We start from the raw sequence: 144,179 nt of genomic DNA on the forward strand, positions 1-144,179 counted from the left end.
CATAGCAGACCAAATATTGCTCATGTAGTTGGTATAGTGGCAAGATTTCAGAAAAGTCCTAAAGAGACTTACATGGTGGCAGAAAAGAGAGTTTTTAGATATCTTAGATGAACTATTGATTATGGATTATTGTATTCATACAAAGGGAACTTCTCTTTGAAGGTGTTCATAGATGTTGATTGGGAAGGTAATATAGATGACTAGAAGAGCACAACTAGTGGTGCATTCTTTCTAGGTGGAAGACTGGTATCCTAGACTAGTATGAAGCAAAGTTGTATTTCTTAGTCTACAACAAAAGCAGAGTATGTGGCTGCATCTATAAATTGTACACAAGCTATATGGATGAGATGTGTACTTGAAGGATTCAAGGAGAACATGACAAAACCGGTGGTCATATATTATGATAATACAAGTGCAATAAACAATTCAAAGAGTTTGATATTGCATGCTAGAACAAAACACATTGAACTAAAGTATCATTTTTTGAGAGAAAGAGTGCAAGAAAAGATAGTCAGGATGGATCATGTGTTAAGCAAGGAGTAGTTAGAAAACATTTTCACTAAGCCATTTCCTAAAGTTACATTTGAGCATCTTAGAGTAAAGCTAGGGGTTATATCCCTATTCAAGGTCAACTAGGATGTTGTTGAAGCATCAATACAATGGACTAATTGAAAATATTTCACTGTGGATTGATGAGAAGTGGGCTATCCCTTAGGGGGAGCAGCTGAGATGAAGAAATCAAGTGTAGTAGAGATGAAGAATACATAACAACATAAGATGAATTTGACACTTTGCACCTTTGATATTGTTGTCAAAGGGGGAGAAGAATAATAAAGGAAGAAGAATAGTGAAAGGAGGAGAAGTAAAGAAAAGGAGGAGAAGTGCAGAGAAGAACAAGTACAACAATCATAACAAGAACTCTAACAGTTTTGAATGATGATCTTTTGATGAGATTTTGGTATTGGTGTTGCCATCAATGCTAAAGGGGGAGAATGTTGGCATATTGTTGGCATATACAGATGATGATGAGTTGTTAGCATAACTAATATTGAGATGAGAAGATGACTAGTGATCAAGTATATGATTGATGTTGTCAAAGGGGAGATTATTGGCTTGATGATGTGATAGGATGTTTTGATGACTTTATTTGTGTTGTCATTGATGGAAACCATGTTTGTTGAGTCATGTAAGTCATCTAGACTAACCGGTATATCCTAATCGGTAGTGGAAAAAGTTTGATAGCACATCTACTAAGTTGTTGTCTACCAGTGAGCAGGAATAATGCGATGAGAAAGTGACTGGTATGGGTGATTGGTGAGGAGTTAGGTATTACGGTTTGGAACATATGTTTATGACATTGGCATGAGTCTGTGATTGGAACTGCATCAAGTTTTGTGAACCGAAAAGCACATTTATATTTGATAGTTGTGAACTCTATGAAAATGAATGTATATCGATAACATATCTTTAATTGGCAATGATTTATGGTTTGGAAATGGATCTTATTATATTCATAACTTAGTGATGACATGTCAGATTCCATGTGTAATGATAAGAAGATGTTTGAGCACATACAAGGATCAAATTTCTGGGAAAACAACAAAGTGCTTAGACGAATGTGACAAGGGTTTGATTGCTTATCAAATCAATGTGCGATGATCATTCAATGATGGAAATTATCTAGGAATTTGTTGTAATGATTTGTAATGTGTTTTGGCAGATTGTTTTGTCATGCAATATGTAAATTCAATGTATTTTGAATATAATTAGGATTATGTAGCCGACCTAACTAATAAGGTTATTTAAGGGCTAGTTGGAGAAGAGATTGTTTGTCAGTGGTTTGAGAAGAAGAGTGTGTCAAACTAGATTGAAGAGTCTGCATGTGAGAAGTAGAGTTGAGCTAAAAATGATATGTACTAGCAAGCAAGGAAGTGTTGTGATAAGTTCATTTACCCTGTTGTTCCCTAACAGTTACAGCAGTTTCAAATCCCTTAATCGTGTAGATTCTAATAGGTCTTATTTTTAAATCTCTTCATTGAGTGGCTCATTAGGTTGAGTTTAAAATCCTCTAGCAAGGTGTCATGCCCAAACTTTTGGGCAAAAACAGAACAACAAATTTTTTTTTGAACAACATAAACTCATTAAATAATCTACATTTAATTTGAAATCAATTAAGTTTTCTCTTAACTAAGATGTAAATAGAACAGTTTACTAAGATTGGAATAATTAACTCAATCAATAGGGCAACAATAGTTAATAAAGACTAATTATTTCCTAAGAGGATCATCGCAATTTAATTAATTTAATCAACCTAATTAATTTGCCTCTAGTCATAGTCGAGAGCTATTTAAATATCTCGATTGTATTAAAATTATTCCAAGCTAATTAAATAAAGATTATGCTATCCTAAAATTAATTAATTAATAGGGCACATGCAAATTCATTATTTAAATTTAATCAATAGGGTTACAAATTCAATAATGTTATTTGCGAAATAAATATAATTTACACTATAGCCAATTTTAATTTCTTCTCCTATATTTTATTTAAAATCAACTTAACAATTCCTTTTATTTTTAATTTGCTAACCCTAACCTGAATGTGGGCTAGGGTTGCATTTCTAATTTTCTTTTATTATTGAAATGCTAACCCTAACTCGAAATTTGGTTCGGGTTGCATACTTTTATTATCTAAAAATGTTTTCTCTATGTTTTTTGGTTTCTAGGGTTTTGTGTGTGTGTGTGTTGCAGGGTATGGTGGAGGCGGTAGCCATGGAGGCGACAGTGGAGGGCAAGGCATGAGGGCAAAGGTGGATCCACTGTGGATACCCACAGTGGCAGCCCCGTGCTGCTCACTGTGGTTACCCATAGTGGCGGCCCCGACGCCACCCACTATGGTCACCCATAGTGGTGGCACTGACGCCGCCCATTGTGGATGCCCATAGTGGCAGACGCAGCTCGCGGTGCCTTCCGCGAGGGGTAAGGGTTTTGGCCCTCCCAAAAATAAACAATTCTCCCTTTTAAATTTTTTTTTTTGTTTATATTTTGTTTTTATAATATATATATATATATATATATATATATATATATATATATATATATATATATATATATATATATATATATATATATCAGACTCTAGGGTTAGAATTTCTTCTTCTTCTTTTTTTTACATGCAAGAAATAGCAAAATAGTGACAGCATATAATAGATACACATTCATTTTTTTTATTTTTTTTTTGCAAAATGTGATCTAGTTAAACATGTATACAATATTCATTTAGTTGGATTAAATAAATTTCTATTATTCAGCATTGACAATAATATGACTGTCAGATTTAACAGCTTGTTACTTATGTCACAAAGTTCATTTCTTCATTAAAATTAGGCATAAATCTATTAGTAATTTCTGGTTTTCTAAATTTGTGTATATATATATTTTCTTTAAAATCACATAACAACAAACTTTCTAAACTAACAGATTTATCTAACAGCATTTCTCTTCATTTTAACTTCTAATAGTTAAAATAGGAAAGAAGTAAATTTAAATTTGTCTACTTTAGATTTCTGCATTTTTTTTTTAAAATAGAAAAATGATAGTAATAGACACAATTTCAGCAGCATTTAAATAGTACAAAAAAACACAACATTTCTGCTTTTCTACTTCCTAATATTCTCATTTTACTTTCTGCACTTTTTTTTTGAAAATATGACAGAGATAGATAAATGACAGCAGCATAATATAGACTAGGAAACACTTAGAAATATTAAAAAGGAAGAATGCGGAACTAACTTTCCTTTAATGTCCATTTAATCATTTTATTTTTATTTTTTTGCAATATCAACTTAAAAGGATGCAATTTTTACAAGAATAATCTGAATACAATTTGTCAACTTTTACAATGGGTAAAAATACCCAGCTGGTCTCTCATTCCTAATAATGAAGACTTAAGCAAAATAAATACAACCAAAAAGACTCCTCTTGCACATTTCTGCATCAGAAATACAATCTTACATTCTTTTTCTTTATGGAATTAAAATAAAATCAACAACTCCTAGCTTTCTTTTTTTTTTTTCTTTCCAAGCAACCTGCATACAAAATCTTAAAGTTGTGACCATGGAGTTCTCACCTCCCAGCCTAGGCTTACTAGAAGCCACCCTCGAGCTTGGAGAACTAAGTCCTAGATGGGTTACACTCAAAAAAACACAAACAAGCAAGGGAAAAACTCAAACAAACACATTCCCATCCCAAGGCTGAACTTTATCACATAATGTGATATTTACATGGGTTGAAGTGGACCAAGTACCTTGAGGAGAACTGCAACATAGTAGATCATAGCCAACTCATGGCAACCAAGAACACAACAAAAATCCATCTTAACCCAACATCCTTATGACCCCCAAGGCATACCTGTCATACTTTCTCCCCTTATGACCCTCAAATGCATAAACAAAACTGTGCAGCAAGGGTCACATAAACAAACCCTTGAGATCACTCTCATAATGAGAGCCTCTTACTCTAAGGCTATCAAACTCCTTCCACCCCCAAGACCATTCTACCCTCCCAAGAGTAAGAAGGCCTTGGATACTCCCAAAACATAAGAAAATGCATACGAAGAGAAATAAGAGAAAGATCACAAAATATTTTCACAAAAGAAATACAAGGAAAGCAAAATTTACATTCAAGCAATCCTACAAATAGATTTCCAACATACAAGTAAGAAAATGCTCCAACCTTGAATTTGCCAAGGGTTTTCTACGGATAGCTTGGAGAATAGCAGCCCAATTCCAAAATTTTGTTTTGCAACACTTAGCCAAAATTCTATTCTAAAAATGGTTTTCAAAATTGCAAGATCTCCAAAGATGGAGAGTGGGTGATTTACTCACTAAGTCTCAATCTCTTGCCTAGGAAGGCTTCTCCCACTCTTTCTAACCTCTTGGATAGAGTGAGAGGCTCCCATTGGTTGGTATTCCCTAGGTCTTACACACTCCCTAACCAAGGCACCTCAAGAAGGGGAATGTAATGGAGAAGAGGAATGATACATACCAAGAAGGTTATCTACCCAAAGATGGCACTCCTAAAGATGAAATTCGGCCATCTAGGAAAACCCACATTTTTGGGAGGTTAAACAAGTCCTAGGGGAAGGACACGTGGCCAAATTTGCCCTTCACCCATAGGTACCCTATGAGGCCCAATAAAAATGCTCCAAAAATGACTCTGGGAGTTGGTTTAACCCTTTGAAAGTCCACCTAAAGTTTATCTACGGGTGAACTTTGAGTTGACCCTTCTTATGGCTCACTATCTAGATTTCTTGGAACCTTCAAGGATAATTTGAAAATATATCAATTAAACAAAAATAAATCTCTTAAAAAGGTGACATGACAATGCCAACACAACATACAACATATGTGTCAAGTGACACTACAAAATAATTCCACATCACTAATACACAAATGACAATTGTCTCTTGTAGGATTCACACAAATAAATAATTACAATTTAACACACATGTAATCATTTACATTTACAAATAAAATATGATACATACAGGGTGTTGTCTCTCCAAATAGACAACCCCTAGTTTTATGAACGTACATAGGCCTAGGCTTGATTCTTCATAATGTTTTCATGGTCACATGGATAATTTTCCTGCGCATCTCAATTAGACATTAGTACTTTTTAATAGCCTCATATAATATTAAACACATAAATAAGAATACAAATCAATCACTCTGCATACAATTGACATCATACAAATCAATTTACCATATATCAAAGAAAATCCACATTAGCAATTATCATAATCCTCATAAACTTAATCCATTCATAAGATATGCATCATATTTCTAGCATCATAATAAAATCCTGCAAATCAAATAATGACATACACCATATCAATGTTATCCTATTTTAGAATCATATAAAATTTTGTATCCATAATGCATAGAAATGAAGCATCAATATATCAATGTTATCCAATCCTGGGATCATATAAAGTTCTATATCCATAATGCATAAAAAATAAAGCATCCATAATAGTTCCAACATGAAAATCACTGAAATGGTAGGATGGGTTAGGGTAGGGCCTCACACCCTCCCCCTCTAGGCATGAACTTCCTCCTAGAGTTCATCAAAAAGATGAGGGTACTGTGATCTCATACGTGATGCATCCTCCCATGAAACTATAACCTCATCATAGCAATCCGATTGGACCCTAACCTAGTCTAGCTCTCGACCTCAAAGGGCCAATGTCTGATAAGCCAAAATGTGAATGGGCTCCAAATCTAGCTACTCGTCTGACTCCACCTGCAAGGCATCCCAATCTAAAATATGAGACTCATCATAGATATACTTCCTCAAAACTGATACATGAAACACATCATGGATGTGTGACAAGCTAGGTGGCAAAGCTAGGCGATAAGCAACTAGGCCTATCCTCTCAAGGATCTCAAATGGTCTGACAAAGCAAGGTGTGAGCTTAGAACCCTTTCCATAATGGATTGGACTCTTATGCGGCCGTACTCTTAGGAAAACTCTATCCCCAACCATGTAACTTCGGTCTATCCTCTTTGCATCTGCATACTTCTTCTGCCTATCCTGTGCCTCTCTAAGGCACTGTCTAATCAAAACTACCTGCTGGTCCATATCATGAACCATCTCAGGACCTATGGCCACTCTATCCTCAATACGGTCCCAACTCAGAGGTGTCTTGCAAGGTCTGCCATACAAGGCCTGAAAAGGTGGCATCCCCAAAGAAGTGTGATGCCCATTATTATAGGCAAACTCTGCTAAATGAAGGTACTACTCCCATTGGGTCTGATGATCCATGATGTACATGCAGAGCATATCCTCTAACACCTGGTTAACCTGTTTTGTCTGTCCATCCATTTCTGGATGATAGGTTGTGCTGAAATTGAGCTTGGTGCCCATTGCTACCTGTAATGCCTTCCAAAAGGAAGAAGTGAAGAGGGAATCCCTGTCAGAAATAATCTTGTGTGGAATGCCATGAAGTCTAACAATGTCTCACAAGAACACCTGTGCCACTACTGGTGTTGTGAAGGTAGTCCAGACTGGTGACAAGTGGGCCACTTTGGTCAACTTGTCAATTGTCACCAAGTTAGCATCATGGTGACGAGATGACATGGGAAGATTAATGATGAAGTCTATGGATATAGTATCCCACTTCCACTCTGGTATAGCATGGGACTGGAGCAACCCACCAGGATGGCTGTGCTCCACCTTGACTTTCTGATACTTAAGGCATAAGGCTACTAATTCAGTAATAAGCTACCACATACCTGGCCAATGATTTAACTGTCTCAAGTCTGCATGCATCTTATTAACCCCAGGATGCACTACATAAGGAGATCTATGAGCCTCCATGACAATGAAATCTCACAATCCCCTAGGAGAAGGTACATATATGCGCCCTCTATGGCATAATATACCATTAGACTCTAAGGAATAATTGACATACTTCCCCTCCAAGGTCTCCAGTGATCAAATCACCTGACAAACCTCTAGATACCATCCATCCTCTGGCAACCGTTGCAACATATGATCTCTCAAATCTGTGCTCATAGATATGGAGTATACCTCATTTCGTCTCCTACTCAAAGCATCTGCAACTACATTCTCTTTCCCCTTGATGTAGTGAACATCAAAATCATACTCGCATAGAAACTCCATCCATCTCCTCTGACGGGCATTAAGATTAGGCTAGGTGAAGATGTACTGCAAACTCTGATGGTCTAAATGAAGCTCAAAATGATGACCGAAAAGGAAGTATCTCCACCTCACAAGTGCATGTACTACTACTGCTAGCTCTAGGTCATGCATAGGGTAGTTAAGCTAGTGAGTCTTAAGCTTCCTAGACTCATAAGCTATAAATCGACCCTCCTGCATAAGGACTACTCCTAATCCATCCAAAGAAGCAACTGTGCATACCATGAAATCAGTTGTGGGGTCTGGCACAATAAGAATAGGTGCACTAGTAAGTGCCCTTTTCAGATCCCAAAAATCCCTCTCACACCCCACTTGAATTTCTTTCCCTTTCGCTAAAGGGATGTAATGGGATGTGCAACTTTGGAAAACCCCTCAACGAAGCGTCTGTAGTACCCTACTAGACCCATGAAGCTCCTGACCTCTGTCACACTCGTTGGCACTGGCCAATCCATAATAGATCTAATCTTTGATGGGTCAACTGAGATCCCATCACCAGATATAACATGCCCAAGGTACTTGACCTCTGATCTAAAGAAAGCACATTTCGACAAACTACCGTACAACTGATTGTCCCTCAAACACTGCAAAACCTGCCTCAAATGCTCCTCATGCTCCTTCTCATTTTGAGAATATATCAATATGTCATCAAGGAACACAATCACAAATTGGTCAAGGAAAGTGTGGAATACCCCATTCATGAGACTCATGAATACAGCTAGAGCATTCGTAAGACCGAATGGGACCATGATGAACTCATAGTGGCCATATCTGGTATGAAACACAGTCTTGTGGATATCATTCTCCATAATCCTCAACTAATGATACCCTAACTTTAGATCTATTTGGAAAACACTTTAGCACCCTGAAGCTGATCAAACAAATCATCAATCCTGGGCAAGGGATAACGGTTCTTGATGGTTACTTTGTTCAGCAGCTTATAATCCATGCATAACTGAAGGGACCTATCCTTCTTCTTCATGAAGATGACTGGTGCGCCCCAAGGGGAGATGCTAGGATGAATGTGACCCTTCTCTAAGAGTTCCTCAAGCTACATCTTGAGCTCATTAAGCTCATGTGTGGTCATCCTATAAGGTGCTCTCAAAACTAGCTTGGCTCCTAGTACAAGATCTATGTGGAAGTCAATCTCTCTGCTAGGTGGCATACTAGGTAGCTCAGCTAGAAAGACATCTACAAACTCCTCAAGGATGGGATGATCATCTAGGGAAGGCTCCTTCTCATTTTCTTCCTCTCTATCACTGATGGTGTTAGCAAACAACTGGCATCCCTTTCGCATGCTTTCCTTAAGTTGCATAGCGAAAATCATACAAAGAGACACGGGCCTCTGAATCCCAATGATTACTATGGGAGCACCATGATCATCCTCACACTTGATCTTTTCTAGGTGACAATCCATCTTGGCTCTATGGGCGTAAAGCCAATCCATGCCAAGTACGATGCCATAAGATCTGAGTGGTGTAACTCTAAGGTCTACTAAGGTGGCAGTATTACCAATTTGGAGCGGACATCCCCTAACCTCTGAATCCACTGACACTCTAGCCTTTGAAGCCAACTCCACTTCCTAACTGACACCTTGCCTAACTACCACTAGCCCGCAATGCTCCATAACCAATGGAGATATAAAGGAGTTAGTAGCTCCTGAGTCAAACAATATAGAAATACCGATACCTCTGATCATACCTGCAGCATCAATAACTATGGCCTGGTGCTCTTCCTAGTGATTGTCAACCACTGCGAAGACCCTATGGGACTTTCCCATATCTCCAACTATAGGCTCTGATGCTGTCATCCTCTAACTACCTACCATCTGACCCTGCGAACACTCTCTCGCCATGTGCCCCATGGATCCACATGTGAAACAAGCACCGTGTGCCTGAAACTGTGCACCCTGAGGCCTAGAGAAAGGTTGTCCACCTGTCCTGCTTGAACCACTATACCCACCCCTAGAAGACTGATGAGTCTATGTCGGAGGTGTGTAAGTACCCTATGCTCTCTAGTCACACCTAGGACCTTGTGATTACCCCTTCTTGGGCTTGGATCCCTACTGTCTCTGAGGGGGGCTCTGCCTCTAATTCTATTGTGACTAATGCGGAGGAGGGGTTTAAAGGACCCTGATGCATTTTTGTGGTTGCCTTTTCAGTGGGGTTTCTAAAACATAAAAGATTGGGGTGTCGAGTTTCGGTTGTGAAACCAATCCCTCATGTCCTATGGTCTGACCTAAATCTCCTCTGCTATCAAGACCTTCTCCATGGCAACTCGAAGGCTTCTTGGAATAGCCATCTTCACTGGTCCTGCTATCCTAACATTCAGTCCCCTGATAAAATGATTGACAAGAATCTTCTCATCCTTTAGGTAATCCACATACGGTAAGAGCTCAATGAACTTACTCTCATACTAGGTCATTTAGAGACCCTTCTGCTGGAAGTCATGGAACTCATCTATCCTATGCTGACTGAAGTGCTCCGACAGGTATCTCTCCCTAAACCTCTCTGTAAAGATCTCCCATGTGAGGGTGTCTGCAACTAGGCCACACTTGTATTCCTCTTGTCTCTACCATGTGGAGGTCATCCCTCTCAAAAGGTGGACTACTACTCGTGCCTTCAGATTTCTTTCATAAGAACACAATGCAAAGCACCAATCTAGGCTCAAAAGCCAAGCCTCAGCTTCTACCCCATTGGTAGATCCCCCAAAAGATGGTGGCTGGAGGCATAAAACCTCTCTGATCAGATCCCCTAGATCTTGATGTACCCTCTCAATATAAATAGGTGTGGCTACTGGAGGTGGTCTGGGTAGATGAATGGACTTAGGCTCATGCTCAACCTGGCTCTCTAAGGGATTAGGAGGTGGACTCCTACTCTGTTCCCTAACTACTGATCTATGGCTCCCTGAGTTCTAGTTTTCTGCATGATGGTCGACTGCTGGAAGCCTATCCTGAACTATCCCAATTAGGTTCTGAAGTGCTAATAAGATGTTTCGGTTTGGGTCAATCGGTGGTTCAAGAGGAGCCTCTGGGTTCCCTTCCGAAACTGGTTCCTCCCTATCAACATCCTCGCATGCCATATGTGTACGCCTAGGACCCCTTCCGCGCTTGCAAGCTTGTCACGTAGTCGGAGGCATCCTTATGAGAAAATAAAATAAAATAAATAAATAATTTTTAAAGAAAAATTTAATTAATTAAATAATTAAAGCGAAACATAATGAAGAAAGGTTCCTAGTGTTAGAAACCTTTCTCTGATACCAAAATGTTGTGCCCAAACTTTTGGGCAAAAACGAAACAACAAATTTTTTTTTGAACAACATAAACTCATTAAATAATCTACATTTAATTTGAAATCAATTAAGTTTTGTCTTAACTAAGATATAAATAGAATTGTTTACTAACATTGGAATAATTAACTCAATCAATAGGGTGACAATAGTTAATGAGGACTAATTATTTCCTAAGAGGATCATCGCAATTTAATTAATTTAATCAACCTAATTAATTTGTCGCTAATCATAGTCGAGAGATATTTAAGTATCTCTATTGTATTAAAATTATTCCAAGCTAATTAAATAATAATTATGCTATCTTAAAATTAATTAATTAATAGGGCGTATGCAAATTCATTATTTAAATTTAACCAATAAGGTTACAAATTCAATAATGTTATTTGCCAAATAAATATAATTTACACTATAGCCAATTTTAATTTTCCCTAAACCTTCAAATTTCGACTATTAAATAATTTGGCCAATATTGGCCTCATAGGCTAAAAATTCACATAAAATAATTACTAATTTTCATTTACAAATTTCCCCCAAATTAAATTTAACTTGACGTCCATATTTAATTGAATATATAAAAATAACGATATAGTAACCCTAGTTAATTAAATTAAATCAATTATGTGATTAATGTAACTATATAACATTAATCTCCATTTTAAATCCTATAAAAAAAACTATATTAAAATCAATTTTCTCCCTAATCAAATAAGGAGTTTAAATTAATAACACATATAGCTAAAATAAAATGGGCGGGAATCTTTTTCAAATTTAAAAAAAAGAATTTCCCCCTCTTCTTATTTTAATTAATTTCAAACCCTAATTAGGGTAGAGTTAATTCTTCTCCTATATTTTATTTAAAATCAACTTAACAATTCCCTTTTTTTTTTTTTGCTAACTCTAACCCGAATGTGGGCTAGGGTTGCATTTCTAATTTTCTTTTATTATTTAAATGCTAACCCTAACCCGAAATTGGGTTAGGGTTGCATATTTTTATTATCTAAAAATCCTTTCTCTATGTTTTTTGGTTTCTAGGGTTTTGTGTGTGTGTGTTGCAGGGTACGGTGGATACGGCGACGGAGGGTGAGGCACGAGGGCTAAGGTGGATCCACAGTGGCGGCCTTGTGTCGCTCACTATGGTTACCCATAGTGGTGGCCCTGACGCCACCCACTTTGGTCACCCATAGTGGTGGCACCGATGCCGCCGACTGTGGTTGCCAACAGTTGCAGGCGCGGCTCTGCCCATTGTGGGTACCCACAGTGGTGGTGCCGATGCCACCCACTGTGGATGCCCACAGTGGCACATGCGGCCCGTGGCGCCTGTCGAGGGGGGTAAGGGTTTGGGCCCTCCCAAAAATAAACAAGTCTCCCTTTTTTTAATTTTTTTTTTTGTTTATATTTTATTTTTATAATGCATATATATATATATATATATAAGACTCTAGGGTTAGAATTTCTTCTTCTTCTTTTTTTACATGCAAGAAATAGCAAAATAGTGACAGCATATAATAGATACACATTCATTTCTTTCTTTTTTTTTTTTTGCAAAATGTGATCTAGTTAAACATGTATAGAATATTGATTTAGTTGGATTAAATAGATTTCTATTATACAGCATTGATAATATTATGACTGTCAGATTTAATAGCTTATTACTTATGTCACAAAGTTCATTTCTTCATTAAAATCAGACATAAATCTATTAGTAATTTCTGGTTTTCTAAATCTGTGTATATATATATTTTCTTTAAAATCACATAACAACAGACTTTCTAAAATAACAGATTTATCTAATAGCATTTCTCTTCATTTTAACTTCTAATAGTTAACTATAGGAAAGAGGTAAATTTAAATTTGTTTACTTTAGCTTTCTGCATTCTTTTTTTGAAATAGAAAAATGACAGTAATAAACACAATTTCAGCAGCATTTAAATAGTATAGAAAAACACAACATTTATGCTTTTCTACTTCCTAATATTCTCGTTTTACTTTCTACATTTTTTTTTTGAAAATATGACACAGATAGATAAATGATAGCAGCATAATATAGACTAGGAAACACTTAGAAATATTAAAAAGGAAGAATGCAAAACTAACTTTCCTTTAATGTCCATTTAATCATTTTTATTATTTTTTTGCAATATCAACTTAAAAGGATGCATTTTTTACAAGAATAATCTAAATACAATTTGTCAACTTTTACAATGGGTAAAAATACCCAACTGGTCTCTCATTCCTAATAATGAGGATCTAAGTAAAATAAATACATTTCCTTATACAAAATAAATACAACCAAAAAGACTCCTCTTGTACATCTCTACATCTCAAATACAATATTACATTCTTTTTCTTTCTGAAATTAAAATAAAATCAGCAACTCCTAGCTTTCTTTTTTTTTCTTCTTTCCAAGCAACCTGTATACAAAATCTTAAGGCTATGACCATGGAGTTCTCACCTCCCAACCTAGGCTTACTAGAAGCCACCCCCGAGCTTGCAAAACCAAGTCCTAGACGGGTTACACTCAAACAAACACAAACAAGAAAGGGAAAAACTCAAACAAACACATTCCCATCCAAAGGCTGAACTTTATCACATAATGTGATATTTACACGGGTGGAAGTGGACCAAGTACCTTGAGGAGAAATACAAGATAGTAGATCACAACCAACTCATGGATACCAAGAATACAACAAAAATCCATCTTAACCCAACATCCTTATGACCCCCAAGGCATACCTGCCATAGTTTCTCCCCTTATGACCCCCGAATGCATAAACAAAACTATGTAGCAAGGGTCACATAAACAAACCCTTGAGATCACTCTCATAATGAGAGCCTCTCACTCTAAGGTTGTCAAACTCCTTCCACCCCCAAGACCATTCTACCCTCCCAAGGGTAAGAAGGCCTTGGATACTCCCAAAACACAAGAAAATGCATACGAAGAGAAATAAGAGAAAGATCAAAAATATTTTCACAAAAGAAATACAAGGAAAGAAAAATTTACATGCAAGCAATCCTACAAACAAATTTCCAACATACAAGTAAGAAAATGCACCAACCTTGAATCTGCCAAGGGTTTTCTAGGGATATCTTGGAGAAGAGTAGCCCAATTTCACAATTCTTTAATGCAACACTTAGCCAAAATTCTATTCTAAAACTAGTTTTCAAAATTGCAAATCTCCAAAGGTGGAGAGTGGGTGATTAACTCACTAAGTCTCAGTCTCTTGCCTAAGAAGGCTTCTCCCACTCTTTCCAACCTCTTGAATAAAGTGAGAGGATCCCATTGGTTGGTCTTCCCTAGGTCTTACACACTCCCTAACCAAGGCACCTCAAGAAGAGGAATGTAATGGGGAAGAGGAATGACACATACCAAGAAGGTTATCTACCCAAAGATGGCACTCCTAAAGATGAAATTCGGCCATCTAGAAAAACCAACTTTTTTGGGAGGTTAAACAAGTCCTAGGGGAAGGACACATGGCCAAATTTGGCCTTCAACCATAGGTACCCCATGAGGCCCAATAAAAATGCTCCAAAGATGACTCTAGGAGTTGGTTTAACCCTTTGAAAGTCCACCTAAAGTTTACCTACGACTCACTATCTAGATTTCTTGGAACCTTCAAGGATAATTTGGAAATATATCAATTAAACAAAAAAAAATCTCTCCAAAAGGTGACATGACAATGCCAACACAACATACAACATATGTGTCAAGTGACACTACAAAAGAATTCCACATCACTAATACACACATGGCAATTGTCTCTTGTAGGATTCACACAAATAAATAATTATAATTTAACACACATGTAGTCATTTACATTTATGAATAAAATATGATACATACGGGGTGTTGTCTCTCCAAATAGACAACCCCTGGTTTTATGAACGTACATAGGCCTAGGCTTGATTCTCCATAATGTTTCCATGGTCACATGGATAATTTTCCTGCACATATCAATTACACATTAGTACTTTCCAATAACCTCATATAATATTAAACACATAAATAAGAATACAAATCAATCACTCTACATACAATTGACATCATGCAAATTAATTTACCATATATCAAAGCAAATCCACATAAGCAATCATAATCCTCATAAACTTAATCCATTCATAAGATATGCATCATATTTCTAGCATCATAATAAAGTCCTACAAATCAAATAATGACATACACCATCTCAATGTTATCCTATTCTAGAATCATATAAAATTTTGTATCCATAATGCATAGAAATGAAGCATCAATAAATCAATGTTATCCAATCCTAGGATCATATAAAGTTTTATATCCATAATGCATAAAAATAAAGCATCCATAATAGTTCCAACATGAAAATCACTGAAATGCTAGGATGGGTTGGGGTAGGGCCTCACACAAGGTTACTCCTAACAGGGCTAATATTGTAAATCCCTTCTCCAGGTGACTCTTAACAGGTTCTACTCTTAACCAGGCATATTGTAAAACTCCTAACTGGGCTAGACCTTTAACCAGGTGCATTCCAAAAGAGTGCAAATATTTTTTGGGTGCTAATTCCGACCGTGGTTTTTCCCATTTGGGTTTCCATGTGAAAAATATTTGTGTTCATGTGGTGATTGCATTGTTGTTGAGCATTTGATATCTTTACTTTGTATTCTTATGTATAAACACTTAAATGAATGGTTTGGTAAACTATTTAAGGAGAATGTTTGTGTAGTTATCAGTACTAGTTTTTCAAGTTTTGAGAGAATTATTTTACTATTGATTCACCCCCCCCCCTCTCAGTAGTAACCAAATCCTCAAAATAACACACCCACCCTTACAACAATATAAATCAAGGCTAGTTTTATGGAGGTCAGTTTCAAACAAACTTGGGATATAATCCTTTAGGTGGATTTGTGAACACTGATCAGTATAAGCAATTTTATTTCTCAAGAATTATAGGTTACCCACACCATATCTCAAATGATTAGAGAACTTCTATTCTAAAATTTATAGGGAGTGGTGCCATGACAGGGGAAGGACATTGTAATGCATTTGATACTATGATAGAAGACTTTGGTTTTGGGGATCTAATTCATGAAGTAAAGTTCCAGATAGATAACCAGGGAACCAAATTTGGAGACATGCTTTTTGTCTTGCTTAATTTTCTTTAGATTTATCATCAATTCCTCCAATAGTACACTACATATATCATAATGAGTCTCTTCCTTAACCATCTGGTAGGCTACATGGATGGCAGTATTAGATATAGAATTTAGTCAGTTAGATTGATACACCTTATAACCTATACCCATTGTAGAAAACTTAACATCATCTTCCTTGACTATGCTAATTTTTATTGAACACCCATTAAACTCTGCACCGGTTAACTTGTTGATGGTAGGGTTTGTGACTTTTTGAAGTCCTAGCTTGTCACCAGTTTGATTCAAACAAGTTAATACCCTAATGGCCTCTAGAGTAATCTTGTAGGGTTTTTCAAGCCATATAAACTCAACATGAATTCTACTCAACTCATACCTCACCCATTCATTTTCATTGAATGATAGAAAAGTTCACAAATTGAGCAAAACCCTTTCTCTGCAACTATTCAAATTCTAGCTTGAGGTTACTGATTTCATACATGATGTTGTTGCTATATAGATCAAAGATATCCTAAGTTTTGATTTCTTTGATCTCATAGTGAATATAGGATCGTTCATCATCTACATGCGAAACTCCATGTGGAATGGAAAATTAGTTTCCAATCGGGTCAACTTCCATGGATTTGTAGGGGTGCTTCTTGAACAAAAGAGGGGCCCTATCCTTGACCTCATCAACTAGTGGAGTAGCAATGGAAGATGAGGATGCCATTTCAAGTTTTTAGAAAACCAAACTCAGAAATACTCTTCGAAAAGTACCTCAACTGAATGTTGAATTACCTAGATCACTTATCGGATTGCCTTTAGCTCTCTGATTGCCTAGAATGCTTGATCGCCTTATTCTACAACTTGAAAACAAAAGTGAACAATAACTCTCATATTTTCCCTTTTAACTTTGTAAACCCGAATTTCACCTTGAAATAAATGTGCCTCGAATATCCAATTAGATAGCCTATTTAACTATTGGATGCCAAAATCAGCCATCAGAATTCTAGATGTCAACTGAAATTTGATTCCTGTCATCTGTAATATATCATCTATAGATCTCATAAGGGGTTCTACAGGATTTGCATGAATTTTCTTCCCCCTAAGGCTAAAAGTGATGAATAAATGATGAACAAGTAGTACCAAACCGATACTGAGAGGGGGGTGAATCAGTATAGGCAAAAACACTTTTCCTGAATTGGTTTGACTGCAAATAGTGCACTTTGACTGGCAAGTGATAACACTAGTTTAAACCAGATTACCACCGGTAAAACATAGTAAGAATTTCAAAGACTTAAACCGGTAACCCTTTTCTTTCCATACAATATAATACCTCATTTCCACTTCACCCTTATGCATAAACATGTAATCTATCATCAAAATATAATGACTGCTAGTTCAACATATTTTACCAATTTCACATAAAACACTAAACCATCACATGAAAGGCATCACACATGACACACTGATTTTTCATGTGGAAACCCAACTAGGAAAAACCATGGTGGGGATGAATACCCACAAGTTGTTCTTGAACTCTTTTGAAGTCCACTCTATTAGGAGCCTAGTCCGGTTAGAGACTTTTACAATAGGTTTTGCTAGGAACCGATCCTGCTAGGGATCACCCGATTAAGGGATGGCTAAATACCTGATTAAAGGTTAGAACCCTATTAAAGGTTACCTCACAAGAGGATTTGAAGAACTCATTGAATTGAGTCACTCTATTAAAGGATTTACACAAAAGCCTATTAAAGCTACCCGATTAAGGGATTTTCCAATTGTTGAAATGGTTAGAAGTCAACAGGTAATACACTAATCTAATAATAGCACTCAATGCCAAGGCAGATCCACTTAAGCTCCTTTTCTTCTGCAATCACACTCTGCAAGTATCAACATACTTCTCTGGTCTCGCAAGAATCAAGTATCGCTCACTAGGATACACACATACCATTTGCCAACAACTTCAAAATGAAAAACATCATCGACCTTATAGGAAATAGATAGGTCGGTAGCATAAACCCTAAACCCTAAACATTTAGGTTTTACAATCCAGTCATTTTAATCCTGACCGTTAATCACACTACATCGGATACAATAGTCTTGAACAGATGTCAAGATGTTCTCCAATGTTCATCCATTGTCGCTTTAGGAAGCTGATAACTCATCACACGCTCTCCACCATTTACAGAGACTTCGCACATTCCTGAGGTAGATAGGATCACTCTCCATGCAATATCCTCAAGGAAATCCTTCACATACACAAGGCTGACGTGGCAACACTATCTAATCTTCATACAATGCTAACTCATCATAAGATGTCATCGGTTGAATTGCACAAGCTTGGAATGCATCAATCGGAAACCCTGAAGCTGAGACTACCAACCAGTAGTCATGAAACCCCAATACAAAACTTCCATTTACCGGTTCTTATTCCAACATAGCGGTTCACCTTGAACAAACATACCGCTTCACTTTTTCACAAATACCGGTTTACATCATCATATCAATTCTCTTGCCAGTTTTCTTACTACACCATACCAGTTCATACTTTAGCATATTGACATCAATGACAACATACAATATCATCATGTCATCATGCTCTGCACATATGCCAACAATATCCCCCTTTGGCATTGATGGAAATATACAAATATATCTTTCTGATTTGCTTCACATCTCCCCAATACTGTAGATATCTTCTCCGCTTCACATCTTCTCCCCCTTTGACAACAATGCCAAAGTGGAGGCATGCACAACTATGTTCCACTATGCTGCTCCCCCTAAGGAGTAGCATCCTTCAACACATCAATCCTAAAAAAGATATATCAATGTAAGACCTGACTGATGTGGAGCACACACCTTTAGTTCACCTCTTGAAGGGGAAACACCCCTAATTCACCTCTCAAATAGGTAAAGGTAGCCTTCGGTAGAGGCTTGGTGAATATGTCTGCTAACTGCTCCTTACTGGAAACATGTTCCAGTATGACTTCTTTGTTTAGAACCTTCTCCCTCAAGAAATGATACTTGAGCTCGAAGTGCTTGGTTCTAGCCTATAAAATTGGATTCTTGGAGATGTTAATCACACTTGTGTTGTCACAAAATATACTTACCAGTTTAGATGTAGGAACTTTGAAGCCATTTAATACATGCTTCATCCAGATTATCTGGGTGCAGTTCATAAATGCCGCAACATATTTCGCTTCTGCTACAGACTGAGAGATACAACTCTGCTTCTTACTCATCCATGAGACTAGTCTACCACCAAGAAAGAATGCACCACTGGTTGTGCTCTTCCGGTCATCCACATTACCAGCCCAGTCAACATCTATAAACACTTTCAGGTTGAAATCATTACTATATGGATACCATAATCCATAGTCAATAGTTCCCTTCAGATATCTCAGAATCCACTTGACTGCTATGAAGTGGCATTCTCTTGGGCTTTTTTGGAACCGTGAAGTAATGCCCACTGCATGTGCAATGTCCGGTCTGCTATGTACTACATAATGTAATTTACCAATCATTGATCAATATTCCTTCTCATTTACCAACCCCGAGTCATCCTCTTTTGATAATTTACAACCAATCACCATCGGTGTACCAACCTGTTTGTTTTCTTCAATGCCAAAAGTCTTCAACACCTATTTGACATACTTGGACTGAGTGATAAAGATTCCATCTTTCATTTGTTGAATCTATAGTCCAATGAAGAACTTAATCTCCCCTATAAGTGACATCTCAAATTCCTTTTTCATCTCATCTACAAAATCATGACTCATCTTGTCATCTCCTCCAAAAATTATGTCATCAACAGATACCTCACAAATTAGAATCTGATCTTATTTTGACTTTGGATAGATATTGCTATCTTCACTTGTTCTCTCAAATCCAATCTTCACAAGATGGGAGTGCAAGCGTTCATACCATGCTCTAGGTGCCTGCTTTAGTCCATACAAGGCTTTATGTAGCCTACACACCATATCATTGTCTTCTGATAGGGCAAACTCATCTAGTTGCTCTATAGACACCTCCTCTTCTAGTATTCCATTCAGGAATGCAGATTTTACATCCATTTGATATACTTTGAATCCCTTGAATGCTGCATATGCAAGAAGCATATGAACTCCTTCCAATCTGGCTACTAGAGCAAAGGTTTCTCCATAGTCTTCTGCTTCTTCTTGACCATATCCTTTGCACACTAGTTTGGCTTTGTTTCTTACCACTGTGCCATCTTCATTCAACTTATTTATGAAAACCCATTTGGTGCCTATGACATTTTTATGCTCAGGTTTGGGTACCAAAGACCATGTACCATTCTTTTCCATCTGGTCAAGTTTCTCTTTCATTGCCTTGATCTAGTCTTCATCTTTATGTGCCTCTTTGAATGTTTTAGGCTCAAATTCAGAGATCATGCAAGAGTTTTCTCTGACCTTTCTTGTTGTAAGAATTCCTGCATCCTTGTCTCCTATGATCTGCTTTGGATCATGATTCAACTTTACATACCTAGGAATGATCTTAGTTGTTTCCTCTTTCTTTTCTTCTTCATCCTCATCTTCATCAGCATCAACATCTACTAGTGTAGGAGCACTATTACTGGTGCTAGGTTGTTTTGCAACCGATTCCCAGAAGGTTACTAGCGGTTCGTCTCCTACTTGCTCACTGTCAGTTTCCTCTGGTTTCTCAAAGATTTCATCAACTCTAACATTGATGCTTTCAACAATTCTCTAAGTCCTATTATTGAAACATTTGAGAGGTTTTCTCTTTGTGGAATACTCTAGGAATATTCCCTCATCACATTTAGCATCAAACTTGCTCTGATGTTCACTCCTCTTGATATAACATTTGCTACCAAACACTCTAAAGTAGCTTACCATTGGTGTCCTACCGGTCCAATACTCATAAGGTGTTTTATCCTTACCCTTTTTGATGAGTACCCGGTTCATTGTGTAGAGTGTAGTGCTCACCACTTCTCTCCAAAAGGTGTGAGAAACTTTTCCTTGGGTCAAGATTGTTCTGGCTACTTCAACTATAGTCTAGTTGTTTCTCTCTGCTAGGCCATTTTTCTATGGAGTCCGGGGGACAGATAGTTGCCTCTTGATGCCATTCTCTTCACAGTACTTGTTGAATTCACTAGAAGTGAATTCTCCTCCTTGATCAGTTCTCAGGCACTTAATCATCTTACCGCTTTCTTTTTCAACCAGTGCTCTGAAGGCTTTGAACTTTCCAAAGGCTTCATACTTATCCTTCAAGAATGTGACCCACATCAATCTTGAGAAATCATCAGTAAGAATCATAAAATACCTATCTCCCTGCACATTCCTAGTTTTCATAGGACCACACAAATCAGTATGCACAAGATCAAGTAAATTGTCTGTAGTGAAAGATTTACCTTTGAAGGTTGAAAAAGACATTTTCCTCAGTTGACACTCTCTGCACAAAAGATTCTCTGGTTTGCTCAGCATAGGCAATCCTCTAACTGCCTTGATCTTACTGGCCTTCACAAAATTATCAAAGTTTACATGGTAGAGTCTCCTATGTTATATCCAACTATCCTCAAACTTAGCCATTAGACATGTACTGACATTAGCATTCAGCTGAAATAGGATACCTTTCATCTGCATACTGGTAGCCATCAGTTCATTACTCTTACCTTTTATTTTACACAATCCATCTCTGAATTCCAGAGTGAGTCCATTATCATTCAGCTAGGCAACACTCAAAAGGTTGTGTCTGAGACCTTCTACCCAATACACATTGTCAGCACTGCTTTTTCCATTAAGAGAGATGGACCCTCTGCCTTTTACCATACATGGTGCATCATTACCAAAATGAACCACACCACCATCATACTCTTCTAGAGATAGAAACTTACTCTGGTCACCAGTCATATGGTGAGAACAACCACTATCAATAATCCACTCATTGCAATTATCAAAGTGGGAGACAAGAGCCTTCTTGTCTGATACATCTTCCTTAACTGCTACAAACACAATGTCTTCACTTTTTTCATCTTCTGATTCCTCATCAGTGACACCTTCATCAACTGCTACAAAACAATTTCTTTGGTTTCCTCCTTTGAACTTCTTGAACGTCTCTGTTTTGTCCTTGTTATCACCATTAGGATAGTTTATAGCAATGTGTCCTATCCTATTGCAAGAAAAGCATTTCAAAGGGAGCTTACCTCTGTATTTACCAGTTCCCTTAGGAAGTCTCATGGCCATAAGAGCTTCAAATTCCATCAAGATCTCCTCATTATCCATTTCTCTGCTTTGTCTTGGTTCACCACAGTACTAACTTCTTTTCCCTTTCTAGATGGTGCAGCAGATTCTCTAAAGGCTGATTCAATCTTCTGAATACTACCATCATAATTATTTAGCTCATAAGTTGTTAACTTGGCAATGATGGAGTCTAGGGATACCTTTGTCTTGTCTATATACCTCAACTCCTAAATAGCAGCAACCCATATTGCATAGACCGGTAATAAGGATCTCAAGACTTCGCTTATAATAGTGGAATCATCTATTATACCACCTGCACTCTTGATGTCTCCAACAACAGTTTTTATTCTTATTCCATATTGTTGAATGGTCTCCTTCAACCATCTGCATGTCTTCAAACTTTCCCCTAAGGCTCTCTTCCTTAGCTTGTTTCACATGCTCATCACTGCCCTAGATATTCTCAAGAGCATCCCATACTTCTTTGGGATTGTCTTTATCCTGAACATCAATAAATTCAATGTCAAATAGACTGCTGATTAGGGCTTCCATGACTTTCCCATTCTCCTAAATCTCTCTCTTTTGATAATCGGTGAGAGTACCAGTAGGTATAACATAAGCATTCTCAACATAGCTCCAGTGTTGAGCACCCATGCTTTTGATGTATATCTTCATTCTATCCTTCCATATTTTAAAGTTGTCTCTATTGAACTTTGGACCTTCCCTCTTCATCATTAGAGTAGGATCTTTTCCTCAAGCGGTTAAGCTTACAACACAAAGGACCTAGAAGTTTCTCTGATACCAATTGATGAATAAATGATGAACAGTTAGTACCAAACCGGTACTGAGAGGGGGGGGGGTGAATCAATACAGGCAAAAACACTTTTCCTAATTCGGTTTGACTGCAAACAACGCACTTTGATTGGCAAGCAATAACACCGGTTTAAACCAGATTACTACCGGCAAAACATAGTAAGAATGTCAAAGACTTAAACCAGTAACCCTTTGCTTTCCATACAATATAATACCTCATTTCCACTTCACCCTTATGCATAAATAGGTAATCTGTCATCAAAATATAATGACTGCTAGTTCAACATATTTTACCAGTTTGACATAAAACACTAAACCATCACATGAAAGGCATCACACATGACACACTAATTTTTCATGTGGAAACCCAACTGGGAAAAACCATGGTGGGGATGAATACCCACAAGCTATTCTTGAACTCTTTTGAAGTCCGCTCTATTAGGAGCCTAGTCCGGTTAGAGAATTTTACAATAGGTTCTACTAGGAACCGATCCCGCTAGGGATCACCCGATTAAGGGATGGCTAAATACCCGGTTAAAGGTTACCTCGCAACAGGATTTGAAGAATTCATTGAATTGAGTCACTCTATTAAAGGATTTACACAAAAGCCTATTAAAGCTACCCGGTTAAGGGATTTTCCAACTGTTGAAATGGTCAGAAGTCAATAGGTAATACACTGATCTGATAACAACACTCAATGCCAAGGCAGATCCACTTAAGCTCCTCTTCTTCTACAATCACACTCTGCAGGTATCAACATACTTCTCTGGTCTGGCAAGAATCAAGTATCACTCACTAGGATACACACATAACATTTTCCAACAACTTCAAAATGAAAAACATCATCGACCTTATAGGAAACTGATAGGTCAGTAGCATAAACCCTAAAACCTAAACATTTAGGTTTTACGATCCAGTGGGTTTAGTCCTAACCATTAATCACACTGCATCGGATACAACAGTCTTGAACAGATCTCAAGACATTCTCCAACGTTCATCCATTTCTACTTTAGGAAGCTGATAACTCATCATGTACTCTCCACCATTAACAGAGACTTCACATATTCCCAAGGTAGATAGGATCACTCTCCATGCAAGATCCTCAAGGAAATCCTTCATGCGCACAAGGTTGACATGGCAACACTATCTGGTCTTCATACAATTCTAACTCATCACAAGATGTCATCAGTTGAATTGCACAAGCTTGGAATGCATCAACCGAAAACCCTGAAGCTGAGACTACCAACCGGTATTCATGAAACCCCAATACAAAACTTCCATTTATCGGTTCTTATTCCAACATACCCGTTCAACTTGATCAAATATACCACTTCACTTTTTCACAAATACTAGTTTACATCATCATACCGGTTCTCTTGCCAGTTTGCTTACTACACCATAACGGTTCATACTTCAGCATATGGACATCAATGACAACATACAATATCATCATGTCATCATGCTCTGCACATATGCCAACAAAAAGCCCTAGTTAGCAAATGAGGATTCTTCACCAAATTCAGGTACAGATCCATTATCTGCCCTAGATTCATCTTTCTTTACCCACATCTTCTTATGTTGATCTTTGATCTCATCAACCTTGGCCTTTCATTTCTCATCTAATTTGTTCTTGTCAACTGGAGCATTGTTCTTTCTTCGTTAGTACTTTTCAATGTTACTGGTTTTGTTGCATGCTCTGCAAACAATATTATTCTACATAGGTCTGAAGTTCATCTGATTTGGTCATGCCCTACACTAATTAGAGATGTGTCCAAACATTACACAAGCATAGTATCTTTTATTCTAAAAGTTATTCATTACTTCTTTATACATATTTGACTTGTGTCCAAAGTTATTGCTTATAAAACATTGACTGGTAAAGGTAGGAACATTATTCATGTTGTTCATCATTCCATTATTAATCCTACTTTTGTCCTGATGCACCATGTGACCAAATTTATTGCAAGTAACACATCTACAATTGAATATATGAGCATTAGGTTGTCTTACTAGAGGATTCTTTGTTGGCATTTTACACTCCTATGAGAATAGTTGATGTTGTCATTGATGGAAACCAATTGGTAACCAACTGGCAACCAACTGGCAACCAACTAGAAGCCAACTTTCAATCATCTGGCAACCAACCGGTAGATATCGACACTAGCAATAGATTTCTACATACACCAGCAGACACTTCACCGACATTGGCAACAATGCATATCGACACTCAGGCTGACATGGAATAGACTTTTAATTTATTATTTTGTAATGTAATTATCTTTTGAAAGCCGACATGGTACATTGTAAATGACTCATATATGTATGAGATCTTATAGGTCATTTTAAACATGAAGATGGATGAGAAGTATAAGACAATTTTGTATAAGGTGACATAGTTGACAACAAAGGTTTTGGTTATTGTCTGAGCTTAAACCGGTACTAAACCTAGCATATGAGATGTTTTTTTGAGAAGTACATTGTATTGGATTTTGATAATCCATTTTGTAGTCAGTGTGACTCCTATTTTGTGATTGAGCATTGAGCTCTAGGTTGTTGGCCTCCTTGCATGTGCAGGGCCCTCATTGTAAGTAGTATTTATTCATTGGCCAGTAAGTATTGTGGGTCACAAATACCACAGAGGTTTTTCCCACACCGGGTTTCCTCATTAATATATTGTGTTATGGTGTGTTTCTATGTTGTCTCTATTATTTATGTTTACTGCATTAATTCTTATTCATCGTTACATTGTTTTGGAATACAAAGTTTTAAATAAGTATAAATATTCTGCTAACCAGTTAGACATTGATTCACCCCCCCTCTTAGTGTCTTTGGGACTGTCATTGAATCTAACAATTGGTATCAGGGCCTGGTCCTCTATTTTGAAAAGCCTAACATCTTGAGGAAGATTCTGACATCGATATAGATGGAGAACTTAAGAAAATAGTTGGAAGGAGCTCTTGAAGATTTTAATGTAGAGAAATTGAAGAATATCAAACTTGAAGATGATCTGAGGACTGCACAGGAATTCATAAAAGGACTTCAGGAGAATTTTGCTATAGCAAAAAATAAAAGAAAAGAACTTTATGAGAAGATGCAAAATGATGATGATGAAAAAGAAACTCTTAGAGACATTGCAAACAAGTTGAGACAAGAAAATAGTAATATGAAGAATGAAATGCATGATATGACTATGAGGTTATGTAAAGATATTGAAGACAGGAAGAAGAATGAAGAAGACTTGACTAGGAGACTTAATGATGCTAGAAATGAAAATCTGAGACTTAGTCGTGAAAATGATATGTTGAAGACAAATCTGATTCACATGCAACATGATAAAATCGAGCTTATGAGACAAGTTGGAATTCTGGAAAATGAGTTGGCTACTGCAAATAAGAAGAAAGATAAATTCAAGAAAAGTTCAGAGGAGCTTGATGACATGCTGAAGAGTCAAAAGCCTAATGGAGATACAAATGGACTTGGATTTGAAGTTGGAGAAAGTTCTAGTACTACAAACAATCAAGATCAGAACAAACTGGTAAGACAACCTAATGTTTATAAATTTAATGGAAAATGTTTCAATTTCAACAAATATGGTCATAGAGCAAATCAGTGTAGATTTAGAAATAATCAGAATATGAACTCACCCACCGGTCAATGTTCCAAATGCAACAAAGTTGGTCATAATTCAGAAAACTGCAGAATGAATGTGAAATGTTATGTTTGTGGAAGATTTGGACATTTATCTAATCCATGCAGATCACAAACCGGTCAAGGATATGGAAAGGCTATTCAGAGAAATAATGTGACTTGTTATGCATGTAACAAGATTGGACATATTGCAAAATTTTGTAGAAGCAAGAATGCACCGGCAAACAATATGAGATCAAGCTTGAAGGGAAAAGAGAAGGTATAAGAAGTAAAGAAAGAATTTTCTAAAAAATAGATTAAGAAAAGAGATCAAAGAACTGATGAAACTATATCTTCACTAGTAGAACAAAGTAACTCTCCACCGGCAGGAGATTCTTCATCTAACTAAGGAATAATCCCTTGGGGGTATGGCAGAAAATTCAAAAACATGCATTCTACCCTCGGTTGATGGTGAGAAGATACATTTCTTCTTTACCGGCAGGTGTGTTAAGTTTTCACTTAACCAACAAGCATTTAATGATGTTTTAGAGAATATTTTGGCTATAAAGCACTAGGAAACCCTCATTTCAAACTCACCAAGAATTAAAACTTTCTGTGAGCTCGAAATTGAGAAAAGGCATTCAAGACGAATCTAAGAAGTGTTTTTCAAGCATTCAACAAATATCCAGATAATAGGTATTTTTCATAATGGCTTCTTCATATTTTGTTCTTAAATTTATTATGAACCCTACCATTGTGGAAAATGTGAAATGCCCTAGGCTCGTATTCAAAATAACTCCTGAGATTGCGAAGCAAGACAACTCTGTAGGAGATTTTTCAAAAATACCTAAGGGTGTAGCATTTGTAGAAGACCCTAGGATTTACATACATTGCATTATAGAAGACCTAGGATATGAGGAGTTAATGAAAATATTTAACAAGGTCATTTGTGATGATCATGGAATTGTTAAACCTGAACATAAGATTGTGGAAACTTTAGGTTTTATGGAGATACTGAATATACCTCAGTTTCTAGAGGAAGTGGTAAGGATTTTATTGAGTAGAGAACATGGAGAATTCTTATGGTTGGATTTTGTTTGTAAGATAACCCAAAAAGCAATTAGGGCAGTTACAAGTTTACCCTCAACTGGTAGTAGATCTGATAAGACAAAGAAGATTCCCAAAAAAATGGTGACCAGCCTAACCAGAGCAACATCTGATAATAGATCGCTTAGAGTGAATGACATTAAGGACATTAATGTGAGATATGTAAGTATGGTCCTTGGATACAAAGCCACACATGCTAACAGACTCAATTTTGTCTCTAGTCTTTGTATTTATAGTGCACATGAAATGATAAACAACAATGCTAAGATAGATGTGTGTGAATGGTTAAAAGATGAGCTTATTGATAACCTTAAAAAGATTAAGGGAGACAAAAAGGGTACTTTCCGCTTTGGAAACCTTCTGGTATGTTTGATGTTATATTTCACCAAAGAGATCCCCGATATAGGACCCAAAGAATTTGGTTATGATACACTGGTAGGAAAACAACTATAGGAAGCTTTTCCCGGAATGGGAACTGATAGAGATAATAACATAACATTTTACTTTAAAACTTTCCAATCTAAGATGAGAGCTAGGGAAAGGATTCCTTAGAGTATAGTTGAGAAATATGACAAGCAAATATATTTTGTCATTAAAAGAGATGAAACCTAGATGGAAGGAGTAATCCCTAGAACTATTTGGGTTACTGAAATGGGATATGAGGTTTATCTACATGTTCTGGAAATGTATGCAAAAGCACTAATTGAAGCACCTAGAGAACCATCAAAGGAAATATTTGGAAGTGCTAAAACCATAGCTAGTAAAGTGTTAATGGAGAAAAATAAGAAGAAAAGAAACAAATTCATTAGGGATGCGTCTAAGAAAGCACAAGGAATGAAAGAAAATGTCATGAACCTTAGTGGCATATCAGCTGGTGAGCTTGAAGGACTTCAACCGGAGGCACATATTTCACCGATTGACACATCTTCTGATAGTGACAATGGGAAGGTTGTTGAGTTCAAAAGAGTGGAAAGGAAAAGGAAAGCCTCACCAGTACCTTCTCCTACTCCGAAGAAAACAAGAACTTTAAGGAAGAAACAACAGGCGGTTAGGGAACCCAAGAAGAAGCTTACTCCAAAGAGAAAATAGACACTGGTTACCCCTTCATTGAATGATTTACTAAATGAAATAACAGAGGAAGGTAATTTATCTAATGTAAATAAATGGTATACTTCCTCAAATGATACTGACAAAAACACTATTGAAGAAAGCATTGTTTTTCATTTAGACATTTATAAGAAAGGTTTGATTGAAGTTGTTGATGAGCTACCAAATGATCTCTATATGAGACTAGAAGCTAAAAGGCTATCAGTGATGGAATTAGACAAGAAACTGAAAGTTGAAGCACTCATGGTTGTTCACCTAGTTAACTCCAAGGAAGAAATAAATGAACTTATTTTTTATGCTAACCGATCAGTATTTGCTAGTGGACACCGACAAGTGAGCCTGATGGCTGGAAGAGTGAAGGAAAATGCAGAAGAAACAATAGATAATTGGGATATATTCTTTGTAGAGAAAGAAAAACAAGAGGAAAAGAGAAAACCCAAGAAGACATTTAAGGTTTATCAAAAGGACAAAGGTAAAGGAAAAATTGGTGGTGTTCCAAACATTAAGATTATAGACAATCTTCCACCGCCACCTTTGGATACTGCATCGGTACACTCAAAAGATCCACTGGTTACTGACATTGAAGGAATAAGACATGATGATACTAATCCTGAGTTGGAGATACTTTTTACAATGAATGTGGATACACAAGAGGTAATAAAAATGACTGGTTAGACATCCGACACATCTATAGGTGAATTCAGACCTACCAATGATACAGAGGTACTTTTGGATTCGATTAAGAAGATAACGAATTGCAATGCATTGTCCTATATTGACAACTTACTACCCATTCTTAAGTTGATCGCACCAAATTGCAACATAGATCACATTAAGGATTATTTAGGTAAATTGGACACATTGTCCAAATTTATTGTTGATAATGTAATAACTATTGATAAGGTGAATGAGGACACAATTAAGGAGAGAGTTGAAAAGGACAAAAACACATTCTTTGAAGACACTATAAATAAATGTATAGATCATGTAAATACATTATTACCGGTACTTAACTCTACAATTGTGGAGTATAAGGAGCTATATAAGGAAACATGCAAACCTCACCTTTTGATAACAGACATAGAGGAGGAGATCAGAAAAACATAGAAAGAAATTGATGACATAGCAGATAATATAATTGGTTCATCCAGACATATATCAGTTTTTGAGCAGGAAATGGCAGGTTTTGAGGAGAAATTAGAGAAACTTGAGAATGAAAAGGCAAGGATAAGGTCAAATGCTTGGGAACTTAAAGATAAACTTGGTCCTAAGTTGGACAATCTTATCACTCAGAGAATTGAAATATATAAGGCATTAGTTCAAGGAGAGCGATCACCAAAGAAACACATGCATTATCTCACCGACATGATCCAATAGACTGAGGCAACTTTAAATGATAGCAAAAGGTTTATGTAGAGTCTGAATTTAATTTTGGTAGATATTTTTCAGATTGTAACCAATCTATTACAGACTTTGAGGTGAAATTTTTGCACTCGTTTGATCATTTTTTACAACCTTTGTCATTGATGTCAAAGGGGGAGTAGTGGAGAGAAAATAAAATGTACAGAGGAGATCACTTACTCAGGAGGAGCACATCTTTTTGGAATCTTTTTGGACTTCAATTTTTGGAAACAATTTTCGGATTTTTCTCATGAGTGTTGCCATCAATGCCAAAGGGGGAGATTGTTGGCATTCTACACTCCTATGAGAATAGTTGATGTTGTCATTGATGGCAACCAATTGGAAACCAATTGAAAACCAACTGGAAACCAACTGGCAATCATCTGGCAACCAACCGACAAATACCGGCACCGACAATAGATTTCTACATACACCGACATCGGCAACAATGCATGCCGACACTCAAGCCGACATGGAATAAAATTTTAATTTATTATTTTGTAATGTAATTATATTTTGAAAGCCAACATGGTACATTGTAAAAGACTCATATATGTATGAGATCTTATAGGTCATTTTAAACATGAAGATGAATGGGAAGTATAAGACAATTTTGTATAAGGTGACATAATTGACAACAAAGGTTTTGGTTTGTTGGCATTCTACACTCTTATGAGAATAGTTGATGTTGTCGTTGATGGCAACCAACTGGCAATCATCTGGCAACCCACCGAAAGTTACTGGCACCAGCAATAGACTTCTACATACACCGACAGGAACTTCATCGATAGCGACAACAATGCATACCGACACTGAAGCCGACATGGAATAAACTTTTCTTTATTGTTTTATAATGTAATTATCTCTTGTAAAAGCCAACATGGCATATTATAAAAGACTCATTTGTGTATGAGATCTTATAGGTCATTTTTATATGAGAGAGTGAGGAATATAGATGATAAGTATAGGGCAATTTTGTATAAGGTGATATAGTTGATAGAAAAGGTTTTGGCTATAGACTGAGCTTAAACTGGTATTGAACCTGACATAGTTGATGTTGATCTGAAGCAGTACATTGTATTGGATTTTTATAATCCATTTTGTAAGTGAGTGAGACTTTTATTTTGTAGTTGAGCAGTGAGCTCTAGGCTGCTAGCCTTCCTGCATGTGCAGGCCCCTCATTGTAAGTAATATTTATTCATTGGCCAGTGAGTGAATATTGAGGGTCACAAATCCCACTAAGTTTTTTCCCACACCAAGTTTCCTCATTAAATATCTTGTGTTATGGTGTGTTCTCTATGTTGTCTCTATTATTCTTAATTGCTGCATTAATTCTTATTTGCTGGTGCACTGTTTTGGGATACAATGTTCTTAATAAGTATAAATATTCTGCTAACCTGTTAGACATTGATTCACCCCCCCCTCCTCTTAGTGTCTTTGGGACTGTCATGATTCTAACATGGTTATTGTTTGAGCTTAAACCGGTCCTGAACCTGGCATATGAGATGTTATTTTGAGCAATACATTGTATTGGATTTTGATAATCCATTTTGTAGTCAGTGTGACTCCTATTTTGTGATTGAGCAGTGAGCTCTAGGCTATTGGCCTCCCTGCATGTGCAGGCCCCTCATTGTAAGTAGTATTTATTCATTGGCTAGTGAGTAAATATTGTGGGTCACAAATCCCATTGAGGTTTTTCCCACACTGGGTTTCCTCGTTAAATATCTTGTGTTATGGTGTGTTTCTATGTTGTCTCTATTATTTTTGTTTACTTAATTAATTCTTATTTACCGATATACTATTTTGGAATGCAAAGTTTTAAATAAGTATAAATATTCTACTAACCAGTTAGACACTAATTCAGCCCCCCCCCCCTCTCAGTGTCTTTGGGACTATCATTGAATCTAACATTCTTGTTCTTCTTCTAATAAGGTTTTGCATTTCCTTGTCCAAATTTGGAGGATTCACCTTTCTCAAATTCTAGACCTTGCATGTCCATTCCACATCTCTGACTTTCTGACATCTCATCAAGCCTTTCTAAGCTAGCTTTGAATTTGTCTTTATACTCATTAGCAGTAGCAAGTTCATCCCTCAAATTAAAAATCTGCCTTTCAAGTTCTTGACCATTATTCCTTGACTATGTCAAATCAAGCTTCAACTGATCATTCTCATAGGTAAGCCTGAAGCATTCATCAACTCTTTCCTTCAATGATTATGCTAGATTCTCTTCAATCTTCTGCCAGTCCTCAATTTCCTTGGTCAGCCTCATCATAATGGATTGCATCTAATTCTTTAAAGTAGTGTTCTCTCTCTCTCAAGATTTTTAACTTCATTAGCTTTATCATGGTATTCCATGATCTGATCTCCTTCTCCTTTAGCTTTTCCACCAATTCCTTCCTTTATTCTCTAGAGACATTTTCTTGATCTTTCAAGTCATTAATGAATTCATCAACAACATTTAGTTTCTTCTTCAAGTTACAGATCTCATTTCTAGCAATATCAAGATCCTCAAGTACCACATTGAGTTGTCTCTATAAACCAGAATCCATTGAATCAATCTCCCGAACCTTCCTCAAGTGGTTAAGATTTTTCAGATCAACTAGGCTCTGATACCAATTGTTAGAATCAAGGATGACTGAGAGGGGGAGTGAATTGGTGATCTACCAAAAATCAAATCCACAAAATTATTCTTTATCCACCGATTAAAAATGCATAACAAAGGAGAACATAAACAAGAAATAAATAAACCATGAATCCACAACACCATAACTTTTATGTGGAAACCCAAAAAGGGAAAAACCATGATGGGGATAGAACCCATAATATTCATATACTATGGCCAAAAGTACATAAATATTACATAGGTGGGGAATGTACTTGCATTCAGGCTCACTGCCTAGAGCTCACTATTCAATTACAATTGCCTGGAAGGCTACAATGTTCAGGAAAGTCTCACTGACTTACAATTTGATTACAATGAGTAAGTGAAGTGAAATGAAATGAACTCTGAAATAGCATCTAACTATGCATGAATGAGTTTTAGTTAAGCACTATATCTTTGACTATCCTTCACTCTGCAAATATTCTAGTTTGTCTCAATTAGCTACCGAATTATCTGTCAGCCAAATGTGGATGTGAAATTGTACTCAATCACACCAAAATGGATCACCACCACAACAACACACCCAAAACCAATTGCCAATTTAACCTTATATATTCACTCTTAATAAGAAATAATCTCCTCCAAGTTGGCTTCAAGAAGTATAATGTGTAGTCTTCAAGTCAGCTTCAATCATGAACAATACATAGCATTGGACCAAAAGAGTATGGACACACGCTCCCTAAGAATCTTTCCATTCACTAAGATCATAAAATCAATCACCAAAATCACCGCAATCATCAGAAATCTTTCCAGACCAAAAAAACACTTAGATAGCCCTAAATTATCGGTTAACTGTCTACTGATTAACTCCTTCTTTTGGATAAGATGAATCAAGACCATCAGATTGAATCTCCAAGAAGAGTTGCCATCAATGACAACCATAAACCATAAATCAAGCATCAAAATTCACTACATAAGTGTCAATTGCCAAAAAAAATATTATTTATCATTTTGATTTGGGCACATACCAGTTTGGTAGCCAAGTCCAGTTTTGTCTGACTTAACTCACTGTATGTTGATCAAATATTCTGGAAGCTTGCTACTATCAAGGATCTTATTCTCTACCTTCAGACCTCAATTCTTGTTAAAGCTTTTCACATTCTTCTGATTTCAACTTCAATGTCTCTTTTAGGAACTGCTCTATCTTATCCTTTTCCTCTATCCTCTACATCGGTTCTTTGATTGTCTCATTCGCTGGATCAAGCTAACTGTTAACCTCTTTATGTCTCAATTTGAATTTTTGGATTTTCTCTCTATTGCCCATAGTTTTTAAAATTTTAATCATCATGACCTTTACTCATTTTCTCTCCTATCTTCTCTTGTCATGGTCTTTCTTCATTTTCAAACCTTGTCGCAGAGTTCTAAATTTCAAGAAACACTTGATCTGCCGACATGCTTGGGAGGAGTGTAGAATGGGATGATTCTACAAAGTCAAGTTGGTGGCCACTTTGGAAAGTGTTAGATAATTTCTTGGTTTCCTAATGTCCTGAATCTCTGATAATGTTTTTCCGTGTTGAGTTGACCCTATCTTAAAATCTATTTAAGGGATATTCCTTTTTCCTGAAGCAAGAATATAATGATGAAGAAGTTGTAATATAAGGTGGGTCATTCTCAGGACGTTGTCTAGATTAAGTAAGCTCGCTAAACCATTAAGAAATATTTATTCATGTTATCGCTAACTTCAACCTCATTGGTTGAGATGTCATGTAACACTCCTAGGAACAAATGATGGGAATGTTTTTAAAATACCATCATTAATAGCAATTAAGGACTTGCAAAGCTGGTGGCATGCATTATAACATCTGCTATTATCATTCTTAGAGAGAAAATTAAATATGATATGCTAGAGGATGCCATGGTTTTGCCTTATGACAGTGAGTTGCCAATCCACAACCCAAATTTAAATTGGCTAGAAAAAGAACATGAAGACATAGTCCAACAGTTGTGGTCTTTTGCATGGAAGGAACGTACTGATTTTAGTGAATATAGTAAAGTTGTTCCATTTTAGGGAATATTACAGATAAGCTAAAAAACATGAATAGTGTTTGCAAGAAGAACTGACAGCAGAAAGAAACCCAAACAATTGATTTCAAAAATGGTGCTTCAAGCTAGGAAAGGGTCGGTGACATAGCCAAATGTTGAGCCATTGTAGGGACACATTCTTTTGAACCTCTCTGACTTTTTCTGAGCTACTGTCTTTGATCAGGAAGAATTTGAAGATATCCTACTAACATTGATTAAAGAAGAAGAAAAGGCAGATGAAATTGATAGATGGATTAGAGAGGAGAATCTAACGTCCGACGTTGGAGCCTAAGTCCAGTAATTTCATAACTATTCCATTGTGAATGTGTCTTTCTTAATATTACTTTATGATTAGTTCTATTTTGAAATGATTTCTTTCAAGACTGTTACTTTAGTAACCATTTCTTGGAACAGAAAAAACTTAAAATGTTATAAATAAGTAGACTAGAATATCTTGAGAGGGATTTTTCAAGAAAACTTTATTTTACTCAAAGGGAAGACTCTTTTATGCATGATTCCTTTACTATTCTAATATATAAGAACTACTAGTGGCTTTAATATATTCATAATCTTTGAATTATGGTTTGTGGAAGCTTTCTTTTCTTTGAAATGGATATTATTTAGTAAATTTATATTGAAATGGTAGATGGTTTGAAATTTCAGTTGCTGCAAGATATTATATGTGAATGATGCTTTGTGGTAATTCTTAATTTTAAAACCTAAATAGTGGTTAGTATTGTAAATGCCTTTGCAAATCTTTTTGGTTAAAATCTCTTTCCTTATTTTATTTTGGGTTAAAAGCATATGGCCTTTTTTTTATTCTTTCAAAATCATACGAAGGTAGCTACCACCTTGTAAAATAAGTAGAGAATCAGTCAATTGCTAGTTTATTAGGTTGGTTCAATTATGGTTACATTTTTCATCTCTGTGGGCATCAGAATATAGATTTAGGTGACAAATCTGTTAACCATCAGATTTTTTGGTAACTCTACTAGGGATAACATAGAGACTAGTGCTCGGCTATTTTAAAATATTTCAAGGTGCTTTCTTGGAAAATAAGGTTGGTGACTTTGTTTGTATAGTCTTAGAGAATGGTTCTATACAGTTGTAAATTGTACACCCTTGCTAGGGTTGTACAATTCTATGCTTAGTTTAGCACCCACCTTAGTGTGCTTGCATCTTGCATTGTAATTTCCCTTTAATAATTTAATTAATTAATTTAATTAAATCTAAATTCATATTTCATCACTCCCCATATCATAAAATTGGGCCCTTTACCCTAAGTGTACCCCTTTTTATTCTATTCCTCCAATAAATCATTAAATCATAAACCCTAATTATGTCTTATGTCAACCTTTAAGGCCTGATTTCACATATCAAAACATCTAGAAATCAATTGTAACTTTGTGATTCACTCTAATATCATCATATCTAACGGCCCTAAAAATTTGGTGAAAAGTTGGCCTGACCAGATGCAAAGTTTACCTGGTCCCTGAAATTTTTCTCAAAATTTTGGGAGCATAATTTTATAATATTATCATGCTTAACCCCAAGAAATTGGTAGGAAATTCAAATCCTAGGTTAGCCTAAAGACAAAATTAAGATCTAGGGTTTCATACATAAGAGCACTCTTTCTTCATTTGAAGGCAACTAAGATCTATCTAATCTAAGGAGTTTTTGGTGAAAAGAGAGAGTGATCACAAGGAGCCTTCTATGTAGTGAAAGAGAAGCTTATATGGAGTATTCAACAATATTCAACAACATTTATCAAGTATTCATCAAGCATTCAACATCAATAGGAGCCTTGAAGACATTGAAGAATAATAGGAGATCTACTGGCTTATATCTCTCCCTTGGGGATTGGTATGGTTTCATGTTATTTTCATGTCTTTGTATGAGATTATTTACACTCATTTTCACATTTACTTTTATTCTTTAGATCATTTAGCACATTTTATTTAGAGAATTCTCATTTACATTTATATTTACATACATTTAGGGTTTACTCTCCAAAGCGTAAGGTAGCTCTAGTTTCTTATCTTTCTCATTTTAGGGTCTTGCACACACACAAGATTCCTACACACACTATTTTACTTTAAAAATCAGTTGTTTTTGAGGTGGAAATCACCAAAATAGGGTTTTGAAAAAGGCAAAACACTATATAGCCACCCAAACCTTCTCTTTTTAGTTGTAGGTGTAGGTACAGGTACTCGGTAGACTTTCAGGACTACTAATAGGTACAAGGACTATTTTAAACCCTCAGATCTGTCCCAAAACCATCAAGGATAGGGGAATGGCACCTTGGTCCCTCCACTTTCAGGTGATTTCCAGAAAAGTGGCAGCTTAGGACCTTCAGTTTGGAGTCTCTCAGTTGTAGCTTCCTATTAGATAAAACAAGACCAGAGTGTTGTACTCCTATCCAAGTTAGTTTGGCTCATTTTTCAACACCAGGTACACATTAGAATTCATCCCCCTTCTTATTGGACACCATTGTTGTTACACAAAAAGCTTGAACTGTCAGTGAAAGGGAGAGGGACCAGAGTTAAGGATCCACGGGAGGTGGTTAAGCCATGTCGTGAATCCCAGGAGGGGCTGACTCATCAAACAAACAACAATCCCTACCTCAGCACCAACTAAGGATTCCAAGGGCTCCCCCCTTCTACACCAATGGAGGAATCTAGGGGTATAACCTAAGATTCAAACACATGACCTGCAACTCTGATACCACTTATTGGACACCGTTGTCGTTACACCAAAAGCTCAAATTGTTAGTGAACGAGAGAACAACCAGAGTTAAGGATCCATTGGAGGTGGTTAAGCCATGTCGCGAATCCCAGGAAGGGTTGACCCACTAAATGTCCAACACTTCTCTTCTTTTAGTATCTTAGTTTTAGATCTGCAAGTTTCTGTAATTTTAGTTCATATATGCTTCATTGTTCATATCCTAGTCTAGTTGATCAATCACACCCTATCTTTCACATATTCTCTTCATATACAACAAGAGGAATAGAAACCATAAGAGATAATCCTTGGCTCTCTCTTTCTCACAAGAATTAGCCAAAGTGAGCTATCTCCCTCGGCTCTTTCGTATTCCCAATGTGCTGGCAAAAGTGGGATTAGGTCCTAGTCACCTGGTCTTGCTTTTTCCCCTCCACATTTTGGTGAACCCGATGTGAATCCAATCTTCTTTAATTTTGGTTTATGTTTTTTTTTTCTATTTCAAATTCAAATTTACATTTACAAGTTTCAATTCTTTGCAAATTTCAAAAAATTTAGAGGTCAATTTTGTTAAAACCCTAATTTTTCAATTCAAAATTGAACTTGTGGATAGCTTAATTTGGATCATTAATTTCAGATCTGATTTAGGAACACATTTCACTCATAAATTTCATTTTCTAAATCAGCATTTAGAGTTCTTTCATTGGTTAAAATTGAACATTTCCTTGTATTTTGCATATGTTATCATTTGAAAGAGGAAAATTATTGTCATGATGCATTTATTTCATAGATGTGATAATGGGTTAGCTTCCATTGATTCAATTTTTCTATCTCTTAAATAATATCCTCCTATCTATGATAACATTTTAGTGCCTAAAAGAGTTGTTACCAACCCCTTCAAAACTCTTCCATGCTCTAAGGATGAATATTTGAAGAGTGATCTTGACAATTCTCCTAAAATGTGCCCTTCCCATCTAGCTATCTTAGAGGAAGTGGATGATATCATAAACACCTTTCTTAGTGTTACTTTACCTTCTTTACATTATTCCTCTCTAAGTTAAAAGGTATTGATATACATTTACTTATCTTCTCCTAAATTTGGTCTTACCAATGGGGGAATGTAAGTTTAACAAGAGGCTATGCACACTTCTTTTAAAGATCTCCTTCCTAAGCATTAATCTTTGGATAAAGATGTTCATCTCCCTCCTAAAGAATACTCCCCTCATGAGGATAATTTTGTGAAAGAATATGGTATTGTCCCTACTTTTCCTAGTGATGGAATTTCCTCTTTTGACTTAAACAAAATCCCCACTAGAAATGATGCATTAATTAGAAATGCTTCTCCTTGCCCCAAAGCTTGTCTTACCCATAAAGATTCCTTAGGAAAAGAAGATGAAGAGCTAAAGAAAATCAAGTTGCTTCCATTGTTGAAGCCAAACCCTTACTCAACCGAGAACAGGGCTAAAACAAAATAATTTTGATACAATGTTAAAAATTCACACCAGCACACAAAAATAGGTGAGAAATCTTTAACACAACATGGAACAACTTCCCAAATGAAAACAGTACAGCTAAATGCTTAGGAAGTATGGACTGCTATAGCATATGGAGCAAAAATGCAAGAAAAGTGACAAAATTCTTAGTTTTTGTATTGAGTTCTTCTTGTTTTAGAATTCCAACATGATAAAAAGTTGTGTGAGGCTTTAAATAGAAACTCACCACCCAAATCATGCCCAGGTATAGACCAATAACCACCTTTTGCCTTATTTTTACAAATTTTCCAAAAATTGTCAAAATGTTGCTTGACAACTTTGATAATTTTTAGTACAATGAGCATTTTTGACTTGTGAGCCAAATAGACTTAACTCCACTAAGTGAAATGGTTTAATATAACCACAAAAACATATTTCAATTCCTAACAAGGCTTTATAAGGAATTTTGACCATTTTTCCACATTTTGCCCATTCTAGGCTTACAAAGCATAAAAGGTCAAAAATAGACCAAAAACTCAACAAACAACAAAACTAAGACACAAAGGACACTTAAACACACTAAACACACCCTTTGGATATACAAAAAGTCCATTACTCAATTGAGACCAACATAGGCCATTTCAAACCAAAATTTGATGAAGTGCTCCATGAGCTTCACTAGGTGCTCCTGCACCAATTTCCTTGGTACATGTGGAGTCTACATTTTGGAGATATTGAGTGTGATATTGTGGAAATAGGTCCATTCTCTTTGGTTTTGATGACCCTTTTCCTTTATCGGTAATCATAGTATCTACATTGGTAATTAGAAGTATGCAAAGGAATTGTGTAGAAGTATAGCAAAGGATGATATAAGCTTATTGATAATGTGTTGGGCTTGTCTAACACACCATTTTGTATTTGTGCCCTTTGGTATATATATACATGTTCATGAGTAATGGAGAAGATATACATGAGAGGATCAATCAAGAGTGATGTGCGAAAGATAGTTGATAGGGAAAGTAGTAGTGTATGTGAGAATTGGAGATAGCGAGATGTAAGCATTCTCAATCTAATCCTTTCAATTGAATTGAGCATTCCAGTAGTTATCCATTTCTTTCTCTTGTATCTACAGTGAGAAGTCCAACAAGGAGCCATTTTGTATTTTAGCAGTGACCCACTTGTTTCTAAATATAATAACTACTTATATTTTCTCGAGAGTTAACACTCTCTGTGGTTTTTCCCATTTTGGGTTTTCCACGTACAAAATTCTAGTGTTCATCTTGTGGTTGTGTTCCTCTTGTTTATTCCACATTAATTTTTTTAATTTAGTCAATTCAGTTTGATATTTTGAGGATAGCTTCAATTTGTAAAATTTTTATTATTTTATTTTAAGTGGGAATACTGATTCACCCCCCCTCTCAGTATTATGGTGCTTTCAATCTGATGAATAATTGGTACAAGAGTTTTGATCCCTTGCTTGGAAAGCCTAACCACTTGAGCAAGATCCATGTTGGTTGAGCCATGAAACCTATATATTTGGATGAAGAATTTTAGATGGATGAAGAATTGAAGGTAGCCCTTGAAGATTTAGAAAGTGTTGAATCAAAGAATGAATAAATAAAAGAGAATGTGAAGATAGTAGATGAATGTGTACGAAAGCTAAGAGAGTGTTGGTTACCATATTTTTCACCTAACTCTATATTCTCATGCCCACAAAGATGATGAATGTAACCACAGTTGAACTAGACTAATAAACTACCAATTGACTAATTCTCTACTTATTTTACAAGGTGGTAACTACCTGCATATGATTTTCAATGAATAATCAAATAACCCATATGCTTTTAACGTGAAAGAAAATAAGAAAAGAGCTTTTAACTAGAAATATTTGCAAAGTCATTTACAATACTAACCACTATTTAGGTTTTAGAATCAATAATTATCACAAAACATCATTCAGAGATAATATCTTGCAGCAACTGAAATTTCAAACCATCTACCATTTCAATATAAATTGACTGTCTGATATCCATTTCAAAAAATAGAAAGCATCCACAAACCATATTCAAATATCATGAATATATGAAAGCCATGGTAGGTCTTCTATATTAAAATAGTAAAGGAAAGATGCATAAAAGAGTTTGCCCTCTGAGTAAAACAAAGTTTGCTTGAAAAAGCCCCCTCAAGATCTTTTAATCTACTTATTAATAACATTTTAAGTTTCTCCTATTCCAAGAAATGGTTACTAAAGTAACGGTCTTGAAAGTGACTGTTTCAAAACAAGACTAATCATAAAGTAATCTTAAGAAAGACCTATTCACAATGCAATAGTTATGAAATTACTGGACTAAGCCATTAGCATCAGGTGTCAGAATTTGCTCTGCAATCCATCTATCAATTTCATCTACCTTTTCTTATTATTCAATCACCCAAAATTGTCAATAACAATCAGGACATCTTTGTGCAAGATATTTCTAATACTTTTTTCAATGACCTCACTATTTGGGATGAACCATTAGAAGGTGTTGATTATTCTTTACCCTATGAGAGTAACTCTCTTGATAGAATCTCACCTTCTATGAATCATTTTCATCTAAAGGTAAGGCATATCCTTCTCCAACTAGGTTCTACTCGTAAGGATACCTTAGTTCAAGAAGAGATTGTTAACATCTCTTTCAAAGATCTCCCTCTTAAAGGTAAAACTTTCAGGAGTAATGTTGATCCTTCTCCTATAGAGTCTATTCCCCATGTAGATCGTTTGATGATAAAGGATGATATGACCTTTCCTACTAATACTCTTTCTTCTAAAACATCAATGCCTACTCCTAGTCTACCTCCAAAAATTGATCTTATCCATGATAACATTTTAGTGCAAGAAGAGACTATCAACAATTCTTCCAACAATATTGTCCATTATTCTTCTAAAATTTATAGGGACACCTTTGATATTCCTAAACCATCTTCAATCAATTAAATACATGTGAATGAAACACCTAATAAACCCCTCTTCATACTTCAAGGTGCTTTTCCTTCTCAAAGTTTTCAATGTAAGCCTATCTTACTGGTTCAAGGTGGTTATGTTAATGATTCTTTTTGCACTCCTAAGAAAACTGTTATTACTATGCAAGGAGGTTATCCTACTAAGAGCTCTTATGAGTATGCTAAGAAAATCACCTAAGAGAGTTATCATATGTTTTATCATACCTACAACACAAGAAACAATAGGCAACCTAATCCTCTTCCAGTTACCCCAACTTCACTTCCTCCCTCTCAACCTACTCTTCTACAAGTATCTCATATATCACAAACTCTTAGTAAGGAGTATGATCTCATTGAACAACTTAAAGCTACTACTACCAATATTTCTATTTGGTATTTGGTTCAAAATTCACCTAGTTATCATGGGATGTTACAAGATTCTTTGAAAAACTTAGATGTCCCACCTATAGTGACACCTAATAACACGGCTTCTTTGATTGATCCTATAAAAAAATCCAAAGCTCAAATTGTATTCTCACAAGATGAGTTACCTTATCATGAAATCCAACATCAATATGATCCTCTTATGATTGTGGTTATTATCAATAATATTGCTATAAGAGGAACCCTAGTGGACAATGACTCTAGCCTTAATGTTTGCAGTGTGGACTTATTGGATAAGATTAATGTGGATTGTTCTCTCATCGAACCTACTTCTATTTCTATTCGAGGCTTTGATAATGTTGTTAAACAATATTTAGGTATCATAACATTTCTTGTTAACACATGTCCCATTACTTTACCTACACCTTTTCATGTCATGCCTGGTAATTTGACATATAACCTTCTATTAGAGAGATCATGGATTCATAGCATACAAGTTTTCCCCTCAACTTTGCATATGCAGGTCAAGTTCATTTATAACAATAAGACATACACCTTGTTAGCTAATACCAATCTTCAAACTCCAGTAAAAGTTGCATCTTCTTGTTCGACTACTTCCCATTCTTCTCCCAATCCTCCTATTTCTTAAAATATGTCTATTTCCTTTAATGATCTTGTTCCTTCTAGTACTCCTGATTATTCTACTCAATCAGAATCTCCTCCCAAAGATATCTTTTCTCCCAAAGGAGTGCTCTCAGATGATGATTAGGGATCTCCAAACTTTAACCCTACTTCTATAGGAGAGTATAGAGTATCTTGGAAATAATCTAAGACTGAGAAGGAAAAATCTATGAAGGAACCTAAAGAGAAACCCACTTTGTCTAAACAAATAAGTAATCATTTTGTGGCTGATTCTAATTCAAATAATTCTTTAAATCCTTCCTCTAGTTCATATGGCATTGAGACCTATGAGGCATCACCATCTCTCTCTAATTTGGCATACCTTTATGGTCCTACTTTTCACATTTTAGTAAAGAGAGGCTATAATGGAAATGGTTGTGGCACAAATGAACAAGGAGTTAAAGTTCATTTAGAACATAACACGCATGAAGCTTCATTTGGACTGGGATATAATTCTTATAAGCCCACTAAAGCATATAAAAGACCATCTCTCAATGTGAATGTTATGTTTAGTCATGATGATGACCTCACCTTAATTAAATCATCTTCTACTTCTTTCAACACTCGTCCCCCTCATAAGGAAATCTTGGTGATGAACAAATCTATTTATGGATCTCCTCAAGAGATTTCTAATCCCACTTATGAGACTTTATCTTCTACTCATTCTAAAATCCCTTCTTCTAGGAATATGGCTCCAATGAATTACACTTATCCATCTCTTAAGATTTCTTGTGTGTAAGAAAAGTATGACTTTTTAGCCTATTATTCTCCTATAAACTTCTCTCTTTCTAAATACTTTTTAACATTAATCATCTTATACATGTTTTTAATCTCACTTATAGTAGAGAATTTAACATGCCATATTCAAATACCTCATTCAATCTATGATGTCTTTAAATAACATTAATGGCTATTATGTTGCTCATCATTATGTGATATTGGTAGCTCACTTACTGGGGACTCATTATCATTCATGATGGTACAATTTCATGTGCAATCATACTTTTGGAAGCAACATAATTGCCTATTTCTATCTCATCTCTTCTCCCTATATATGGGGGGGAAGAGTGATTTCAAAAATCTCTCCTTATTAAGATTAAAATTTCCCCTTTGTGAAGTAGTGTCTTCTATAAGGATTTCTTATTTATTGTAGAGGTGTATTTATATTTGAATTCCTTCTCTCATATTGGAACAAGCATCCATAATGGGGATCTTAAGTACATATCCTTAATTGGGACCTCCTCCTTGGTGTTGGAAGTCTTTGATCATTTATCAATTTCTTTTCTTCATTGAGTAGTATATTTTATAATTAACCCTTCTATTTTGTGAACATTCATGTCTCTGATGAGGATCTCTTGCCTTCTTTTAGAAGAGATGATATAAATAATCTCTCTTTGATGTCATTTCAATCCTCCATTATTTTCCAATTTCTTTTATGGAGTTTCAATTTTGGATTATATCTCTTGCATTTGTTTCCATTTAAATCTTTCATCTTGTGTTAGAGAGATTTCAAATCCTCACACTCTTTGTTGTGTTGGAGTTGAGGTTTAGCACTGTTTCATACCAAATGATTCTTCATTAGTTTTTGATCTCGTATTAAATCTTCTTGTGAGCATTTGTCATCAATTTTCTTTCACAATTCGATGTGGTAAACATGATACCCTATTTCAACTCACTAAAATTAGCAAGTAGAAAATGGGGGGGCATATAGCTACCCTCAAATTTTCATCAACTTCCTTAGTAAGCATTTATGTGGTTTTTTGATTTTATCTAACATGTGGTTTTGTAGGGTGTGGTTCCTAACTGTGTACTACAAATACCACCAGGGGCTTCGTCTGACAACTTGTGGATATATCTTTTTTCATGAATGTTTACTTTTCTTTAATTTAGCTTGCATATGCACGTAGTGTCATATGACTGCTAAAGTGGGGGCTAAAAGTAGAATTGTAAATTATACACCCTTGCTAGGGTGGTACAATTCTATGCTTAGTTTAGCACCCGCCTTAGTGTAATTGCATCTTGCATTGTAATTTCAATTTAAGTATTAATTAATTAATTTAATTAGATCTAAAGTCATATTTCATCACTCTTCATATCATGAAATTGGTCCCTTTACCCTAAGTGTGCCCCTTTTTATTGTATTCCTCCAATAAATCATTAAATCATAAACCCTAATTATGTCTTATTTCAATCTTTAAGGCCCAATTGTGCATATCAAAACATCTCAAAATTAGTTGTAACTTTGGGATTCACTCAAATATCATCATATCTAATGGCTCTGAAAATTTGGTGAAAAGTTGGTTGGACCAGGTGCAAAGTGCACCTAGTCCTCAACATTTTTCCCAAAATTTCAAGAGAATAATTCTATGATATTATAATGATTAACCCTAAGAAATTGGCAGGAAATTCAAATCCTAAGTCGGCCTAAAGACAAAATTAAGATCTAGGGTTTCATACATCAGAGCTCTCTTTCTTCATTTGAAGGCAACTAAGATCTATCTAATCTAAGGAGTTTCTGGTGAAAAGAGCTAGAGCTCACAAGGAGCCTTCTATGTAGTAAAAGAGAATCTAATGTGGAGTCTTCAACAACATTCAACAACATTTATCAAGTATTTGTTAGGTCTCAGAGACAACTAAGAGGGGGGGGTGAATTAGTTGTCAAATAAATTCAAAACAAAAACAACTTAACCAACTTACTACTTAATACCGGTGAACCAGTCTTTTATACCGATGGACAGTTTTATCAAATGATTGCAATGCCAGTAAAGATTAATGCATGAAACAAAAAGAAAAAGTCATCCACAACACTTAACACCAATATTTGTACGTGGAAACCTTGTAAGGGGAAAAACCATGGTGGGAAACCTTACCCACATTCAAATGATACTACTGCAGATAGTAAGTGTATACAAATGGGGTCTGCACATGCAGAAAGGCCAAGCACCTAGAGCTCACTGCTCAAACACAAAATAGGAGTCACACTGACTACAATTGGATGGTTAAATCCAATAAGGATGTACTGCTCAAAATAGTATCTACATATGCTAGATTTAGTACCGGTGTAGTTCTGATATGCTTTCACAAAAACCTTACTTCACTTTCAAATGATGTCTACGTGTAAAGCTCTACTTAATCTCACATATACCTTCACACAATTCTTCTTCGCATTCCACATCTAATCTTACATTTATATCATAACCTAGGACCAATTTTAGTAGGTCGGCTCTAAGAGATATTACATTAAAATCAATTTACAAATAAAATAATGCCCGATGCAATGACCAATTCAACATGCTATCTTAATGCATTTACAACAATAATAAGTCGTCTACATAGCGTGCCATGCTGATCTGGAAAAGATAAACGTATCGGCATATAACCTGGACCTATTTGCCGATAACAACAAATATGCAAATACGAATATGCTAATAAATGATTTTCCATGACAAATTGTCCAAACGATGTCTTCAACATAACCAAGTGTTTTCCATGCCATTCCAAGTGTCGGTGATCATTATATCCTGCCGGTGTACCAGATACCGGTGACTGTGCATAAGTCATTTGCTTGCCGGTGAATGTTGCTGATTCTCCAAAGTACCAACGTTGATAAGGTTTAGGAGGTGTTGACATCAATGACAAAACCATACCAAAATACCAACAATCTCCCCCTTTGGCATTGATGGCAACACAAGATGGAAGAACCATCAAAGTGCCAAAACAAAAGTGCCAAATACCAAAATACCAATAATTACCAAAATATAAGTAATCTTTCTCAAAGTAATAATCTCTCCCCCTGCGAGCGACATGTGTTTCCTTGTGTTTTTCCATACCAATCTCTCCCCCTTTGACATCAAATGCCAAAGTTACTACAAAGACAAGTTCATTACAAAATACCAACCAATTTAGTTTACTAACTACTCCCCCTGAGAAGTAGCTTCCTCATCAAAGCCAGAGTAAAAGATTTCTCTATTAATTCTGTCAATTGATGACAAACATCAACTCTCTAAGTATCTATCGGTGGGGGTATGACCCCAAGCTGATCTCTAAGATATTCAAAAGTCTCCTTAGGTAGAGGTTTAGTGAAAATATCTACAATCTGCTCTTTAGTATTCACATAAACCAGTTTTATCTCTTTTGCTTCAACATTTTCCCTTAGAAAATTCAGTTTGATGGAAACATGTTTGGTTTTAGAATGTAGTACCAGATTCTTAGATATATCAATTTCTGCAATGTTATCACAATAGATAGTTATAGGTTCCTTGCATTTTACCTTTATGTCTTTCAACATTTGTTTAAGCCATAGTACCTGTGTACAGTTAGTTGCTACTGCAACATATTATGATTCTGCTATTGATAAGGATGTACAACTTTGTTTCTTACTCAACCAAGAAACTAGTCTACTTTCAAGAAAAAATGCTCCGTCGGTGGTGCTTTTTCTATCATCCACATCTCCTGCCCAATTTGCATCTGTGTATGCACATAATTTGAAAGTTTTCATCTCTAGGATACCATAATCCAAAATTTGTAGTGCCTTGTAAGTACCGGAAAATCATTTTTACTATTGATTCATGATTTTCTCTAGGATTACTCTGAAATCTTGAAACAATACATACTCCATTCATGATATCAGGTCTGGTCTATGTCAAATATAGTAAACCTCCTATCATAGATTTGTACCTAGTTGGATTAACAGGTGTAGATTCATCACTGAGTGATCGTTTGTCATTTGTAGTCATAGGTGTGCTTACTGGTTTAGAGCTTTCCATCCCAAGTTTCTTTAGTAACTCCTTTAAGTAATTGGATTGACTCAAGAATATACCTTTATCAGTCTATGAAATCTACAATCCTAAAAATAATTTTATTTCTCCAATCATAGACATTTCAAATTCTAGTTGCATTTCAATAGAAAAGTCTTTACATAATCCATCTTCTCCTCCAAAGATTATATCATCAACAAAAACTTATATAGCCAAGATGTCATCATTAGTCACTTTATAATATAAGTTGTTGTCAGCATTACCTTTAGAAAAACCAATCTTCGAAAGATACTTATCCAATCTTGCATACCAAGCTCTTGGAGCTTGTTTCAATCCATACAAAGCTTTCTTTAACCTGCAAACCATATCTTTGTTATCTATCAAAGAAAATCCATCAAGTTGTTCAATGTAAACTTCTTCTTCAAGATCTCCATTCAGAAATGCACATTTAATATCCATTTGATATACTTTGTAGTTCTTATGTGTTGCAAAAGCCAAAAACAATCTGACTGCCTCAATTCTAGCTACCAGTGAAAAGGTCTCATTATAATCAATTCCTTCTTTCTGAGAATATCCCTTACACACTAGTCTTGCTTTATTTCTGATAACCTTACCATCTTCATTAAGTTTGTTTCTGAATACCCATTTGGTTCCAATCACATTTTTATCTTTAGGCCGGGGAACTAATGTCCAAGTGTTATTCTTCTCAATTTGTTCTAATTCTTCTTCCATAGCTTTAATCCAATATTTATCTTCACATGCCTCATTAACTGATGATGGTTCAATTTGAGAAATAAGACATACCTCTTCATTTGCCAATCTTCCTCTTGTCATAACTCCTTTATACTTGTTTCCAATTATCTAATCTTCAGAATGATTCAATCTTACATACCGGGGTGTCTTTGTTTGTTGTTGTTCCTCAGTCACAGTGGAATTTTCAGATGATACCGGTGTAACTGGATCTTCATTCTGTACCAGTGGGTTCAATGTAGGTTCATTTGTTAGAAATTTTGTTGCCGGTTCAGAATGTATATACCTTGAAGTTCCTCTGAATTGTTCATCAATCTTCACATTTGTACTCTCAACAATTTTCTGTAATCTTTTGTTAAAACATATATATGCTTTACTCTTAGATGAATAACCAAGAAATATTCCTTCATCACTTCTAGGATCAAATTTCCCAATATACTCATCTCTTCTAATATAGCATTTGCTTCCAAATATTTAAGAGTAGGAGTAATACCAAACCATAGTTCATGAGGGGTCTTACCAGTTTCACCTTTGATGTGAACTTTGTTGAATATATAGACCATTGTACTTACCGCCTCTCTCCAATAAACATGTGGTAGGTTTTCTTTTGATAATATACTTCTAGCTGCATCCAAGATAGTTCTATTTTTTCTTTCAACAACTCCATTTTGTTGTGGTGTTCGAGGTGCTGATAGATGTCTTCTGATTCCATTCACTTCACAGAATGCATTAAATTCCTTAGATGTAAATTCTCCTCCTTGATATGATCTTAGACATTTGATTTTCTTACCGGTTTCATTTTCTACCATAGCTTTGAACAGTTTGAACTTCCCAAGTGCTTCTAATTTTTCTCTAAGAAAAGTAACCCAACACATTCTAGAATAGTCATCAATGATTAGCATGAAATACCTATCACCTTGCAAGCTTTTATTTCTAGTTGGACCACATAAATCAGTATGAATTAAGTCAAGAGCATTATTGGATTTTTCTGGAATAATTTTAAAGGTAGTTCTAACTTGTTTTCCAAATTGACATTCCTTACATACTGTATTGTGAGGTTTGACAATTTTAGGTAAATCTCTAACTGCCTTAGTAGTACCGATTTTCACCATGCAATCAAAGTTTACATGACAGAGTCTCTTATGCCATAGCCAACTTTCATCAATATGTGCAATCAAGCATGTCTTTTCACCATTATTCAAATGAAAGATATTTCCTCTAGTTTGATTACCAGTTGCAATTTCTAAACCAGTTCTATTCATGATTTTGTATTTTCCATTTTTGAATTGTAACTGAAATCCTTTCTCAACTAATTGACCAACACTCAAAAGATTATGCTTTAAACCTTCAACATAGTAAACATTGTCAATATTATGCTTACCATCAAGAGATATTGTACCTTTACCTTTGATCAGACAAGCTTTATCATCTCCAAATCTCACTAGACCTCCATTATATTCTTGAAAGTTCAAGAATTTACCTTTATCACCTGTCATATGATGTGAGCATCCTGAATCAATGATCCATTCATCCTTTACTTTAATTTTAGCTACCAAGGCCTGCTCTACCGGTTGGACTATAGGTGTAGGTTAATATTCTGTTATAGCAACAAAAACCCATCCATTGTCAGTCGGGTCCTCATCAGAATCATCAATCACTCCTTCATCAGCAAGATAACAAGATTTATCTTTATTCTTCTTAAATCTATATCTCTGATATTCAGGGTTAGGCTTGTATGTTCTTCTAGCTTCTTCTCTTAGTCTAGCATGTCTATCAGGGCATCTTGAATCCATATGACCAATCTTATTATAGTTAAAACATTTAAAGGGTGCTTTACCTTCATACTTACTTCCAACTGGACCTTTAGGCATTTTCCTTACAAATAGTGCTTCAAGTTCTTCAAGTTCTTCATTTTCTTTTCTACTTTCTTCAAGTTCTCTTGCATAAAAGGCTTTCCAATCAAATTTGTCAAATGATGGCATAGATGATGTTGATGCTTTAAAGGCTAAATCTGTCTTTATAGTAGCAACAGGACCAAATTCCTCAATTTCAAAAGCTGAAAGTTTTCCAATCAATGTATCTCTAGTTACTGATGTATTAGGCATTGTTCTTAACTCATTTATAGCAGTGACCTTCATTTTATATGTCCGTCGCAATCCTCTTAAAACTTTTGAAACAATTTCATCTTCACTTAAGGTTCCTCCACAACATTTAATACCCAAAACAATTTCATTAACTCTTTCCATAAATGCAGAAATCCTTTCATCTTCTTCCATTTTCAAATTTTCATACCTGACATTGAAGCTTTTAAGATTTGCAATTTTGACTATGGAATCTCCTACATTCAATGTTTCCAAATGATCCCAAATAGCTTTAATAGTTGATCTATCTGATAATCCCATGATTTGTTGATTTGTTAATGCGCTCAAAAGTGCTTCTCTTGCTTTGCAATCATTTTCTTCATCTTTAGTCAAGTTATGTGGATTAGGCTGGCTTTGAGTAGGAGTAATATAGTCATTCTTTGTAACATCCTAGATGTCCTTTCCAATGCAATTTAAATGTGTCTCCATTCTGATCTTCCATATGCCATAGTTGGTTCCATCAGGTTTAGGATTGTCCTTCCTGAAATAGTTAGTAGACATTGGATCTCCTCAAGTTATTAAACTTATGTAAAAGAGGACTAGGCTCTGATACCAATTGTTAGGTCCCAGAGACAACTGAGAGGGGGCGGGGAGTGAATCAGTTGTCAAATAAATTCAAAACAAAAACAACTTAACCAACTTATAGCTTAATATTGGTGAACCAGTCTTTTATACCAGTGGACAGTTTTATCAGATAATTGCAATACCGGTAAAGATTAATGCATGAAACAAAAACACAAAGTCATCCACAACACTTAACACCAATATTTGTATGTGAAAACCCTATAAGGGGGAAAACCATGGTGGGAAACCTTACCCACAATCAGATGATACTACTGTAGATAGTAAGTGTATACAAATGGGGTTTACACATGCAAAAAGGCCAAGTGCCTAGAGCTCACTACTCAAACACAAAATAGGAGTCACACTGACTACAATTGGATGGTTAAATCCAATAAGGATGTACTTCTCAAAATAGCATCTTCATATGTTGGATTTAGTATCGGTGTAGTTCTGATATGCTTTCATAAAAACCTTGCTTCACCTTCAAATGATGTATGCATGTATAGCTTTGCTTAATCTCGCATATACCTTCACGCAATTCTTCTTCACATTCCACATCCGATCTTACAAATAAGATCTTACATTTATATCATAACCTAGGACCAATTTTAGTAGGTCGGCTCTAAGAGATATTACAATAAAATCAATTTACAAATAAAATAATGCCCAATGCAATGACCAATTCAACATGTCAGCTTAATGCATTTACAACAATAATAAGTCATCTCCATAGCGTGCCATGCTGATCTGGAAAAGATAAACCTATCGGTGTATAACCTAGACCTATTTGCTGGTAACAACAAATATGCAAATATGAATATGCTAATAAATGATTTTCCAAGACAAAGTGTCCAAATGATGTCTTCAACATAACCAAGTGTTTTCCATGCCATTCCAAGTGTCGGTGATCATTACATCCTACCGGTGTACCAGATATTGGTGACTGCGCATAAGTCATTTGCTTGCCAGTGAATGTTGCTAATTCTCCAAAGTGCCAAAGTTGATAAGGTTTAGTAGGTGTTGACATCAATGACAAAACCATACCAAAATACAAACAGTATTCATCAACCATTCAACATCAATTAGGAACCTTGAAGACATTGAAGAATAATAGGAGATCTAGTGGCTTATATCTCTCCCTTGGGTATTGGTATGGTTTCATGTTATTTTCATGTCTTTGTATGAGATTCTTCACACTTATTTTCATATTTACATTCATGCTTTAGATCATTTAGCACATTTGTTTTAGATAATTCTCATTTACATTTACATACATTTAGGGTTTACTCTCCAAAGTGTAGGGTAGCTCTAGTTTCTTATCTTTCTCATTTTAGGGTCTTGCACACACCCAAGATTCCCATACACACTATTTTACTATACAAATCGGCTATTTGTTGAGATAGAAATCACCAAAATAGGGGTTTGACTAGGGAAAAACCCTATATATCCACCCAAACCTTCTCTTTTAATGTAATGCCCATACCCTAGTCGGACTTTTAAAACATGTTTAACCTTGATTGACTTCCTATGTGGCATTCTTGAATGGTAGATTAACCGATATGCAATGTGTAGTTTAGATAATATAAATAAATTGTGCATACTTATTATTGTGCTTTTGCATCGATCCTCATGTAAATGTAATTGTTTCCTAACCCTTGAGATAAATCTTGAGCTAACGCCTTCATTGAATATGTATATGTATATGCATGCTTGTATGATTTCATGGGTGTAGGAGATTGCAGGTACAACACCGCTTAGGGCAAGGTTCACCTCCTTTGGAATTTGCAAGGTTGAGTATGCTCCTTCATCTTTTGGAATTCGGATTTAGTGGTCATATAACTCTCGTCTTGCCTTAGCCATGGTTAGGTGAGCATCGTGTGTGGATTCGTGGGGCTTGCTTTTCATTGGGATGCATGTCGAGAGAATTGGAGGACTTCCTCGATTTGCATGCCTTGCGCGAGGTAAGTGAGGTTTGTTATCCTAAGTATTAAATTCAAATTTATGAGTAGACGTGCACATTAGTAATCTAGAAATTTAAATAGGTAGCTTCCTTTATATGATTAATCATTAATTTAAAGGGATTGTTGTAAAATTGTTATTGTAGCAAGCTTAAGGTATTTAACTGGGGTTAGTGTGCTCATTTACACATTTGCGACATTTACGCATTTGTAGTTGAGAAATTAGAATAAATCAGACTCTTGCATTAGATTAGTCATTTATTTAAAAATGTCGCTTTATTATGTTATAGCGAGTTAATTTAATAGCTAATTTTTAAATAACGAATTTATTGAGTTATGCGTTTCAGAAAGGAAAAATTTTAAAGTCAATTGAGAAATAGAAATAAATTAATCATTTTCGCTTGTTGGGGGAAAAAGGGTAAAATTTACTATTTAAAAGAAATTAGTTCCATTTTACTTGTAAAGTGGATAAAGTATAAAAGTTCGATTTTTAGAAAATTAAATTAATCAAAGTATAAAGTGTTGGCTAAAGTGATATGAAGAAAATTTAAAAAAAATTAGAGTTGAATAAGGAATGGAAGCTTTTAAATTTTAAAAGAAAAATGAATAAGGAGGAAATGAATGACTCCCATTTGGATTTTCATCCATTTTATTTTGAAAATAAATGCCTAATTTCGAAATTTAAAATTAGGGCAAAATTAGGGTTCTCTTTTTAACCTAGTTTTGTAAGCATTTTGGGGGTTCTTTTGATTGGGAGTTTTTTTGGAAAAAAAATGGGGAATTTGCATTGGAGCAACAGATTGGGGAAGCTCTTCATCAAGATTCATGCCCGGATTTGCATTATGAGGTAGGATTCGAATCCACTACCTTATTTATTTGCTGAATACAAAAAAAAAATAGTCTTATCCATGAATGATTTGGGGTTTAGTTTTCAGTTTACTTTCAATCTTGGTTGTTCTTGAATCAAACCCTCATTCTTGATGGATTTTGTGATTTTAAATTTGTTAGGAAAACTTTCTCCCATAATGGAGATTTTGGTATAAATCTGGAAATGTTTTTGAGGTGTTGTAATTCCTCATATCTTTTGTGTGTTAAAACCTGTTTGTGTTTAAAAAAAATGTTTATCATCAAATATCATGATACCCAAAACACAGTTCATTAAAAACGAACTTATTATTCTGAGCCTGTGCGTTTTTAATCCTTTTATTATCATACTATGGCGGGCGTTTTGTTTTTCATTATTTTCGAACCTGCATGTTTTTTTTTAAAAAAAGAGATAAATGTGATCGAACTGGGCGGAGGTTTTTAGGTAAGAAAAAAAACATTGGATGGGGTTTGGAGGGCGGGGAGCGGAGCTCCACCCCGCTCCTCCTCCCCTCCCCTGCTCATCCCCCCACTTCCTCCCCCATTCCCATGCTCCTCCCTCGTAGTCATTTGGGCCTCCCTCGCAGTCATTTGGGCCACGGCACACCGCGGTGGCCGCAGGGCGCCGCAGAGCCTGCGGGCACCGCAGTGGCGCCGCCCACATCTTGCCCTGCGTGTTGTTTAGGGTTTTCCTGCATGTTGTTTAGGGTTTTCCCAAAAGCAAACGAAAATATGAAGTTTACGATATTTCTTTTGTAATTGTTTTAAACAAAAAAAAAAATTATATTATAAACATTGCCATGGGAATGTATGAAAAAGGTTTTTTTTGTAGTATAATGTGGAAGGATTCATTTTATTGGAAATTAGTTTTATTCAATTTTTATTTCGCTAAATATTGTTTATATATATATATATATATATATATATAATACGAAGTTTGTGTAATTTTGTGGATTTATTTAAGAAAATAACATTTTATTAGTCATGTATTGCCAAGTTTATTTTGAACACGTTTAATTTTGGAACCAAATCTAATCGGAAAGTATACTTGGAGAAAAGATCAAATATTGACTGTATTTGAAGACCTTTGAAATGAAACACCATTGCTAACGTCATGAAATATATCTTAATAGGACGTTGTTCTTCTTTTTTTTTACAAAAAAAAAATCATCGTCTTTCGAATTTAATGATTAAGATCTCCCGTTAATTTTACAAATGAAAACTAAAGTACAGGAGAGTATGAAATTTGAATCGAAAGTATTTTCGTATATTTTGTAATTACTTCGTCAGTATGTTAGTAGTACGCATGTAAATTTGATATCGTATCGATATAAAAAGGAAAATGTTGTAAGTATAAGTTCCGTATTTGCCTTGTTTGGGGTGGCGTCATACCTTGGTGTATTTGTTTTTCAGGCCTTGTTATCTAGATAATTGTGTCGGTCATAGCCGAAAATATGCCCTAGTCAAAATATCGTCAGTCATTAGAACTTGTAATTTGCTTGAAGTGTTTCAGTTGGAGCCACTCTAGAAGGGACCATTATGTAAAACCCGAAGGAGTTGTCTATTGCTTATTGGTTGAGTTCGCCTATGAGGCAAGGATGTAAAGACTTATAAACTATGTATTCCTAACAGTATAATACCATAGGGGTCTTGCAGTTGAGCAGACCCGGAGATGTAGCCCATCCGGGGTGAACTCCGAGATCATATCTGTGTTATGCGATGTTTATAGCATGCTTTGTTTTATGTTTTAAATTATCATGAATGAATGTATTCTTGCATAAGTGTATGGTGAAAATTTAATGAATTCAAATTTAAGTGCATAACATTAATCATCTGGATAAATGTAGTTATTTAAGTTCATAAAACATTGTGAATTATGAATATGGCAAAGTATTTAAATATTGTAATTAAAGTTGTGGAAAAAAAAGTAATTTGATAATGTTAATTTAAACTGTAATAGTGGAAAGAATCTTGCTAGAATACTTTATTGGATTAACTTGTTGTTAAGTATATAAATGGAATGAATGTAAAGAGGAAACAAAGTTAAAACTTATGTCACAATTCCCAGATTGAGATTAAAAGGTTGAACATCATATAAACATCTATCTTTTACCTTAGTGAATGAATTCATGCCATGTTAATTATGCTTCATTGCATTGGATGATTTGTTAAGTTATTTCACGTTTTAATCTTAACAATAACCCTCACCAGATTATTTCTATAATTGGGTGAACTCAACTAGAAAACCCATATGTTAATCCTTATAAAAGGAATCCCTCATGTTTGCTAAAATTGAACTAGAATGGGAAATAATTGATTAGTTGTTTATACATTAAATCTTAGTAAAAGTATCTCTCTCCTATTAATTTCATTTAACAAAAAAAGAGTTATGCAATAAGATATTTGTATTTTAAATCCTAATAGAAGAACGTCATTATGATCTTATTACTCTAATCTTGAAATGATGATTGTCATCTAGTTAACGATACTTTAATTTAAAGGATGCTCTCGTGTGTCCTAATGCATATCCATCTTAATGAAAATTAGTCCATTTATTTGTAATTATTAAAACTTCAAATGAATTCCATGGCTACTCACATTATACCTTTCATAAAAGAATTTCAACTCATCAGTCGGCTATGCATGAAATCAAATGAAGGGACCTCCCTTTATAAATTGTAGTTAATCCTTAAGGAGCGAATTTTTCTTATTAACCCTACCTTTTAGTATTTAAGAAAGATATCAAATGTGGGTGAATATAATAAAATCAAATGAAGGAATCCTCATTTTATTAATCGTAGTTTAACCCTAAATGAATGAGTCTCGTTAGGCATATTTATAGCATTAAAGGATGATGTCAAGTGTGGATGGTTATCTTAAAACCCTAATGAATGAACCTTGTTATATTTAAAACGCTTGAACCTATTGGGAGATCTCCTAATGAAAATTATGAATTAAAGTGCATTGAGTAATTAACCTCTCGATGGCCTCCTCACTAACCAAAGCAATTGAACGCTCCCTAAAATTATAAGATGTCAAACCATTGAACACATATATAATCAAGATCTATGCAGTATCTCGTAAATAAGATATCCAGTTTAATGGATCTAATGACGCAAGTTGAGTTGGGTGTAAGGATATGTAATCGCGTTGGGAAACCTCTTAGGATCATTTAGCCTTCCGCTGTGTTATCTAGTTAGAGATAACTTTGAGATAACTTCAATCTATCTTAATATTGTAACTTTTCATTAACGCTCTTAATTATTATTAAAAAATAAAATAAAAAAATTTACACTCTATTTGAGTGTTTTTAACTTAAACCCTTAGGGGTTTCTTGGCAGGGCATTACACTTGGTATCAGAGCCCATGTTGCAACACTGGGATCTCTGGTTTCACTTGTGTTCTTAGTTGGTGCGTGTGTATCTACCTTAGGTTGTATGCTTGCCCACCTTGATGTGAGGGTGTGATTTCTACTTGTGTGTAACGTGTGTGTGTTCCCACCTTGCTTCACCTTCTTGATGTGGGTGTTTTGTCTACCTATTGAGGTCTTGGTCTATGACTTCTCTTCTTTGAAAAGGATTCGTATGTACCTTCATTCTTGCTTTGTTTTACTCTTTTGGCTAATCCATCTGGGTGAGTTGTTAATATCTTGAAACTAAAAGTACGAAATGTGCTTGTTTATGATTTTGATCTACCTTAATGATTGTCCACTTGGAAGACTAGAATGGCAAATATTAATGCTTATTATGTAGAAATTTAGAGATTATGACTCTTCCTCTTCTATCTCTAGAAAATTAAAAGTAATTGCTATGTGCAGTTATCTCTTATTTAAGTTTTCTTATTGCAAGAGAAAGGATGATATTTCTTGAGCCTTGTGTGAGCCTCATAACGTTTTTGTGCTTTAGATTGTGAAAAGGATTGATTTAGGAGTTAATTTTTGGTTAATGATAGAAAATTGTATGGTTCCATTAAAGGGTTCTCCATGTGTTTGGTAGGAGTAATATAATTAAATTTCATCTTAAGTAAGGTGCTTCAAAATGCGTATAGTTGATTTTGTGAAAATTGCTTGATGTGAAAGGAAAACCAAAAGAGGACATGTTGTAGTAGCTTCAAGAGTAAATTGGTGTGCTCCTCAAAAGATTTTTTTATGTGCTTATTCAACTAGTGTGATTTAGGACCTATTAAGTGACGCACTATTAACTTGCTTTGGATATAGATAATTGCCTTATTGTGTTTAAGAAAGAGTAAATGAAAGACTTGTTGAATTGTATGCATTAAATGTGTAAAGTCTAGTAGATAGCTCTTCATTTACCTCCTTATCATATTATGAAGTTTCAATGTTAAATTTGATGTATTATTGTATTGTATTGTACTACAAATAGCGAATGTTCTCAAGAAGACTTGTATTACAAAAAGAAAAAATTTGGTTGTTTTGAATTCTTGTTCGGAAAACTAGAACATTATAGTGCAACAATAATGATTTGAAATGTCACGTTAGGATGTTTTGGAACCTTCCTAAAAGATAGAAAAATGAAAACCATGCAACTCAAATGATAAACTTATGTCCGAGCATATGGTGTGATTTTGAAATTCTTGCGTATTCATAGGAATTAGTTGATTTTCCAACTCTCTTCCTCCTCTTGTCTAAAATATAGGAATCGTTGTTTTTGAAACACTATTTAGAATGCAGTGAATTAAAGAAATTCTTATAATACATATGAAATTTTATGTTGCTTTGGGCTTCTAATTGAAAGGGGAACATTTTTCATCTTGGAAAGGGAGATTGCATAGTTAGTAATGTGAATGAAAATGCTTAGGGAAGATTGAGGAAAAAATATCAGAATGATGTTATTACCTTGTGTAAATTTGAATTGTTGAAAATTTCAGTACGTGGATCTAGAGTAAACTTTGTTTGGTGATTCATGTGTAAAGCATAATGTAAAGTACTCCCCATAAATGTGACTAAACCAGTAATGGTGCTATTCTGTGAGTGTTGTGAGAAAACCCGTACTTGTTTTGTGTGCCCATGGGTTGGTGAAGTAATCAACCATGGGGGATATGCTTGCTTATGAGTATGGGAAACCATACCTATCTATGTGATGTTGCTTATTTGTTTCCTTACTGAGTGCCAACCCACGGGTTGTTGATAAGTCAGTATGTGAAGGGGTAGTAGTAGAAGTCACCATTCCTTGAATAGAATGAACAGCGTATGAGTAATGTCGACGTGAAGCAACTTTAGCTTCCCTATTTTGAGGAAAAGTATGGTTTTGTAACGAAACTATAACATAGGTGTACGCAATACTTCCCCTTGTGATGAACCAATTTATGAGGTTCATGTGTGCCAGCCTTACTTCCTATCCTTTATCTTGAGCATATAGATGATAGTTTTTGAGCATATTGTTGGATTCCATTGGAGCATTTGTTGCCTTGTCTTCATGAGAGGCGTGGTATTTTCTTACATAAGTTGCCAACTAACTAGTGTTGGTAGACTTGTGGGTAGACCTTAGCCATGTATACCTCTGGCTTACGGCGAGTATCCTGAGAGGAGCATCGCTATGCGGAGTGTGACCGGCACGTGCCTTATCCGCGGGGTACACTGCCATGCGGGATACGTCCATTGTGTTCTTTGTCCGCTTGGAGTATTGCCATGCCGTGCTGAGACACGATGCGGGATGTAGTAGACATTTCCATGCGGCCTACCGCTAGGTATTGGGTAGAGCCATGCCACGTGACAACGTGATGCAGGGTGATGTCGAGGTGCACACTGCCATGCCATGTGGATGTGTGACTTGGCCACACCACATGATGAGCTACTAGGATAGCTAGACGATTGTTCCTTCCTTCCTCGTTGGTGGCTAGCTATTAGTCACATAGTGATGTAATGTGCACTTATGAATTTCTTTTATTTATTTATTTATTTATTTATTTATTTTCTTGTGGGCCAGCAATTTATTTTACTTTGACCTTGACAGTTTAGCCACGATCTTGCGATCTTGATTTTACTTGATTTGATGTTGCAAAACCGAAAATTATTTTCTTGTTTTATTGTTGGAATTGACAAATATTATCTTTAATCTTTTGTACTTTGGTGGCTAGATTGGTTTATCCTTGTTGTTTTTGTATGCTGGTCTTGTGTTGTAATGTGAATTCCTCTCCAAGAACGTAGGAGACGGGCTTGGATGAGTGTATACGAGGAAGTAGACGCAAGGAACCTTGAGGATGGAGGTATGTGAGGCTGTGACAACAGCTAGGATCCGCTACCTACCTATGAGTGGTGACTATCTCTTGGAGGCTAAACACCTTACACAACAAGGGATATTCACGAGGGACTTGTATGGAAGGAAGCACCGCTATGGTGTACCCTAGCACCATCAAGCCCTCGAGTGAGATGTTGGACATTTGTTGATCATGTATTTATTCTGAGAGCAGACATAGAGATGTGGATCATATATGTTACCTTTGACCGAGCATCAGACATGCTCACATGTGGCCTATTTTGTTGAGAAAACCAGTCTTGTGGATGGATATTATGTGTAATCATGGATTAAATGGTATTAACTTGTCACTATGTTATGGGGCATAGTCATTGGAAAGGATCTTGTATGTCTGAAAAATGTAAACAATTGAGTTCTTACGTTGTTCATATTTGTTGAGAAGTTAACTTGGTCGTAGAAATTGTTTTATTGAGGCTAGTTTTATGTGATAAAATTTTGTGAAAGAGATGAATTGGCGAAAGAAATTGACCTTGAGAGCACATTTCCTTGTCATGTTTGATAGATGAGTATGAAAAATTGTGCCTATATATTTTAAATTGCTTAAATTTGGTGAAATAAAAAGGGAAAAGTCTCGTATCCTTGCTATGATTGAGTGTAAATTATAGAATATTTGAAGGTGTGAATGATGTTAGGTGCATTTTTATTGATGAATAATGTTTTAAATTGTTGACAAAATAGTTGTTTGTGCAAATTGATAATTGTTAATTGAGTTTAAGGACTAATAAGTGTTGCAAGACTTTCGTTTAACTTTGCGACTTCCAGGAGTAAGTCGGAACCTAGGGGGGGAGAATGTAATGCCCATACCCTAGTCGGACTTTTAAAACACGTTTAACGTTGATTGACTTCCTATGTGGCATTCTTGAATGGTAGATTAACCGATATGCAATGTGTAGTTTAGATAATATAAATAAATTGTGCATACTTATTATTGTGCTTTTGCATCGATCCTCGTGTAAATGTAATTGTTTCCTAACCCTTGAGATAAATCTTGAGCTAACGCCTTCATTGAATATGTATATGTATATGCATGCTTGTATGATTTCATGGGTGCAAGAGATTGCAGGTACAACACCGCTTAGGGCAAGGTTCACCTCCTTTGGAATTTGCAAGGTTGAGTATGCTCCTTCATCTTTTGGAATTCGGATTTAGTGGTCATATAAATCTCGTCTTGCCTTAGCCATGGTTAGGTGAGCATCGTGTGTGGATTTGTGGGGCTTGCTTTTCATTGGGATGCATGTCGAGAGAATTGGAGGACTTCCTCGATTTGCGTGCCTTGCGCGAGGTAAGTGAGGTTTGTTATCCTAAGTATTAAATTCAAATTTATGAGTAGACATGCACATTAGTAATCTAGAAATTTAAATAGGTAGCTTCCTTTATATGATTAATCATTAATTTAAAGAGATTGTTGTAAAATTGTTATTGTAGCAAGCTTAAGGTATTTAACTGGGGTTAGTGTGCTCATTTACACATTTGCGACATTTACGCATTTGTAGTTGAGAAATTAGAATAAATCAGACTCTTGCATTAGATTAGTAATTTATTTAAAAATGTCGCTTTATTATGTTATAGCGAGTTAATTTAATAGCTAATTTTTAAATAACGAATTTATTGAGTTATGCGTTTCAGAAAGGAAAAATTTTAAAGTCAATTGAGAAATAGAAATAAATTAATCATTTTTGCTTGTTGGGGGAAAAAGGGTAAAATTTACTATTTAAAAGAAATTAGTTCCATTTTACTTGTAAAGTGGATAAAGTATAAAAGTTCGATTTTTAGAAAATTAAATTAATCAAAGTATAAAGTGTTGGCTAAAGTGATATGAAGAAAATTTAAAAAAAATTAGAGTTGAATAAGGAATGGAAGCTTTTAAATTTTAAAAGAAAAATGAATAAGGAGGAAATGAATGACTCCCATTTGGATTTTCATCCATTTTATTTTGAAAATAAATGCCTAATTTCGAAATTTAAAATTAGGGCAAAATTAGGGTTCTCTTTTTAACCTAGTTTTGTAAGCATTTTGGGGGTTCTTTTGATTGGGAGTTTTTTTGGAAAAAAAATGGGGAATTTGCATTGGAGCAACAGATTGGGGAAGCTCTTCATCAAGATTCATGCCCGGATTTGCATTATGAGGTAGGATTCGAATCCACTACCTTATTTATTTGCTGAATACAAAAAAAAAATAGTCTTATCCATGAATGATTTGGGGTTTAGTTTTCAGTTTACTTTCAATCTTGGTTGTTCTTGAATCAAACCCTCATTCTTGATGGATTTTGTGATTTTAAATTTGTTAGGAAAACTTTCTCCCATAATGGAGATTTTGGTATAAATCTGGAAATGTTAACCCTACCTTTTAGTATTTAAGAAAGATATCAAATATGGGTGAATATAATAAAATCAAATGAAGGAATCCTCGTTTTATTAATCGTAGTTTAACCCTAAATGAATGAGTCTCGTTAGGCATATTTATAGCATTAAAGGATGATGTCAAGTGTGGATGGTTATCTTAAAACCCTAATGAATGAACCTTGTTATATTTAAAACGCTTGAACCTATTGGGAGATCTCCTAATGAGAATTATGAATTAAAGTGCATTGAGTAATTAACCTCTCGATGGCCTCCTCACTAACCAAAGCAATTGAACGCTCCCTAAAATTATAAGATGTCAAACCATTGAACACATATATAATCAAGATCTATGCAGTATCTCGTAAATAAGATATCCAGTTTAATGGATCTAATGACGCAAGTTGAGTTGGGTGTAAGGATATGTAATCGCGTTGGGAAACCTCTTAGGATCGTTTAGCCTTCCGCTGTGTTATCTAGTTAGAGATAACTTTGAGATAACTTCAATCTATCTTAATATTGTAACTTTTCATTAACGCTCTTAATTATTATTAAAAAATAAAATAAAAAAAATTACAATCTATTTGAGTGTTTTTAACTTAAACCCTTAGGTGTTTCCTGGCGGGGCATTACATTTAAGTTTTAAGTGCAGGTACAGGTATTCGGGAGATTTTTAGGACTACTAAAAGGCACAAGGATTGTTTTAAACTCTCAAATCTATCCCAAAACCATCAGGTAAAGGGGCATGTCACCCTGGTCCATCCACATTCAGTTGATTTTCAGCAAAGTGGTAGCTCAGGACCTTCTGTTTGCAGTCTCTCAGTTGCAACTTCCTATCAAACAAACCAGGACCATAGCATAGCACTCCTGTCTAGGTGACTTTGGCTCATTTTTCAACACCAAGTACACATTCAAATTCCTTCCCCTTCTTTTCTTTCAGTATCTTAGTTTCAAATCTTCAAGTTTCTGTAATTTTAGTTCATATATGCTTCATTGTTCATTTCCTACTCTAGTTGATCAATCACACCCTATCTTTCACATCTTCTCTTCATATACAAAAAGAGGAATAGAAACCCTAAGAGATAATCCTTGGCTCTCTCTTTCTCACAAGAAGTAGCCAAAGTGAGATATCTCCCTAGGCTCTTTCGTATTCCCAATATGTTGGCAAAAGTGGGATTAGGTCCTAGTCACCTGGTCTCACTTTTTCCTCTGCACAAGTTCAAGGCCCACTCTAATTCCATAACCAATCATTAGAGAAAATGATAGAGACTTTGGGAAAGAAAATTACTGATCCTGAAGGAATCTTTCTTAAAGTGACATAGGAATTATCATCCACACCATGGAACCTAATCGAAAGATTAGAAGAAGAAATACACCCAAGTGGAAGGGTTGATTCTTTCCCCTCATGCATCTCAATCTACTCAGAAGAGCTATCCTTTTTTACTCTTAGAGAAGAAAAATACCTAGAGGGATTCAAAAAAAATTATGTTCTAGGTTGGTTCTTGTAGGGTTTTGGTGAAGAATTTCGATGTGGTATCATTGATAATCAAGGTCATATCACTGAAGTTGAGGTTGAAAAATTTATTAATTTCTCTAGAAACTTAAGAAAGAATATAATAATTCCCCAAGTTAGCTCCTAAGATGACTTCTTGCATGTAAGAAGGAATGAAATACTCCCCAAGTTTGATCCTATGCTGCTTGAGCATGACAATCAGATGTCCTTGCGTATGACATGCACCTGCTCCTCTTCAATCCTAGGTATGCAAAATGAAAGTTCTCCCTCTTATGTTCATCCAATTTGCTTAATTGATTCTACATTGAATGAGGATCCCAAATAAAATTCTATCATCATGTCTATCCCCAAAAATTTATTTGAGGACTTAGAGGTAGAAATCAAGTGGGGTCTTTTCAACCCTCTATATTGCCCCATGGAATCCTTGAATGATGTGGAAGTTAGAGATAATCCTCTTTTTGAACTTTGTAGCTTCCAACCCATTAGGGAGACAACATTGCCCTAGAAATATCAACAGCTAAAAGGAACCTTCCCCAAAGATAGTTTTGATAATAAATGTGTTTCCCTATCCAGTACAATGCAAGTGTTAAGCAATAATGATTGTTACTTGTGTTGAAATTATGATTACCTCACTAGCAGTGGCTTATTCTATGATGAATCTTTAGCTATTGAAAATTCAATCACATAATTATTCTTGGATAAAGCTAACATTTTTAGCTATAACGACCATGTCGCCACCTATGGTTGGATGTGGGAAATGTGTTGTCTTGAACAAGATGTATCAGTTGAGCATTTACAAAAAGATTATTCATGGTTTCTCCAAGAAGATTGTAAAAGGATAGGCTATTACATTCCTTAAAAATATTGCAAAGAAAGGATTTTTTAACATGGATATAACTACTAGAGATTTCTACATGGCATGGGTTAGAGGTCCCTCTTTAGAGTCATCATTCAATGCCAGTCATCTTTTATTGAGCCGTGTGGTCACAATCCTTTGTTTCACATGGGTATATACTTTTAACAACCCATCAATTATTTTTATTGAAGGATCTTGTACCTCATATTATAAGGCCCTTATGTCTATGTATATATTTTGATAATTTTGGCTTGTGGTTGTCTTTTCTTTTGAGTCTATTTGTTTGAGGTTGTGCTTGGTTCCCCCTCCGTCCATCTACACATCAAATCCCCTTCTTTCTACTCTTTATGCTTGAAGGGAAGGAAGTTGGAAGGATTAATAATGATTTTAAAGACCTTCTAAAAAGATTTGGTGGTCTGAAGAAGAGTTTGGAATGGTGATAAGGTGTTTGAAGACTCACAACCCTTGAAAACCCTTGTTTTTAGGCACATTTATAGGACAGAAATTGTATGGTCTTCTTAGACCTCCTCATAGCACAAAATTGAAAGATCTCCATAAAGGGTATCCAGATATGCAAGGTTTTCATGAATTGTTTTGGAATTTTGTGGAGTTATAAGCATTTTAGCAGTTTTGGAGCGTTGATTGGGGCTCTTTCCTTGTAGCCCTGTTTTGAGCTTTTCCTCAAATTGGGTAAGAAGACAATTGAATAGATCACCAAACCAAGTTGAAATAAGAATAATAGGATGTTAGACAATTCCCTAAACCTCTTGCAACTCTTGGTGAGTGATTTTGGTATTTGGAGTTAGGAAGCAAAGTTGCACTTTTATGAGTCTTGAGAGCAAGTATGAATGAAAATAAGAACTAACATGGTAGGAAGATCTTAGGGTTGATATAGAGCATAGAGAAGGAAATAAATCAAATAAAAAATACCTAAACAAAGTGGAAAAACCTTCAAAAATAACCTTTGAGGGAACTTGCAAGGCAAATTGATTACAAACACACAATTTGAGCCAATTTTTTAGTTTCTCCCTATCATAGTGGTATCAGAGAAAGAAGTAAGTCTTGGGTAGAAGTGAGTAGTTTCAAGATGGTTACCAATGCTGAGTTAGCCAAGAAGGTAGAAGACCAAGAAGAGTAAAATAGATCACTAAGGGAGATATTGGAGCAGCTAGAGACAAAACTAGTTTCAGTAGAGGTCAGAACTGAAGAAGTGAGCGATAAGGTAGGAGATAGGGGGAAATTGGTAGCAATAGAAGATGAGATCCCTATACCTGACCTTGTTCTTAAACAAGAAACTTTATTAAAGGCCTTTAAGGATTTGAGTGGAAAAACCTTAGAAGGTGTAGCTCTTTTTAGTGGCAAGATGGATCCAGATTTAGTCATCAAGTGGATTGAAGGCCTAGAGAATCACTTTGAATGTGATGGGGTGACAGAGGCCTAGAAGGTGAAGGTAGATAAGTCTATGTTGAGAGGGGATGCCTTAACATGGTGGAAGTTCATCCAAGCTGAGAGAGAAAAAGAGGGGAAACAACCCATAGCAACCTCTAAGGGAATGGTGTCTAAGATCAAGGAAACCTACATACCAGATGATTATGAAATCCAACTACATAAGAAGAGGCATAATTTGAGGCAAAGGGAGTTAGATGTGAGCAGCTATATAGAGAAGTTTCAAAGACTATGTTTGAGGTCAAAGGTTGTGTAAGATGAGAACATAAAATTTGCAAGATACCTCAATGGCTTGAGATGGAATATACAAGAAGAGTTGAGTTTATTGTGTCCCAATACAGTGTAGAAGTGTTACCAACTGGCACTCAAAGTGGAAGAGAAAAGTAGGAAGAAGCAAGAACAAAGAAACAGAGGCAGAGGTAGGGGAAGAGATGGTAGAGGCCATAGAGGCAATTTTGGTGGAAGAGGAGTTGATCAAAGGTACCAAGGAGAGTCCAAACTTATAGAGCAAAGTGGGGATTCTATTAGCAAGAGAAGCTATAGAGGAAGGGGATCTAGTAACCCAGGAAGAGGTAGATCTAGTGGACCAGGAAAAAGATTCCTACTTCTCCACCATGAAGTGTTACAATTTCCAAAATTTGGGTCATCCCACCTATAGATGCCCTGAGAAATATTTTTTATCTCAAGGAGGTGAAAGAAGAGTGACATATGTGCAAGATGTAGCAAGCGGTAAGGCACAAGAAGTGAGTTTAGCTTCTGAAGATGGGGAAAGTTTAATTATGAGAAGAGTCTTGATCAAGGAGCCAACTCAAAGAAGATCTTTATTTAAAATCAAGTGCAAGATCATGGGTAAGGTTTGCAGAGTGGTGATAGATTCAGGGTCTATAGACAATATTGTGTCGGAGGAAGCAACAAATAAACTTAAATTGGATAGAGTTCCACATAGTAGTCCGTATAAGGTCACTTGGCTCAATAAGGAGAAGCATATGGTGGTGAATGAACAAGCTTGGGTTGAGTTCACAATAGGGGGTTATAAGGATAAAATCCTGTGTGATATACTCCCAATGGATGCTTGCCACCTACTTCTAGGTAGGCCATGGCAATTTGATAGAAAAGCCATTCATAATGGTGAGAAGAACTCTTATTCTTTTCAAAAAGATGGAGTCACATATAAAATTCAGTCCTTAAATGATGAAGGAGAAGGTAGCAAGTCCAAAAACCCAAATGCCTTGTTGGTGAGTGAAAAAGAGTTCATAAACACTCTTGAAGAGGGTGAAGGAGTGCGATTCACTCTCATAGTGAAACCAAGGGAAGAAAAGAAAGAAAAGAAGGTACAAATACCTCATGAAGTGCAGAAAATACTAGACAACTTTAAACAAATCATAAGTGATGGAGCACCAACAACCCTACCACCTACTAGAGCCATATGCCATCAAATTGACTTCATTCCTAGAGCTTCATTACCCAACAAAGCAGCCTACAAGATGACCCCAGAATAGAATAAAGAAGTGGCTAGGAAAATACAAGAGTTGTTAGATCAAGGTTTGATATGGAAGAGTATAAGTCTGTGTGCCATACCTACAGTGTTAGCACCAAAGAAAGGAGTAACATGGAGGCTATGCATAGATTCAAGAGCCATTAATAGAATCACTATTAGATACAGATTCCCTATCCCAAGGATTGAAGATTTGATGGATTGCTTGGGAGGTGCAAAGTGTTTCACAAAGATTGATCTCAAGAGTGGTTACCACCAGATCAGGATAAAGGAAGGTGATGAGTGGAAAACAGCCTTCAAAACTAATGAAGGACTTTATGAGTGGCTTGTTATGCCATTTGGTCTTACTAATACTCCTAGTACATTCATGAGACTTGTGAATGAAGTGCTTAAAGATTTTACTGGTAAATTCGGTGTTGTATACTTAGATGATATCTTGATTTTTAGTAGAACTAAATATGAACATCTAAAGCATCTCAAATTTGTATTGCAACAATTGTATGATGAGAAACTAACAGTAAACTTGGAGAACTGTGAATTTATGCAGTAGGAACTAGTCTATCTTGGTTTTGTAGTTTTAGGTGGAGACTTGAAAATGGGAGCATCAAAGGTGGAAGCCATCACCAATTGTCCAACACCAAAAAAAGCAAGTGAAGTGCAAAGCTTTCATGGTTTGGCACAATTCTATAGGAAGTTTATAAGGGGATTCAGTGAGATTTGTGCACCTATGCTAGATACTATTAAAGGTGGAGTCAAGAAAAAGTTTCAGTGGACCAAAGAGGCTAATAAGGGGTTTGAATTCTTGAAACAAAAGGTAGCTACACAGCCAATACCCATTCTTCCTAGTTTTGATAAGTTGTTCACTATTGAATGTGATGCAAGTAACATAGCAGTTGGTTCTATTTTGAGTCAAGATAATAGACCAGTAGATTTCTTTAGTGAAAAGCTCAATGATGCAAAAAAGAAGTATTCATCCTATGATCTTGAATTGTATTCTCTTGTCCAAGCTCTTCGAAAATGGAGGCACTATTTGATACCCAAAGAGTTTTTTGTTTACACAGATAATCAAGCTCTTAGTTTTTTGAATTCACGAGATAGCTTGAGTCATAGACATGTTAAATGGGTTGAGTACTTGCAATAATATACATTTTCCATTAAGCATAAAAAGGGACAATGTAATAAAGTAGTAGATGCTTTGAGTAGAAGGCTACTAACAATGTAAGAAGTGTAGATTCAGAGTATTGGAGTTGATTACTTCAAGGATTTGTATCCAAATGATGAAGATTTTGCAGCCATTTACAAGGTTTGTCAAGAATTTCAAAACCATTTTCATAGTGAATATGCTGACTTTACCTTGCAAAATGGTTTGTTGTTTAGAGGTGAACAATTGTGTGTTCCCAAAGGCTCAATGAGGGAAAATCTGATTCAAGAGAAGTACAATGGGTGTTTGAGTGGTCATTTTGGTCTAAACAAGACATTGGAACTTGTGCAACATTTCTACTATTGGCCAAGAATGCAAAGGGATATCAGGAGGTATGTTGAGAAGTGTATAGTTTGCCAAAGGGAAAAGGGAACATCTACCAATGTTGGTCTTTATCAGCCATTACCCATTCCTACAAGGCCATGGGAATGTGTGAGTATGGATTTTGTGGTTGGTTTACCCAAAACAAAGCTTGGTTTTGATAACATTTTTGTTGTTGTTGATAGATTCAGTAAAATGACACATATTGTTCTTTGCAAAACTACTCATGATGCTAGTCACATTGCACACTTGGTTTTCAAAGAGGTTATTCGAATCCATGGTTTTCCTAATAGTATTATTTCAGATAGAGATGTCAAATTCCTTGGACATAGTTGGAAAACTCTTTGGAAAAGATTGAGCACTAACTTGTCTTTTGGTTCAACCTATCATCCCCAAACCAATGGCCAAATAGAGGTGGTCAATAGGACACTTGGTAACCTCTTAAGGTGCTTGACAAAAGAGTATGGATAGAGTTGGGATCAGATTCTTCACCAAGCAGAGTTTGCCTACAATGACAGTGTCAATAGGTCTACTGGTAAGAGTCCTTTTGAGATAGTGTATGGTATGCACCCTAGGGGTGGTATGGAGTTGAGAAACCTTGGTAATGTGCAGAAAATAAGTGGTCAAGCTGATGATGTAGCTCATTCTATGAAGGAGGTTCATGATCAAGTAAAGCAAGCTCTCCAAGATGCCTCACAAAAGGTCAAAGATAGAGTTGATGCAACAAGGAAAGATGTACAATTTTCAGTTGGTGACTTTGTGATGGTGCACTTGAATAAGTCCAGACTTCAAAAAGGAATCCCCAACAAACTAAAAATGAGGAGGATAGGTCCTTGTAAGGTTTTGGCTAAGTATGGCTCTAATGCTTATAAGGTTGATTTGCCTAATGATGTTGCATTGTCTCCTATCTTTAATATTGCATATTTGGTTGCCTACAAAGGGCAGCTTCCCAAGAAGGATGGGAGAGTTTCATATGTTCACCAATCACTTCTAGACCTACCTCTTCCTTCTACACCCATGCCTCAAGCTAAAAAGGTTTTGGATTCTAGGATTCTCAAAAAGACTTGGCACCATGTCTATATGGAGCATTTGATCAAGTGGAAGGAAAAACTAGACTTCGAGGCTACTTGGGTACCTGAATCAAAATTTCTTCAGTTTGGAATTGATCCCTCATTGGGGCCCAACTGAGTCACTTGACTTCTTTGTCTTTAGGGGAGTATGGTGCAGGAGCACCTAGTGAAGCTCATGGAGCACTTCATCACATTTTGGTTTGAAATGGCCTATGTTGGTCTCAATTGAATAATGGACTTTTTGTATGTCCAAAGGGTGTGTTTAGTGTTTTTAAGTGTCCTTTGTGTCTTAGTTTTGTTTTTTGTTGAGTTTTTGGTCTATTTTTGACCTTTTATGCTTTGTAAGCCTAGAATGGGCAAAATGTGGAAAAATGGTCAAAATGCCTTATAAAGCCTTGTTAGGAATTGAAATATGTTTTTGTTTTTATATTAAACCATTTCACTTAGTTTATTTAAGTCTATTTGGCTCCCAAGTCAAAAATGCTTATTGTACTAAAAATCGTCAAAGTTTTCAAGCAACATTTTGACAATTTTTGGAAAATTTGTAAAAATAAGGCAAAAGGTGGTTATTGGTCCATACCTAGGCATGATTTGGGTGGTGAGTGTCTATTTAAAGACTCACACAAATTTTTATCAGGTTTTCATTTGAAAACAAGAAGAACTCAATACAAAAACTAAGAATTTTGTCACTTTTCTTACATTTTTGCTCCATATGCTATAGCAGTCCGTACTGCCTAAGAATTTTTCTGTATTGTTTTCATTTGAGAAGTTGTGAAATGTTGTGTTCAATATTTCTCACCTATTTTTGTGTGTTGGTGTGAAGTTTTAACATTGTATCAAAATTATTTTGTTTTACCCTTGTTCTCGGTTGAGTAAGGGTTTGGCTTCAACAATGGAAGCAACTTGATTTTCTTTGGCTCTTTCTCCATGGCCTTTGAGAGTCAAGTTGTTGTACATATCTTTCTTGTATATACAATTTTTTTTTTTATGTAAATGACAAAGAAAATGGTTTTTGTTTCTTACTAGGCGAGCTCCTATAGCCCGGCTAGTGAATTTTCGTGGTGTAAAACAAAGCTTCTTTGCAAACCCCCACCAAGTGGACCTCATTTTTGGTTTCCTAAGGTGGAATTAAGTTTGGAAAGATATTTTATACCAAATGGGAGGATTTTTCAATGAATATTTTTTTGGAAATGCATTTTGAGTAGCCAAAGTGTTGAATAGAATGGTTTTTTAGCACTTTTTCTCTTGAAACTTGGTTGCAGATCAAGTGTTTGTCTTTATGCTTGCAAGGAAGGAAGTTGGAAAGCTTCATAATGATGGTACAAACCTTATAAAAATATTTGGTGGTCTGAAGAAGAGTTTGGAATGGTGATAAGGTGTTTGAAGACTCACAACCCTTGAAAACCCTTGTTTTTAGGCACATTTATAGGACAGAAATTATATGGTCTTGTCAGACCTCCTCATAGAAAAAACTTGAAAGATATCCATAAATGATATCCAGATATGCAAGGTTTTCATGAATTTTTGTGGCATTTTATGGAGTTATAAGTGTTTTAGTAGTTTTGGAGGGCTAATTGGGGCTCTTTCCTTGTAGCCTTGTTTTGAGCTTTTCTTCAAATCGGGTAAGAAGACAATTGAATAGATCACCAAACCAAGTTGAAATAAGCATAATAGGATGTTATAAAATGCCCTAAACCTCCTTCAACTCTTGGTGATTGATTTTTGTGTTTGGAGTTAGGAAGCAAAGTTGCACTTTTGTGAGTCTTGAGAGAAAGTATGAATGAAAATAATAACTAACATGGTAGGAAGATGTCTAGGTATGTATGAAGCATAGAGAAGGAAAGGCATCAAAGAAATGGTACTTAAAAAAGTGGAAAAACCTTAAACAATCACCTTTAAGGGAACTTGTAAGGCAAATTGATTACAAACACACAATTTGAGCCAATTTTTGAGTTTCTCTCTATCAGAAACAACCATCATAAAACTTAAAGAGATGCCATTGCTGCAAATTGCAAACACCGAGACACATGAATGATATTAGGATCAACCATAATTCCTAACATCGGGATACCGAGGTATATGAGAACTCAATGGGACCTCAAAAGGTCATCATTCAAGCCTGTCCAAGTTGCATAATAACTTCTAACCAAAAACCACAACACCTGAGCTACTCATACATAACCCCAAAGCCTTCACATATGACATCCATAACATCTAGACTAATATTCAAGCTAGTAAACACTATCTGATATAGAACCAAAAGACTAAAGACTGGTTTGGCATCAATGACAATATTATTATTCACACAAGTCTAACAATCTCCCCATTTTTTATTGATGGAAAATCATATTCAAAACATGACTATGTCAACTCCCCCTTTTTGAGATCAAGAACAGAGGATTCCTTTGATGAAAAAAGAAGAAAAGCAGAAAAATAAAGAACATATATATACAACAAAAAATGTGAATCTTACACAAGAAAACCTTCAGCTCATCTTCTTTGGAAATATAAGCTTATACTTTTCCTTCGGTTCCGAAAGGACTTCCCAAGAATGTATAGCCAATTTTATACCCATTGAAAGGCTTCTCCACTCAACTAGAAAATCAAATAAGTTTGAAAAACTATCTAGAGTAGTTAGATTCTACTCATACTCTACTGCATTCTCAAGGAAACCTGAAAAGTGATCTATCTTAGCTTCTACAATCTCCTTAACTTTCCAAAACATGCTCACAAAGTCTTCTTTCTATTTTGCAACAAAAGAAGATCAGCCTAAAGAGAGTTAACTCTTTTCATCTACACACCATATTTATCATTCATTAAATTAAAATATTTACCTAGACTTGTCAGTTCATCTTCAATAACATCAATTTTACCTCTGTGCTTTACAATTGTTGTCGTCGAAAAGACATAATATCTTTAGATTTTGTTAGAACTAAGGATACAATCTCTTAATTCATCTATGCATATTGACAAGTTCTTTTGATAAATACTGCATTCATTAAGAATAATTTGCATATCTAAGCCTTTTTATTCAGATAACTGCTCAAACATTCTTTCTTTCAAGGTCTTTGTCAATGATTCCAGAAGAAGATTGCATACATCTTCTAGATTGATATTGTTAAGGATTAGGTGCTTCTTCAAAATATTCTTAATTCTACCTGATTCTATTGAGGTTGGTCATTTCACACCAATCTTTTTAATTCCATCTGTACTGAGAATCAACTTCAATAGATTAGACTCGTCATCCAAATCTCCAACTTCCTACTCATTCTCTTCCAAAATTCCTCTAGCTATAGGGGATTTCGGATCATCAATTATAACATCTTGTCTTGTATTTCTTTGACTCTCAAACTTCAATAGGCATGAATCTCTAGAACTGGAAGAGAAAGAAACAGTAATTGGGCCAACTTTCCACATATCCATAAATAATTTAAAATAATTATTACACATTTCCTCTTTATTATCCAGACTATTCAGATATCTAAATATTTGTCTTGCAATCGGCACACCAGATTTCTAAATGACATTATCTTTTTTTCGGAAGGGATTCTAAACATTACATTACTAAACTCACAAGGAATGACCCATACCAGAAAGGATAATTCTTCTCTTTTGTCATCTTGATATTTTCTAACAGTAATTCTCTCAATAATTCACACAAGTCAAACAATTTATTTTGAATCACTAATATATATACCATATACACTGCAATTGTTGATGTGGCTCCTTCCCTATTTCTGAAATAAACTTTATAAGAGATGCCATAGGCAACATACCTCACTATAGGGTTGATGATCTTGTTGATGATAAGAGCTCACTGATCACCCTTCTTGTTCGCTAGGGCTTCCACTTCCCTATTCAAAATCAATTTCTTTGTCAGAACTCCTCCACTATCACTTAAGTCATTGATCAAAAAAATGATTTCCTTCATAATTGGATAGGGTTTATCCAAAACAATGCAGTTGTCTCACACATGACTAAGGATTATTCTGATTACCTCTACATTGTCAAACCATGGGAATTTGGTCCATAGATTCAGACCTTTTCCTTCTAACTCTTTCACCCTTTTCAAGTCATCATCCTTCAAACATACTTCAACAATTTTGATTTTCTCTGGGCTATTTCACCCAGGAGCACTTTGTCGGCAATCTCAAAATCTTCATTACTAGATCTTGCAACGATCATTTTTCCCTCCATGATTTCTCTTTGTTCCTTACTTTACTACTGCTCTACTATTCACAATGATCTCAAGAAAATTTAATTGATTTGAAATAAATGTACTCAAGAACTAATACTTATCTTACTAAAAATGCTTCATTAGGTTTTTCTCACCAAGAACTATCTTTTTGATGATATCATCATGATTCCTCTAATTACCAGATAAAACACAAGCACTGTCATGCCAGATTAGTGACATGGTCCATTCAGATGGGGATTTTGGAATATTTTTCTTTTAGATCAAAACTCCCCCTGACCCGAAGGTCTAAGATTATTTTTTTAAGGAAGAGGTGCCTGCACTAGATTCTGGTACTTTGGGATCATTTTCTTTGTTCTCATTCTTCTTTTCCTAGACTAAGTTTTCTTTCTTCATTTCCTTTCCATTTTGGTTAGCATAGTGTCTAGGCTAACTTCAGTTGAAACAACTAATAATTTTCTTCTCAAATCTTATCATATGAGATATGTTTCTACATCGATTGGCCTTATGTCCATATATATTACAATTGTAACAATGCCCTTGAAAGTTATAGCTCTTCTTATTTGTAACAACCATATTATGATTTTGATTCACAACATGATTCCTACAAAGGCTTGCCTTGTGTCCAAACATCTTGCAACTATAACATTGAATGCTTCTATAATTTACTACCTTGTGTCCAAATTTAATGCATTTAAAATAATAGCCATTAAAATATGGGTACTGATAGGGAGGACCCTAGATTGCTTGAGTCATCTTGACTCACACCAAAGCCTTTTTCCTAGCCTAACCCAAGAATGCTTCTCTCTATTCCCCTAATCCACTCTAGGTCCTCACTACCGAAGTTTGATACTCTACCTTTATGAATTCACTTGTGTAAATCCACCAACTCACTAATCCACCAGATCTCACCAGACACCTTGCAGGGTTTTCTCTACCATGGATTATGCCTACAACTTCTGCTAAGTTGTTTTCCTCCTCATGCTTGGATATTCTCTCCCTTTGATCGCATCTTCCCTTGGTTTGGGGCTAACAACCTAGACTCTAGTCTACCCTGCAAGTGATTCCTCTTGGTCACTGATACCTATTCGAGCTATCATCAAGCTTGCCTAGGGCCATTCTACTGAAACGACCAATGCCATTCCCTGGTCTAATACATATAGAACACTACTGTACATGGCTGGCTCTTCTTGACAACCTCCAATGGTCATGTATATCCCACGATGGAGTGTCAAGATAGAGCCATGTTCACAAATGTGAAACACAAACAGAAAAAAAGAGCACAAAATGCGACTTTATTTACAGAGTCGAGCTTGGCATGAATGCAAATTGGAATTAAGAAAACAAGGAAAAGTCACATCTATGCTATCACAGTGGCATCTAAAGATTTAAGCCATTATTTATAGTTTTCAAATGAAAATTGAACTTTGTGAAAAAGAACCAGAAAACAGTTTATAGATTTCTATTCAAAGGATGTTCTTGTTCTTCATGGAATCAAATCCATCCAACCTCCTTCTAACCTCTTTACAAAATGCCCATTGGGTCTTTTATAGCCTCTACAAGATGTCAAGAAACATCCCTAATGGACGAGATCAAACTCGACACAATCGGTTTCCTACTATAACTGATTTTGAATTTCCATCGGGTCATCGGGTTAGCACCGCAACACTTATCCCGATGTCCAATGGCGGTTTACAACTCACTTGTCTTTCCTAGCAGGTCATTGGAGTAGCCTCAAAACACTTACTTTGATGTCTAATGACATTTCACACATTGTGCACTTCCACATTGGTTTCCATTGGGTCATTGGGTTAGCATCAAGACATTCTTGCCGATGGTCGATGGTGCACTCCCAACAAAAAGCTTCCTTATCAGGTTGTCAATATAGCTTTAAATAGGTTGTACCAATAGCCGATAATGTGCTCCACACACTATGCTTTCCCATCGATTCATTGGGTTAGCATCAAACACATCTTGCCGATACCCGATGGTTCCACTCTGAACTCACTCCACTTGCTCCACTCCATTGGCAACCTCAGCAAGCTATCGGGGTAAGTACAAAATAGTCCCACCGATAGCCGATGGGTCCACTCCGATCTTACGCATACTCATCGGGGCATCGGGATAGGGTGAAACCCATTTTTCTGATAGCTGATGGTTATGATCCACATGCTGGAGGTCTCATCAGGGTAAGTCTCGCCGAAAACATGAATTTTCACAAAGAAGACAAGATGCACTCCAAGCTCCAAACATACAACCTAATGGACTAGAACCAGTCCTTATGCCAAAATTGAAAAAGGGTATTTGCTCACCCTTAGGTGCTCCTGCACCAGGTACCTTTATGCATTGGGCTATCATATTGGTAGTATTCTTGCATTTGATTTATGATTCTGGGATTTCTTCTTATCTTACGACTTCTTCTCTATATCATCTTTGACTTTCTTAATTGTGTGTTTATCATTCTGATCTGGGCACATATCAGTTTAGTAGCCAAGTCTGATTTTGTCTTGACTTAACTTGATGCATGTTGATCAAATCTTCCAAGATCTTATTGTTGTCAAGGATCTTGTTCTCTGCCTTTAGATTCATCACTTCTTATTAAATCTTTTCATATTCTTTATATTTCAGCTTCAATGTGTCTTTCAGGAACTATTCTATCTTATCCTTTTCCTCTATCATCTACATTAGGTCTTTGATGGTCTCATTCACTTGATTCAGCTGACTATTAACCTCCTTATGTCTCAATTTGAATTTTTGAATTTGGTCTCTTAGATTCTACACACATTCATCTACTATCTTAATAGTCTCCTTCATTTCTTCATTCTCTGATTCAAAACTTTCCAAATCTTCAAGGGCTTTCTTCAATTCTTCATCCAAGTATATAGGTACATGGCTCAACCAACATGGATCTCCCTCAAGTAGTTAGGCTTTCCAAGCAAGGGACCAAAGCTTTGATACCAGTTGTTGATCAGGTTGAATACTAAGAGGGGGGTTGGATCAATATTCCCACTTAAAATAAACCAATAAACTTTTTACCAATTGAAGCTATCCTCAAAATATTAAACTAACTTAACTGAAGCAAAATAGTTAATGCAAAATAAACAAGAGGAGCACAACCACAAGATGAACACCAAAATTTGTTACATAGAAAACCCAAAAAGGTGAAAACCACGGAGAGTGTTAACTCTCAGGAAAATATAACTAGTTATAGTTGTGTTTGCAAACTGGTGGCTCACTATCGGGTGGCTCACTACCAGATTACAAAATGGCTGACTGTCGGACTGTTGACTAGAGATTAAAAAGAAAGAAATGGCTAACTATCTGAATGCTCACTACTATTGAAAGGATTGAACTGAGAAAGTTTGCATATACAAATGTATGAGATCGGCTCCAAGTTTAAGCTCAAATTCCAAAACTCAAACTTTATAGAAGATCCGGTTAGAGATCTCTACACTACTGATCTATAGAAGGTCCGGTAAAGGACTAATATACTACTATGACTCAAATTACCTTTGTTGTCTCCAACTCTCACATGCACTACTACTTTCACTACCAACTATCTTCCATACATCACTCTTGATTGATCCTCTCATGTATATCTTTTCCATCACTCATGAACATGTATATATATACCGGATGACAAAAATAAAAAATGGTGTATTGGCCAAGCCCAACCTATTATCAATAAGCTTATGCCAACCTTTGCAATACTTCTATGACAATTCCTTTGCATACTTCCAATTACCAATGTATATATCATGATTATTGAAAAAAGGGCAAGGACCATCCAGGCCCAAGAGAATAGACCTATTGCTACAAGATCATGCTCACTATCTCCAAAATGTAGTCTTCACATGTACGAAGGAAACCACCATCATAAAACTTGAAGAGATACCATTGCTACAAACTACTAACACCAAGACACATGACTGATATGGGGATCAACTAGAATTCCTAATACTAGGATAGTAAGGTCAATCAGAAGTTAATGGGACCTTAAAAGATCATCATTCAAACCTGTCCAGGCTACATAATAACTTTTAACCAAAAACCACAATACCAAAGATGCTCATACATAATTGCAACACCTTTGCATATAACATCTATAACGTCCATAACATCTAGACTGATATTTGAGCCAACAAACATTGTCTGGTATAGAACCGAAAGATTGAAGACTAGTTTGACATAAATGAAAACATTATTATTCACACAAGTATAAAATATCTCACAACACTTAATCAATTAAACAACAACACATAATCAACACCAGAATTTTGTACATGGAAAACCCTAATTGGAAAAAACAATAGTGAGCATCAACTCACAAAATATATCCACTATATATATCAAATCATAATAAAAGAGTTCATAGATTTGGACTTGTTGACCAAGGCTATCTGCTCTTGGGGCAAGATATATAAATGACTTGCAAAACTGATGATAACCACAATAGGGCAAGATACAACAAACTCATTTAAAAATAAGGATATCCTAATCATTAAGTTGTTTATGAACTCTGAATCAAGCAACCAACATCAACATGCACAATTTAGATCTCATCTATCAACACAATATCTCATATTTCTACCACAATCTCAAATAGCTTGCATATCATTTGAGCACAACTCTTCCTCTCTTTTCTTTACTGATTTTCACTATCTCCACATCACACTCTCTATAATACAATGACTTAATTACACATGTTCTTTATATACAAGATATATCATCAAGGCTTAGACCAAGTTGATTGAAAGAAAAAATAATCCTTTCAGACCAAAAAACACATGTTGGTGCACTCTAGGAGAAAGAGAGAACCATACACAACTTCCTCAGACTAGTCCATCAATCCACAAATACTGGAATATTACCCACAATTTAACAGGTCCATATAGACAATCAACAAGCCAAAACATAATCTCCAATGCAAATTACTCTTATCTAGATCTTTACACACTATGATGAGACCCATAACACATTGAATTACCTTCCAGAAATCATAGCCAGACCAAAAGGTAGGATGAGCATAGAATATCATATTTGACTATGAAACATAGTACAATATCAGGAGAACACAAAGATATTTCTAGACCACAAAACTCACATATCCATAATGAATAAATATAACCATTAAAGATAACAATTTCTAGACCTGAACACTTCTAGAACAATATATAGAATAACTAAAACACCAATACATGATTGATATCTCTACACCATAGATTTTTGGATCAACATCTATCTAGAACAACAAGTTTGAAATCAATGATAACCACAACAACACATACTATAGTGCCTCTTATTGATTCATCTTGACTTTTTGTACTCCAGAGGATTATGTTGATTTGGCTTAGTCTACTTTATGATGATATGTTGGTATCATGCTATGTACTAACCCTATTTCATGATTGAATTGGATATGAAGATGTATCGATATTTGATGATTTATATGTATTCATTATTCATGTTGGATCATATTTCTTATAGGATTTTGATGACATTGTGATTACTCTAACCCTACTCTATTATTTTGATGTTTGTATTGATGTTATGATGTTTGTGATTGTCTTCTAGTGTCTTTGTGATTAGATATGATGTCATACCACTCATTTCAAGCACGATGTGATGTTACGATTCTCTATCAATTGTTGAATCATTTATGATGTATATATGTTGTATTTTGTTTTTGTGGTGGTGCAGGTTTGCAAGTACCAACCATCGACTCCACCTAGTCTCATAGGTCTGAGCATGTCCTATCTTAATAAAAAGTTTTCAGAGATGGGATGTATTTCCCTCTCATACTCTAGGCTTAAGTTGTTCACCTTGTCAGTTGTGTCATGGTGTAAGTTGGTGGTGAGAGTGTTGTGTTGATGTATAATCCTATGTCAGGTTGCTTAAGGTGTTGTGAGTATGTGATTTATAAGTAGTTAATATTTCGTTTAAGTACGATATTAATGCTATAGTTTATTTATTTGATGGTTTGATTATTTGACTATTACTTGGTTGGTTATTTAATATTTTTTTTATTGGCTTGGTTAATGATTAATTAATCTTGATTTATTAATTAATTGACTTATTGTTTATTGGTTATTTATTTATTTATTTGGTTGTTTATTGTTTAATTGATTAGTGATATTTATTTATTGTTGAGATTTTATATTTATTTAATTAAGTTTGATTTACTTGATTTATTAATTATTTATTGTTTTAAAATTATTGATTTATTATTATTTAATGTTTATGTTTTATTATTTGATATGATGTTTATATTTATTTATAAATTTCTATTTATGGAATCCTTTTTATTTATTTATTATTTATTAATGGGATATGATTATCTCATTCATATTTATGTTACTACATTGATATTATTTGCATAATCGGATATAATATAAAGTTACCTACCCCTTGTTTCTATTGGTTGATTTGAAAAGGAAGGCAAATAATATTATTAAATAATACTTGCCTCAAAACTATGCAAGGTAGGTATAATATATTTTTTTTTGCATATTTTGATTGGCCGAGAGTTTTCTATAATTTGGAGATTAATTTCTATTTATTGAGCATTCTATGAATGTAGCAAGGTTACTGCTCAAGAGCTTTTTGGATTGCATTTGGATTTTGATTTCCTTGAAGCTTGGATTGAAGATTGAATTGCTTGGATTGGTGGATTGGTTTTCTCTTCATTGAATCTTTCGTTGTTTGGGCTGCGAATTCCAGGTTGGAGTTCTTTGGCTTCTCTTTGTAAATTTTAATTTTGAAATATTGTTTACTGCATGTAAGTGGAAATATTGTGTGGGGAGAGGCATTTTCTAATTAACAGTTACATTTGATTTGGGGAAAAAATTATGAATGTTTGATTATACATATATAAGAATATGGTTAAATATTGGAAATGGGAATTGTCGGGAGATGTATTTTCCTAAGTGTTTTTAAATGCATTATTGTTTTGGCTTGTCTTGTGAATAGAATATATATTTTTGGCTTTGTTGTGTCTTTGTATTGATATTTTATTCCTACCTTTCCAATATTGTATCTCCTTTTGTTGTTGTGTAAGTGTGATGAGGTTCTGTGCACTTCTGAGTGCGATTGTGGCTTGATTTTGTTATTGAATTCCTTCTATTTGATCACAATGTCCTTAATTTTGTGTGTCCTTCTTAAATTTTCATCCTTCTACATCTTCTAGGAGTGATTTTGAGTTGTTTTACCAGTCTATGTTCAATTATGGGTGCATCTGTCACTTGGAGACTCCATAAACCTCCATTTTGGCTTCCCGACTTAGATGCGCTAATTTTTTCCTTATATGTACTAATGTATGGTGCGGATGTGCTAATTTTTGGGTTATATGCTCCATTCTACACCCAAAATGTGTCAATCTACATTTTGTATGCGCTGAACTATTCCAATTTCTAAGTTTTGTCTTTTTTGACCCCTGTAATTGATTTGATCGATTGAGGGAACTCTCTAGAGGATTTTTAATGGATTCATTGAGTTTATTCAAAAAAAAATTGTCCTTTGGATCTCTATGAGTTTTTTTTGTGCTGCGCTAAGAGGTTTGTGTCTTACCATTGAGGAGATTACAATTATGTTATATTGCTCTAGCAAGAGGGAGAATTTCCTTGTTGTTGAGGAGAATTTATTATAGCTCCAGTGGGATGTGTTATAACTCATTTTTGAGGGTTTGAAATTATTATGGAATGGTGTTTACATCATGATTATTCTTAGCTCATTGATTGTGATGCTTTGGTGTAGATTCTTGCCTTGTATGTGGTCATATGTACCCTTTTATGTTCAGATTGTTCTCATTGATGTTGTGAGCACTTTTATGTTACTTGTGAGCCTTCTTTAAGATGTTATGATATTATTTTGACATATTTTCTACCATAAGGTCTTGGCATATGGTAGGGGGAGTGGGCTTTCATGTGATAACCGAGGTCAAGTGAGATAGGTTGCTTGAACCTAGACCGCTAGGGCACATCGAAAGTTTTCCTAATATAATAAAGTGATAAAATTAATAATCAATTTATTGGGATTAGATTGACCTAATAAGATAATAATAATTGGTTTGAGGCCATTGAGATGGAACACTAATCTCCCTTGTTCCCAAATAGGTTGAGATGGCTCCACATGTGTATCGAGGATTGATTTTACCCTTTTATGTGAGAGTAGCTTGTATGTATATCACGAGTAAGGATTACTCTTTTATGTGAGGATATCATAAATGACTACTATGGGTGTAGATTTACTTTCTTTGTGAGGATAGCATGTAGAGACTTGTCTATCATGTTTGGCCATGTTCCTTTCTATGTGAGGATAGCATGTGATGACACTCCACTTCTACATATGACCGTGGCCCTTATACCTTGATCTATGTTACGCCTCTAGGAGATTTTTATTAGTTATTGTTAAACTTTAGCGTTGTGTTGTGATTTTGATTCTTGATGTTATCTTGTGGTTGTTATGTTAGTTCCCTTGGTTGCTAGGTGTCAACCTAGGTCTTGAGTGTGAGTTGGAACCCCATGTCATCTCCTAGCATAGGGGTGGTTCCTATTTGGTTTCACATGGTCAGGTGGTTTGATGCCTTCTTCCATTGGGATGTTCTTTGTTGGTGTTCGAGTACGTGGATATGGACTCTATTATTCATCATTATGCAAGAAGACTTCTAACTTCTTTGTATGTATTTGGAATAACTTTGTATTCATGATGGAATTGTAAATGTGAAAGAAGATTAAGTACTCTTGTATCTGTAATAATGTGTAATATGATGTTGTAAAGATAGTGATATTGGAATGTAATAAGATGATGTAATATTATATGTTTCATATTAAGGAAATGTTCATTATCTTTAATGTTGAGTTAGATTTGTTATATGTCAACTTATATGGAAACTGTTAGATAGTTCAAATAACCAGAAGACAACTGAGAGGGGGGGTGAATCAGTTGTCATAGATCACCAGAACCTTAAGTAGTTAAAAATTTAATACGAGAACCCAAAACATTGATACCAGAATGCATGAACCAAATACTAAAATAGAAGATATACCAATTAAGTACAAGCAATAATCAGAGAATAAATACCATCCATATGACACTAAGATTTATACGTGGAAAACCTGGTAAAGGTAAAAACCATGGTGAGAAGCCTACCCATAGTTAGATAATACTTTTGTAGTAAGTATGTGAATTACAATTGAGGGGCCTGCACTTGCAGGAAGACCAACAGCCTAGAGCGTACTGCTCATCACAAAAGGAGTTTCACTGACTACATAGAAATCCAGACTACAATCCGGAAAAGTGTTTGAACTGCAAAGATAGCATCTCCTATGCTTGAGTACAGTTCCGGTTAAGCTTAATACTTGATGACTAAATACTCCTACATAAACCCAATTCAATCTCCAATGATCGACCAAATCCTCTGCCTGAATGATTGTCATGCCCAAAAATTTAGGGCAAGGACGGGATAAATTTTTTTCAAAATTGCACTTAAGACATTTAAGTTTGGCAAATAAAAATGCTATAACATGTTTTGTCTTAACTATGTTTTAAGTTAACGCTAACCACTAACTCAAGTAAGCAAAATACTATTTAAATAAAATGCTGAATACTAAAATAATTATTTAATGTCTCCTCAATTTTTTTTAACCAATAGATTAAATTAAATCCAAAAATCTAAATTGAATGACAAGGATAATATTAATCTTCAATAATCAATAATAGCTTTTAGGGACTAATTAAATTAAGTCTAGCACTTAGACTATTATTGCCGCTATATTTTATTTTATCTTTTAATTAAAATGTAGTTAAACTAATTCGACTAGAAGATAAATTAATCCTAAAGATTAAACTTCAGAACAATATAAATTTAAAAACCACATTTTTAAATATGTCCATATGTTTATCAAAAACATATACAAAAATTAAACACCTAATAACACAATTAATGCTACAATTTTGTCCTTATATATATATATATATATATATATATATATATATATATATATATATATATATATATATATATATATATATTTCCTTTAAACTCACATTATTATAAGTTACCCATGAACCCTAACAAGAAAACAATATTATAAAATCGTGATAACCTAATTTTGTGATAATCTTAGCCCCTTATATTTTTTTTTTTTGTTCTATTTCAAATATACCCTAACCTGAACTGGGTTAGGGTTTATCATTTCCATGCAGGGCCGAAGAGGAGCGGTGGCCATGGCAATGGCGGAGGGTTCGAAGAGGGAGGGGCGGTGCTATGGAGGGCAGGCAGAGGTTTTTAAAGCGGCAGCGGGCAACGTTTCCATTGGCGCCACTCACTGTGGGATTCACAGTGGCGGCGACCACTATGGTCGCCCACAGTGGCGGCCCACGGGCCGTCCACTGTGGATGCCCATCATGGTGCCAGCCAAGGCCGAGCCATTGTGCATTCCATAGTGTTCAGCCCCGCCGATCACTGTGCATTGCACAGTGGTTCGGCCCATGCCGAATAACATCTATTTTTTTTTATTAATATTTTTATTATTATTTTTTTTTAAAAGATATTTTTAAATAATGTTTTTCTTTTTTATTAATAAGGTGCAAATATATATATATATATATATATATATATATATAATTATGTATATATATTTTGGAGTAAATATATATATATATATATATATATATATATATATATATATATATATATATATATATATATATATATATATATATATATATATATATATATATTTCAAACACATAAGTTTATTTTTGTCTATTCTTGAGAACTGATTTCTTTTAAACATTCAATATAGGCATGCAAATTTGTTTATATATATATATATATATATATATATATATATATATATATATATATATATATATATATATATATATATATATATATATAACTGGGGCATAAATTTTCTATGCAATAAATGTATAGATTTTTTTTTTCTTTTGAAACTCATTTAACAAATTAGATGCTTTCTTCAGATATAAATTATTGTATTTATTCTCCCTTATCAAAATCCTAGTTGCTAGAAGAAATAGACAGATTATTTAAATCTTGATTTACTCTCAACAAAAATAAAGTAATTTTATTATTTCATTTAATCTGTTTAATTGTAGATTCTATTTTCTATACAAAAACAAATGACAGTATTTAATAATTCTATCATCAACTAAATAAATGACCAAATTTAATAACTTTAATACCAACTGGATAATTCTAGATTTTATTAAAATAAAACTTTAGAAATGACTATAATAAATTTTCATTTTCATTTTTTGCAATAAACAAAATGATAGATTTAAATAAAACTAAATATGGCATTTCTATGTACTTTCATTTAACTGAAGTTTTATTTTCTGCAATATAAATCACAGAGTAAAATAAATCTAAACAACACTACATAATTCTAGAAATTATTGAAGTACATCCTAAAAATAGCCATGATGATTTCATTTAGACTTATTATCTGCAAATAAATAGAATGACAGATACAATAAACTTTATAGCAACTATATAAATGTTGTATGGTTTAAAATTTAACTTTAGAGATAAACAGAGGAAATAAACTGATGCTTTTATTTTTCAGAAACTAACATGCAAAATAAACTTTTCATCTTCAAAACTTCCTATACACCACAATATTTATTTCAAAGCTTTTCAGAAATAAAATTAGAAATAATCATTTTCTTTTCTGCAATATAACTTAAATGACTGTTACTAATCTTTAAATCTTATCTCCCAGATACTCTTGTCACTTTACAAATAGGTCTCTCATTTCTAATAAATGAGGAAAATAATAAATACATAACCAAATATTTCTCTGCAACAACTAATTCCAGCCACATCTACTTGTCCTGTTATTTTCTTCTAACAACCTGCAAATAAATCAACGGCTGTGACCATGGAGTGCTCACCTCCTAGCCTAGGCCAACTGGTAGCCACCCCCGAGCTTGAAGAACCAAGCCCTAGATGGGTAACACACATGCAAACACAAAAGACAAGGGAAAACACAATCTCAAACACAATCCCAACTCGACTACACTACACCACACATTTGTGATGTCTTTTCAAGGGTGGTAGTGGACCAAGTACCCTAAGGAGACTGCAAGTATGGTAAAACATATAGCCACCTCATGGCAAACCAAATACATCAAGTATAACAACCCCACATTCCTTATGCCCTCCCAAGGCATTCATGCCTTATTTCCCTCCTTATGACCCCCAAATGCATAAACGAGCCATGCAACAAGGGTCACATAAAATCCCTTGTGATCACTCTCATAACGAGAGCCTCTCACTCAAGGGCTGTCACTTCTACCACCCACAAGAGCATCCTCTCTCCCAAGAGTAGGAGGTCTTGATTACTCCCAACACACATAAAATGCATACAAGAAACAAACATTAAAAACCAAATAATATTCCAAGGAAAATATGCAAGAAAACTAGCCTTTAACACAAGAAATTCTTTCAATACTACATGCAATATAAAAACATTACAAGAAAGGTAGAACCAACCTTAAACTGCCCAAAGGTATGATAGTTTTGTTAAGGAAGAGTAGCCCAATTCCACAAGTCTCTCCTTTCTACCCTTAGCCAAATTCTTAATTTCAAAATCCATTTTTTTTTCATTCAAAAATCCTTGTCTCCAAAAATGGAGAATGGGTGATTACCCACAAATTTTCTAATTCTTGCTTAAGAAGCCCTTTGTGAGAGTTCTCACAAGTTTCTAAAACTGAAAAAGGAAGGTAAGGCGAAATGGGAAAGGGAACTCTCATTCCAAAAGGAAGGTTAACAACTTAGTTCAAGCCTTCTAATTTCAATTTTCGCACAACTTAGAAAAGTCACTTTTTAGGGTGTCTAAATGGTCACATGAGAGTTGGTACATGCCTAAAATTACTCCTAACCCCTAGGTATACCTTATGGGCTTTAGGAAACACTTCTAAACTATCCCTAGGTGTCCATTTAACCCCTTTTAAACCCATCTGAAGTTAATTTTCGGGTCAAACTTAAGTTGACCATCCCAAAGATTCTTTACCCAAGGCATTTATGGAATCATATTGAATTAATCAAAAAGCTATAGTTAAACAACTCCCTCCAAGAGACAAATTTAAAAACTCAAACATAAATCAAAATATGTGTCAAGTGACACAAAGAAAATACTTTTACAAAATTATACATGAAATCTTGTCTCTCGTTGGATTTACACAAATAATCAAAATTCAATTTAACATTCATGCAACAATCACTTTCACGAATAAAATATGATACAAATGGGGTGTTGTCTCTCCAAATAGACAAACCCTAGTTTTACGAACGCACATAGGTCTAGGTTTGGTTCTCCGTAATATTTCCATGGTCACATGGATAATTTTCCTGTGCATCTCAATTACACATTAGTAATTTCAAATAACTTCATATAATGTAAAACACATGATTAAGAATACACATCAAACACTCTGCATACAATATAAATTAAATCAATACATCTTGCATCCAAATAACTCAACATAAGCAATTATCATATTTCTCATAATTTTGATCCATATAAAACATGCATCCTATTTCTATCATCATAGGAAAGTCCTGCAAATCCATAAATGACATACATCATCTCAAATTTATCTTGTTCTAGAATCATATAGAGTTCTATAACATAAAGCATATAAATGAAGCATCAACATATAGAAATGTTAATCCCAAAACATGGAATAATATAAGTTCTAAATCCATAATGCATAAAAATAAAGCATCCATAATAGTCTCAACATAAAAAATCACTAAAATGCTAGACTGAGTCGTGGTAGGGCCTCACAATGATATTACATTATTTGCACATTACATATCCATATCCCATACCATGATGATCTACAATGAGATCTTACATCATATATATATACAAACCCTTGACCATAAACAATCAGGTCGGCCACCAGACAATAAACCAATTACATAATTACAAAACATGTTGGCCTTAGACCAAACAAATAACATCCAACACATAAGACATCCCAAAAACCCATCAAGAGATCCAATCTACACGTTACATTAAGTCAGTCCATAACCTAGATCGATCGGGACCCAATATGGGTCCACACACTATAGCAATGATCTCCATCCGCCAAGTCTCTAACATGATCACCATTAGAATCCTGAAACTCCACTAGAAACTACACCAACACCACTTATGCATATCATCAAGGATCTTCATCAAGATCTCTGTCGGTGAAACCCTCACCGGAACCACAAGCCAAGCTTCCAAGAAAACATGATAGCATCTGATAACCAAATCAAAACCAACTTACTGAATATGAACATGAGTATCATGAACAAGCCAATTCCATAACCAAACTATACCGGAGCTTACCAGATCATGTTGCATCCAAACCAACCAGAAACAACTCAACCTATCGGGACCAGAAGGGTGTCAGTAAAGCATCCAAACAACTAGTGTTGACATCAATGACAAAACATCACTACAACACTTAATCAATTCCACCAAATGGCCAACAATATCCCCCTTTGGTATTGATGGCAACACTAGATGTGAAAAATATCTAAGTACCAAGAAATGTCAAACAAGTCTCCCCCAATGGAAGACATCCAACAAGTACCAAGAAATGCCAAACAAGACTCCCCCAATGGAAGACATCCAACAAACACTCCAAGATGATATGACGATGAAGTTATCAACCAAAGACCAAACTCTTCTTGTGAATGATATCTCTATAAAGCTCTGTTTTTCACAAATATCTCTCCCCCTTTGACATCAATGCTAGAAATATGACAGAAATATCAAAGCACAAACATAAACCATTGAATTACAAGGTTGACTACTCCCCCTAAGCAGTAGCATTCCCACATTAGTGTCAGAATGAAAAATATATTGGATAATACATATCGGTCTAATGCCAAACCACATCAATCAAGTCTCTACCGGAGGGGCAGAAACTCCCAATCTATCTCTAAAGTACTCAAATGATCCTTTAGGCAAAGCTTTAGTGAAGATATCTGCAACCTGCTCTTTAGTGTTCACATAAACTATTCTAACTTCATTTTCTTCCACCTTTTCCTTCAAAAAGTAATACTTGATAGATATGTGCTTTGTCTTAGAGTGAAATACTAGATTCTTTGATATATCAATAGCAGCAGAGTTATCATAGTGAATAACTACTAGTCCATCACAATCCACTTTTATATCCTTCAACATTTGCTTCATCCATAGGACTTGTATACAGTTAGTAGTAGCAACAACATACTCAGCTTCGGCACTAGATAAAGAAGTACATGATTATTTCTTTCTGATCCATGAAACCAACTTATTTCCAAGAAAGAAATCTCTACCGGGAGTACTTTTCTGGTCATCAACATCTCCAACCCAATCTGCATTTGTATATGCACATAAAGTAAAGTCATCATCCTTAGGGTACCACAAACCATATTCTGATGTACCTTGCAAGTATCTAAAAATCCTTTTCATTGCACTCTCATGATTTTCTCTAGGATCACTCTGAAATATTGATAAAATACAAACAACATTCATTATGTCAGGCCTAGTATGAGTCAAATAAAGTCGACCTCCAATCATAGATTTCTATCTTGTAGGATTTACCGATGCAGAAACATCTTTGCTTGTCAATTTCTCAATTGTAACCATAGGAGTACTTACTAGTTTAGAATCTCCCATACCAATTTTTTTCAACAATTCCTTAGCATACTTAGTTTGACAAATGAAAATACCTTTGTCAGTCTAAGTAATCTGCAAACCTAAGAAAAATTTCATTTCCCCGATCATAGATATTTCAAATTCTTTCTTCATATTGTTAGCAAATTCCTTACACAACTTATCTTCACCTCCAAAAATAATGTCATCAACAAATACTTCAATAATCAATATATCATCATCAATGATTTTTGTTGGCCATTTGATCTAATTGATTATGTGTTGCATTGATGTTTAGTCATTGATGTCAACACTAGCTATTTGGATTCTTTACTAGAACCCTTCTGGTATCGGTAGGTTAAGTGGTTTCTGGTTAACTTGGATCCAACATGATCTAGCAGGCTCCGGTATAATCTGGTGATGGAATTGGCTTGTCCGTGATACTCATACTCATATTTGGTCATTTGGTTTTGGTCTGGTAATTGGATGCTATCCTGCTTGCTTAGAAGCTTGGTTTTTGGTTCCGGTGAGGGTTTCAACGGCAGAGCTTTTGATGAATTACATAAGTGATATTGGTACATCTTCTGATGGTGTTTTAGGATGTTGTTGGTGATGATGTTCAAGACTTGGTGTTTGGAGATCTTTGCTAAAGCATGTGGACCTATACTCGGTCCCGGTTGATCTAGGTTATGGACTGGTATTAATGTAATGTGTGGATAGGACCTATCAATGTATTTCCAAGATGTGTGTTGATATTACTTTTTTGGCCTAAGGCTGACATGGTTTGTAATTATGTAATTATATTATTGTTTGGTGGCTGACCTAATTGTTTATGGTCGAGGGTTTGTATATATTGATGTAAGATCTCATTCTAGATCATCATGTTTAATGTAAGAGGTTACAGTCAAGGGATGTAATGTGCGAATAATGTAATATTATTCAGGTAGAGGAGTTGGTCGATTATTGGAGATCAAATTGCATTTATGTAAGAGGATTTATTCCTCTGGTATTGAGCTTAACTAGAATTGTACTCTAGCATAGGAGATGTTATCTTTTGGAGTTCAACATTTCTCTAGATTGTAGTCTAGATTTGTATGTAGTCAATGAGACTCCTTTTGTGATTAGTAGTGTGCTCTAGGTTGTTGGCCTTCCTGCAAGTGCAGGCCCCTTCATTTTAATTCACATACTTACTATAGAAGTATTATCTGACTATGGGTAGGCTTCCCACGATGGTTTTTCCCTTTATCGGTTTTTCCACATACAAATCTTGGTGTTGAGTGAATGGATTTTATTCTATGATTGTTGTTTATACTTAATTGGATTAACAGTTATTTTGGTATTATTATTTTGGGTTTTGGTAATAATGTTTAATTGTTGATTGCTTCTGGTAATCTATGACAATTGATTCACCCCCCTCTCAGTTATCTTCTGGTTATCTGAATTATCTAACAATTGGTATCAGAGCTTTGGTCCTCTCTACAAAAAGCTTAACCACTTGAGGAAGATCCTATCACGACTAACAGTTCAAGTTCATCTAGTTCTTCTGGAGCTATCTTTCAAAGGGATATACCGAGGCTTGATGGAACAAATTACACAGTATGGAAGATTCAGATGGAGACTCATTTGAAATGTCTTGGCAAGGAGATTTGGGAGATCACACAGAATGGTGTCACACCCTATAATCTAGGATCTGAAAATCCTCCTCTAGTAAACCTGGACAAGGAGCTTGAGAATGATTATAGAGAAAGAGAAGCCCTCTTGTGTGCACCTTCTGATCAACAACTAATGGGATTAACTAACAAATCATTTGGAAAGGCTATATGGGATAAGTTAGAGAATCTCAATGAAGGTGACCCTACAGTGAAGATTGCTAAACTTGATGGTTACTGGGTGAGATATGAAAACCTTAAGATGTAAGAAGATGAAAGGATTACTGCATTCATGGAAAGGGTAAATGAGATTGTTATGGGAATTCAATGTTGTGGTGGAACTCTGAGCGAAGATGAAATTATTTCTAAAGTCCTAAGAGCCCTACCACCAACTTACAAAATGAAGGATACTACCATCAATGAGTTGAGAACAATGGCTAATACATCCATCAACAAAGATACTTTGGTTGGGAAACTATCTACTTTTGAGCTTGAGGAATTTGGACCTTTTGGAGCTGTGAAGACTAAAACTGTTTTTCATGCATCTACATCTGCAATCGATAAGCAAGACTGGAAAGCTTTATATGCAAAAGAGTTAGAAGATATGAAGAGAGAAGATGACGAGTTTGAGAAACTTCAAGCACTATTTACTAAAAGAGTACCGAAAGGACCAGTAGGAAGTAAGTATGAAGGAAAAGAACCTTTTAAATTTTTTGCATGTAATAATATTGGTCATTTTGCATCAAGATATCCTGAAAGGAATTCAAGATTTGAAGAAAGAGATAAAAGATCATTTAAGCCTAACCCTAGATATCAGAACAAATATAGATACAAGAAAAATAGAGACAAATCATGCTACATAGTGGATGAGGAAGGCATTACTGATTCAGATGATGAACTGGCAGAAGACTTTGCTAGTGGATCCAGTAATGGAAAAGAATGGGTATTCTTGGCTATCAAGGAAGATGATCTAGAATTGGAAGAGAATGTACCTAAGGAGAAGGCACTTGCTTCTAAAATTGAGGACAAGGATGAATTGGTAATTGATAGTGGTTGTTCACATCATATGACTGGATATAAAGGGAAGTTTCTGTCTTTGCAATAATTTGATGGACTAGTTAGTTTTGGAGATTATTTCTTTCCTATGCTACTTGCAAAAAACTACAAGGTTTATCAAATGGATGTTAAATGTGCATTCTTGAATGAGGATCTTGATGAGGAAGTTTATATTGAGCAACCTGATCGTTTTTCACTATCAGATGATACTGATATGGTTTGCAGGTTAAGGGAAGCTTTATATGGATTGAAACAAGCACCTAGAGCTTGGTATGCAAGGTTGGATAAATATCTTTTGAAGCTTGGCTTTACTAAGGGAAGTGCTGACAATAATTTATATTATAAAATCACTGATGATGATATACTAATTGTTGAAGTATTTATTTACAACATTATTTTTGGAGGTGAAGATAAATTATGCATAGAATTTTCTAAGAATATGGAGAAAGAATTTGAGATGTCTATGATTGGTGAGATGAATTTTTTTTAAGGTTTGTCGATTACTCAGACTGATAAAGGCATTTTTATCTATCAAACTAAATATGCTAAGGAATTGTTGAAGAAATTTGGTATGGGAGATTCTAAACCAATAAGTACACCTATGGTTACAAGTGAGAAATTGACAAGAAAAGATGTTTCTACATGGTAAATCTTACAAGATACAAATCTATGATTGGAGGTCTACTCTATTTGACTTAGACTAGGCTTGACATTATGAATGTTATTTGTATTGTTTCAAGATTTCAGAGTGATCCTAGAGAAAATCATGAGATGGCGGTGAAATGGATTTTTAGATACTTGCAAGGTACTTCAGTATATGGCTTATGGTATCCTAAGGATGATAACTTTACTTTATGTGCATATACAGATGCTAATTGGATTGGAGATGTTGATGATTGGAAAAGTACTTTCAGTGGAGCTTTCTTTCTTGGAAAGAAGTCGGTTTCATGGATCAGCAAGAAACAGTCATGTACTTCTCTATCTACTGCTGAAGCTGAGTATGTTGTTGCTGCTACTAACTGTACACAAGTTTTATGGATGAAGCAAATGTTGAAGGATATAAAGGTGTATTGTGATGCATTGGTAGTTATTCACTGTGATAACTCTACTGCTATTGATATATCAAAGAATCTAGTATTTCATTCTAAGACAAAGCACATATCTATCAAGTATAACTTTTTGAAGGAGAAGGTGGAAGCAAATGGAGTTAGACTGGTTTATGTGAAAACTAAAGAGAAGGTTGCAGATATTTTCTCTAAACCTTTATCCAAGGAATCATTTGAGTACCTGAGAGACAAATTGGAGATTTTTGTTCTTCTGGTAGAGACATGATTGATGCAGTTTGGCATCAGTCTGGTATGCATTATCTGAGATACTAATCATTTTGGCACTGATATGGGATGGTATAACTCAGGGGGAGTAGTCAACTTTGAGATTCAGAGGCTTATGTTTTTGCTTTGATATTTTTGTTAGTTTTCTAGCATTGATGTCAAAGGGGGAGTGATATTGATGGGAAAAAGTTCAGAGCTTTACAAAAATATTATTCAAAGGTGGAGAGATATTGATTTTCAGAACTATCTATTGGAGATTCTTGGTTGTCTTCCATACGGGGAGACTTGTTTGGCATTTCTTGGTACTTAGATGTTTTTCACATCTACTGTTGCCATCAATGCCTTGATGTGAAAAAGTTCAAATCTTTACAGAATATTATTCAAAGGGGAAGAGATATTGATTTTCAGAACTATCTATGGGAGATTGTTGGTTGTCTTCCATAGGAGGAGACTTGTTTGGCATTACTTGGTACTTAGATGTTTTCCACATCTAGTGTTGTCATCAATGCCAAAGGGGGAGATTGTTGTCCATTTGGTGGAATTGGTTATGTGTTCCATTGATGTTTTGTCATTGATGTCAACACTAGCTGTTTGGATGCTTTATCGGAACCCTTTGGGTCCTAGTAGGTTAAGTGGTTTCAGGTTAACTTGGATCTGACATGATCTGACAAGCTCCAATATAATCTGGTGATGGAATTGGCTTGTTCATGATACTCATGCTCATATCTGGTCAGTTGGCTTTGGTCTGGTAATTGGATGCTATCATTCCTATTTAGAAGCTTGGTTTCTTGTTCCGACAAGGGTTTCACCAGCAGAGCTTTTGATAAATTGCATAAGTGATATTGGTATAGGTCTGATGGTGTTTCAGGATTTTGTTGGTGATCATGTTCGAGACTTGGCATTTGGAGATCTTTATTGAACCATGTGGACCTATACTCGGTCCCGATCGATCTAGGTTATGGATTGGCAATAATGTAACGTGTGGATAGGACCTATTGATGTATTTATGGGATGTCTTATGTGTTGATATTACTTGTTTGGCCTAAGGCCGACATGGTTTGTAATTATGTAATTAGTTTATTGTCTAGTGGTCGACATGATTGTTTATGTTCGATGGTTTGTATATATTGATGTAAGATCTCATTGTAGATCATCATGGTTAATGTAAGAGGTCATGGTCAAGGGATGTAATGTGCAAATAATATAATATAATTCAGGTAGAGGACTTGGTTGATAATTGGAGATCGAATTGGGTTTATGTAAGAGGATTTAGTCCTCTGGTATGGAGCTTAACCAAAACTATACTCCGACATAGGAGATGCTACCTTTTGCAGTTCAACACTTCTCTGGATTGTAGTATGAATTTATATGTAGTCAGTGAGACTTGTTTTGTGATGAGCAGTGTGCTCTAGGTTGTTGGCCTTGCTGCAAGTGTAGGCCCCTTCATTGTAATTCACATATTTACTATAGAAGTATTATCTGATTGTGGGTACGCTTCCCACCATGGTTTTTCCCTTTACCAGGTTTTCCACGTAGAAATATTGGTGTTGTTTGAATGGATTTTATTCTGTGATTGTTGTTTATACTAATTGGATTAACTGCTATTTTGGTATTATTGTTTTGGGTTTTGGTATTAATGTTTAATTGTTGATTGCTTCTGATAATCTATGACAACTAAGTCACACCCCCCTCTCAGTTGTCTTCCTGTTATCTGAACCGTCTAACAATTTTCTAATATAAATTATTGTTAGCATTACCCTTAGTAAAACCAAGCTTCAAAAGATATTTATCCAGCCTTACATACCAAGCTCTAGGTGCTTGTTTCAATCCATATAAAGCTTTCCTTAACCTGCAAACCATATTTGTATCATCTAATAGTGAAAAACCATCAGGTTGCTCAATATAAACTTCCTCATCAAGATCCCTATTCAAAAATGCACACTTAACATCCATTTGATAAACCTTGTAGTTTTTGTGGGCAACATAGGCAAGAAATAATCTTATAGCTTCAATCCTAGTTGCAGATGCAAAATTCTCTCCATAATCAATTCCTTCCTTATGAGAATATCCTCTACAAACTAATCTAGCCCTATTTCTTATAACTTGACCATCCTCATTCAATTTATTCCTAAAAACCCATTTAGTTCCAATAACATTCTTATTTTTAGGCCGGGGAGCCAAAGTCCATGAGTTATTTTTCTCAATATGATCTAATTCTTCTTCCATATCTTTCAACCAATATTCATCTTTACATGCCTCAATTACTGATACTGGTTCAACTTGTTAAATTAAACATACCTCGTTAGTTTCTAGTCTTTTTATTTTCATTACTTCATTGTTCTTATCCCCAATAATCTGATCTTATGAATGATTCAATCTCACATACCTAGGAGTCTTCTGACTCTCTGTTCCTCTTCCCAGTTCTTCAATCAATATAGAATTTTCTAATACTGCTAGAGTAATTGGTTCAACACTCTATTTTGGTAAAGGTGCCATCATTTCAGATATAATCATTTCCACTGTCAGCCTTCTCATAAACTCTGATTTGACCTCTATTGAGCTCATCCACTTTTGACATTAGCGCTTTCCACAATTCTCTACAATCTTTGGTTATAACATCTATATGACTTGCTTTCATAAGAATAACCAAGAAATATGCCTTCATCATATCTAGGATCAAATTTTCCAATGATATCATCTCTCCTAATATAACATTTACTACCAAAGATTATTTAATACTTAACTATAGGTGTATTGCCAAACCATAATTCATAAGGTGTCTTACTAGTTTCTCCTTTGATATGTACTATGTTTAATGTATAAACCGCTATGCACACTGCTTCTCTCCACTAGATATTAGGTAGACTAGCTTCCATCATCATTGTTCTAGCAACATCCAAGATAGTTTTGTTTTTCCTTTCCACTACTCCATTCTGCTAAGGTGTTCGGGGAGCAGAAAATCATCTTCTTATACCATGCTTCTCGTAAAAGTTATTAAACTCACTGGATGTGAATTCTCCATCATGATCTAACCTCAAACATTTGATCTTCAATCTTGTCTCAGTTTCCACTTTATCCTTAAAGTTTTTTAACTTTTTTGCCTCATATTTTTCCTTTAGAAAAGTAACCCACATCATTCTAGAATAATCATCAATGATTAGCATGAAATATCTATCACCTTGAAAAAATTTAACTCTAGTAGGGCCACACAAATAAGTATGAATAATATCAAGAACATCATTAGATTTATCTGGTAAACTCCTAAAAGAGGTTCTGACCTTTTTACCCATTTGACATTCTTTAAATACTGGATTATAGGGCTTCACAACTTTAGGTATATCTCTATCTGCCTTAGTTGAACTGATCTTCACAATGCAATCAAAATTCACATGACACATTTTTTTATGCCATAGCTAACTCTTATCAATCTGTGTAATCAAACATGTCTTCTCACTGGAATTCAAATGAAATGTATTACCTTTTGTCTGTGTACCGGTTGCAATCTCCAAACTAGATTTGTTAATGATTTTGCATTTTCCATCCTTGAACTGTAACTGAAATCCCTTATCCACCAATTGTCCTACACTCAAAAGATTATTCCTTAAACCTTTAACATAATAAACATTATCAGTATTGTTCTTACCATCCAATGATATAGTTCCTTTTCCTTTGATCATACATGCTTTGTCATCTCCAAATCTAACCAGACCGCCATCAAATTCTTGCAAAGATAGAAACTTCCCTTTACCTCTAGTCATATGATGTGAACAACCACTGTCAATTACCCATTCATCCTTGTCTTTAATTTTAGCATCAAGTGCCTTCTCTTCAGGTACATTCTCTTCTTGTGCCGGATCATCTTACTTGATAGCCAAGAACACCCATTCCTTCCCATTGTTAGAACCACTAGGAGAGTCCTTTGCCGATTCATCATCAGAATCAGTAATGCCTTCCTCATCCGCTATGTAGCATGATTTATCTCTATTTTTTCTGTACTTATACTTGTTCCGATATCCAAGGTTAGGCTTAAAATATCTTCTAACTCTTTCTTCAAATCTTGAGTTCCTTTCAGGACATCTAGATGCAAAATGAACAATCTTATTAAATGCAAAATATTTAAAAGGTTCTTTTCTTTCATACTTACTTCCTAGCGCTCCTTTAGGTACTCTTCTAGAAAATAGGGCTTCAAGTTGCTCAAATTATTCATCTTCTCTCTTCATATCATCCAATTCCTTTGCATATAAATCTTGCCAATCTTTCTTACCGGTTGATGATGCAGATGCATGAAAAGTAGGTTCAATCTTCACAACTCTAGAAGGTCTAAATTCTTCAAGATCAAAAATAGATAGTTTCCCAACCAAGGTATCTTTGTTGACAGATGTATTAGGTATTATTCTCAACTCATTAATAGTAGTAGCCTTCATCTTATAAGCCGGTGGTAAGGCTCTCAAAACTTTAGAAACAATTTCATCTTCGCTCAGAGCTCCACCACAACAATGAATTCCCATCACAATCTCATTAACTCTTTCCATGAATGCAGTAATCCTTTCATCTTCTTCCATCTTTAGGTTTTCATATCTCACCCGGTAACCATCAAGTTTAGCAATCTTCACTGTAGGTTCACCTTCATTAAGTTTCTCCAAGTTATCCCATATAGCCTTTCTAGATGATTTGTCAGTTAATCCCATTATTTGTTGATCAGAAAGTGCACACAAGAGGGCTTCTCTTTCTCTACAATCATTCTCAAGATCCTTATCCAGGTTTGTCAGAGGAGGATTTCTAGATGCCAGACTATAAGGTGTGACACCATTCTATGTGATCTCCCAAATCTCCTTGCCAAGACATCTCATATGAGTCTCCATCTAAATCTTTTATACTGTGTAATTTGTTCCATCAGGCCTACAAATATCTCTCTGAAAGATAGCTCTAGAGGAACTGGATGAACTTGATTTGTTAGTCACCATAGGATCTTCCTCCAGTGGTTAAGATTCTATAGAGAGGACCAAGCTCTGATACAAATTGTTAGACAGATCAAATAACCAAAAGAAAACTGAGAGGGGGGTAAATCAATTGTCACAAATTACCGGAACCTTAAGCAATTAAAACTTTAATATCAGAACGCATGAACCAAATACCAAAATAGAAGATATGCCAATTAAGCACAAGCAATAATCAGAGAATAAATACCATCCACATGACACCAAGATTTGTACGTAGAAAACCCAGTAAAGGAAAAAACCACGGTGGGAAGCCTACCCACAGTTAGATAATACTTTTGTAGTAGGTATGTGAATTACAATTGAGGGGCCTGCACTTGCAAGAAGGCCAACAACCTAGAGCGCACTGCTCATCATAAAAGGAGTCTCACTGACTACATAGAAATCCAGACTATGATCCGAAGAAGTGTTTGAACTGCAAAGATAGCATCTCCTATGCTTGAGTATAGTTTTGGTTAAGCTCAATACCGAAGGACTAAATCCTCTTACATAAACCCAATTTGATCTCCAATTATCAACCAAATCCTCTTCCTGAATGATATTACATTATTCGCACATTACATATCTATATCCCATACCATGATGACCTACAATGAGATCTTACATCATATATATATACAAACCCTCGACCATAAACAATCAAGTTAGCCACCAGACGATAAACCAATTACATAACTACAAAACATGTTGGCCTTAGACCAAACAAATAATATCCAACACATAAGACATCCTAAATGTTAGATTCAATGACAGTCCCACAAACACTGATAGGGGGGGGGGGGTGGGGGGGGGTGAATCAATGTTTAACTAGTGGATTGAATATTTAAACTTATGTATAACTTTGCAACCTAAAACAGTGTATCGGTAAATAAGAATAAATGTAGTAAATAGAAATAATAGAGATGGCATAGAAACACACCATAACACAAGATATTTTAACGAGGAAACCTGATGTGAGAAAAACTTCGATGGGATTTGTGACCCACAATATTACTCACTGACCAATGAATAAATACTACTTACAATAGGGGCCTGCACATGCATGGAGGCCAATAGCCTAGAGCTCACTGCTCAAAGAAGAGTCTCACTAACTACAAAATGGATTATTAAATCCAGTACAATGTACTGCTCAAAATAGCATCTCTAATGCCAAGTTCAGTACCAGTTTAAGCTCAGATAGATACCATAACCAAAAACCTTTGCTTCTACTAAACAACTATCTTCTACCATACATCTCTATTTCTCATTTATCCATTCCTTCCTTACAAAATGATCTATAAGATCTTATTCATATATGAGTCTTTTACAATATACCATGTCAGCTTACAAAAAATAATTATATTACAATAAACAAAAGTTCATCCCATGTTGGCTGGAGTGCCGGTATGCTTTGTTGCCGATGTAATCTGAATGCTAGTGTAAGCTCCTGTCAGTGTCCATGTCTGCCGGTGTATGATATATGTGATGTCGGTGCATGTAGAAACCTATTATCGGTTGGTTTCCAGTTGGTTACCATCAATGACAACACCAACTATTCTCATAAGAGTGTAGAATGCCAACAATCTCCCCCTTTGGCATTGATGGCAACACTCATGATAAAAATCCAAAACTATTATCCAAAACTGAAATCCAAAAAGATGTGCTCCCCCTGAGCAAATGATCTCCTCTGTACATGCATTTTTCTCTCCACTACTCCCCCTTTGAAATCAATGACAAAGGATGTCATAAATAATCAAAAGAGTACAAAAATGCTGCCTCAAGGTCTATAACCGATTAGTTACTATCTAACAGATGCCTACCAAAACTAGGTTTAAACTCTGCTTAAACTTGTTGTTGTCATTTAGAGTTGCCTCAGTCTGTTGGATCATACTGATGAGATAGTGCATTTGCTGCTCCGGTGATCGCTCTCCTTGAACTGTTGCCTTAGATAATTCAACTCATTGAGTAATAAGATTGTCCAATTTTGAACCAAGTTTACTTTTGAGTTCCTGAGCATTGGTATCCTTTGTCATGCCCAAACTTTTGGGCACAAATGGAATAATTTTTTTTTTTAAATACTTAACCTAGTACAACTATCTTATTAAAATATTGCAAAACTAGTTTAGTCTTAACTATGTTTTGAGTGATTCTATCAACTAGATCAATTAGTCGATAAATGATCTAAGCTAAAAGCAAGATAATAATCCTCCAAAAGTATTATTATTATCTCCCATTAATAAATGATTGAACTCACTTAATGGAAAAATCTCTAAATTAATTGATAAGGAATATTAATAATCCTCATGTAGTCCTTTTATTGCCTAGGGTCTAAATAAATTTGCCCTAGCTCTTAAATTAAATAAACCTATTAAACAAAATTTTCATTAATTAAATTACATCATAATTTAAAATTTAAAAGGGGGCCAACTTGACATTCATATGTCATTTTAATTCTCTAAGATTTACCCTCCCAAAGAGTTTTAAATTAAAAAAAAACATCTTATTAAAATGCTTCTTCATACATATAATAGTTGAAAGTGAATTAATTAATTTTACCATTAGCTATTTTAAATCCACATAAATATAAAATTTGATTACATACATATATATGTGTAGATAGCTATTTATCTAAGACATATATATATATATAAGCAAGTGTGAGGGAATGTAAAGATATATTCACACACACACACACACACACACATATATATATATATATGTTTATATTCAAAGATTAATGGGGTTCTTTTTTTTTTATTTACTTTTAAAAGAACCCAAAAGGTCCATATGCTAACCCTAACCCAAAATTGGGTTAGGGTTGCATATACATTTTTTTGAAAAACCCTAAACTTTTATTCACACACATCCCTTATTTTTATAATTTACATATTTTTTATTCTTTTTCTTTGTGTGTTTTGCCCTAACCCAAAAATTGGGTTAGGGCTTTGTAAATGTGTATGAATGTTTTTTTTGTGTGTGGTGTGTGCAGGTTGTGGAAGTGGAAGGCGCCACCTATATTTCTTTTCGGGCGGTTTGCGCCTGCGTGGGAGCCGAGGCACTCCAGGCAGGGGCCAAGCAGCTTGCATGAGAGGGGGGAGCCAAGTGGCAGCCACTGTAATACCCCGCAGGGAGCGGCCACCATCCACCAACAATGGTGGTTGTTGCCCACTGCGGGTTACCACAGTGGCGGTCACCGCCGCTGGGGGTTGCCACAGTGGCGGGCCTCGCCCTGCCCACTGCGGACAGCCCACAGTGAGCGGTGCCTGCAAGGGGTTAGGGAGACGACCGACGGGGGTAGGGTTTCTAGGCCATTCCCCCAGTCTGCACATTGTTAAATTTTTTTTTTTATTATTTCTTTTTCTTTTAAACGTTTAACATATATATATATATATATAAAAGTATGTATATATATAATATTTTTTTTTGAAATATGCAGACTTCAAAATAAAACATCTAAATGAATAAAATGTACATATCTATATCTATATCTATATCTATATATGTTTTTAATAACTTACTTAAACAAGTTTATGAGTTTCCTCCTTTCCCTTTTTTTTTCAGTATTTTTAAGTCTATATAATCATGCAGAAATCAGTAAAATAATGACAGAAGCTATAAATGAAGGTATATATATATATATATTTTTATATGTTAATCTATATGCTTTATATTTTTTTCTTTGTTGATTAAGGCATTCTATTTATTTATATCGTATTTAAAAATAAATATTGACAGCAAGCTCTAACCTATCTATTTTCCTTTTTAAGACTTAGATTTTAACTTTGGAAATGGAACACTAATTAGCTTTATTTTTCTACAACTAATAAAATGATAGAAAACAGTAATTTATAAAAGCAACTACATTAGTCTAGAAAACATGTAAATCAACTTAAAGATAGATAGATTAAACCTATTTAACACATTTAGTAATTGTATTTAGCTCAAGAGGCCTATATGCATGATATTCCTTATTTCCATAATTTTATTTGCAAGAAGAATAAAAGGAACTTTAAATTTAAAAAAGAAACATGAATGCAATAACTTTTATATATATTTTTTTAAACCATAGAACTTAATAAAACTTATGCATTTCATTTTTGCAAAAATAACTAAGTAAAATCATGCATTTCTTTAAGCATTTTTTTCTTTGAATACAATGAAGAGAGCATTACAAATGGGATTGAAACCCTACTAGTCTCTCCTTTCCATTGAATAAGAATTTATAATAAAATACATACATTACTTTGCTTTTGGAAAATAAATACAACATTGACTCCTCATTTCTTTTTTTTCTTACAAGCTACAATATTCAATACATTTTTCTTTTAAACTTTTCTGCAACATAAAACAGCAACAAATCTCTTCATCTTTTCCTTCCCATCCCAAGCAACCTGCAATAAAATACAACTTGACCATGGAGTGCTCACCTCCCAGCCTAGGCTTACTAGAAGCCACCCTCGAGATTGAAGAACCAAGCACTAGATGGGTCACAAACACACAAATCACAACAAACATAGGGCAAACACTCAACATGCATTTTCCCAACCCAAGCTACACTCTCACCACAACTTGTGATGATCTTTCCATGGGTGGAAGTGGACCAAATACCATTGGGGAGACTGCAAGCATAATACAACTCAAGCCACCTCATGGCAAATCAAATACAACAATTACATCTCCACACCCTTATGCCCCCCAAAGGCATAAAAGCCATATCTTCTCCCCTTATGACCCCCAAATGCATACACAAGGCTATGCAGCAAGGATCACAAGGACACCCTTGAGATCACTCTCCATAAGGAGAGCCTCTCACCCAAGGCTGTCATACTTCTTCCACCCCAAGACCATCCTACTCTCCCAAGAGTAGGAGGCCTTGGACACTCCCAAAACAAAAACACATAAATAAAGAAAAAGGAAAGGAAAATTTACATTTTTCTCCTACAAAACAATTTACATATACACATCTCCTCATACAAGCATTTCTTTCTTTCAAACAACAAAAATGACATAACTAAAAGGAAGTAAAACCAACCTTAATCTGCCAATAGGTATGATAGACTTAGTTGGGGATGAGCAGCCCAAATCCACACAAACTCTTCATCAACACTTCACCAAGAATTCTATCCTACAACTATTTTCAAAAAAATTGCATAATCTCCAACAATGGAGAGTGGGTGATTACTCACTAAGTCCCTAATCCTTGCCTAAGAAGGCCTCTCTCACACTTCCCAACCCCTTGGGTAAGGTGAGAGTTCCCATTGGTTGTTCTTCCCAACCTCTTACATGTTACTAAAACTAGAAAGGGAAAAGGTGAGAGAGGATGGGGAAGAGAGTTTGACATCAAAAGGGAAGGTTGTCTATCCTAGGAGGAACCTTCTAAGTTGAATTTTCGCTCACCTTGGGAAAACCACTTTTTGAGGTGACCAAACAATCACATGGAAGTAGTCACATGTTTAAAAATACCCCTAACCCATAGGTATACCCTTTGGACCTTTGGAAAAGCCCTAAAACTGACCCTGGGAGTCCATTTCACCCCTTAGAAACCCAACTGAAGTTAACCTATGGATCAAACCTGAGTTGATCACTCCCAAGACTCCCTACCCAAGGCAAATTTGGAACCACACTCATGTGTTTGAATGGCTTTGGTAGAAAGAAAACTCCCTCCAAGAGACAAGTCAAAATCAATGACACTAATCAGCACATGTGTCAAGTGACACAATAAAATACAATATAAAAGTCACACATGGAATTTGTCTCTTGTAGGATTACACATATACATAAAATCAATTTAACACTCATGCATCATTTACTTTCACAAATAAAATACAATACAAATGGGCTGTTGTCTCTCCAAATAGACAACCCCTAGCTTAACAAATGTACATAGGTCTAGGTTTGGTTCTCCATATTATTTCCATGGTCACATGGATAATTTTCCTACGCATCTCAATTAACACATTAGTAATTCCAAATAATCACAATTATATATATAATTAAACACATGGATTTCATTTCACATCAAACACTCATACATTTGACAATAATAATTCAATATCCCATTCATTTAAATTTGATTCCACATAAGCAATTATCATAATCTTCAAAATTGAACCATTCATATAATAAGCATCCTATTTCTATCATCAAAATGAAGTCTTGCAAATCTAATAATGACATACATCATTTCAAAATAATTCTATTCTATCAACATATAAAGTTTCATAATCATAATGCATAACATGAAGCATCAATATACGTCAATGTGATCCAAATCATGGAATCATATAAGTTCTAAATCCATAATGCATAAAATAAAGCATCCATAATAGTCTCAATATGAAAATAACAGAAAATATCAGGATGAGTCAGGGTAGGGCCTCACACCCTCCCCCTCTAGGCATGAACTTCCTTCTAGAGTTCATCAAAAAGGTGGGGGTACTGTGATCTCATACGTGTTGCATCCTCCCATGAGGCTATAACCTCATCATAGCAATCCCACTAGACCCTAACCTGGTCTAGCTCTTGACCTCAAAGGCCCAGCATCTGGCATGCCAAAATGGGAATGGGCTCCAAAGCTAGCTGCCCGTCCGACTCCACCTGCAAGGCATCCCAATCTAGAATATGAGACTCATCATAGATATACTTCCTCAAAACTAAAACATGAAACACATTGTGAATGCGCGACAGGCTAGGTGGCAATGCTAAATAGTAGGCAACTAGTCCTATCCTCTCAAGGATCTCAAATGGTCCTACAAATGGAGGTGCGAACTTAGAACCCTTTCCATAACGGATTGGACTCTTATGCAGTCGCACTCTCAAGAAGACTCTGTCTCCAACCAAGTAGCTATGATCTATCCTCTTCACATCTGCATATTTCTTTTGTCTATCCTGTGCCTCTCTAAGATGCTGCCTAATCAAATCCACCTGCTACTCCATATCCCAAACTATCTCAGGACCAATAGCAACTATGTCCTCTATGCGGTCCCAACTCAACGGTGTCCTACAGGGTCTGCCATATAATGCCTGATAGGGTGGCATCCCCAAAGATGTGTGATGCCCATTGTTATAGGCAAACTCCACTAAGGGAAGGTACTCTTCCCATCTAGTCTGGTGATCCATGACGTACATGTGAAGCATATCCTCTAACACCCGATTAACTCTCTCTATCTGACCATCTATTTCTGGATGATAGGTTGTACTGAAATTGAGCTTGGTACCCATAGCTGCCTATAATGCCTTCCAAAAGGAAGAAGTAAAGAGGGAATCCCTATCGAAAATGATCTTGCGTGGAACGCCATGAAGTCTGACAATGTCTCGCAAAAACACCTATGCTACTATTGGTGCTGTGAAGGTGGTACAAACTGGTGAAAAGTGGGCCACTTTGGTCAACTTGTCAACCGTCACCAAGATGGCATCATGGCGATGAGATGACATAGGGAGACCAATGATGAAATCCATGGATATAGTATCCCACTTCCACTCTGGTATTGCATGAGATTGGAGCAACCCACCTGGATGGTGGTGCTCCACCTTGACTTGCTGACATTCAAGGCATCGGGCTACCAACTCTGCAATAAGTTGCCGCATTCCTGGCCAATGGTATAATTCCCTCAAGTCTGCATGCATCTGCTTAACCCCAGGATGTGCTGCATAAGGAGCTCTATGAGCCTCTATGATAATGAACTCCTGCAATCCCCCGGAAGAAGGTACATAGATGCACCCTCTATGGCGTAATAATCCATCGAACTCTAAGGAATAATCCACATATTTTCCTTCTAAAGTTTCTTGATTTCGTATAACCTAGCAAACCTCTAAATACCATCTGTCCTCTGGCAACTACTACATTATCTGATCTCTCAAATCCGTGCCCATAGATATGGTGTATACCTCATGACATCTCCTACTCAAAGCATCTGCAACTACCTTTTCTTTCCCTTTGATGTAGTGAATGTCAAAATCATACTCACACAAGAATTCCATCCATCTCCTCTGACGTGCATTAAGATTCGGCTGAGTGAATATGTACTGAAGGCTCTAATGGTCTGAGTGCAACTCAAAATGATGACCCAAAAGGAAATGTCTACACCTCACAAGTGCATGCACTACTGCTACAAGCTCAAGGTCATGAGTAGGGTAATTAAGCTCATGAGTCTTAAGTTTCCTAGACTCAAAAGCTATAGCTCTGCCACCTTGCATAAGGACTACTCCTAAACCCTCTAGGGAAGCATCTGTGCAAACCATGAAGTCAGCTGAGGGATCTGGCACTACAAGGATAGGTGCAATAGTGCGTGCCTTTTTAAGTTCCTGAAAGGCCTTCTCGCACTTCTTCATCCACTCAAATTTCTTCCCTTTGCACTGAAGAGAAGTAATAGGATGAGTGACCCTAGAGAATCCCTCAACAAAACATCGGTAATAACCTGCTAAGCCCATGAAGCTCCTGACCTCTGTCACACTGGTTGGCGCTGGCAATCCATAATGGCTCTGATCTTTGATGGGTCTACTGAGATCCCATCCCCAGATATAACATGACCAAGGTACTTGACCTCTATTCTAAAGAAAGCACACTTTGACAAACTACCATACAACTAATTATCCCTCAAACACTGCAAAACCTATCTCAGGTGCTCCTCACGCTACTCCTCATTCCGTGAATATATCAATATGTTGTCGAGAAACACAATCACAAAATGGTCAAGGAATGTGTGGAATACTCCATTCATGAGACTCATGAAAACAACTGGGTAATTCGTAAGACCAAATGGGACCACGGTGAACTCATAGTGGCCATATCTAGTGCGAAATGCGGTCTTGTGAATGTCCCTATCCACTATCCTCAACTGATGGTACCCTGACTTTAGATCAATCTTGGAAAATACTCTCGCACCCTGAAGTTGGTCGAATAAATCGTCGATCTTGGGCAAAGGGTATCAGTTCTTGATGGTTACTTTGTTCAACTGACGGTAATCCATGCATAATCGGAGAGATCCATCCTTCTTCTTCACGAAGATGACTGGTGCACCCCAAGGGGATACACTGGTACGAATGTGGCCCTTCTCTAGGAGTTCCTCAAGCTACATTTCGAGCTCATTAAGCTCATTTGTGGTCATCCTATATGGTGCTCTTGAAACTAGTTCGGCTCCTGGAACAAGGTCTATATGAAAATCAATCTCTCTACGGGGCAGCATACCAGGTAACTCTGAAGGAAATAAATTTGAAAATCCCTAAAGGATAGGATGATCGTCAATAGATGGTTCATTTTCTTCTTCTTCTTCTCTATCACTAATGGTGATGGCAAATAACTAGCATCCCTTTCGCATGCTCCACTTAAGCTACATGGCGGAGATCATACAAAGAGACATGCGTCTCTGAATTCCAGTGATTACTATGGGAGAGCCATGATCATCCTCACACTCAATCCTTTTTAGGTGACAATCCATCTTGGCTCTATGGGCATAAAGCCAATCCATGCCAAGTGCGATGCCATATGATCCGAGTGGTGTAACTCTAAGGTCTACTAATGTGGTGGTATTACCAATTTGAAGCTGACATCCCCTAACCTCTTATTCCACTGACACTCTAGCCCCTAATGCTAATTCCACTTCCCAACTGACCTCTTGTCTAATTGCCACTAGCCCGCAATGCTCCACAACCATTAGAGATATAAAAGAGTTAGTAGCTCCTAAATCAAATAATATAGATACACTGCTACCTCTTATCATACCTGCAACCTCAATAACCGTGGCCTGATGCTCTGCCTGGCAGTTGTCAACTATTGTGAAGACCCTATGGGACTTGCCCATATCCCCAACTATCAGCTCTGATGCTGCCATCCTCTGACTGCCTGCCATCTGACCCTGAGGACACTCTCTCACCATGTGTCCCATGGCTCCACATGTGAAGCAAGCGCCACGTGCCTGAAACTGCACTCCTTATGGTCTAGAGAAGGACCATCCCCCTGTCCTTCTAGAACCACTATACCCACCCCTGGAGGACTGCTAAGTCCTCGTCGGAGGTGTGTAAGGAGCCTAAGATCTCTGATCTCACCTCTGACCCTATGACTACCACTGCTTGGGCTTCATGCCCTGCTGACTCTGCGAAGGCCTTGTTGTTCACCAAAAGTGATAACCCAAGACACCTGCAAATCTATCTATGAGATAGCCGATTTCAAGAAATGAAACACCTCAGGGCTTGGACAACATAACATAGGATCCTAATGATCCTCTTGCACTTCAGGTTCTGCTAGACCTAGGGGGGGACACCCTTTTGATGCATTGAATACAACAATCACAAACATAAGACTGCATCAACAATGAGCAGACAAATCATTTCACAAGATCAACATATTAGGAAACATTACAGACTGGCTAGATCTATACAAACAATAGGATGAAACAGAGCTTGGAAAGAATGGAACACAAACACCCCTAAACATGAAGGGAAAATAGATTTATCTTTTAAAATGTTGTTCTGAAAGACATCCCCAAACTTGTAAGATCAGTGCCTTATCCATTGGGCAACAGAGTCACACACAAAACTACAAATAAGAATCATAGATGAAAGTTTGTTTTCCTTAAACAAGATATTCATGCACCAATACCTTATATTAATGCACTATTTGATTCATTCACAAATTTATCAGATCTGGAAATACATTTCATCATTTATGACTGACTATAGAATTTAAAACCTTCCTTGAAGGATACCTACAAACAGTCACACAATTTCCTTAAAATTGACAAATCTTCATCCTCCTTGAGGATTCAATTTATGATAATGAAATGCATACCTAGAGACAATACTGTGAGGAATTTACTCATGCCTGACACAAGCAAGACCTGCAACTAAAATCATATTTACAACAATGCACTGCAATCTCTGTACCCTGAAACCAAACAAAAGCATTCACAAATTTGGGTCATGATATTCAGAAAGTGGAAGCCATCAAATCTGGAGTATTTCTCCAAATTTCTGGAACCCTTACAACTGAGAAGAATTCGGAATAAAAAGAGGAGAGAAGAAAATCAAATCTGCAACTGAATTGCCAAGTGTCTCCTCTCTAACTAAATTTTGTTCCCATGGAAACGGCTTCTAAAATATCCCACATTTGTCAAAATTAACTTCATAATCGGATTCCTCACTCCGAGAGCTTTCCGAAAACATATAACACTTTATACTTTGGCAAAAAATTGAGCCCTGGGCGAATTAATCCTCAACATGGACCCATCATTTAAATTTTTCGAATTTCTCTATAGTTCAAACTATATCATTTAATCATTTTAAATTTGATTTTTTCCTCCATTTGTGCTCTGACGCCTTGCCATGTGGCGGCCTCTGATTGGTCGATGGGGTTGACTGGATGCCACCTGGGATGACACCTCATCATCGCCATGTCATTTGCTTTGTCACTGCCACTTGGCCGCCATGTCATCGCCACTGGACTGCCACCTGTGCACCAACTGTGTGCCACCTCACCGAGACCCACCTACTGGACTGCCACCTATCATGACACGTGGACGGCTCTCGTTCACTTTCGCTATTTCGCAGGGTTTAAACTACATGCATCTCCCTTCGTGAAATAGCTCAAGTCGTTGATCTCTCTCGAACTTGCTCGCTTGTTAACCCGGCCTTCATCTGCAAAATTTTGCCTGATTGCCTCGGGAAGCATGCCTACGTGGGGTCCACTTTGTCTTTGTCCAGTCAACTCCTCCATCACCTCGGGAAGCATGCTTGTGCATGGGCCCACCTCGGGCACCCATAGGCACCTTGTGTCAAAAGCCTTTATGGCTTAGACATTATACTACTGTGCGTTTTTGCATATAAATACTAAAAGCTCCCAGTGCACAGCCAATGTGGGATAATTATCTTATGCCTAGGACTGCATTTTGAAGGTTTTCTTGGTTTTATTCATGTCTGTCAGTCTTCTAAAATGGAAACTTCTTAAACGCCTCCTTCTTCAACGCCACCATTGGAAAAAAAAAAGTTCAAACATCTGCCATTTGCAACTTGTTAAAAGCTTTTATTTGCTAAAAATTCTTATTAACACCATGCCATGTGATTGTTTTTTGTGCAACACATGGGGGAGTTCAGACCATTTACATCTTCTTTGAAAGCTTCTGTAGCCCTTTGCCAAAGCCACATTGGGGAAAGATCGATGAATTGCACCTTGCTTTTTTTTAAATTCAACGCTACCCTCTCTTCCCATTAACTTGTTTGTTAATGACTTCTCCGGGTTCTTGTCTTCAACCAGGTCCAGCAGGAAGGAGAATGGTTGTTGCTGCAAATTGCATTGCTTCAAAGTTTCTAATTTAACTCTCCCCACTCTCCATGCATGGGCAGAGGAAGAGGCACACAAGGGAGGAATTGATTTCCAGCAATCTCTTTTTAATGCCTCTCTCCAGCATAGCAGGGAGGAGAATGTTGTTGCTGCTTGTTCATCTCCTATATGGATAGGGGATTGGGATGGGGAATACAAAGGTGTATCTGATTGCACTTCCTTCCCCACCCTTTTCTTCTTTGGGCTATCCTGGATGTCAATGACATCTTGTACCTTCCTCTTTCCTTTGGATGTGGAGGGCTCCCCTTTTGTAGGCACTAGCATACTGTAACCTGATTTTTTGTGCAATGTGTAATCACCAGGAGGAATTGCTTTGGTGGAAGTTGACTTGCTCAGGATCATTCTAGCCTTTTCAGGGTTACTCTTAATCACAGCTTCCCTCTTCTCCTTTAGTGTTTGCATCACATCCTCAAAACAAACAATCAAAAATTTTATTTTTTCTTCCAATGGGAAGAAGCTAGACAATGGGTCATAGCTAGCATCAAATTGATGCACAAAATCCAAGGCTTTCTTATAAGCCACCCACTTTTCTTTCCTTAATTCCTGCTCATCTAAATCAAATTCATTTCTGATGAGATCTTCAGGAAATTGGAATTGATGAGGCCTACCTCTGCATGCTACCTTCTTCCTGAACATACCATTGAAGAAGTCCTCTAGATCAGCACACCTGGACACTGCAGTGGATAAATGGTAAGGTTTGAGGAAATCCTCAAAGCAATTCCAGCCTCCCTTTGTAATTACGAATTGGTGGGCTATGGTAGCTGCAGGGAAAATAGTCCCTTTACCTCTGCCTATTAACTCTGCCTCTTGTAGGCCACCAATTTGTCTAAGGATCTCAGGTATTCCCACTTTGAGAGGGACCTAGTAAGGTAACAAAAATGGAGTACCCCTGAAACAAAAAACTTTGAAAATCGTGGAGACTGGATATAAATACATGTCGCCCCAGTTATGAACAATTTTGATGTTCTCTGCGAATTCTTTTGGCCTTATGAATTCCAGAAGAACCTTGGGGACTCTTGGGTTATCAGAGCAAAGGAGAGTCCTTATTTTAGATGCAAAATATTTATCAAACTTTAGGAAACTAGCATCCTCTCTGTCCCATGACAACATAGTACTCCATAATTGTACTGACATTTTCTCTCCTTCCTTCTCTTTAACCAAGTCTAGTCCACTGGCGAAATAATCACCACCTTTGAAGAGAAAAAGGTGCATTAAGAGTGAATACCATCCGAAAGGTCTATCCACCTTTCCATTTTTTATTCCTATCAACCCTCCATGGATAGCATCGGTAATGAAAGAAGCATAATCGAATGTGATAGCAAGAGAAGGATTCAAAATCTGAACAATCATTAGCAAGTAGTGATTTGGCATATTTGCTTTAGTATCCTCTCCTAGAACTTGGCAAAGTGCCTAATACATTCCTTTAGCCCTCAAGGTAAACATACTCAATGGAAAAGGCTCTTGTGTGTTGGGCCCTACAACTGCTAACCCTCCTATTTTCAGAAAAAGTTCTTTAAGAGGCCCATTCCTGAGATGACTCCTCTGTGCACTGTACACTTGGGCTAATGATGTGAAATTTATGGGTTCCAGGAAGTTTGTGAACTCATTTAGCCCAAATGCTGTCCTTAATTCTTCCGCATTAATTTCCACAAGGGTTTTCCCATTTACATCCCGGATGCATCTTGTGACTGGATCATAATTCAATGCCATTTGGGTTAGCAGGTTTGTATCCATGAATACCCCTGGGACTACTAATTTCCCAACATCTAGTTCCCAAATACTGTTTTGAGGAGCAGGAGAATTTCTCATTCCAAATCCGACTCTAAACAGCCCCAACTCGGACAGTCCAACCTGTGGGTCTCTCAGCCAATTACCTTTGTCATACAATCCTTCTCCTATCTTCAGACGGGGAGCCCTGGGCACTAACTCTTTGGCTTTTGATGCCTGGTTAGTTGACAACGTCAACTATTCTAAAAAATCATCACATACACTTCTTTCTAAATAATTAACCTTGCCGGAAAATTCCCTTTTAGGAGCCATTTGAAAATGCAAGAAAATGAATATCACTCTTAAACAATCCTGCAACACGAGAATGATTTTACTTAAAACACCACACAAGAATTGCTACAAAATATGAGAGAACCTAATGCTTGCTTGAAGGAATTTGCTCTGCAACTGAACCACCTGCTCTGTATCTGAAAAAGATAACTCTGCGTCTGCTCTTCTACAAAATATTTTAAAAGATATCTTCACTTGGTTGTTAGGAAATCAAATACTTGTACTCAGGGCCTTAGCTATAACATTGATTCCACATGCTTCGGTCGTCCCTTCAAAATTGAATTCATACGAGAATTCGTATTATTCGCTCCAACGGGTCATAACATTCCTGCAAGTGTTTCACTGTTACCTTTTCGTTACTGACGGCTTTGTCTTTAGTCTGGGTCCCACTTTTCTATTGGCTACATAATACCATGCGGCACCCAACCATTGGCCTTAAAAATCCCTTCACATTCCACTTGATACTGACCACGTGTCTTTCTTTATACTGTGACGGGCTCACACTTTCTTCTTTGACCATGTCATCATCATGACACGTGGACGGCTCTCGTTAACTCTTGCTATTTCGCAGGCTTAAAGAGTGAGCATTTTACCCTTGCGAAATAGCGTGAGCCATTGGATCATCCCTCAAGTTGATCACTAATTAATCTTTTGAAAAGGTTCTCAGGAATGGTGGGCCCGCGGACACGTCATGGACACCTGGTGCCTTGTCACTTTTGGAGCTGACTTGTCACTCTGTCATTTGCCAGAAGGAAGCCACGGGGTCTCAATAGATTGTTAACAGCTGTACCTTCCAGGTCATCTCTGGGGCCCACTTCGAACCTTTAATCCTAACCCACCGACTATGGTGACTTGTGCCACGTGCTACCTTTTAATACACTAGAAGAAAGCCACGGGGCTCCAACCACCTTTGACAGCTACACCCTTTACTTCCATCATCATGACACGTGGACGGCTCTCGTTAACTCTCGCTATTTCACGGGCTTAAAGGGTGAGCATTTTACCCTTGCAAAATAGCGTCGACCATCGGATCATCCCTGCAGTTGATCTGCATTTAATCCTTTGAAAAGGCTTTCAAGAATGGCGGTCCCGCGGACTCGTCACTAACACCTGGCATCCAGTCACCTACGGCGCTGATTTGTCGCTCTATCATTCGCCAAAAGGAAACCATGAGGGGCCCCACTTTCGTCTCAACAGGTCTATCTCTCACGTCATCATCATGACACATGGACGGCCCTCATTAATTCTCGCTATTTCGCGGGCCTAAAGGGTGAGCATTTTACCCTTGCGAAATAGTGCGGGCCATTGGATCATCTCTCAAATTGATCACTAATTATTGGGCCCGACAACTTTAGAAGAAAAGCATACAAAGCATAAAATTTTCAAATAATCAACGTAACTGCCTAGGCAAATAATAAGGGGGGACACTTCCTACGACCCCACGACCCATAACTCAAGTGAATAAAGTAACAGAAGATTAGAAACCAGAGGGTTTAACACAAAAGGATAAAATCTATAAAAAAACAAAAACCCTTAAACCCCTAAGGTTTAGAACAAAGCTGAAGCACTTGGGATTACACCCTATTCGAAAAAAATTTCAATGAACCATAGCCAATTATGGGAAAAGAAGAACCCAATTTTAAACAGTGATAATAGGCCTTTGCCTCTGGTTTTGTTGTGACTGCTGTGGAGGAGAGGGTTTGGAGAACCCCAATGTGTGCATGTTGTTACCCTTCCAATGGGGTTTTTGAAACCCGTAAGTTTGGGGTGTAGGGTTACAGTTCTCAAACTGATCCCTTGAGTCTTGGGGTCTGACCTAAATCTCCTCTACTATCAAAGCCTTCTCCACGGCAACCCGAAGGCTCCCTGGAGTGGCCATCCTCACTAGTCCTGCTATGCCAGTGTTCGAACCTCTAATAAATCGGTTGACAAGAAGCTTCTCGTCTTTCAGGTAGTCTACGTATGGTAAGAGTTTGAAGAACTTGTTCTCGTACTGGGTCACTGAAAGACCCTTCTACTGGAGGTCATGGAACTCATCCACCCTACACTATCTGTAATGCTCTAATAAGTACCTCTCCCTAAATCTCTCTATGAAAATCTCCCAAGTGAGGGTTTCTATCACTAAGCCACACTTATATTCTTCCTATCTCCACCATGTGGAGGTTGTTCCTCGCAATAGGTGGACCATTGCATGTGCTTTTAGATTGCTCTCATAAGAGCACAATGCAAAGCACCTATCTAGGCTCAAAAGCCATGCCTCTGCTTCTACCCCGTGGGTAGATCCCCCAAAAGATGGTGGCTAAAGACGCATAACCTCTCTGATTAGATCCCCTGGATCCTGACGTGCCCTCTCATAATACACTGGTGCTACGACTGGAGGTGGTGCTTGTAGGTGAATGGACTCAAGCTCATGCCCAGCCTGACTCTCTATGGGGTTAGGAGGTCGACTCCTACTCCGTTCCTATTCTACTGTTCTACGGCTTCCTGAGTCCTGGTTCTCAACATTATGATCTATTACCGAAAGCCTATCCTGAACTATCCCAATCAGGTTCTGTAGAGCTACCAAGATGTCATGGTTCGGGTCAACTGGTCGTTCGGGAGGAGCTTTTGGGTTCACTTTCGGAACCGATTCCTCCCTATCTACCTCTTCGTGTGCCATGCGTTCACACCTACGGCCTCTACCACATTTGTGAGCTTGTCGCGTAGTTGGAGGCATCCTTTAAGAAAATAAAATAAAATGAAATAAATAAATATTTTTGGAGAAAAATTTTAACTAATTAAAAATAAATATAATAAAAATATATATATATAATTTAATTAATTAAATATTTATAGCAAAACGTAATGGAGAAAGGTTCCTAGTGTTGGAAACTTGGCTCTGATACCAAAATGTCATGCCCAAACTTTTGGGCACAAACGGAATAATTTTTTTTTTTAAATACTTAACCCAGTACAACTATCTTATTAAAATAATGCAAAACTAGTTTAGTCTTAACTATGTTTTGAGTGATTCTATCAACTAGATCAATTAGGCGATAAATGATCTAAGCTAAAAGCGGGATAATAATCCTCCAAAAGTATTATTATTATCTCCCATTAATAAATGATTGAACTCACTTAACGGAAAAATCTCTAAATTAATTGATAAGGAATATTAATAATCCTCATGTAGTCCTTTTATTGCCTAGGGTCTAAATAAATTTGCCCTAGCTCTTAAATTAAATAAACCTATTAAACAAAATTTTCATTAATTAAATTACCTCATAATTTAAAATTTAAAAGGGGGCCAACTTGACATTCATATGTCATTTTAATTCCCTAAGATTTACCCTCCCAAAGAGTTTTAAATTAAAAAAAAAACATCTTATTAAAATGCTTCTTCATACATATAATAATTGAAAGTGAATTAATTAATTTTACCATTAGCTATTTTAAATCCACATAAATATAAAATTTTATTACATACATATATATGTGTAGATAGCTATTTATCTAAGACATATATATATATATATATATATATATATATATATATATATATATATATATATATATATATATAAGCAAGTGTGAGGGAATGTAAAGATATATTCACACACACACACACACACAGATATATATATATATATATATATATATATATATATATATATATATATATGTTTATATTCAAAGATTAATGGGGTTCTTTTTTTTTTTATTTACTTTTAAAAGAACCCAAAAGGTCCATATGCTAACCCTAACCCGAAATTGGGTTAGGGTTGCATATATTTTTTTTTGAACAACCCTAAACTTTTATTCACACACATCCCTTATTTTTATAATTTATATATTTTTTCTTCTTTTTCTTTGTGTGTTTTTCCCTAACCCAAAAATTGGGTTAGGGCTTTGGAAATGTGTATGCATGTTTTTTTTTTGTGTGTGGTGTGTGCAGGTCGTGGAAGTGGAAGGCGCCGCCTATATTTATTTTCGGGCAGTTTGGGCCTGCGTAGGAGCCGAGGCACTCAAGGCGGGGGCCGAGCGGCTTGCATGAGAGGGGGGAGCCGAGTGGCAGCCACTGTGGTACCCCGCAGGGAGCGGCTGCCATCCACCAACAGTGGCGGCTGCCACCCACTATGGGTTACCACAGTGGCAGTCACCGCCGCTGGGGGTCGCCGTAGTGGCAGGCTTCGCCCTGCCCACTGTGGACGGCCCACAGCGAGCGGCGTCCGCTCACTGCGGTGCCCGCAAGGGGTGACGGAGACGGCCAATGGGGGTAGGGTTTCTTGGCCCTTCCCCTGGTCTTCACATTGTTAAATTTATTTTTTTTAAATTTCTTTTTCTTTTAAACATTTAACACACACACACACACACACACATATATATATATGTTTTTAATAACTTAAACAAGGTTATGAGTTTCCTCCTTTCCCTTTTTTTTCAGTATTTTTAAGTCTATATAATCATGCAGAAATTAGTAAAATAATGACAGAAGCTATAGATGAAGGTATATATATATATTTTTATATGTTAATGTGTATGCTTTATATTTTTTTCTTTGTTGATTAAGGTATTCTATTTATTTCTATCTTATTTAAAAATAATCATTGATAGCAAGCTCTAACCTATCTATTTTCCTTTTTAAGACTTAGATTTTAACTTTGGAAATGAAAAACTAATTAGCTTTATTTTTCTGCAACTAATAAAATGACAGAAAACAGTACTTTATAACAGCAACTACATTAGTCTAGAAAACATGTAAATCAACTTAAAGATAGATAAATTAAACCTATTTAACACATTTAGTAATTGTATTTAGCTCAAGAGGCCTATATGCATGATATTCCTTATTTCCATAATTTTATTTGCAAGAAGAATAAAAGGAACTTTAAATTTCAAAAGGAAACATGAATGCAACAACTTTTATAAATTTTTTTTAAAACCATAGAACTTAATAAAACTTATGCATTTCATTTTTGCAAAAATAACTAAGTAAAATCATGCATTTCTTTAAGCATTTTTTTCTTTGAATACAATGAAGAGAGAATTACAAATGGGATTGAAACCCTACTAGTCTCTCCTTTCCATTGAAAAAGAACTTATAATAAAATACATACATTACTTTGCTTTTGGAAAATAAATACAACATTGACTCCTCTTTTCTTTTTTTTCTTACAAGCTACAATATTAAATACATTTTTCTTTTAAACTTTTCTACAACATAAAACAACAACAAATCTCTTCATCTTTTCCTTACCATCCCAAGCAACCTGCAATAAAATACAACTTGACCATGGAGTGCTCCCCTCCCAGCCTAGGCTTACAAGAAGCCACCCCCAAGCTTGGAGAACCAAGCACTAGACGGGTCACAAACACACAAATCACAACAAACATAGGGCAAACACTCAACATGCATTTTCCCAACCCAAGCTACACTCTCACTACAACTTGTGATGATCTTTCCATGGGTGGAAGTGGACCAAATACCATTGGGGAGACTGCAAGCATAATACAACTCAAGCCACCTCATGGCAAATCAAATACAACAATTATATCTCCACACCCTTATGCCCCCCAAAGGCATAAAAGCCATATCTTCTCCCCTTATGACACCCAAATGCATACACAAGGCTATGCAACAAGGGTCACAAGGACACCCTTGAGATCACTCTCCATAAGGAGAGCCTCTCACCCAAGGCTGTCATACTTCTTCCACCCAAAGACCATCCTACTCTCCCAAGAGTAGGAGGCCTTGGACACTCCCAAAACAAGAACACATAAACAAAGAACAAGGAAAGGAAAATTTACATTTTTCTCCTACAAAACAATTTACATATACACATCTCCTCATACAAGCATTTCTTTCTTTCAAACAACATAAACAACTTAACTTAAAGGAAGTAAAACCAACCTTAATTTGCCAATAGGTATGATAGACTTAGTTGGGGATGAGCAGCCCAAATCCACACAAACTCTTCACCAACACTTCACCAAGAATTCTATCCTACAACTATTTTCAAAAAAATTGCATAATCTCCAACAATGGAGAGTGGGTGATTACTCACTAAGTCCCTAATCCTTACCTAAGAAGGCCTCTCTCACACTTCCTAACCCCTTGGGTAAGGTGAGAGTTCCCATTGGTTGTTCTTCCCAACCTCTTACATGTTACTAAAACTGGAAAGGGAAAAGGTGAGAGAGGATGGGGAAGAGAGTTTGACATCAAAAGGGAAGGTTGTCTATCCTAGGAGGAACCTTCTAAGTTGAATTTTCGCTCACCTTGGGAAAACCACTTTTTGAGGTGACTAAACAGTCACATGGGAGTAGTCACATGTTTAAAAATACCCCTAACCTATAGGTATACCCTTTGGACCTTTGGAAAAGCCCTAAAACTGACCCTGGGAGTCCATTTCACCCCTTAGAAACCCAACTGAAGTTAACCTACGGATCAACCCTGAATTGACCATTCCCAAGTCTCCCTACCCAAGGCAAATTTGGGACCACACTCATGTGTTTGAATGGCTTTGGTAGAAAAAAACTCCCTCCAAGAGACAAGTCAAAATCAATGACACTAATCAGCACATGTGTCAAGTGACACAATAAAATACAATATAAAAATCACACATGGAATTTGTCTCTTGTAGGATTACACATATACATAAAATCAATTTAACACTCATGCATCATTTACTTTCACAAATAAAATACAATACAAATGGGGTGTTGTCTCTCCAAATAGACAACCCCTAGCTTAACAAATGTACATAGGTCTAGGTTTGGTTCTCCATATTATTTCCATGGTCACATGGACAATTTTCCTGTGCATCTCAATTAATACATTAGTAATTCCAAATAATCACAATTATATATATAATTAAACACATGGATTTCATTACACATGAAACACTCATACATTTGACAATAATAATTCAATATCCCATTCATTTAAATTCGATTCCACATAAGCAATTATCATAATCCTCAAAATTGAACCATTCATATAATAAGCATCCTATTTCTATCATCAAAATGAAGTCCTGCAAATCTAATAATGACATACATCATTTCAAAATAATTCTTTTCTATCAACATATAAAGTTTCATAATCATAATGCGTAACCTGAAGCATCAATATACGTCAATGTGATCCAAATCATGGAATCATATAAGTTCTAAATCCATAATGCATAAAATAAAGCATCCATAATAATCTCAATATGAAAATAACAGAAAATGTCAGGATGAGTCGGGGTAGGGCCTCACATCCTTGCCTTCTCTTTCTCAATTTTCTCCAACTTCTCCTCAAAAACTTCCATTTCCTTCTCAAAAACTTATATAAGTCCAGATGACCCTATTATATTATCCACAATGTCATCAATTTATTTTTTTGTCTTTTTTATCTCCTTATCAATGTCCTCTATCAAATAGTGAGGTTTGCATGCTTCTCTATATAACTCCTTATACTCCAAAATTTTATAATTAAGTATTGGTAAAAGTGTATCCAAGTGATTGGTACATTTCTTTATGGTGTTCTCAAAGGATGTGTTTTTCTCTTTGTCAACTCTCTCCTTAATGGTATCCTCATTCACCTTATCTATGGTTATTACATTATCAACAATGAATTTGGACAATGTGTCCAATTTACCTAAAGAATCATTAATGTGATCTATCTTACAATTAGGGGCAATCATCTTCAGAATAGGTAAGGTGTTATCAATCGCCTTAAATGCTAAGGCATTGAAACAAGTTATCCTTTTAATGGAATCCAATAGAACCTTTGTGATGTTAGTGGGTCTGAATTCACATGTAGAAGTGCTCAGTTATGCTGGGTTTCTTCTCAATAGATGTTTGACCAATTAACTTCACTACATCCTCTTTATTTCCATCAAATGCATCCACTTTACTTATATTTTGTTTCGGTGGATCTGTCTGTGTCTATACCTCTACCTTTAATAGTTTCTTAGTTTGATTAAGTTCCTCTACAACTGCCAATTTCCCATACTCAACATGAATCTCTACCTCAAATTGTTTCTCTATCTATACCACTGTCGGTTTCTCAGATTCTGGTAGCCCTGTGCTAGTTGTCTTGTCCTCTATTGGTTTCTCAGTCTCCGGTTGCTCTGCTTGAACCGGTATCTTAGTTTCCTGAGAGTCAACAATCTATGCCGGTTTCTCTGAAATCTTGTTATCCTCAACACTATCTACCTTAACCTCTATAGTCTCTTTGTCCACAACAATGTTTATATTATGTGTATCCACATTCATTGTAAAAAGTATCTCAGACTCTAGGTTAGTATCATCATGAGTTATACCTTGAGTAGCTATATCCGGTGGATTAGCTATATGAACTGATGATGTTGAGGTTAAAGGAGGGGTGTTTTGAGCTGGTGGAGGGATGTTATCTGTTATTTTTATAGAAGGTACACCACCTATTTTACCTTTTCCTTTGTCTTTCTGATATACCTTGAATGTCTTCTCCACTTTCAGACTATTTCTTTCCTCTTTCTTTTCCTTCTCAACAAAAAATATGTCCCATTTATCTTCAGTCTCATCTGCAATTTCCTTAACCCTTCCAGCCATCAAGCTTACTTGCTAGTGTCCACTGACAAATGCTGACCAGTTAGCTTTAGATATAAGCTCATCTATCTCTTCTCTAGAATTTACTAGATGTACAGCCAAGAGTGCTTCAACTTTCAACTTCTTGTCCAGTTCCATCACAGATAGCCCTTTAGCTTCTAATCTCAAGTATAAATCATTAGGTATCTCATTAATCACTTCTATCAAAACTTTCTTGTATATATCCAAGTGTAGGGTAATGCTTTCTTCAATGGTTTGTTTGTCAGAATCCTTAAAAGAATTATACCATTTCTTTACATTTACCAAATTACCTTCCTATGTAATCTCATTCAGCAGATCATCTAGTGTAGGGGTAATCGGTGTCTATTTCTTCTTTGGTGTAAGATTCTTCTGTGGTTCCCTAACTGCCTATTGCTTTTTCCTTAGTGTCCTTGTTTTCTTAGGTGAAGGAGATGGTACCGGTGAGGTTTTCCTTTTCCTTTCCACTTTCTTAAACTCAGCAGCCTTGCCACTGTCAGTATCAGAGGATGTTACAACCGGTGAAACATGTGCTTCAGGTTGCAGTCCTTCAAGCTCACTTGCTGATATACCACTGATATTCATGACTTTCTTTGATTTCTTGGGCCTTCTTGGAGGCATCTCTAATAAAATTTTCTCTCCTTTTTTCCCTCTTCTGCATAGATACATTACTCTCAATGGTTTCTGCACTACCAAAGAATTTCTCAGATGACTCCCTTGGTGCATCAAGTAGAGCTTTAGCATATGTCTCCATAACAGATAGGTCTACCTTATAACCCATCTCAGTAACCCAAATAGTTTTAGGGCTTACTACTTCCATCCAATTTTCATCTCTCTTAATGACAAAACATATTTGCTTGTCATACTTATCAATTATGCTCTGTGGTATTCTCTCTCTTGCTCTCATCTTAGATTGAAATATTTTCAAGTAGTATGTAATGTTCTTATCACAGTTAGTGCCCATACCGATGAAATCTTCCTATATCTATTTTCCTACCGGGGTGTCATAACCAAAATCCTTGTGACCTATGTCGGGTATCTCTTTGGTAAAGTAAAACATCAAGCATACTAGAAGGTTTCCAAAATGGAAAGTACCTTTCTTGTCTCCCTTAATCTTCTTTAAGTTATCAATCAGTTCATCTTTAAGCCATTCACACATATCAATCTTAGAATTATTGTTCACCATCTCATATGCACTGTGAATACAAAGGCTAGAAACATAATTTAGTCTATTTGCATGTGTTGCTTTATATCCTAGTACCATACTCACATATTACATTTTTATATCCTTAACATCATTCACTCTAAGTGACCTATTATCAGATGTGGCTCTAGTTAACTCCATAACTCCCTTGTTAGGTATTTTCTTGGTTTTATCAGGCCTATTACCGGTTGAAGGTAAACTAGTAATTTCCGTAATGGCTTCCTTGGTTATTTTGCAAACTGAATCTAACCATATGAACTCTCCATGGACTCTGCTTAATACAAGTCTTACAACTTCCTTTCGAAATTCAGGAATGTTTAGAATCTCTACAAAACCTAAGTCTTCCACAATCTTAGGTTCAAGTTTAATCACACCATTTCCATCGGTAATAACCTCATTAAATATTTTCTTTAAATCCTCAATCCCTAGGTTTTCTATGTTGCAATGTATGTAGATTCTAGGGTCTTCAGCAAATGCTACACCCTTCAGAATTTTTGAAAAAGCTCCAACAGAATCATCCTGCTTTGCGATCTCGAGGATAATCTTAAACACGGGTCTAGGGCATTTGACATTTTCAACAATGATAGGTTTTGCAATAAACTCTGTAACAGAAGATGAGGTTGCCATTATGATAAATACATTTTAATTGAAGCTCTTTGAATGCCTAAAAATCACTTTGCAGCTCTACCTTAGGATGTCCTTGCGCAGTTTCGCACTCTCTGATGTTTGAATGCTCGGTGAGTCAAAAAGAGGGATTTCGGGTGTTATATAATGAAATATCTTTCAACAACCACATTAAATGCTCGTCAATTAAGCGAAAACTTAACACACCCATTGGTAAAGAAGAAATGTATCTTTTCACCATCAACTGAGGGTACAATGTATGATTTTCAACTTGCTACAATAACCCCTAAGGATTATTCCTCAATTAGATGAAGAATCCCCTACCAGTGGAGGGTTACTCTATTCTACCGATGGAGGGATAGATTCATCAACTTTCTGATCACTCTTCTTAATCCATTGTTTTGAAAATTCTTGCTTTACTTCATGTACCTTTTCTTTCCCCTTCAAACTAGATCCTTTCTTGTTTGCCAGTATAGTCTTGATTCTACAAAATTTTGCAATATGTCCAATCTTGTTACATGCATAACAAGTTACATTATTCCTCTGAATAGCCTTTCCATATCCTTGACTGGTTTGTGATTTGCATTGATTAGATAAATGCCCAAATCTACCACAAACATAGCATTTTACATTCATTCAACAATTTTCTAAATTATGACCAACTTTGTTGCATTTAGAACATTGACTAGTGGGTGAGTTTCTATTCTGATTATTTCTAAATCTACACTAATGTTTTCTATGACCATATTTGTTGCAATTGAAACATTTCCCATTAAATTTATAAGCATCAGGTTGTCTTACTAGTTTGTTTTGATCTTGATTATTTGTAGTATCAGAAGTTTCTCCATGTTCAAATCCAAGTCCATTTGTATCTCCATTAGTTTTTTGTCTTTTTAGCATGTCATCAAGTCTTTCTGAACTTTTCTTGAATTTGTCTTTGTGTTCATTTGCAGTAACCAGCTCATTTTCCAAAATTCCAACTTGTCTTGTAAGCTCCTCCTTATCATGTTGCATGTGAATTGGATTTGTCTTTAGCATATCATTTTCATGACCAAGTCTAAGATTTTTATTTCCTACATCATTAAGTCTCCTAGTCAAGTCTTCTTCATTCTTCTTCCTATCTTCAATATCCTTACATAAGCTCATAGTCATATCTTGCATTCCATTCTTCATATTAGTGTTCTCTTGTCTTAACATATTTGCAATGTCTCTAAGAGTTTCTTTTTCATCATCATCATTTTGCATCTTCTCATGAAGTTCTTTTCTCTTATTTTGTGCTATAACTCGATTTTATTGAAGTCCTTTAATGAATTCCTTAGCAGTCCTCAGATCATCTTCAAGTTTGATATTCTTCAACTTTTCTGCATCAAAATCTTCAAGAGCTCCTTCCAACTATTTTCTTAAGTTCTCCATCTGTACCGGTTTCAGAATCTTCCTCAAGTTGTTAGGATTTCGCAAATAGAGGACCAAGCTCTGATACCAATTGTTAGATTCAATGACAGTCCCACAAACACTGAGAGGGCGGGGGGGTGAATTAGTGTTTAACCGGTGGATTGAATATTTGAACTTATTTATAACTTTGCAACCCAAAATAGTGTACTGGTAAATAAGAATAAATACGGTAAATAGAAATAATAGAGACAACATAGAAACACACCATAACACAAGATATTTTAATGAGGAAATTTGGTGTTGGAAAAAACTCGATGGGATTTGTGACCCATAATATTTACTCATTGGCCAATGAATAAACACTACTTATAATATGGGCCTGCACATGCAAGGAGGCCAATAGCCTAGAGCTCACTGCTCAAAAACGAGTCTCATTGACTACAAAATGGATTATTAAATCCAATACAATGTAATGCTCAAAATCGCATCTCTAATGCCAAGTTCAGTACCGGTTTAAGCTCAGATAGATACCATAACCAAAAACCTTCACTGCTACTAAACAACTATCTTCTACCATACATATCTATTTCTCATTTATTCATTCCTTCCTTACAAAATGATCTATAAGATCTCATACATATATGTTATGAATACTAAGAGGGGGGGTGAACTAGTACACCCCAAAACTTAAACAAACTCTTAAGCAGTTTAACTACAGAGTGGTGTAGTAGATTAAACAATAAACCGATTAAAACATAAACAAGACAAATAGAAAATAAAGCATTCACCCACAGAAGCACAATCACCATAACACAAGATGTTTTGACATGGAAACCCAAATGGAAAAAACCATGGTGAGTAAAACTCACAAGTCAACTATCTACAGAATAGTAACCAGACCGGTTAAGGTCAGACCGGTTAAGGCCTTACAATGTTCTTCACCAGAACAGATCCTATTAGGAATCTAGATCTCTATTAGGAGATAAGTCCTGCTAAAGACTACCCTGTTAGAGGATTTCAAATTCACAACTGTGAACCACCTTGTTAGAGGATTTACAATAGGCTTGGTTGGGCCTACTTGGTTAAGGGTTTCAGACTTGTCAAAGATATTAGTAATCAACAAGTGAATGATCTAGATAGTAGCATAGAATGCTTGATTAGATCCTTAACAGCTCCCTATTAATGCATTCCAGCATTGCTTCAGTCTTCTATATATTGCACTCTCTATCTCTGTTGTAGATACTTTTTCTCGTATAGACCTAATCTTCTCTCCAATGTTCTCACACAACAACTACCTTAAAACCATAGACATGATGTCCTCACATAGGAACCTGATTTCATATCGGTCCAATAATATTAGACTACAACTTCCTAGGTATAGTGCATCTAGACACATTTGGTAACATGGCACAGAAACACCGCCAAAGTGTCGGTGGATGATAACTCATCACACATTACGATTATACTAGTTAACAAATGAAGACTGGAAGACTGGAACATAGTGTTCTGATCAAAAGATTAACTACCACTCAAGGTCTTCATTCCGCTTGAGGTCTTCATACCGCTTGGGGTCTTCGGTCATGTTGTGACCGTTAAGCATCTTTTGCAAAACACCGATAGTCTTCAACAAACAAGGACTATACATTTAATGACATACAATACCGGTTGGAACAACTATCGATTGAGAATAACTCATACATCAAATAAGTGTGTGTCCATCAATGACAATCACAACTAATCATCATCAAAATACCAACAATCTCTCCCTTTGGCATTGATGGCAACACTTAGGAAAATTTTGACATCTAAGTGCTTACAAGACAAAAAAAAGATGTCATAATCAAAATTACTCCCCCTAAGCATATATACTACTCCCCTTGCAAAAATTACAAGTATGTGCATGAAATTTTAATACCGAAATTTTAATTAACACTACTCCTCCCCCTTTGCCAACAATGACAAAGTAATGCAAAATATTCCCTTTTTGCATAATATAAAAACAGAGTGTATGTTCATGACAATAAAGAGTAAAACTTCTCAAAAAGAGATTTAAAGTTTTGCATAAAATTCTTCATGTCTAAAGACCATGGCTCAAGAAGTGAGGCAGAAATTTCACTCTCAGTCTTCATCTGGAAGGATAATTCTTCCATTGCATTGATGGTGCTCATCTCTTGTGTCACAGTAATAGCCTCCAAGTTCAGGAAGCACTTCTGAAGAACTTGCAATTTTGGCAATAGGAGCAACTGGAGCTCCTGCAGATCTCGAGTCCAATTGCAGATCTCTGAGTCAAGCTTTGCAATCTGATGCTGGTGAGTATGAATAGTTTTTCCATATACTGTGAATAGATCATAGGGCAGTTTGAAGTTGTCGATATATTTCTGTAACTTCAATTGGAGTTGAGTCTTCTGTTTCAGAGCATCTTCACAAAATGTGAGGTTGGTAGATTTTACTCAAGAGTAGGTTACCTTCACCCATAGCTGAACTTATATCATCTTTTTGCTTAAGCAATTGTGCCTTGTCTTCATCCATTTGCTTTACTAAGGCAACTTTGAGTGCCTTTTCATGGTTTTTCTTTGCAGTGGCCTAGGCAACATCTTCCAAATAGTGTACCTGATCATCCACTACTGTGCCAAGAAGTTTGAGCTTGGCCAATGAGGAATTGGTACTGGGGAGGTTAGTACCAGGGATTATATTAGAAAGGGTGTCAACAACAAACTGAATGACATCCCGTTGTTTCTTTTTCCTTAGTTCTTCCAATCTTTCTTGTGCTAGCTGAATGCTCTGTAGTAGCTCAGTCTCATCAACCAATTGAGTTAGATAGGCAAGAGTCAGATCGGTGGGATCGATGGAATAAACCTACTTGGCTTGATCTCTAGTTACCTTAGGAGTTTGTCCTCCTTCCTTTTCCTTGATCTCTTCTAGTCTTTTCTTCTCCTCTTCTTCTTTTTCTTGGGCTACCTTGGTGGCCTTCACTTTCTCCTCTTCTTTATTCCACTCTTCTTCCCTCTTTTTCTCCTCTTCCTTTTTCTTCTCCACTTCCTCCTTCTTCTTCTCTTCTTCCTTCCTCTTTTCTTCTTCCTTCTTCTTCTCTTCTTCCTTCCTCTTCTCTTCTTCCTTTTTCTTCTCTTCTTCCTTCCTCTTTTCTTCTTCCTTCTTCTTCTCTTTTTCCGCTTTCTCTTTTTCCTGTTTCTCTTTTTCCGCTTTCTCTTTTTCCTGTTTCTCTTTTTCTGCTTTCTCTTTTTCCTGTTTCTCTTTTTCCGCTTTCTCTTTTTCCTGTTTCTCTTTTTTTTTTTTTTTCCGCTTTCTCTTTTTCCACTTTCTCTTTTAAATATTTTTCTTTGTCTGGAGTGGTATCTTCAATATCCAGTGCATCAACATCAATGGGGTCATTTTGTTATGCTATTCTTTCACCTAGACTATCAAATACTTCATCCGGTTTGGCTATGGATAGGTCAAGCTCTTGCTCAGCCTATCCATTAGCTTCGGGTACTTGTTGCATTTTGATAGCAGCTTTAACTTGCAGATGGGTTTCTTTTTCCACTTCAGATGTTTTGCCTCCAAGTAGCTGAAGTCTTCTTCTTTGCATGAAGAAAATGTCTTTGTACTTGTCAATAATTTCAAACAATTCTGAATTAGAGGCATCTGGAAAATATTGAGCAAAAACTTTCTCCCTAATGTCTTGCTCCTTTTCAATGGAAATGCACCATTTGTTGTCCAAAGAATCATACAAAGATTTAGAAGTAACTGACTTAATATTGGAAGGTGACCGATCGTTAATACATAAATATTTAATAAGTTCTTGTTCAAAGCCCTCCTTTTCACTATCATTGAAATCATCAAAATATTCTTTTAAATCATCAAGAACTTTTCTTCTAATATTCTTTATGGTCCTTTGGCAATGTGTCATAGGTTTGTAAGAGGAAATATCTAAAGTTACCGGTGCAGAGGTTGTTGGTACATTACCAGTTGACTTCGTCTTCTTGCTTGATTGCCTTGTCTTTTTCATTTCTACCTCTAGTTTAGTGCCTTCTAAATCCGATGAGTTATTCTTGGTTTTCCTCTTCCTTTCGAATACCTTAGGCCAAATAGCCTTCAGTTTCTTTTTAGCTGGTGACCTCTTGGTCACTTTAGGACTAGTAGCAGATGTAATCGATGTCGATGCCGATGGTACTACTTTATTATTTTTTTGCTTCGGTACCTCAATAGGTTTTATCCTCTCTAAGTAAGTATCAGTCCTCTTCGTCTTAGGATCTAGTGGTGAAGCAAGTAGGATAGAGGCATAGCCTATCAGTATATCATTTACCACTTCATACCCCATACACTAGTACATTTGGGTCAAGATTTTGATGGCCAATCATCAGAATTCCAACCACATTTCATCACACTACTGACAAAAAAGGCCATTGAAAACTTTGTGTTGGAAGTTCCAACTATCCTTGTGGTCGTCGCAATTTTGACATCACCTCCAACCTTTCTGACGACCACCATGCATGCTCATTTCATGAACGAATACCATCGCCATCTCGAGCTATCATCAGAATTCCAACACCAAAGTATAAAATTCTGACATAGGAGTGTCGTCGAATGCACAACATCCTTGTCGGGCATTTCATTAGTTGTCATCAGAATTCCGATGACGAGAGATGATGTGGGTTGAACGGCTTTGCCGTCGATGCATGAAAGCATTGAACGAGTTCTAATTTTAAAAATTACATGAAACATTTTTAATTTATTTGATTCAGTGTTATTTGCAAAAAATGATTATCAATGATGTTTCCTTTCTCCAAGAATTGTCTAGGACCTTTCCGTCAGATAATATGTAACATCAAATGACTAAATTTTTTCTTTACAATTGCTTATTTAATTTAATTATTATCTCAGCATGAATTAAAATTTATATCTGTATGGAAGCAGAACATACAAGTTGAAGAGTCTCTTGCATGCAAATTTCCTAAAAGAAAGCAAGAAGGCATTATCTTGAATGACATGGAAGCAAGCTCATCAGCTACCTAGAAGAGAGCAATTGGAGAATGGTAGAGGAAAGTGTTTAAGGGTGATAAATAGATAGATAGTATACAATACAAACAAACAATGCCTGGAGTGTCTGATGTGACGTCTCTAATTTATGTCTGGAGGGTCTAACTAGTTTTGGAGTTCCTGTGAAACCTATTAGGCCACGCTTGGAGGAAATAAATGTGTTCATGCAAGGAGCACCTTTTTCCTATTATGAGAATGATACTTTTGCACTGAGGGATATTTGGAAGTCAATATCCAAAAATTTCTATAGTGTGGAACAAGAGTTGGTGGACTCAAAGTATAATTGTCAGCTTTCAGAAGACCAAGAGGTTATGTACACAATCTCCCAATAGAAGAGTGACCACAAGAATTACCTCTCCCCCCATGACTATTCAGGAAGCACTTCCTCAAACAAAGGACTATTGGCCTCCATGGGATCAAAGAAAAAAATTAAAGCATAGACTCTAGACGATGTGGTGGTGTCCTCCGTGAAGAACTCTACACTATAATTGAAAATTCATGAGGGAAACTGCAAGATAGTGAAGAGAAATACAATCTTGAAAAGTGGGAAGAATGGATCTTGGTTTGGGCGGGGCCAAGTCAGGTGGCTCCTCTAGAGGTTGATGAGATAGAAATCATATTAGGATTTGAAAAAGATCACACTCGTGGAACTTCATGTGCGAGTGATCGATTGCGGTGTTTGGGTAATGCATTCCAAATAGATATAGTTGCATTCTAAATGGGTAATGTCTTGATGGCATGCAACTGTATCTATTTGGAATGCATTACCCAGACACTGCAATCAATCACTCGCACATGAAGTTCCACGAGTGTGATCTTTTTCAAATCCTAATATGATTTCTATCTCGTCAACCTCTAGAAAAGCCACCTGACTTGGCCCCACCCAAACCAAGATCCATTCTTCCCACTTTTCAAGATTGTATTTCTCTTCACTATCTTGCAGTTTCCCTCGTGAATTTTCAATTATAGTGTAGAGTTCTTCACAAAGGACACTACCACATCATCTAGAGTCTATACTTTAATTTTTTTCTTTGATCCCATGGAGGCCAATAGTCCTCTGTTTGAGAAGTGCTTCCTGAATAGTCATGGGGGGAGAGGTAATTCTTGAAATCGCTCTTCTATTGGGATATTGTGTACATAACCTCTTGGTCTTCTGAAAGCTGACAATTATACTTCGAGTCCACCAACTCTTGTTCCACACTATAGAAATTTTTGGATATTGACTTCCAAATATCCCTCGGTGCAAAAGTATCATTCTCATAATAGAAAAAAGGTGCTCCTTGCATGAACAGATTGATTTCCTCCAAGCATGGCCCAATAGGTTTCGCAGGAACTCCAAAACTAGTTAGACCTTCTGGACATAAATTAGAGACATCACATCAGACACTCCAGACATTGTTTGTTTGTATTGCATACTATCTATCTATTTATCACCCTTAAACACTTTCCTCTGCCATTCTCCAATTGCTCTCTTCTAGGCAGCTGATGAGCTTGTTTCCATGTCATTCAAGATAATGTCGGCTTGCTTTCTTTTAGGAAATTTGCTTGCACATGACTCTTGAACTTGTATGTTCTGCTTCCATACAGATATAAATTTTAATTCATGCTCAGATAATAATTAAATAAAATAAGCATTTGTAATGAAAAGATTTAGTCATTCGATGTTACATATTATCTGATGGAAAGATCCCAGACAATTCTTGGAGAAAGGAAACATCATTGATAATCATTTTTTGCAAATAACACTGAATCAAATAAATTAAAAATGTTTCATGTAATTTTTAAAAGTAGAACTCGTTCAATGCTTTCATGCACCGACGGCAAAGCCGTCTGACCCACACCATTATGCATAATAGAACAAATCAATATAATAGGCTATTACAAAGAATATATACAAAAATATGAAAGAACATTAAATTACAATTACAAACCCATAAACCATTAAATAGTGAAAATAGATATAAATTTGTAAATGTCTCCCTATAAACACCACAACCATAACCAAAACAAAAAAAAATCTTACCCACAAAAACTTAGCTGGTGAGTTGCAAGTCTATAACATCTCTCAGATGATCAAATCGTTTCTTAATTTTGTTCTTCTAGTTAGTCAATGGATTTAGTTGCATGTTCAAGTTTACTATTTGAAGCCTTCTGTTTCCCTATATTTGAGACATAATAAAATTCTTGTGAGTAGGAAATTGATTCAAGAGTTACGTGTGAAGAATTTGGCAAAGTAAATGATTACAATCAAACTCAAATTTTATCTGTCTTGATTAAAGACTTTTATCCTGATGGCATTAAATTAAAGTTCTTTCTCTATTTTTTGGTGATCTCTAGAGAAGAGGTTGCTTTGCATCGACCTGGGATACATTTAACTTGTGTTGTATCTACAGAAATATGTATCCTAGGATGATGCAATGCAACCTCTGCTCCACCAATACTAGCTAGAAGAGAAAGTACTTCAATTTAAAGCCATCACAATAAAATGCTTTCAAGACATATATTAGGTATAAAAGGAAGCCTACCCTGTCATTTGAAGGGGTTTACCTACAATTCAAGTGATCTCTTAATTATAAAACCAATTCAATTCCAAGTGAACATGCAATCAAGCATTCATCAAGAATTGAAGGAGAAATCAAGTTAATAAAGATATCATCTTTTAAATTAAGAAATGGGCAGGAGATTAAGAATATAAACCTTCCATATTGCACACTTCAAGGTATATTAAAATTAGTTTAAAGTGTATTCATTTAGGGACCTTTCATAAAATATTCTCAACTTACATATCATAAAAGGATCTGCTCCACCAATACCAGATAGAAGAGAAAGTACTTTAATTTAAAGCCATTGGGATAAAATTCTTTCAAGACATATAAAATCAAGTGATCTCTTAGTTATAAAATCAATTCAATTCCAAGTGAATAGGCAATCAAGCATTGAAGGAGAATTCAAGTTGGTGCAGGTGAATTTGGAAGACAAAAGGACTCAATGAAGCCATTAAAGACTTTTGAAGGTCTTAGGAGTGAAGAGCCAATCAAATATGCACACAATGAAGCCATTAAACACAATCACCATTAGCATAGATTGCAGGATATGCACAAGATATGTTTGAAATGGATTTAGAAACTTCCAACCAAATGTGATTAGTGAGTATAGATGTTGTAGTGCAACTGCCTAGGTACACATGCATGCAAAATATGTAAGCTTAGATAAGGCACATGAACTATTTGACATAATGCCTCAAAGATCACCCAATATCCAATGACGGTTGGGAGAAAGAAAACATCAATTTTTTGATAATCTTAAATATTTCTTTATTCATCACTATAAATCTATTATGAATATAGTCTCAATATTGCAGAATTTTATTCTATTATGAATGCAATATTTAGGGATGTAATCTTTATATTTTTTTTTAATTAGGAAAAGGCCCTAATAGAATCCCCAACTAATTAATCTACAGAAAGATACCACTAAAGAAAGAAATTCAATCCTCACCACTATGGTCTTGAAGGCTTTTAAGACACTTGGATTCCTATTTTGGCCCACTTTTCCTTGACCCTATGTTAAGATAGTAAACTAGTTTGAGAGAATCTATTGGGTGGGAAATTGTGTATGGTTGAAATCATTTTCATGCATGGAAAGTGATTTAAAGTTTGGACCAATAGAGGATAAGTATTTCTTGAACCTTCAAGGACATGTGTAGAGCACCACATGGATGTTTCTCCATTATTGAACTCTTTGAATATGTAAGTAAATTATTTTTGGTTGATGACACAGTAAGTGTGGTATTTGTCTTTTCGATATGTTGTGGATAATATTAATCAAATATGGAATTTTTTTGATGCTATATACACTATGTTTTGGATTGAATTTAGGTGAGCGAAGAGGTAATGGAAGAATAAAAGAGGTACACAAAGGAAGAAGAGTGAAATAGGAGGTTACAAGTATATATGATAATTCATATGGATAATTTGTTGAAAATAAAGAGGCAAATAAGCTATCACAACTTCAACATGAATGAATGCCTCATCTACAGAAGTAAAAGGTACCTCTAATGGTTTCAAAATTTGTCAAAATAGTTATGATATACCAAATAATCAAGTGGAATATCCTTTAGGTAACTAGTATTATCTTCAAACTATTTATTTTGATTTTCATCATATCCTTTCCATGTGCATTTCCCTTGGTTTTAGTCCCATTTTTTCTTTATTTTATATATATTCAAAACAAAATTTATAGATGCCTCTACTTGTCTCACCACTCATTAATTGTTTGGGATTTTCATTCCATTCACCAAGGTTGGCATCTATTCTAAGACTTTGTGTCATGGCCAAGCTAAAGTATTATTCTCTCCATCTTGTTAATGACCATTTCATTAATGAATCCTTCCTCATAATTTTGGATAAGTGAGACAATGTTAGCTCAAGGAATCTTTTCAATCCTCTTTCAAGATTCTTTCCAAAGTAATAATCTTTCATATTGGAAAATAAATTACGCTTCTATTTTTCCAATCTACTCTTCTTTATAATGTTTAGATTTATTCTAAAGTGCTCATTGTGACTCATGTTTACTACTCTTCCTATTAGTCTCATTCCAATATCTCCTACAAAAATATGGAATGATTACATTTATATTTTATTTGTGTCTCCTAAATATCCACAAAATTTGGAACAATAATACAATTTTTCAATAATACTATGAGCATCACTTTGATGAAATGAGTACTAAGTGATCCATTCTTATGAGGGGTTCATGTAAACTACTCATGAGAATGGGTCAGCTTGACTCTAAAACTATGCAAGTAAATCTTGATATAAATATCATAGTATGAAAGTCTTGTGAAAACACTCATTCTTCTGGCATTGAAAGATGTGAGAGAGTTATTAAGGGGATTCTCGTGTGTATAGATTCAATGTATAAGTTCAAGACAGATTTTGAGGTGATATTTCTTTCCTTTTGGTACATCTATCTTTAAATTGGATGTTCTTTTGCCTTCATGGTAGGGAGAAAGTAATTTTTATGTGGGTTCCTTTTTTCATTCTTGGATTATTAAGGAAAAGATAGTTTGTGTAGAGGAGGTTTTGCTTGTTATCTTATAAAAAAATTGGGTATTAGCTATTATAATAAATGATAGACAAAAAAATATCCTCTAAGGCCATTGAAAAGAAATATCTATATGATGGATTCTCTTCCCAATTTATCTTCAAAGTTATTTAGTAAATATTTGGGAAACCAAAATAGGGTATGTTGATTTGCAAAGGAAGAACTAAATCTCCCAAGCTTGTTCCAACAACCATAAAATTTTATGATTGGGATGCAAGGGAGATTAGTGGATTTGATGGGTTGGCTTTGGCTAGATTCACCTAAGACAATTGATGATTTATTAGTCATTGTTGTCGTCGATGCATTGTTAAGGTTATTATGGTTGATTATCAAAGCTAGTGGGATTCAAATATAGAGGCGTGTTTAAGATAATTCTTATCATTGGTTGGTTAATAAAAATATGGTTTCAAGATTGATGCACAAACATATTAGAAGGGCACTTTTATGATCTATGTGAAATAATCACATTATTAAGCAAAATAATAGGTAATCTATAGGCAAGAATACTCCATATATAGATATTCTATATGAGGGACATGACTAATTCCACAAACTATAAGATTGACTAGGCTTTTCTCATTAGTGGAATCATATAATAGCTAGTGTGTATTGTTGGCTAGATGCATGAATTTGTAGTTTCCATACAACTAAGAAATGATAATGTTTCTAAGTACAAACCAAGTGGGAACTATAGACCCACTAATCTAATTTGTAACCACTCACCACGACTATATTATGATAACTCTCTTATTGATAATAGAGAGTATCTAATACATTTATTAAGACCCTGATTATGGTCATGGTAGACCACACAAAGAATGACTTCCATAGGAGGCTAAGAAGGTGATCCATGAACAAGAGTTTGTTTCATTCAATCCTTAACATTAACTATCATTAAGGTGGAGAAATTTTTGAGGTGAGAAATTTAGTGAAATATTACTTAATATTCTAACTGGAGATATTACATACTAATCATGAAGTGTGAGTTCATATGACTCACTGATATATAATGATAAAGTATTACATAATTAAATTTGTAAAAACCACTACCTACTTGATATTAAATTTATTATTATTATAATGTGCAAAGAATAAACAAGATTATCTAGGAATTAAATCTGTTACGATTTCATCATTAATAGATGGATGGATTGAATGAGTGATCGGTGAAGTAGTTGAATTTGTGCCTATAATTCTAGAGGTTGGAGAGTTTAAAAGCATTGCATGTACATCAATCATTGACGGCCAAATTAATGCATCTACTTGTGCACATAAAATGCCCACATGAATGCATCTTAAAACTTACTCATTGGATATGCTTTCTACTATTGCTTTGTTAATCACATCCACAATATTTCCTCTCGCAAAATATTTCCATACCTAAACAAGAATGACTAATACTCATCTTGATGAGATATATAATATAATCTACCTCTCTATCTAGATTCTCTGTATTACATGGGGAGAAATGAGGGTGATGGGGAAGGAGATTACAATCTTGTATCAAGATGTAGATTTATTTTCCGACCATATTAATGTAACGAAAATGAACCAAAAATTTTCTTGATTAATCTGTTCTAATACCCTAACTAGCAAGGAATTTTGTTGATACAACTGTAGCACAAGTTCAAGAAAATTTCACCACAAAAATACTAGTCCTCAAGAGCACTCGTATCCATAAATATTTCTCAAAGATGACTTCTTCCTCCATCCGTAGCTCTTATTGCTATTGACGGAGGCCCGGGCATTGCCGTTTACATAGCCCATTTTGGGCTCCCTTGCGGTCATCCTTGCTGGTTATGTGCCAGCCCTTGGCACTTTGTGCCTGTGGCACTTCGTTCCCCCATTCCCCGCTGTAGCCATATTTCTCACACCAATGATTTCTACAGAGACGGGATGAATGAGATAGGCGGGATTTTGTAAAGAGGTGATATTTTGGTCTTTTCTTTTTTTTTTAAGTAATGCACGAGTTCGTCAAAATTTTGACGAACACTGGCACTTTTTCTAAAAAACCCTAATGTCATTGGATTATCATCGGAATTCTGACAAAATCAGGTATTTTTTCAAAAAAAAATCAAGTTTGATCACAATATACCTTCTCCATCGGAAACCTCCATCAGAATTTTAGGCTAAATGTGTTAGTGATAGGCTCAACTACATCTTCTCTGGGTTTGACCGCTTCCATTATGCAGTGACCTATTTTGATTGTAAAACATATGTCATCTTCATATTTCTTAACTAGATCACCAGATATTCTCATTCTTTGGTTCATCTTTAGTCTGAACTCATCAAAATACCTATTTAGAGTCTCCGGATATGGAGTTCCCACTACTTGCAAACTCTCCTTTATTTGTCTAGAAACCGGTAGGTCAATTGACCATTGAACATCACCGACTCCAGGAAAATATCCTTGAAAGTAGAAAAATAAACTGACAAGTAGTTGACCAAACTTAAACCTCAGGGTTTTGTCCAATTTAATTGACTTTAGGTTATCTATGAGTTGTTTCTACATCCAAGTACATAAGTCACATTCTGCATTCTCCTTGATCATCCTATAAGCGGCATGCACCGCAGCTGTAGGAACAAAATTCATTCTTCTAGCATAGAATATTCTATACCCAATTACTATGCATGCATATTTCACCAATTAGTCTTTAATGTTTTTAACAGCCATTGCCCGTTGGTCACTCACAGAACCGGTGAGCTCTATCACTTTGGTTTTGGTGATCTTTCAAAGAACGGGGACTTCCCCAATATTGCAGAAACTGATCACGACATGAATTGCCTCTGGTGTAATATCATGGGTTCGCTCAAGGTACATCTTATCACTATGCACCCTACTAAGGATAATCTTGATGTGTTCTTCTATAAATTCTTCAAGAAAGTATACTGCATTATGTAATTTCTTATTCTCTATTATGTTGTATTTAGGTTTAATCTTCTTATCGTCTCCACAAAACAAACTCAGCTAGGAGTGAATCACTAGGGACCTTAGGTCTTCTAGTTTGCAATCAAAATATCTTGAAACATCGCCTTCGACAATGAATCTGGAGGGAATTTGAGATAGGGCACTATATTTCATATTCTTTTTAAGAAACTCAGGTGCTTCCTCAGGTTCAGTAGAACTGGAAGGAATTTTAGATGCAGAAGCCATTTCTAGAAGATTCTAAATGATAAGAATGTTTCAACGAGAAATACCTTCACTCTCTGAACTAGGTTTTATCAATGTCAAGCACAACACACTTCTTTGGAAGCTTGTTTACCACTTTGACTTCCACATTGATAGCTTGAAGTGGTTGTAAGATCTTGTGCAAGATTCCTTTCTGAATTCTTTCGAATGCAAGATAAATCCTTCTAGTTGTCCTGCTCAAGCATAGAAAAATTCTTCTCTAAAAATAGGTAAGTAAAAATGATGACAAAAGTCACTTTTAAACATGCTCCCACCTACCATAATAAATGCATCACCATTAGGGCTCAAACCCTAATTTTACCTTTTTCCTCTTCATTTCTTCTGTCGGTTGATAGGTAACAAATACTGATAAAGGTACTTTACCCATATACTCTGGGGGTTCAAAATATTTTACCGATCTGTTCCCCCTAAGCTTTTCAAAGCTCAATTTGTCGGTTCAAGGATTTCCACACTGGGTGCAGAAATTGATACATCTTGTGGCTTCTCTTCGGATTTCTTTTTCCAAGTTTTATCCATATCCGCTTGAACGATTTCAACATCAATCTTCCCTTCTGGGTTGATCGGTATGTCTCCCGATGGATTCTTTCTTAGTTTGCATGCTTTGGTAGTCTGTCCCAGTTTGTTGCAATGATATCATACCATTCCAGGTGTTCTCCATGGTCTGGTGTTTACATTTCTATTCTTGCTTCTGCATGTTGCAGCAGTGTGACCACTACCATGATAGATAAAATAGGTTGCTCTCCAACTAGTTGCCTCTTCATAACCATTTGACCGGTGATCATAGGTTCTATACCAGTTTGGGTTCCGGTTCATAGGAAGTTCTGGGACAACTCCTTTAGATCTTGGTGGATAACTTCGAGAGTTGTTCATAACCGACCTGTACTCAAAAGCTCTATGCCCAAACTTGTTGCATCCTTAATAGTGACCATTAAATCTACCAGATCTAGCCACATTATTTTGAAAGTAAGGAAAGTTATTGTAAGCCTTTCTCCTACATACATTGGTAGTATGTCCTTCTTTAAGATAGTTAAAGCAAATAGGTTTAAAATTTTGCTTACCTTTACTCCTGTTGTTGTTATTAGGTGTCGATTGATTCTTTAGTGCATCAATCTTGGTTCTAGAGGTCTCACCTTCCTTGTATCTAGAGAAACCAAGTCCAGTGGTATCCTTTGATGGCTTTACCAATTCCATCTTTTGTTCCAACTTAGCAGCACTTCGGTTGAACTTAGCAAGTATCTCTTTTGTCTCAACAAGTTCCTTGGAAAGAGCATCATTGGTCTCCATCAAGGTTTCATTTTGAGAAATAGTTGCATTTAGCTCAGCTTGTATTTCTTCTTTCTCTTCTTTACCCTCCCACAGATAGGTGGTAATGGTACAATTTCTTGTTTCAACTTAGAGATCTCATGCTCCTTGTCCTTTACCAAATCTTCATCTTTTCTTCTGTTTTCTAGCTCCTGACTCATCTTGATAGTCAGTCCTTCCAACTCCCTCCTTAGGTTAGTTTTTGATTCATTTAGTTTTTCCACTTCTCCGACTAGGGCCTCCATGTCTGCTTCACTAGAAGAGTTGTTTTCAATAAATTCCATCAATTTCTCAGCAAGTTCTCATCTCTTGGCTAAAGAGGCTTTATAATTGATTTTGAGTTCATCATAGGCTTTCTCAAACTCATGAAGATGGTGAGTGAGTTCCCTCATGCTGTATTCCCCCATATCTCCTTCCAAGTGGTTAGACTTATAGAAAGGTAGGTTGTGATACTAATTGATGAATACTAAGAGGGGGGGTGAATTAGTATACCCAAAAACTTAAACAAACTCTTAAGTAGTTTAACTGCAGACCGGTGTTAAACAATAAATTGGTTAAAACATAAACAAGCCAAATAGAAAATAAAGCATTCACCCACAAAAGCACAATCACCATAACACAAGATGTTTTGACGTGGAAACCCAAATGGGAAAAACCATAGCGAGTAAAACTCACAAGTCAACTATTTGCAGAATAGTAACTAGACCGATTAAGGTCAGACTGGTTAAGGCCTTACAACGTTCTTCACCAGAACAGATCTTGTTAGGAATCTAGATCTCTATTAGGAGATAAGTCCTACTAAAGACTACCCTATTAGAGGATTTCAGATCCACAACTGTGAACCACCTTGTTAGAGGATTTACAATAGGCTTGGTTGGGCCTACCCAATTAAGGGTTTTAGACTTGTCAAAGATATTAGTAATCAACAAATGAATGATCTAGACAGTAGCACAAAATACTTGATTAGATCCTTGACAACTCCCTATTAATGCATTCCAGCATTACTTTAGTCTTCTATATTTTGCACTCTCTATCTCTGCTATGAGATACCTTTTCTTGCACATACCTAATCTTCTCTCCAATGTTCATACACAACAACTACCTTAAAACCCTAGACATGATGTCCTCATATATGAACCTAATCTCATGTCGGTCCAATAAGATTAGACTACAATTTCTTAGGTATAGTGCATCTAGACACATTTGGTAACACGACACAGAAACACCGCCAAAGTGTCGGTGGATGATAACTCATAACACATTACAATTATACTAGTTAACAAATGAAGACTGGAAAACTGGAAGATAGTGTTCCGATCAAAATATTAACTATCGCTTGGGGTCTTCGTTCGGCTTGAGGTCTTGATACCGCTTGGGGTCTTCGGTCATGTTGTAACATGTAAGCATCTTCTACAAAACATTGATAGTCTTCAACAAATAAAGACTATATATTTAATGACATACAATACCAGTTGGAACAACGACCGGTTGAGAATAACTCATACATCAAATAAGTGTGTGTCCATCAATGACAATCACAATTAATCATCATCAAAATACCAACAATATGAGTCTTTTACAATATACCATGTCGGCTTACAAAAGATAATTATATTACAATAAACAAAAGTTCATCCCATGTTGGCTGGACTGCCGGTATGCTTTGTTGCCGATGTAATCTAAATGCCGGTGTAAGCGCCTACTGGTGCCGGTGTCTGTCGGTGTATGATATATGTGATGCCGGTGCATGTAGAAACCTATTGTCATTTGGTTTCTAGTTAGTTGCCATCAATGACAACATCAACTATTCTCATAAGAGTGTATAATGCCAACACCAGAAACCCATCAAGAGGTCCAATCCAAATGATATATTAAGCCGGTCCATAACCTAGATCAACCGGGACCCAATATAGGTCCACACACTACAGAAATGATCTCCATCCACCAAGTCTCAAACACGATCACCGTCTACATCCTGAAACTCCACTAGAAATTGCACCAACACCACTTATGCATATCATCAATGATCTTAATCAAAATCTTTGCCGATGAAACCCTCACCGGAACCACAAGCCAAGCTTCCAAGAAAACAAGATAGCATCTGATAACCAAATCAAAACCAACTTACTGAATATGAACATGAGTATCATGAACAAGCCAATTCCATAACCAAACTATACCAGAGCCTACCGAATCATGCTAGATCCAAACTAACCAAAAACCACTCAACCTACTAGGACCAGAAGGGTGTCAGTAAAGCATCCAAACAGCTAGTGTTGATATCAATGACAAAAAATCAATGCAACACATAATCAATTCCACAAAATGGCCAACAGAAACATGTTTAGAAAGGTTAATAATTGTGGTTATAGTTCATGTGCATGCACATGATTAGTAATCTTGATGATATGTAATGTGATTCTTAAGGAAATGTTCTAGTCTTGATCATATATATATATATATATATATATATATATATATATATATATATATATATATATATATATATATATATATATATGATTTAAGAATGGTATTAGGAACATTTGATTTGGTTATGTAAAATGAACTTAAAGATTGAGGATGAATGGAAAAGTGTAATAGTATGGGAATGAAATTCATTAGGTAGTGATGTTGAGATAGCCTACGGGAATGGATGTTATGTTATCTTATTTCCACTTTTGTTATGTGATTCTACGATCATGTTTATGTTTTTCTAGGAATTGTTTTAAATAGTAAAAGATATAATTGGTATGCACATGGTATTTGATCATAGATGCATATGTTGATTTAGTAGATGATTAAAACAAAATTATCTCTATTTATAGGTAGATTATGTGTATTTCTCTAGGGTATTTTTGTGGGCATTAGATCTGGTATCAGAGCTCACATTGCAAATAATGGGATCTTTGGTTAAGGTTGTTTCTCTTAGTCTTACATGGTGTGCTATGATGTCCTTTTTAGATTGAGTTGTTCTTGGGGGGTGTGTTTGAAAAAGGTCATTGGAATCTTGGAGATCTTACATGTATATTCTCTGTGTTTTCTCTCTAATTCTTTCTAGAAATTATAATTGTGAGCAATATGAGTATTCATTTCTTATGCATTCCTGCTAGATGGAAGAGATGTCTATATGATTCCATGGGATCTTGTTTTATTTAAAATTTATGGTGCCTACCTGAATATCAGAGGTTGTTTCTCCTATATAAATTACTATGCTATAAAATGAGAGAAAATTGTATGTCTCCTCTTCACTAATGCTATGGTTATCGGATTAGCTCAATACATTGAATTCCTAAAGAATAGTAAGATGAAATATTTGTTTCATGTATATAAGAATGATATAGAGTAAATCATGAGGCGAAATTGAAGAACTTGTATGGGATGCATCTATATATAAATAAATAAGTAGTTTAATGATGCTCTCTCTCTTCCCTTTATTCTCCTATGTAATATGTAAAGAAGTTAAATAGTGAAGTATGGATACCAAATAGTACTATCAGGTGTTTATATATGTGTGCAATTTTGCATGTAATAAAGGGTTGTTTGAGTAAATCATATCTTTCAATAAGGACTTGAAATTTTTTACTGTATTTGTAATGTTAGGAGTCATCATGAAAGGTTGAATTTGCA

This window comes from Cryptomeria japonica, chromosome 2 (genome assembly GCF_030272615.1).
Source record: "Cryptomeria japonica chromosome 2, Sugi_1.0, whole genome shotgun sequence".
NCBI lineage: Eukaryota > Viridiplantae > Streptophyta > Pinopsida > Cupressales > Cupressaceae > Cryptomeria > Cryptomeria japonica.